The sequence below is a fragment of the Mesocricetus auratus genome, unplaced genomic scaffold (assembly GCF_017639785.1).
Source record: "Mesocricetus auratus isolate SY011 unplaced genomic scaffold, BCM_Maur_2.0 Super-Scaffold_100676, whole genome shotgun sequence".
Lineage (NCBI taxonomy): Eukaryota > Metazoa > Chordata > Mammalia > Rodentia > Cricetidae > Mesocricetus > Mesocricetus auratus.
In genome coordinates, this window is record NW_024429266.1 from 57,358,542 (window position 1) to 57,501,055 (window position 142,514).

Genomic DNA, 142,514 nt, shown 5'->3' on the forward strand with positions numbered 1-142,514 from the left:
AAGTCTCAAACTTGCCTCCTCCAGGAAGCCCTCCTTGGTTTATGTCCTTCAACAATGCTGGCACAAAGGGCCATGGGGCCCCCTCACTGTCGAAGAGGCCACCCAAATATACACACTTAAAACACCACAGAACTTAGAGGAGAAACAGCACTTCTAGGAGGACCCTTGAATCCAGATTATCTTGAAATTCTCTGTCTAGTGTGGTCTGTCCCCAGACCCCAGGGTTTTAGCCCTGTTGTCTCTCTCTTGAACCGGGCTGAGGAGGGCATGTGCTAATTTACTTAGCTGTGATCTTCCTCAGGGGAGCCCTTCCCCTGAGGCCTTTTTGGGGTAATGCTGCTTGAGGGCCAAGTAGCTCCTTTGTAAGTACTGAGGCACTTCATGCGCAGTAGCCAGTTTTGCTTCAGAAACTTCCCAAGGGCAGAGAGGGCAGGTGGGATGATTCCTTTCAGGGACTGTGGAGGCATCTGGAGCGTTAGCTCCCTGTGCATGGTGAATTAAGCAGTCCACGGTACATCCTCCTGCCCAGCCCGTTGTTTTCCTCAGTCATGTACTTAGGACTGTTTTATGTGCCAGCTTGGGTTTTAATCCTGTCCAGTGTTGGGGCTGTGAGTGGGGGTCCCAGGGCTGGCAGGGGAGCCAGGATGAGCGGATTTGACTTCTAATCTGACTCACACATCTGTTGAGGGTGCTGTCAAGCTGGGGAGGTTTAGCCTTGCCTCCAGCCTGCGCCTCCCCTGCTGGCTGCCACAGCTGCCTCTAGCCCTGAGGGGCACCCCTCCCTCCTCTGGGAGCCCAGAGTTGGTCATGGGGTGCGGGGTGTCCCAGGAGGATGGCAGCCTATGGACAGGCGACAGGCGGATGTTTTCTCTCCTCGACATTGTTCTGACCCCAGTCTATTGTGTGCCAAGAGCAGCCGTCACCAAGTCTCCTGGCAGGCTCTCAGCAGAGTTGGGGAACGTTTCCGGAGGGGAGTGGCCCACTATGAATGCTGAGGCTTTCACAAACTCTGCCATTCCTTTGGGTTGGCTGGGCTGCAAGAGTCTAGAAGGACAACAATGGAGACTCCAGAATCCCTGGGGGCCAGCTTCGAGGTTGAAGGTCCCAAGGACCTTGACAGGCTAAGGGTTTGCCCCAGAGGTCTCCCAGGCTGGGCCTGAAGCCCATGGGGGGCTTGGGAATGGGAAGTGGAGAAGGTCTGGCAGGGAGTTGGTGGACAGAGAGACACACAGCTGGGGACATCGAGAGAGCCAGAATTGTATTGTATTTTATTCACAATTCCTGACCCCTAACCTGAGCTGGCTCCCACCTGAGCATGGGAAAGGACCTGGTCACCTTCAAACACTACACTGAATCTATCCCAGAGGAAATGGAAATTCAGTGTTTGCCAGTGGGTGAGTAATGAGCATTGCTCTAACTGGCTCACAGCTGTTCCCCCCCACCCCAGAAAAAAAGTATTTATGCCTGTGCCTCTTTATCAGGCTAAGGCATGCACTTCAGGCAAACAAGGGTGTGTGTGTGTGTATCTGTGTGTGTATGTGTGTGTGTATCTGTGTGTATGTGTGTCTGTTCATCTGTGTGTCTCTCTCTGTGTATCCTGTGCATATCTGTGGGTATGTGTCTGTGTGTGTATCCTTCTGTGTGTATCTGTGTCTGTCCACCTGTGTGTGACTGTGTGTATCTGTGTGTGGCAGGGGTAGGGAGAGGGAGAGAGAGAGAGGAATTAGTCCCTCTGTGAGGATTAACTCCCAGCAAGACCAAAAATTTGGGAAGTACCCATTTCATATAGATGTGGAAACAGAGTCCCACAGAGGTTAAGAATCGACTCAGACCACACAACTACTCTGAGGTAGACCCGGCATTTAAACCGAAGTCTATGACTCTCCAAAGTACATGTCCTAAGCAAAGTTACTCAGTTTCGGTTCGTAGGACATACGGTGATGCTGGCATAGCATGGAATACTTCTAGGCCCTGTCCCCTTGCCCTGGGTAAGGGCAGAATCTCAGCAATGCTCTTAATTCACAGGGATGGTTCTGAAGTGATGGTGTCACAGGTTAAGAAACCACTTTGGGGCTCTGCTATAGGACCTCAGCCACAGAGCACAGCCTGGTCAGAGAACATGAGAACCCCAGATGGCTGCTAGCCCCCGGGAGCTTTGCCAGGAGAGGGTGACCCAAGAGAAGGGTGTGGCCCTCCGTGCCAGTTGTTTTGGTCAGTTTGACACAAACCTAGACATAGGGAACAGGAAGTCTCAAGTAAAGAATGGCCCCTCACATCGGGTTGGCTTCCAGGAGAGCTCACTGGGCTTTTTTTTTTTCTTTGATTGGTGATGGATGTGGAAGGGTCCAGCGGTGCCATGCCCAGGCAGATAGTCCTGAGAAATCAAACTGAGCGAGCCAGTAGGTTTTCTTGTGGTTTCTGCTTTGGTTCCTGCTGACTTCCCTCAGGGCTGGAGTGTGACCTAAGAGTTACCAGATGAAATAACCCTTTCCTCCAGAGTTAATTCCAGTGTTTCATCACACCAGCCCAAACCCTAAGGAAGACATCCTCAGTACAAAGATAGGTCTGATCCAGGTGGTGGCGCACACCTTTAATCCCAGCACCTGGGAGGCAGAGGCAGGTGGATCTCTGTGAGTTCAAGGCCAGCCTCGTCTACAAAGTGAGTTCCAGTACAACCTGGGCTACACAGAGAAACCCTGTCTCGGAAAAAAAAATAGGACTGGTCGTTTCATCCCTCCCCCGAAAGAGGCACACCTACACAACAAAATCAAGAAAGAGACAGTCACTCGTGGGGAGATTTCTGTTGTACTGACTGACTCCCTGCCATGAGGGAGGGCTGAAAACCCCCTGCTTCACAGCGTCTGAGGGTATGCTGTGGATAGACAGACCAAGGTCCCACCTCCCAGGGGGAAGGAGACTCTCCTTTAAGATTTCTCCCCTGGCAATCCCCACACGAGTGGAAGCTTGAGAAGGAGGAGAAGTAGGAATGGAATAGCTTTGGTGTCCCGAGGAGTAAGCATCTCCATAGACTCCAAAGCTACAGCATCCCAGGGAAGCATGCAGCTAGATTTATCGAAAAGCCAGCATATGACATGAGAGTTCTGTGTTTGAGTCCCACTTGGACACTCTGCGGATAGCTGTGCCTCACTGGGCCCCAACCCCTCATACCTCTGACGAGGCAAGCTTGCCAGCCGCCACCATCACTGCGGCACTCTGAAAAGCGGGCATGCAGCAGTCTCCGAATAAGCTAGAGGACCTTCTCATATGTTTTGGGAAAGAGGACTCCCAGTGGGCTCCATGTGGTTCACGCCCACCTTATCCTGGTGGGGAGGTCCTCTAGCTTCTGGATGTGGGGTGAGTAGTTAGTCCCAGAATCAGGACCTAGGACACACAGATAGGTGCCACTGAGCAGAGGGGTCAAGTGTCAGGTTATGTTTGCAGGACTCTGAAGCAGACAACATAAGTCTGGCAGGACAGCTTCATGGGTTAAGGGCACAGAGCTCATATCCTCACTGGACAACTTGGCTAAGTGAGCCACTGTGGGCCACTCAAGTCTGCCTCTCTGTGTCTCAGTATCCTATGTGTAAAATATAATAAGCGCACCCTCTTCTCAATCCAGAAAAGGCACTCATGCTTAGCACACAGTAAGGAGCCAGTAAGTATTAGTCAGGACTGCCTTTTAATGGAAAGATTTTTGAGTGCAGGGGAATCTTTAATAGTCTGGAGTTTCTGCTGTACCCTCCCCACATCTAAGGTTAGCCCCGGTCGCCCTGGCTGCAGGTGATGACGAAAGAAATACTGAGTCATAGTTCTCAGGCTAGGCCTTCTCCTCTGGGTGAATCTCCCTGTGAGTAAGAGTCAGGATGAGGCAGCAATGGCTGGGTAAGAGGGCATCGCTACCAGCGTCTCTTAAGCTGGGCTTCTGCTTCCTTAGGTGCCTGTAACCCTAGTACTTGGGAGGTAGAAGCATGAGGATTAGGAGTTCAAGGCAGCATAAGCTACTAGAAACTCCAGAGAGAGGGAGGAAGAGGGGAAGGGAAGAGGAAAAGGCCACCTTTGTTAAGTCAATATTTATAGGGAGGACTGGGCTAACTCAGCCGTAGAGGACATGCTTTCCATACAAAAGGTCTTAGGTTCATTCCCCTCTAAAGAAAATATCACTAGGTAGAAAGCCCCAGCAATCGGTGAGAACAGACTGCAGAACACCAAGACAGCACCCAAGACACCAGCAGAATCAGTGAGTACAGACTGCGGCCACATCAGGCAGAACACCAAGACCGCACCCAAGACACCAGCAGAAAGGAGACGTGGCAGTGATGTGTGACCACAGCTACCTCCACTCTAAGGCTCCCGCCTGCCAGGAGGAGGAGGAAGCAGTAGGGTCTGGGGCCGCGCCCATCGTGGGAACGCTCACCCTCATTCTAAGCCAGGGCCTGGCCTGCCCCTGGCAGCACAGTGACTCACACTACCAGGTCCACACACCAGAGGAATCCAGGCCAGCAGGAAACAGGTGGCTACCCTGTCGCCAGGGAGACACTAATTCTCTTGGAGGGTGGTAACATTTGAGCCAGACCCTAAGGCTGAGTGCATTTCTGCAGAACCAGGGAGAACCAGGGAGGTCCCTGGCCAGGAACTGCAAGGCCTCTCTCGTGGGAAGCCTAGGAGATGAACGGGAGGACAGGGAGGCAGCAGGGGCTCCCACTGCACATGACAGAGGCCCTGTGGTCCTTTGTAGCAGTGCAAACTGAGGGCCGTTATCATTACCTACTGACTGTTAGAAGCAACATTCGTTCATCATTTAAAAAATGGAGTCAGACACAAGCTTTGGGCTGCAGCCCAACTGGTAGAGTGACTGGCTACTGAGCAAGAAGACCTGGGTTTGACCCCCACGTCACACAAGGGGGGGGGTCATGGCTTGATGGCACAGCCTGTGGTCACATCTTAAGAGGTAGAAGAGCCCTGTGGTGGTGGCACATGCCTTTAATTCAAGTACTTGGGAGGCAGAGGCAGGTGGATCTCTGTGAGTTCGAGGCCAGCCTGGTCTATAGAGCCAGATCCAGGACAACTAGGGCTACACAGAAAACACCCTGTCTTAAACCCTCCTTCCACCCCACCCAAAAAAAAAAGAGGTAGGAGGATGATCAGAAGTTCAAGGACATCCTTCACATAAGAAATACAAGAAAACCTAGGATACATGAGCCCTTGTCTTAAAGAAGTTTAGGTGGGGAAATAAAGAAGAAAACAAAAATCACTATCACTCATATGCCAAATTCCCATAATGGATGCTTTGCTTTCAGACTTTTAGCAACACAACACTAAAAATAATACACAAAAGCTGGTGTGGTGGTGCACACCCTTAATCCCAGCATTCAGGAGGCAGAGGCAGATGGATCTCTATGAGTTCCAGGCCAGCCAGGACTGCAAAGTTAGATCCTGCCTCAAAACAAAACAACAAACACCACCACAATGGAGACTGTGAAGTGCTCACACCTCTCCAAGACTCAGGGATCATTTTTGAAGACAAAGTGAAAAGATTGTAAGAGGCACAAGTTGCAGGTATCTGATTCAAATATCCTTTGCTGGACCTGACAGGAGCATTGCATAAGATCAGCCAGCCACAATCTCTACATGAGCAGGGGCAGAGCTCATAAGATCCCACCCCTAGCTCAGAAGACATCGGCAACTGAGAGAGATATGGCTTCTCAGGGGAGAGAGGGTTAAGTTTTCTTCAGGGGTGTGGTCCTTGAAGGCTACCCATACTCTTGAGATGGTCCTACATCTGAGTATATAAAAACAGTACTAGAGCTTTAATCCCAGCACTCGGGAGGCAGAGGCAGGCGGATCTCTGTGAGTTCGAGGCCAGCCTGGTCTACAAGAGCTAGTTCCAGGACAGCCTCCAAACCCACAGAGAAACCCTGTCTCAAAAAAAAAAAAAAAAAAAAAAAAAAAAAGCCTGTGCCAGGTGGATTTAGTGGGTTAGAGGGGAAGGGGAAGGAGAGAGAGGAGCACAGGAAGCTGGCGGGGAAGGTGGTGAGGGCGTAGGGAAAGAACTGGAGAGGAGGTAACATGGGAGGATTTGGTCAAAACGCATTCTGTGTGTCTAAGAAATTCCCAGTTCAAAAGGCATGCAGGGGTGGGAGAGACGGCTCAGTGGTTAGAGCACCCGCTGCTCTTCCCAAAGGTACCAAATTTAGTTCCCAGCACCCACATCAGATGGCTCACCACCACCTGTAACTCCAGGTCCAAGAAATTTGAAAATATTTGGGTACTGCATGCATATGGTAAGAACACATACTAGGGTATGCATAAACATAAAAAAGTGAATAAAAAGTTTAGGATAAATACAAAGGGGCATGGACAGATTGGTCAGTCCATAAACCTTGAAGACCCGAGTTTGGATCCTTAGCACCGTGTGAAGGGCCAGCCTAGTGGTACATTCCTGGAAAGCCAGTGAGCTCCAGGTTCAATGAGAGACCTGCCTCAGTATGGCGATATTTTGTTTGTGCTCTAACAAATAAAGCTCGCCTGAAGATCAGAGGGTGGGACTAGCCACTAGCTAACCATAGAGGCCAGGTAGTGGTGGCACTCTCACGCCTTTGAGCCCATCACTTGGGATCGAATGCCTTTGGTCCCCATACTTGGGATGACACGCCTTTAGTCCCAGCACTAGGGAGGTGCAGACAGGAAGTGATATGGTTGGTCTGGGAGAGGAATATAAGGTGGGAGGAGACAGGAGCTCAGCCCCTTTCCGTCTGAGGATTTCACAGAGGTAAGAGCTAGCTCTGCTTCTCTGGTAGTTCAGTGTTGACCCCTGACCTCCATATGCATGCTTACACAGTGTATCCCAATGCAGCTGCACACACACATGAAGACATGTATAACACATACACACACAATACATATTGATAGGTATAATAACGCCAACCTGGAATCCCAGTGGCTCCAGAGGCTGAGAAGGCTGAAACAAAAGTTTCTCAGGTTCCATGTCACCCTAAAATCAGTGGTGTATTTCTTAGCATGTCACAGGTTTATTATGTTTTTTTTTGTTTTTTTGTTTTTACAAGACAGGGTTTCTCTGTATTGTTTTGGAGGCTATCAGTCCAGTCTGGCCTCGAACTCACAGAGATCCGCCTGCCTCTGCCTACCTAGTGCTGGGATTAAAGGTGTGCGCCACCACCTCCCGGCTTTATTATGTTTATTTATTAGGTTTATCCCTAATACCACACACAAAATTATAGATTATAATATGTACTATAGGAGGCTAGGGAGATGGCTCCGTGGATAGCAATACTTACTGTGCGAGCATACAGACTTGAGTTCAAATCCCCAGGACCCGTGTAAGAATGCAGACAAGGCTATGGGAGTCTCTAATCCCAGCACTGGGGATAAAGACAAGTAGATCCCAGGAGCTCAACGGCACCAGACTACATGAAAAGGCAAACTTCCAGTCCAGCAAAATACTCATGGACACATTGGAAAAAAAAAAAGAGTCAGCAACTTGGCCTCAGGATTCTCATTTTAAAGGCCAGAACGACGCCTTCAGCATGCTATGAGAACAGCTGGGTTTGTTTGTTTTGGTTTTTTGAGACAGGGTTTCTCTGTAGCTTTGCAGCCTGTCTTGGAATTCACTCTATAGGCCAGGCTGGTCTCAAACTCACAGAGATCCACTTATCTCTGGCTCCTGAGTGCTGGGGCTAAAGGCATGCGCCACCACCACCTGGCCAAGAGCAGCTGTAGTGACACACATACCTATAATCTGCAGTCTAGAAGCTGAGCCACGAGAATGGAGAATTCGAGGCCAGCCAGGGTCATGTGGTGTGATTGTCAAAAAAAATTTGTTTTAAATTACCATTTATGAGGATAGAGCAACACCACTGTGAGACAAAAGGGACTCAGAAAATCTGCAGACTGCTCACCCTGAGGATGGTAGGGCAAACCAACTAGGTGAGAACGAAAAAAGAGGAGAACGGGGACAGAGGGAGGGGAACTGGACCTGAGCATCAAAGAGTGGGTGTGTCTCAGAAAGTGGGGTATCCCAGAGAGTGGGGGTATCCCAGAGAGTGGGGGTGTCTCAGAGAGTGGGGGTGTCTCAGAGGGTGAGGGCGACTCAGAGAGTGGGGGTGTCTCAGAAAGTGGGGTATCCCAGAGAGTGGGGGTGTCTCAGAGAGTGGGGGTGTCTCAGAGAGTGGGGGTGTCTCAGAGGGTGGGGGTGTCTCAGAGAGTGGGGGTGTCTCAGAGGGTGAGGGCGACTCAGAGAGTGGGGGTGTCTCAGAGAGCGGGGGTGTCTCAGAGGGTGGGGGTGTCTCCGAGAGCGGGGGTGTCTCAGAGGGTGGGGGTGTCTCCGAGAGCGGGGGTGTCCCAGAGAGTGGGGGTGTCCCAGAGAGTGGGGGTGTCCCAGAGAGTGGGGGTGTCTCAGCCAAAGCACAGGGCAGAAAAGCACTGAGCAGAAAGCAGAAGGGCGGGGTTCTGCGTGACAGGTCAGGAGGGAGGAGCCATCTCAGAGCTGGGGCTTGAGTAGTCTGTCTCTGGGGGTGGGACCTCTCGGAAGTGGTTAGGGTTTAGTTCTTGAGGGGATTAAGCCAATCATTGAATTAATGGATTAAGGGATTATTTTAGACACAGACACCGTGACCTCCGCAACTCTTATGAAAGAAAACATTTAACTGGAGGCTGTCTTACAGTTTCAGAGATTTTTCCATTATCATCATGGCATAGTGCAGGCAGGTGCAGGAGCCCCTGAGAGCCGCATCCCGATCCACGGCAGAGAGCAAGACTGGCATGGGCGTTTGGAATCTCAAAACCCACCGCAGTAATGCACTTCCTCCAACAAGGCCACGCCTCCTAATCTTTCTAATCCCATCGAACAGTTCCACTCCTTGGTGACTAAACTTGCAAATGCGCGGCCATTCTCATTCGGACCTCCGCAGGGATTAGCGGGTTAATAGGAGATGAAGTGTCCTATAAAAGCTTGGTCACTTGCTCTTGTCTTACTGCATTCCGCATCACCCTGCCAGAGGACTCTGCCAATAGACCACAAACAGGTGCAGCCCTGACTTGGGCCAGAGCTGTGAGCCAAAGCAAACCTTTCTATTTTATAACTCACAAGCCTGGTAGTCTGTCCTAACACTGAGAAAATGGCTGGGGTAAGCACTAGAAAGGAATAGAAAGGGAAGGAATGATGATTTGAAACTAGGAAGCACAGAAGAAACAGATAATAGGCTATTGGGTGTCTCTGCAATAATCAATATTTACATAGATATTCACAAAAATTTAAACCATGTGTTGGATATAATCTCCTAGAATTAATCCATTAGCAAAGCATGGAAGACCTGATTATGGCTAGGATACAAATGTTACTCAAAATAAAAATAAAACAGGTACTGGGCAGGTGAGAGGCCTGTGGGTATAGGAATTTGCCATCCAATTCCGACAGCTTGGACAGAGCCCAGTGGGATCTGGGAACCCAAAAATGAGAACTGACTTCCAAAATATCTCTCCCTCTCTCTCATAAACACACAATACATATGTATATATAATATATGTTCCATATAAATATTTATATTTAAAGTGTAAATCCTTTAGGAGTGACAGTGTACATCTATAATCCCAGAATTTAAGGGTTGGAGGCAGGAGAATGGCAAGTTTAAGGTCATCCTCAGCTACATAGTCAATCTGAGGCTAGCCTGTGCTATGAGACCCTAGATAGAGAGAGAGAGAGAGAGAGAGATTCAAATGTACTACTTGAAGTGACAAAGATAATTAACAGATTAATTTTAATTTTATTTAGAGGAACTAAATAAAGACAGCTATCTGGTCACATTGAGTGTGGGGGCTGCTGTTTGGATGATGCATGTGAGCTCAACCTTCAATTTTCATAGTCACGAATCAATGCAGGATGCTTAAACATGAGCAGCCAGGGAACAGCAGTGTGGGCGTGTTTTGGAGATCTGCAAGCTGACCCTAAATCACTGATTCTCAACCTTCCTAACGCTGTGACCCTTCAATACAATCCCACATGTTGTGATGACCCACCCCCAGCCACAGTTATTTCCATTCCTACTGCATAATGCAATGTTGCTACTGTTATGAATCACAATATAAATATCCGTGTTTTCCAATGGTCTTAGGCGACCCCGTGACAGGGCCCTTTGACCCCCAAAGGGGTCGGGACCCACAGATTGAGAACCACTGTCCTAGAGTAAGCCCTGAGAATGGAGAACAGTTGGGAAACTGAGAGGGTGGGCAGGATGGGCAGGATTTGTTTTGTGAGCTCTTCTGTTCTGATATATTTTTAACCATGTGCATGCATGACGTTGATACTGGAATGAAGGAACGCTATGAGACAGAGGAGAAGGCGGAGGTGAGAGCTTGGGGCTGTAGCTGAGCCTAGGGGCTGGATTTGGACAAATCACACAGCAGCCTCAAGAAAGGCCAGGTCAGGTGGAAAGGCAACTCAGGAGGACACCAGCCAAGCAGACACTCTGATGAGGACACTGGGCAAGAAAGTGCTCTGATTTTTACAAAGAGACAGGAGATATTTCTGGAAACGACAGACCAAGAGGCTCATTGTAGAATCCTGGCAAAATTCTTGCACAGATTATTAAACAGATGGTTTGGAGTGTTGGGGGTTTATTTTTATTTATACTCTGCCTCATTCCAAAAAAAAGGCTTTTGCAATAGCTTATAGAGATATATACAGTACAACAAGACAGAAAAATTAGCGAGCACAGGGTCTTAAAAAAAGCTGAACACGTGTCTGCGATTACAATACTGGGGACATAAGGCAGGAGTGTAGCCATGAGTTCGAATGTGGCCTAGGCTACATAATGAGAACCAGTTTCAGAGAGGAAAGGGAAGGAGGGAGGGAGGGAGGGCCAAGTGTGGAGCTGCATTCCTGTTACCTCAACAGTTGTGAAATGAAGGCAATAGGATCACAAGTTTAAATCATCCTTGGCTACATCTTGGGTTTGAGGCCAACCTAGGCTACCTGAGACCCTATTTCCAAAGCTAGAAAAATGAGGGGTGTAGATTCATGCTGTAACATGGAGGAAACTTGAAAACACAAGGCTAGCAAGATAAACTGGTCATTAAAAGCTACATATTATTTTATTTCATTTATGTGAAATTCTCAGGGACTGGGGAGATGATTCAGTCAGTAAAATTATTGTACCTCAGCATGGGGACTTGAGTTCAGATCCCCAATGCACAGGTAAAAGGCTGTAGTATTTACCTCTAATGCCAGCCCTGGGGAGGAAGAACCAAGACTTAATGGCCAGCCTAGACAAAAAGGAAGTTCTAGGTATAGTGAGAGGCTTGATCTCAAAAGTAACACGGAGAGTTATTGAACTGAAGAATATACCCAACATCAACCTGTGGTCTACACATATGCACGCACACACACACACACACACACACACACACACACACACACACACTCCAAAACCAGGCAAATCCATAGAGACAAAAAATAAGGCTCAGCAGTGGTACTGAATCACATAATCTTGCAAATACAATAAAACTCATTATACTAGACACTTTAAAAAGTGAATTTTGTAGCTGGGCGTTGGTGGCGCACGCCTTTAATCCCAGCACTCGGGAGGCAGAGGCAGGCGGATCTCTGTGAGTTCGAGGCCAGCCTGGTCTACAGAGCGAGTTCCAGGACAGCCTCCAAAACAATACAGAGAAACCCTGTCTCGAAAAACCAAAAAAAATCTAGGCAAGTGATATAGATGGTCCATTGCTTTGACCATGAGCAGTTATTACAAGCTTGGAAAATAGCACGAGTTAAGTGATTCCCAGAATCCTTTAGTTTAACACCAACTGGTTGCTCAGGGGACACAGCTTTCTCTGGTCCTAATGCCCAACAGAAATCCCTCTATGGGCTTCCATAAAGAAAACCCATTGCAGTGACCTCCCTAGAATTCCAAGAGTTACACAGCCCTGCCTTGGGGACAGTCAAGTTAAACATAAATTCCAAGGGTAATTCATTGAAGACATTTAATGAGGAGCCTCAGTGATGTGAGGTCCACAAGCAGGTCTCTCGCCATAACTGTGGATCTGGAACTTCGGCCTCTAACCCCAGCAGCATCGTCTCCTACCAGTGGTTCTCAACCGGTGGGTCACAACTCCTTTGGAGTCAAATGCCTCTTTCATAAGGGCACCTAAGACCATTGGAAATACCAGACATTTCCATTGCTTGTCATAACAGTAGCAAAGTTGCAGTTATGCAGTGGCAATGGGAATAATTTTATGGTTTGGGGTCACCACAGTGTGAGGAACTGTATTAAAGGGTTGAAGCCTTAGGAAGGCTGAGAGCCACTGGACCTAGACAGTGCAAAGAAGCAGTGAAAGGCCCCAGAAGTAACACCCAAGGGGCCCCGCTGACCTTCACAGTGGAACGGAAAAGGGTGGTTTAGGGCCACTTACTGTCTTGAACATGCTCAGGTAGAGTCCTGGTGTCATACGCAGCAAAGGAGCCACACTGGATCTGAGACGCAGCTCTGTAAGCCACGCCAGCTGCTGACAAAGGATCTGTTGAGAACCAGGAGAATAGCTAACAAATCCCCTCAGCTTTCAGCCACACCTGTGACTTCTTAACCTGCAGCCACGAGAGAGAAGTCCTGACTCTGGGCAGTCCCAGCTCCTCCAGAACAGCTTCCAACAGGCAGTCTTAGCGTATTGCCAAGATGGCATTTTGCTGTACATTCAAGCGCATGGGTCTCTGAGCAAAGATCTGGCTTCTTATGGGGGGAGGGGAGGGCTACCTATGGGATAAAAATGCCATTGTAAGCCTTCTGTCGCTGAATGTTTTGAACTATAGACTATCTGGTGTCCTCTCAGGCCTTGTACAGTAAAGTCACTTAAAGCCAGTCACCGTTGTGAAGGTTTCTAGATGTATCAAGTCAAGGCAGATGCCAGGTCCTGGGCTCCAAATCAAGGCTCTAGCAAGAACAATGCCTACACAGTTCAATAGGCAGATGGTCACACACACACACACACACACACACACACACACACACACACATCACACACACATACACACATACACACACAAATACACACACACATACATACACACATACACACACATACACACACATACACACACATACACACACATACACACACATACACACCCACACACACATACACACACACAACACACACATACACACATACACACACATACACACACATACACACACATACACACACATACACACATACACACACACACACATACACACACATACACACACATACACACACGCACATACACATACACACACACACATACACACACATACACACACACATACACACACACACACACCCCTTTGTGCAGTTCAATAGGCAGATGGTCACACACACACACACACACACACACACACACACACACACACACACACCCCTTTGTGCAGTTTCCTGTCAGATTGGATAATTGTCTATACGCTGCTCTATGGCTTATAATACTTTTCTTTATTTCTAGGATTAAAAGTCTGGCCTCTTTTTAAACTGTTGTTTTTTATATAAACACCAGTGAAGCAGTAACACAAGGAGTCCATAGGCTCTTACAAATGCAACCTAAACCCAAGAGGAGAGTAAGCTGCCCCACCCACGTGCACTGGAGCCAGAGAGACAATCAACTCCCTATCCGGGCCAACTTTACCAACTGAAACACTAAAAGCCTGAGGTCCGTGAAGGAAATGAATAAACAGCGCGTTGAGTCACTGTCTGCCCTGAGGCTCCTTAAGTCCGTTGGCCCATGTCTAGTCTAATTTCGTTGACAAGACAGAGAAGGTCTGTCTGTTCCTTTTGACCTCCACCTGTTATGACTGGCTGAAGACCCCATGCAGGCAAAGGTTAATACTAAGGAGAGATATAGAAGCCAAAACTCAATGTATATATAACCAAAATGGAAGCCATGGCAGATGTGTGCCAAACATCACTTAGATTCTCTTTGCTTCCGCCACTTTGGGAGCCATAATCACCATTCTCTAACTTTAGTTTTACACTCTTGTTAGTTTGGTAGGTGTGTTCGGATGTGGTGTATGTGTTTGCATGTGTTAGTGTGCACATGTGCATGGGGGAGGGGATCCGTGGATGTGCAGGCCAGAGGTGTTTTCTTTTTGCTTCTTAAGACAAGGCCTCACGCTGCAGTCCAGGCTGGCTTAGAACTCATTGTGTAGCCTCCCGAGTCTCCAGGATCACAGCTGTGAGTCATGGTGCTCATCCTCTCTGAGTACTTAAAATGCTCGCTAGTTTCCTGTCTTCCTGAGTCCATCAGTTCCAAGTCACACTAACGTTCACCAGGGGTTCTCAACGGACTTCAGACAGAGACCTAAGGCCGCCAATCTTGCTCCCTGTACAACAAGCAAAATAAATAAATAAATTACTGCCTCCAAGGCTAGATATGGGCAATGTCCATATAGTAGCCAGGATTAGCCACAGAAGGCAAGAGACGCTTGCTTCTTTGTTCCCTTTAAGATTAAGGAGAAAGAACTCTGAGGAGTGAAGGAAGTGACAGAAACACTCATGGGGACTGTTCTAGTTTGCATTCTGCTTCTGGGATAAACACCAGGACCAAAATCAATTTGGGGAGGAAAGGGTTTATTATACCTTGAAGTTCTATAGCTCATCACTGAGGGACGCTGAGGCGGAGCTGAAGCTGAGACCATGAAGGAGCCTACTGGCTTGCTCCCTCTGGTTTTCTCAGCCTGTCTGCACAGCCCAGGCTCAGTTAACTTGGTATGGCACCATCCACAGTGTGCTGGGTCCTCCTGCATCCATCGGCAATGAGGAAATTACCCCTCCAGACATGCCTGTGGGCCAGTCTGATGGAGGCAATTCCTAGCTTCTCAGATATGTAAAGTTGACGACCAAGATTAGCCATCATTGGTACCTCTGAGCTCTTAATTCATTTCTGTGAAAGGAAGACATGTCTCCCCCCCACCCACAGTTGACAGTGTATGTGTGAAACACTTCTTTCTTATCCTCCTGCTTGTATTGTGAAGACTAAAGTCTTCCAGAAGCAGGACGATGTCACTAGGTCCTTAAAGCCTCTCACTCACTCAAGAAAGAAGTGTGATAGGGTCACACTCTGTAGCCCAGGCTGGCCTAGAACTCACTATGAAGCCCAGACTGGTCTCAGATTTGCAGTGATCCTCCTGCCTCAGGCTTCTGCTCATTGAGATCCCATGTCGAGCCTCCATTTTCATTTAGGTTATTAGCAGAACAGAAGGTCTCTGTCTCCCTATATCACTGGTGGCTTTCCAAACACCAACACAGGGCCGCACCAGGTGACTGTAGCCAAGTTCTGAGAGTCCCATATCATAGACAAATGTAGCTCACTCATTAAACCCTCCATGATGAATGTGGGACCCACACACTCACTCTGTGTCATAGACACAGCAACTGGTCATCACAGTGAGGGGAGGGAGTGCAGGCAGGCACAAAGCAGGCCTGTGGTGAGGAGGACCTCCTAGCTCTCCTGCACACGAAACGTGGGATCAGGACAAAAGCACTTCCTCACAACTTGGGAGAGTAACAGCTATATCCCCCAAGACCACCCTTACTCCAGAGCAGCCGGAAGGGCACCCACTGATGTGTGGCTAACTGGCAGGGGAGAGGAGCCCTAAGCTAGACAAGGTTGGAGCCTGGCAAGGTCTTACGGACAGTAGCTAGAGAGGCCGAGGGCTTCCAAAGCACACACTCTCTTTTCTCTCCACATCAACAGTCACAGATGAGCAATTAGGCTCCCGATGCCAAAGTGGCAGCCCTGAGTTGGCACAGCAAGTGTGTGGCCACCCACACCCCAGCCCATCTCATTCCGTTACTCCGCATGGGTCAAGTCCTGCACTTTGGCTGTATATAGACAAGGCAAGAAGGTTTGATTCCGTGGTGACTCCTGAGGAGCATGTGTTAGCGGCTGCCACTCAAGATAGGTTTGTAAACTGGGACAGACTTCAAGAGGCCGACAGGCTCCTGGTCAGGATCTAGATTCGGAGGCAGATCTGGGCTCAATATACAGCTGCAGTGCTATCTAGCTATGTGACTGTGGCCAAGGCACCCTGCCTTTCGGAGCCTCACTTTTCTTGTCCATGACAGGGATAACAACTGCTTCCTCACAGAACCACTGTGAGGATTAAAGATGATATTTGTGCAGTGAAGGTATTTGTGATGTGTGTGTTCTGGTTGGTTTTAACTGTTAGTTTCACAACCTAGAATCGCCTGGCAAGATCCTTAATGAGGCATTATCCAGACCAGGTTGGCCTGTGGGCATGTCTTCAGAGAACCAACTGTCTTGATTGTCAATTGATGTGGGAAGACCAGCCCATTGTGGGTGGCACCATTCCCTAGTCAGGGGGTCCTGAACAGTGTAAGAGAGGAAGAAGCTAGCTGAGAGCAAGCAAGCAAGCAGCACGCATGGCTCTGCTTCTCTCTGTTCTTGACTGTCAGGTTGCAGGTTAGGTTCCTGCTTTGACTTTCCCACAATGAAGGACTTAAAAGCCAAATACACCCTTTCTCTCCTGAGTTGCTTTCCCTCAGGATGTATTCTCACAGAAACAGAAATGAAACTGGAACATATAATTGCTCAGAGCAAGAATATATCAAAAACTAAAGTAGATATCAAAAGACACAGGTGTTGTTAAGATGTATTTTATGTAGTCTCCGCTATTAAAGGCAGTGTTGGAAATGTGGCTTTAGGGAAAGGGTGGGGTCACGAGAGCTCTGCCTTTATCAAGAAATTCATCAACTGATGGACTCAAGACTATGGGCAGACAATGGGCAGGTGTCGGAAGTGTGGAAAACAGGTCACTGGGGATGCCCCCTGGACAGACATACATTGCTTCCAGTCATGTCCTGGCCTTATAAGGTGAACAACTTTACTTCTGCACAACACTCAGCCATGATGCTCTGCTCCACATCAGGGTTAAAGCCCCAGAGCCAGCTGATCACAGACAGAGACCTCCAAAACCTTGACAGCTGATCACAGACACCATGGAGCTGACTACAGAGACCTCCAAAACCATGACAGCTGATCACAGACACCATGAACCTGACCACAGAGACCTCCAAAACCATGACAGCTGATCACAGACACCATGAACCTGACCACAGAGACCTCCAAAACCTTGACAGCTGATCACAGACAGACACCATGGAGCTGACCACAGAGACCTCCAAAACCTTGACAGCTGATCACAGACACCATGGAGCTGACTACAGAGACCTCCAAAACCATGGCAGCTGATCACAGACACCATGAATCTGACCACAGACACCATGAAGCTGGCCACAGACACCATGAAACTGACCACAGAGACCTCCAAAACCATGGCAGCTGATCACAGACACCATGGAGCTGACTACAGAGACCTCCAAAACCATGACCGCTGATCACAGACAGACACCATGAACCTGACCACAGAGACCTCCAAAACCATGACAGCTGATCACAGACACCATGGAGCTGACTACAGAGACCTCCAAAACCATGACAGCTGATCACAGACAGACACCATGAACCTGACCACAGAGACCTCCAAAACCATGACAGCTGATCACAGACAGACACCATGAACCTGACCACAGAGACCTCCAAAACCTTGACAGCTGATCACAGACAGACACCATGAACCTGACCACAGAGGCCTCCAAAACCTTGACAGCTGATCACAGACACCATGAACCTGACCACAGAGACCTCCAAAACCATGACAGCTGATCACAGACAGACACCATGAACCTGACCACAGAGACCTCCAAAACCATGACAGCTGATCACAGACACCATGAACCTGACCACAGAGACCTCCAAAACCTTGACAGCTGATCACAGACAGACACCATGAACCTGACCACAGAGACCTCCAAAACCATGGCAGCTGATCACAGACACCATGAATCTGACCACAGACACCATGAAGCTGGCCACAGACACCATGAAACTGACCACAGAGGCCTCCAAAACCATGACAGCTGATCACAGACAGACACCATGGAGCTGACCACAGAGACCTCCAAAACCATGACCGCTGATCACAGACACCATGAACCTGACCACAGAGACCTCCAAAACCATGACAGCTGATCACAGACACCATAAATCTGACCACAGACACCATGAAGCTGGCCACAGACACCATGAAACTGACCACAGAGGCCTCCAAAACCATGACAGCTGATCACAGACACCATGGAGCTGACTACAGAGACCTCCAAAACCATGACAGCTGATCACAGACACCATGGAGCTGACCACAGAGACCTCCAAAACCATGACAGCTGATCACAGACAGACACCATGGAGCTGACCACAGAGACCTCCAAAACCATGGCAGCTGATCACAGACACCATGAATCTGACCACAGACACCATGAAGCTGGCCACAGACACCATGAAACTGACCACAGAGGCCTCCAAAACCATGACAGCTGATCACAGACACCATGGAGCTGACTACAGAGACCTCCAAAACCATGACAGCTGATCACAGACACCATGGAGCTGACCACAGAGACCTCCAAAACCATGGCAGCTGATCACAGACACCATGAATCTGACCACAGACACCATGAAGCTGGCCACAGATACCATGAAACTGACCACAGAGGCCTCCAAAACCATGACAGCTGATCACAGACACCATGGAGCTGACTACAGAGACCTCCAAAACCATGACAGCTGATCACAGACACCATGGAGCTGACCACAGAGACCTCCAAAACCATGACAGCTGATCACAGACACCATGGAGCTGACTACAGAGACCTCCAAAACCATGACCGCTGATCACAGACACCATGGAGCTGACCACAGAGACCTCCAAAACCATGACAGCTGATCACAGACAGACACCATGGAGCTGACCACAGAGACCTCCAAAACCATGGCAGCTGATCACAGACACCATGAATCTGACCACAGACACCATGAAGCTGGCCACAGATACCATGAAACTGACCACAGAGGCCTCCAAAACCATGACAGCTGATCACAGACACCATGGAGCTGACTACAGAGACCTCCAAAACCATGACAGCTGATCACAGACACCATGGAGCTGACCACAGAGACCTCCAAAACCATGACAGCTGATCACAGACACCATGGAGCTGACCACAGAGACCTCCAAAACCATGACAGCTGATCACAGACAGACACCATGAACCTGACCACAGAGACCTCCAAAACCATGGCAGCTGATCACAGACACCATGAATCTGACCACAGACACCATGAAACTGGCCACAGACACCATGAAACTGACCACAGAGACCTCCAAAACCATGACAGCTGATCACAGACACCATGGAGCTGACCACAGAGACCTCCAAAACCATGACAGCTGATCACAGACACCATGGAGCTGACCACAGAGACCTCCAAAACCATGACCGCTGATCACAGACACCATGAACCTGACCACAGAGACCTCCAAAACCATGACAGCTGATCACAGACACCATGAAGCTGACCACAGACACCATGAAGCTGATCATAGACAGAGACCTCCAAAACCATGGGCCAAGAAAAAAATTTCCTCCTTTGGATTGTTTTTCTCGTGTGTTTAAGCACAGCAACAAAACTACAACGAACACAGACAGTCTAATTTAAAAACTATGCAAAAAATGTTTATCCCATGGCAATGAACACTGTAATCTGAGTTCCTGGATGAGACAGGAGGCTCATGAGTTCAAAGCTTCCCTGGGGTACATTGCAAAACCCTGTTCCTTAAATTGTTTGGAAACAAACAAACAAAAAACAAAAAAGTGAAATCAATTTCTATAAAAAATACCAATGACATTCTTTAAAGATATGAAAAACACTCATAAAATTCATATAAAACCACAAGATTCCCTCAAAGCCAAAACAATCCTGAGCATGGTCTAGAAGAGGGGGATCACAAGCCTGGCTTCAAATCATACAACAGAGGGTATGCCTTTAGTACCAACATTTGGGAGCTGAAACTGAAGGATGATTAGCAAAAATCTCTTTCAAACACCAACCAAACAAATTACAAAGCTATAAGAGGCCAAACAACATGGCCTTGACATAAAAACAGGTACATAAGGGAAGTATGGTAAAATACTCCTATAATCCTAGCCCTTGGGAGGCTGAAACAGGAGGATTGCCGAAAGTTCAAGATGCCTTTGGATTACATAGTAGTAAGTTCCAGGCCGGTCAGGACTACACAGATGAGTAAGACCCTATATCTCTAAATAGATAAAAATAAAAATTTTAAGAAGTCATGCACAAGCCGGGCGTTGGTGGCGCACGCCTTTAATCCCAGCACTTGGGAGGCAGAGGCAGGCGGATCTCTGTGAGTTCGAGGCCAGCCTGGTCTACAAGAGCTAGTTCCAGGACAGCCTCCAAAGCCACAGAGAAACCCTGTCTCGAAAAACCAAAAAAAAAAAAAAAAAAAAAAAAAAAAAAAGAAGTCATGAACAAAAAGGCAAAGGCACTCCATGTTTCCGTATGTAAGTGGAAAGCAAAAATGTGCCCTCGAGATTCAGTGGCATCGTGAGCCCCTGGGATGGATCTCCTGTAGTGCAAAAAGGAAAGCTAATGTTATAGAAATTCAGAGTGGTAAGGACATTGATGCCCTGACTTCAGTCCCCCAGACACGTGCTGTGCAGAGAGAAAACAGGACCTGGAAAGCTATCCTCTGACTTCTCCATATGTACCACAACATACATATACCCACCAGCATTCTCTCCAATACACAGAAAAATACATGTAATAAAGAAATGTTTACAGCCTCCAAAGCCACAGAGAAACCCTGTCTCAACCCCCCCACACACACACAAAAAAAGAAATGCTTTTCTTAAAAAAGAACAAAATAGAGAGGAAGGGAAGATAACACAGCAGCTTAACACAAGAGACTGAAACAAAGCCATACAGAGCACTGCTTACTGGTTTGCTCAGCTTGCTCCACTGGCCTGGTTCAGGCTGGCCTCAAACTCACCTCTGTCTCCTAATGCTACAGTTAAAGGCATGAGTTCCTATACACAGCCTTCGGGCTTGCTTTTTCATCCAGCCCAGGACCACCTGCCCAGGGGAGGCACTATCCGTAGACTGGGCCCCTCACTTCAATCATCAGGCAAGAAAATGCCCCACAGACTTGCCTGCAGGCCAACCTGATGGAGGCATTTTCTCAGCTGAGGCTCTCTTTTCCCAGATGGCCTTAGCTTGTGACAAGCAGACAAAACAACTATGCAGCACAGTATGTGTGTGTTGAAGTATCCCAGCGCACCACATAGCCATGGTACTTATACAGAAATTGCAGCTGTTCACATGCACAGAAAAAGCAGGTAGACAACTGAAGGAGCATTTCATAAGAGACATACAAATAGCTAATAAGCACAGAAGGTCCTGAGCCTTACTGAGCACCAGGGAAGTAAACATGAAGTCCTGAGGCTCCGGGGCTCCCCAGCAAAGTAGCTAACATTAACGTGACTCCAAATGACAAATGCTGACAAGGCTGTGTGACAACCAGAACACCAGTAAGCCGTGACAACCTACACATTAGTATAGCGGCTTTGAAAAGCCGTGGCGGCATCTGACCGGGTTGAATATTCTGACTTAGGAAACTCCATTGCTGGGTATATGGTCAAGAGAACGGGAGCTGCTGTCCACTGAAAGACAGTGTGTGGGTGTTCAGAAGAAACCTCGTGCGTCGTAGATTCTACTTGGAAACAATCTGAACGTCTACCGAAAGCAGCAAGGGCGAGGAAATACGGTGGGTTCACCAAACAGGCAATGCAGAGGAACCAGATAGTCTGCCGCAGACATCACTGAATGTAGGTTCTGGCACTTCTTGGGTGGCACTAGAATTGTCCTAGACTTCGTTCTGACCAGAGGTCACAGGGGTGTCTATGCATGTGAAAATTCTCATGTCGTTTCTCTTAAGACTTGTACATTTTAGTATATGTAACTTTAACTTCATTAAAAAAAAACAACAAGCTTAACTCAGTGAGAGAGCTTGTAAAGCATGCACAAGACCCTGGGTTCAATAATTTCAAACAAAACAAGCCCCCTCCCCCCAAAAAACAAGAAGCTACTGTCTGTCATGTGTTTAGAACAGAGTAGACCCTGAGATAATTATGTCATAATTTGCAGAATAAAGGCAGGAGTGGTGATATGCGCCTGTAAGCCCGGTACTCAGGAGGATGGGACAGGAGGACCTTGAGTTTGAGGCTAGCCTGGGCTACACTACAAAGCCTCATCTCAAAAACAAACAAACAAAACTAAAGCCCAGGGCTGGAGATATAGCTCAGTTGGTAAGTGCTGGCCTAGTGTGCATGGCCATCCCCAGAACCTTACAGCCACAGTGTGGTGGCACACACCTATAACCCCAGCATTGGGATCCAGGCCTGGGAGCACCGTTCTTAAAAGTCATGACCATCAGAGCACTGCCTGATGGCTAGATGGTAAACAAGTGGCTGCCGGAGGTGGCAAGGGTGGCCTGGGAAGCAGAGCAGCCAGTGTTTTCAAATAGTGGTTGGCATTGTTGAAGAGTTGATGGGAAGCAGACTTCTTCTTCAAGGCTCTAAAGTCCTGATTCGAAACCCCAGCCACCTCCACGCCCCTGCAAGGCTGCTTAGACACAGCTATGGGGTCTAAGCCTGATTCTAACTTGACAAGACCTAGAATCTGCATTTCTAGCAAGTTCTTTGGACGGGCTTCTGCTGCTAGGCCATGAATGCTCTTTGCTAATCATTAGTGTGCCAGACCAGGAACTGTTTATGATGCTACTGACAATAAGAAGAATTCACAGGGAATGCTGGGGATACAGTCCCAACAGCAGAGTACTAGCCTAGCACACACAAAGTCTGGAGTTCAATCCCCAGCATTGTTTAAACCAGGTGCAGTGGTGCATGCCTGCAATCCTAGCACTCTGGAGGTGGAGCAAGTTCAAGGTCATCCTTGGCTATGTGTCGGAAAAAAAAAAAAAAAGCAAACTAGAAGGTCTGGCTTCTCACAGCAGAGAAAGGATTTCTGTTGCCCGATAACTTACAAAAGAATATTTTCTTCATCCCCTCCCTCCAAAAAAAAAAAAAGAATTGATGGGGACTAGCTCCTATGCTGTGTACTGTTGACGTTTTCTCTCTGTAGGAGTCACAACCCCATTTTGGAGGTGAGCGCACTGAGTTTGTTCTGCACTGAGTTTGTTCTTACAGATGAGACCCCTCTGGCCACAATTCTGGACATGTTCAAGCTGAGACTTAGTGGCTATCTTCAGGGATGCCTGGGGTGGAATTCCACTTCCCAGTGGAGAGCAGATGAGACAATTCCAGAGTCCTCTGGACTCTTCAAGCTGGGCTGCCTACAGCCAGTACCTTTAAACGCTAGCATGTACTGAGCAAATAACAGCCAGCTCCTTCGCAGAGTCTCTCCAGGGTGTTCTCGTCCCTCTGTAAGGTGCTTTCCGATCGTCTCGTCCCATCCTCCTCGGCACCCGCGGTGACTTCACCCTCCCCTTCCCAGGCAGGCTGGGCACTTGGACTTCATGTGGGTATTTGGTAAAGGAGGTTCTCGGCGACACACCTGCCTCAGCTTTATTCGAGTTCCTGCGTGGTAAGGCGGCCTAGCTATCAAGGTAATGTTCTTGGCACCAAGCTCTCTCACCTGCCCCAGGCCAACCCCTCACGAAGCCTACAAAAGCTTGCTCCACACTCCTGCCAGCAGGGCGATGATGTGGCCGTGGCAATGACAGCTTTGAAGGTGTGGAAGGGGTGACGTCATATCCAGGTTGGCCACAGGAATGGCAGAGTGTGCTGAGCGACCTTGAACTGCAGCAGCCCTCTAGGTGCTGCTCCTGGCAGGCGTGAGACTCTGCAGGGCTCTATGTTCACTTGGATGATTCAGCCAAGCATGACGGGTCTAAGTCCAGTGACACCCCCATAGCCCAGGGGCATCAGACCTTTACTCCCTGTACATTATTTTTGCTTTGAAGGTTTTTCCATTCTAATAGAAATGGTAGCAAAATCAAGCTGGGCAGTGCAGATTTAGACACCAAGGAATCTGGCAACAGTGATGAAGATAAAGGCGAGTGGCCAGGGTGTGGTCAGTTTCTCCCCCTCCCACCAGCCCCACTCCCACCCCTGTGTAAAGGACTTCAGGTTGATGCAGCTTTCCAGTTAGGTGCAGGGTGTCAGTGTGAAGAACCAGGTGATCCAGGCACCCGGCAAGGACCAAACTCCAAGTCCTTGTCTTCAAAGAGCAGCAGTGAAGAAGCAGTGAGGACGAGGCTGGGTCCCCAGTCCCCAGTCCCAGTGAGGACGAGGGTGGGTCCCCAGTCCCAGTGAGGACGAGGGTGGGTCCCTAGTCCCAGTGAGGACGAGGGTGGATCCCCAGTCCCAGTGAGGACGAGGGTGGGTCCCCAGTCCCAGTGAGGACGAGGGTGGGTCCCCAGTCCCAGTGAGGACGAGGGTGGGTCACCAGTCCCACGAAGGGACCCAGGAAGGTCAGAGGGGCTTCGGAGTAGGTGGCTTTTGAAAACGAACAAGCTTATCTCTGACTAGAAACCCTGCACGTCTGCACACTCTTCCCTACCAGGTCCCTCACATTTGGTGGGGAGGGGTGTCTTAAGTTCCTCCCTAGAGTTTGTGAGGGATGGGATGGGGGCAGTTCCCTTTCAGTTTGTAAGAAAGAAAACACAGGCAAGGTCTTTCGTTTTTGTGATACTACGAATCAAACACAGGACCTCGCATACAAGCCGGGCAATACTACCAATGAGCTACAGCCCTAACCCCAAGAGCAGACATTTAAATACTCAGCAGGGGCTGGTGAGATGGGTCAGTAGGTACAGGCCCTTGCTGACAAGCCTGAAGACCTGAGTTCTATCCCTGGAACTCAAGCTCCCCCAAATCAACTAAAGAGTAAATACAACATAATGAAAAAGAGCAAGATGCAGTAGCACGTGCTTGCAATTCTCATACTTGGGATGCTGAGGCAGAAGGATTGCTGTGAGTTCAAGGGCAGCCACATCTGTCTCAAAAGTCATCAAGACGGGTCTAGGACAGCCTCTGTTCTTACGGAACTTGTTTTAGTTGAGAGGTAAGTTACAGAAATATAAAACCAAAAGTTGTAAAGAAGTTGTGCAAATATCAGCTCCCAGCTGTTTATCCAGCTCTCGATGTCCTATTGGCAGGCGGGGCACCCTGGGACAGGAAACTAGAACTTAGGTTACTGCCCTGGGGCCCAAGAACTCAAGGGGCAGCTTTGAAGAGCTGATGGCTGCCTGAACGGTGGAGAGGCTGGCAGCAGCTGGAATAGTCCTGATGAGAGGTGTCTCAGAGTGAAGGGAGTCAGACAGAGCTTATGTGGGGAAGGTTCCTAACCGAGTATGGAATCAGAGAGAAAGTTACCATGAGACTAGCTTTGGTGGAGATGGGGCGGGTCCTTTTGTTTGAACTTTGCTTCTATCTAAGTTTCCCATTTTATGCATTTGTTTTAGTGTGCGGGAATGTGGACACATATGTGCCATTTTACAGGAGTCAGTGCTCTCCCTCCACCACAGGGGCCCTAGGAATCGAACCGAGGTCATCAGGCTTGGCCTCAAGTGCCTTTACCCACTGAGCCCTCTCTCCAGCGCCTCAGTTTGCTTCTTTTTTAAAAAGCTTTTCGTTTTTATGGATGTTTTGCCTGCTGAGGCCAGAAGAGGGACTGGAGTCGTAGACAGTTGTGAGCTACTGTGTAGCGCTGGAAAACAAGCCTCCGGTCCTCCGGAAGAGCGGTCAGTGTGCTCCTAACCACCGAGCCGTCTTTCCAGCCCCCAGTTTGGTTTTACTCTAAATGCAGGAGGAGGGCACACCTTGGCATTCCAAGAAATCATCACAGACTAAAACACTATTTTCTTTATAAAAAAATTTTTATTGTACATTAGCTGAACACGATATTGGGCTTCATGATGGCATTTTCATATGTGTGCATAATGCACTTTCATCCTCCCTGTCACCATCTGTTTTCCTTCACCCCCACAGACCTCTTTCCTCTTCCCAACTAGTCCTCCTGGTACTGTGTGTGTGTGTGTGGTGTGTATGTGTGATGTTTGTGTGTGTGTGGTGTGTTTGTGTATATGTGTGTGTGGTGTGTGTATGGTGTGTGTATGTGGTGTGTGTGGTATATATGTGTTTGTGTGTGTGTTGTGTGTATATGTGTGTGATGTGTGCTGTGTATGTGGTGTGTGTGTGTGTTGTGTATTTGTGTGTGTGCGCATGTTTGTGTGTGTTTGTGTGTGTGTGGTGTGTGATGTATATGTATGTGTGGTGTGTGTATGTGTATGCATGTGTGTGGTGTGTGTTTGTGTTTGTGTGTGTGTGTATGTGTGTTGATCCAATATATTTAATTAGGGTTACTTACAGGACCCAAGAAGGGGGTTATTTATAGGAACATGAGTGATTTACCGGAGGCCACATCACTGAAGAAAATGTCTCTTTTATCTCCAGTAACCACTAACAACCTAAAGATCCTCAAGGAAAGATGGGGCCTTGTGAGCCTCCCTTCCACATAAAACTAACCCTTGAGGAGATTTTAAAATAAAATTGGAGCTGTCATCTGGATGTGGTGGCCCCACATCTTTAATCCCAGCACTTGGGAGGCAGAAGCAGGAGAATCTCTGAGTGTGAGGCCAGCCTGGTCTACACAGTAAGTTCCAGGACAGCCAGGGCTACACAGAAAAACCTCATCTCAAAAAAAAAATTAAATAAAAAACCAAATGGAGTTGTGGGGACTTTAAGGAACTACTGATCTATGCAAACATTGGGCTGCTGCATAGGAATACATTGTTCATTTTTTGAGGTAGGGTTTCATGTAGCCTAGTCAACTTTCTATATAGCTAGGGTGACCTGGAACCCCTCCTGCTACCTTGCAAGTGCTAGGACTATAGACATGGAGCCTCCTGGCAAGGGAGACAGAATTCATAAACTGGCCATGAAAATGACATGGGAAGGAGAACTTTGAGCAGGGCAAGGTCTTGGAAGGTATTAATGTCTTTTATTGGATACAGCAGCAGTAACAGGCTCACAAATGACTAACGAACTCTATACCTGTGCAGGCAGCGCAACCAATCAGGTGCAGCCCTGAAACAGCAGCCTGGCAGGTGAGAGGCATGGCGCATCCCCCCGAGTAACTGTGTCACTCCCTCTATCCTTAAAGTCTGTATGATGAATTGTGTTTGGAGCACTGACTCAGCCGTCCGATCTGTGCTTTCCCCAGCTACAGTTCTTAGACCCCAAATAAAGTCGTCTGGCTTTTACAGCATCTGCGCTTCGATTCTTCAGAAGGAAGTGGAGAGTGTGTGAAGCTGGAAAACAGATAGGAAGGGAAGAGGATGGGTCTGGCCTTATTGTTCCGGCTCACCTCCCAGATCCACTCCATCACCTGGTCCACGTAACCTTCCCAGGAGCTCCTCTGGCCTCTCATTATCCTCTTGCAGTCCACCTCCTAGCTGCCCTCCTCGCCTCACCTCTGTCTTCACCTGAAGCCTCATACAGTAGAGCACCCAGCAGCCTTCTGACTGTAAACAGGCTGAGTACAGACTCAAGCCTGCTCACCCTGCTCACCCGGTGCTTATATCTTCTGTTACTATTTTACTATAGTATAAACCACAGATGATAAGATGCCCACTTCTTAACGTGAAGCCCAGTAAGCTTTTACAGATGTTTCTGACCGAGGAACATTAAGTAGGATAAAAAGTTGAACCCCCATATGGGTGAAATCACAAGGGTGTAATTATCTACCCAACCATTGCTTGGAAGCTTAGGTGTCTCTTTCTATAGGGGAGGAGAGAATAGATGGGTTTACACATTTTTTTTTTGAGACAGGGTTGCTTCGTATTGCTTTGGAGCATGTCCTGGGTTTACACCATTTTAAGAACTTTTTTCCCCGATTTTTCAAGACAGGGTTTCTCTGTGTAACAGCCCTAGCTGTCCTGGAACTAGTTCTGTGGCCCAGGCTGGCCTCGAACACACAGAGATCCACCTGCCTCTGCCTCCAGAGAGGAAATTTTAAGAGCTTTTAAGTGATTATCAAAAAGCGCCTGGCACAGAGACAGTTGCTATCCTGTGTGTGTTCTGGTCCCCAGTCTTCCTTTTTGAGACCAACCACAGGCTTCCTTTGTAATCTGGCCTCATTGCTGATAAGGGATTTCCACAGAGCTCTCTCCTGGCGCGTAGGGATAGCATCTTGAGGTGGTGTGCCTGCAAGAGAAGTTGTTGTCTCCATTTCATGTCAAGTTGTCCCAAACACTTTCTGGGAACTTTCAGTTCTGATACCCCTGGATACAAGTGGGCACGATGTCACAGCCTCCACTGCTGTTAGAATACGAGGCAAGGGAGACACTGACCGGCCTTACTGCTCCGCTGCTAGATCTGGTACAGGCACCACATCCTAGCTCCCTCAGGAGTGGGACCACACACAACCATCCAGGGCCACGGGGTCCGCAGTAGGGTCCTGGACTGTAAACAAACCCCTCCCCATTGCAGACCTTTTCAAGTGGAAAGAGAACTCTGAGTGGAGGTTTATCTCAGAATAACTCTAGGAGTCCTAAGGTTTCTGCCTTCCCTCACCGCACTGGGAAGAAACAGTCTTGAGCATGTCACACCTATGATGGGATGGGATAGGTGCGGATGTCGCCTTCCTATCCCCAAGCTTAGAGTGGAGGACACTTAAGTTTCTAGGACTGAGGATAGTGGCCTACCATATTGTAGACCTTGAACCTAAAAGCAGCAAAATGAAGGGCCAAGATTTTTTGTTTGTTTGTTTTTGTTTTGTTTTGTTTGAGAGGGGAGGGTGGCTGAACCCTTTGAGGTTCCAAATGAAAGCCACAAGAAAACAATGTTCACTTGAGACTATTTTTCTCCCGTGGGGGTAGGTGTGGGGATAGAGGGCGGCACCGGGAGACCCTCGAAGTCCACCTGCAGCATCCCCAGGATCAAGGGATGAGGATTCTGGTCGCCAAGAGAAAAGGCTCACGAAGCGTTTTGCGCGAGCCATTGGGTTCCAGCGTAGGCTCCAGGGACCCAAGGCGAGGCGGGGCCCTCCCCGCAGCGGGACACGTGCGTCCACAGCGCCCCCGACCGCCAGGCGTCCCCGCGCTGCCCGAGGGCGGGGCAGCCGCGCGGCGCTCCCCTCCTCTCCTCCTCCCGCCCGGCCTCCGCACTCGGCCCTGGGCTCGCTGTGAGCTGCCGGCCGAGCCATGGGCTGCGACGGCCGGGTGTCGGAACTGCTCCGCCGCAACCTGCAGCCCACGCTCACCTACTGGAGCGTCTTCTTCAGCTTCGGCCTGTGCATCGCCTTCCTGGGGCCCACGCTGCTGGACCTGCGCTGCCAAACGCACAGCTCGCTGCCCCAGATCTCCTGGGTCTTCTTCTCGCAGCAGCTCTGCCTCCTGCTGGGCAGCGCCCTCGGGGGCGTCTTCAAGAGGACGTGAGTGTCGCGCCCGCGTGCCCCTTCACATCCCCGCAGCTGCGACCATCTGCCCGGCTACACCAGGTCTTAGCCCCAGGGGCTGCCTCCCTCCCCCACCACAAGCTCTCCCGGAAAACTCTCCCGGGACTGAAGGTGACTTCTGGGCTATGTGTTTGTCTCCACTCACCCCTGAGAGAGTTTAAAACCTTTCCACCCTCGTTCACCGAGCCCACCAGCCAAAGAGGGATGGAATGTGCAGAGATGCGTAGCACCCGCTCTTGAGATTTTTGTAGCCCCAGCACCGGAGGTGGAATTGGCACTGAGGTGGGCAGACAGTTGGTGTTGTCAGCTCGGGTGGGCAGTCCTCGGTGACAGGGTTGGCCTGTGGTTTGAACAGGAACGCAATTGTTGGCTCTACTAATAGGAGCGCCACATGGATTGATACAGGTGGTCCCTTCACCTAGGTGGTGAGGCCCCTGGAGTGGGAGCCAGGACACCGCTGCAGCGTTGGCATGCAGAGGCTGAGCCCTTGGGCCTCTGAGATTCGCATAGCGAGGGCCGGGTAGAGAGTGTAGAGCCTCCCATCCATTCTCTATCTCTGGTACCCAGGGTCCCCTCTGTACCCCTCCAACCTTGTTACTCCTCCCTGGTCTCTGACAGGACAGAGCTCTGATCTCTCTCTGGCACTCAGAATGACACCCTTTGGGTGCCGCATAGAGTCCTGTTCCCCTGGCTAATTGTATAGGAGCCCCTTTCCTAGAAAAGCAACTGCCTCTACTCTCTCTTCAGCCAGGAGCAGAGACCTACAGCTGAGGCTGAACGTCCTGTACACCAGAGGCTGTTGTGTGGTCTTCCACCTGCACCGCAAAACCACGGTTGGGAGGTCTATCGCAAAATAAATAAATACAAATTTAAAACGTGGGCCAAAGGGCTCTAGGGCTCAGTCCTCTAGGTGTGCAGCTGCAGGAAGGTGCAGTACAGGTGTCAGCATGAAGTGGACCCCAGTCTAAGCAACCCAGAGCTTGCTCTATCTCAGCAATTGCAGAGTGACGAGTTTCATTTCTTGTGACTATCAGTGTTTTTTGTGGGTTTGGAATAGGATCGGATATACAGAAATTCCAAAGATCTGTTCAGGCTAGACAATTAATGAAAAGGAAGAGGGAATGTCTCTGACTGTCCGAGGAGGGGTTCTGTTGTTGTCTAGGGGTGTTGGATATGGAACCCAGGGATGCATGTGCGCCAGGCAGGACCACAGTCCTAACCCTCACGGGTGTTCTGCTGTGCTGATTTGGAGAAGCTCTCCTTCCGGGAACTCCTTAGAAACATATGTAGCACACAGAGAGAGGACTGAGGCTCGTTCTACCTGACAGGCTGGCAGAAACACATGCCCAACTGGGCCATCTCTCTCTGGCGTTGTTTCTCTCTCTAGGTTCCTTATCCACCAGGGCCCTGAATGCAACAGAGCGACTCCTGCAGCAGGAAACCACAGTAATGTCAACAGTAGCTACTAAACTATTGTGCAAAAGGCCTGTGCCAGGGCCATTGTCAATTCTATCAACTCATTTACCTTTCACCACAACCCTGAGAAGTAATCCTGTTGTCTCCATTTTATACCCAAGGAAGTAGAGACACAGAGGGGTTAAGAAATTCACCTAGGTGTACTAATCCCAGCTCTCTGGAGACTGAGTCGGGAGAACCATGAATTGGAGGCCAGCCTGGGCTACATAGCAAGACCCTGTCTCAAGCAGCCAAAATAAAATGAAATAGAATAGAATAAAGAGGCCAGGAAGTGGTGGTGCACACCTTTAATCCCAGCACTTGGGGTGCAGAGGCAGGTGGATGTCTATGAGTTTTAGGGCAGCCTGATCTACAGAGTGAGTTCCAGAACAGCCAGAGCTGTTACAAAGAGAAACCCTGTCTTGAACAAAAATGAGAAAGAAAGAAAGAAAGAGAGAGAGAGAGAGAGAGAGAGAGAGAGAGAGAAAGAAAGAAAGAGAAAAAGGAAGGAAGGAAGGAAGGAAGGAAGGAAGGAAGAAAGGAAGGAAGGAAGGAAGGAAGAAGGGGGACTTTGTCCCACATCACACAGTTCCAGGGTTTGGACACAGGCATTTGTCTGTAATCCCAGGATCCTTAGAAGCAGTTCCTGCCTTGTTCCTGTCCATGGCTGCTCTATAGCTGAGGTTTGGGCAGGAGATGGATATCCTGTCAGTCTTCGTGGGCCATGGACGAGTTTTCTTGAGCCCTGACGGTGCTTGGGAAGGCAACATGTGCCTCTGGGCTTCCTACTGGGATCTTCCCAAGCCAGGTAGGGCTCTTGAGGTTTGGCTTTAAATTCTGAGTTTCAGCCCTTTTGGCTTCAAGACAAAATGTCACCAAAAACCGTTTTCTTTGATACAGAGCAAAGCTGGCCTCTGGTGGGAAAGGGGGGGGGGGGGGGTCCTGAGTATCAGCAATGATGTTCCCCACCTGGCTAACTCTGAGCAGTCTCCCCATTCACACCTCCAAGTGAGCTGAACAGAAGCCCTGTCTGTCCTCAAGTGGAGCACAGCCTCGCCTGTCTGCTGAAATGCTAATATCCCTGCAAGGAAGTGATTACCAGCCAGTGTGCCAGGCTGGCATTGGGAATGGGAGGTTGCCTTAACAAATCCCAAGGGCCAGCTGTAGAGAGGGGGGTGGGGGTAGTGACACCCCAGATGCTTTGCTTTAGGGTTCTGCTTAGGTCCTATCTAGGCCTACTCTGAGGGCTCTGGGCCACAGGGAGCCTTCTAGATGCATCCATAGAGCAGGCATTGGAGTAGGTCCTCAGGGCAACAGCAACCTTCCTCCCTTGCCCATAGCAGAAACACTAGAGTGTAGCCTTGAAATGAAGCTGTCTGCAGAGTTAGCAGAGGACGAGCAGCCCCCAGACCCTGGGCTGGAGCCTCTCTAGGAAAATCTTGTTCAGCACAGAGGGAATCTAGAGAAGAGACACAGAAAGCCACCCGGCTGACAGGGTGACGAGGCATGTGATTTGGCAGGACAGGTAAGGAGTATTTAGACAAAAGGTTAGAGGGTTTTCCTGGTTTGTGGGACCTGTCTAACTACCCTGGGCAGTTGGGAAACCCCCTTATCTCAGGACATCAGTAGATTGATGATTTGAGATCTCCAGCATCTATCTCCCAGTCTCCCCATGACTACTCCCCTGCACTAAGTGGTTGAGGGCTTGATATCAAGATATGCCAATTGACACCTTCCTTGTCTAACTTTTAAAATCTAATTCCCTCTTATCTTCAAGTCCCATGCTGCCTAGATCCAACTAAGAACCCCTCCTTCACACCTTCCTCATAGCCAGCTTGAAGTCCACTTGCATCTCAAGTCACTGGGCCCTTGCAGGGCCTGGAACTCATCCTCATCAGTTCCCCCTCTCTGGGCTGGCCTCTGTTGGCCTCACTTCTAGAATGCCTCTGTCCCATCAAAAGCTTGTCCACCTTGAAAGGTCACGAACCCGTGCCAGAGTCTTCCTGGGAGTTCAGCACCAGAGAGGTCCTTGTTTAAAACCAACTGAAAATCAGGCGTAGGGGTGTAAGCCTGTAGTTCCAGTCCTGGGGAGATAGAGACAGGAGGATCAGGATTCATAGTTGTCCTTCACTACACAAGGTGTTTGAGGCCAGCCTGGGCTACTTGAGAACTTGTCTCAGTCAAAACAAAACAACAGAAATTCAACACAGAATTACCATGAACCCAGTATATGCCCAAGAGAAATGAAAACATTTGTCTACACCAAAATGTGTACTTGGATGTGCACAGCAACATTATTTATTATTCATAATAAGTAGAAATAAACTAGTTTTCAGAAGTAGATGGCCAGGTAAATAAAATGCGGCATAAATAAAGGGACAGGCAAGCCTGTGGAGCCATCCTTACAAGGGTGTCTCATGCAGCCAAAGTACTAGCCATGAGGACCACAAAGGGTCTGGGGCCATTTACATGGGCTGTCCAGCACAGAGGACCTAGAGTGGCAGAAAGCCTCATCATAAGAGGTAGGAAGTTGCCTGAGGCTGGAGATGGGTGTGGAGAAGCATGGGGTGACTGCTGGTGGGTATAGGATTTCTCTCTGAAATGGCAGAAATATTTTACATTTAAACTACACACAGCAATGCACGACCATAATCCCAGCACTTGGAGGTGGGGTGGGTAGATGGGGTGGGGTTGCTGATGAAGGAAGATTGTGAGTTTTGGGGAAACCTTGGCTATATAGTGAGACTCTGTCTCACAAAGACAATAAACAAACCTCAAAATTTAAACTACGGTGGTGGGTTCATCACTCACAATATGAAAAAAACAGACATTGAGTTATACACTTAAATAGTTGAATTTTATAGTTTAGAAACCATGTGAAACAGTGTGGAGGTATGGAGGTTTGGGGTGACTGGGGTATAGGGAACCCTTCTTGCTCCCCCAGCCTGGCTTGAGAGAAAGTTGCTAACTGATCCTAGTTCCTAGAAGGATGGGCTTCCTGCCCCATGATGAGGTTGGTAGGTGCTGCTTCTGCTGTGACCCCCCCCCACTCTATCCTCCATCCCTTCCCGTGGGTCCACCGGGGCAGGGAAAGGTGAGGTCCTGAGCATCCTTGCCATGGAGAGGGAGCTCCCGAGGAGAACAGCAGGATCCCAGACCCTGAGGTGACTCCAGGCAGCATGGAATTAGGCCTCAGCAGAATTCTTCCCCACCTGGGGACAGAGAGCAGGAGTGGGCCCTGCCTATACAGAATCATGCAGTTCCGCCTCTTTTCACAGCACCAGGAAACCAAGAACAGGTGCCCAAGGCGGGGACACATCACATGTGTACCTGGCAACCAGTGCTGAGAGGGGGTTAACAGCCTGCTCAAGGTCACATAGCCAAAGTGGCCCAGCAGGCAAGGCCACCATAGTCGCAGCCAACCTGAGTAAGGACGCTGCCCCCTGCCCCCCCCACTTCCATTTACAGCTCTGTGTGGAGCCATTAATAAGTAACTTGACCGTTTATCAGGCTTCCTGGCATGGGTTTCTTAGGCCTTGGAGGAAAGAGACTCTTTAACTGGTCCAAATGTGCCTCTGAGTTCCAGTGGAGGGCAGGTCAATGACACTCTGTGGGATGTTTGCCTCAGTTGGGAGTCAAGACCCTGGGCTCAGTTCCGCACTACTCTCTTCCCATCTAGACCTCAGTTCCCTGATCTTTAAAGTGAGTGGTCTCTCGGGTCCTGGCTGAGCTGCTCAAGCTGATGCACTGGGTGGGGCCAGTGTGGGGGCTCCTGGGACATTCCTGGATCAGCCTGCAAGGATCACTCACAAGAAAGGTGGGAAGAAGCCTAGAGTTGGCACTGGTCCCTGCCTTCTTCTTGCTGGCGCATGTCCTGGGCCCTGCAGTGACGCTGAGGAAGCCCAAGGCTGCAAGAGGGATGAGCACTGGGGAGGAGCTGCATGAGGCCCTGAGGTGGAGCACTTGCTATCCGATTAGAGTGGAGGAAACCGAGCCTCAGGAGAGGCTGGGTAGTGGTGGCTTGACACAGGTCACACATTGGGCATTATCAGAGGCGAGCCTCAAACCAAGTTTCCACCACATAGTCCACTGCACCTTTGATTTCAAAATCTTTTTGGTTTTTTGAGACAGGGTTTCTCTGTGTAACAGTCCTAGCTATCCTGGAACTAGATATGTAGACCAGGCTGGCCTAGAACTCACAGAGATCTGCCTGCCTCTGCCCCTCGAGTGCTGGGATTATAGGCATGCATCACCACTACCCGGATCGTTATTACTCTTCAGTTTTTGCTTACCCATATTCCTGGAAGAGCTTATTAGTTCAGCCATTTAAAACAGGCAATGCATATACTTCAGTCTGGCCCTGGGAACAATGTATCATTCTAAAGGATTTCTGGAATGTCCACACACAGCCCTATAGCACCTGCAAGAGTGAGCTGCGGACCTACAATTTGGCCCACAAACCCAGAATAAATGTGGGGTTAGCCTTCCATACTTCAATAGCAAATCTAGACTCCAACCACAACCCAAGTCCTGGCAAGAGACACAGGGAAGGAATTTTTCATGTCTGCTTCCTCCCAGCCTGGGTTCACTCTTGGGTCAAATGGGCACAAGCCTGGAGTCCACCTCCCCATGTTCTCATGTGTACTTAAAGTCTGTACCACTGCGAGTGAGTCCAGTGGCCTTCATGCACACAGTAACTCCAGGCACTACCCGTCCCTTCCTTTCCTACCTCCCTGAGGTTTCTTCTGTCACAGCTTATTGGTCTTAGGTCCCATCCCTGCAGGATTTTGTTACAAGCCTAAGTGCTGTATTGAATCACTCCACACCAGCCACACCCCCAGGATACCCACTAGACACACACTAGGCACACAGTCTACCACGGAGCCGTTCTCCCAGCACTCACCCAATCGCTGGGTTTCTTTTGTCTTTTTAACAAATGGTTTTTCTATGTAGCCCAAGCTGTGCTGAACTCTCCACCTTCCTCCTACCCCAGGGTGCTAGGATGGCAAGCATCTACCTGAAATATGTTAGTTCTTGAGAGAGTATTTGCCCTCGACCAGGTGAGTGACGTAATGGTAATGGGTTGAAGTACACATAGAAGTGACTCTTGCTGTCCCTGAAGTTGGTCTGCAAGAGGCTGTCCACCTGTCTTACACAAGGAAAGGAAGTGTTCGGGGGAGAGACAGCGGAAAGGAAAAGTCTGCCTTCTTCATCAAGCCTGTGTGCATAGGCATCCCCTCTGTGCTGGTCCCAGGAGAAGAGGCAGATGAGACATGCTATCACAGAGCAGGAAGCAGAAACACAAGGAAGCACTGAGGTAGGGCAGCTGGCAGGTCAGGGCTAGGGACTCTCAGAGCGGGGACCAAGGGACAGTGGCCTAAATGGACCACCCGCATTGCAGCCACCGTTCCTCATCGTCTTAAGCTTGGCCCGAAGCAAGTGTCCCCCCAGGTTCTGAGTGAGAGCAGACAGGGGTCATGAACAGTAATCTCCTCAACAGATCAGCCTGGAAATGAGAAAATAACAAAATAATGAACTGCTGCTATCAACAGAGCTCTTCTGATAAAGGCTTTAATCGGATACAAGATGAGATGGCCGAGTGCCGAGGGGGATCAGAGACGAGTGCTGGCAAAAGAAAATCTGCTCCCAGCATCCCCTCCGCCCTTCCAGTGCTCTGGAACCACAGAGGTGGTCTCGCCTCAACCATCCCTTCTCGTAATCTGAGGGCATTCTTCCACAACCTCCAAAACCTTCTTGCTGCCCAAGCTCTTCCCCGAAATACAGCACGTTAGCCTGTAGGGTGGTCCTAAACACACAAGCTTTTGGTCCTTTCTAAGGGCAGTTGGTAATCAGGCAGAAGTCACTGCCAAAAGAACCTTGACATTGCTCTCTCATGGGGACAGCCCTCTGAGGGCTGTTCTGATGTCTGTCTGAACCGGGAACTGCTCAGGCTGGTCTCAGTGGGGATAACCCCTGACCTCCGTCCTTGAAGAGGGATCACTAAATTAGCCAAATTCTGTTGTGGCTTTGCTCCTGGCAGCTTGGTTCTTCCTTGAAATACAACTCTTGCCAATTCCTATGAGAAGGGCACATGTAGCTTACCTGGCCCTACTCCTGCCCAGCTGAGGATTTCCAGACTCAGGCTCATCCTGGGTCCCCAACCCTTATCTTTAGATATATGGCACTGGTCCCTTGAAGATGCTCAAAGTAGCCTCCCTGAGAGTTCATAGAACTGCTTAAAGTGAATCATTTAAGGTTTTAACAATGCAAAAATGATAACTGAGCTTTGTAAGTACTCATGGCAGCCAAGAGAGGCTTTTGCTGCACACAGGACTCGAACTTACCCACCTGCCTGCAGCTCACAGCTCGTGAGCAGTTCCCTTCCTGCTGGTAGCAGAGCAATGGCAAGGAGGAGGGGCCTTCCAGGAAGGCTCTGGGCTCCTCTGCTGACTCCAGCTCTCCCCTGCCCAGCCTGGCCCAATCGCTATGGGCCCTCTTCACCTCTACCCTGGCCATCTCCCTGGTATTTGCTGTCATCCCCTTCTGCCATGATGTGGAAGTGTTGGCCTCGGTCATAGCGCTGGCGGGCCTAGCCATGGGCTGCATCGACACCGTGGCCAACATGCAGCTGGTGAGGATATACCAGAAGGACTCGGCCTTCTTCCTTCAGGTGAGCTGCACAGAGGGAGGCTGGGTAGTGGGCAGAGCGCAGGGAGCTCCCCAGACCCTCCCCTGGGATGGTGGTGACTCAGCCTGCCCTGGTCACCCACCAGCTGGGCCACACGCCCATCAGTGACCTAATACCTGGGTTTGGGTTTCTTCGTCTCTCCAGGGTGATCTCTGCCTGCCTTGTTGGCCTCTCCAGGAACCCCAGTGTTAACAAAAGTTCTCTAAAGAGCAAAGGCGGTGTTACTGAGGGCTCGCTGTCTGTTCTCCCATGTCTCTCCTCCTCTCCTCTTTCCTTCCAGTCACCCAGTGCGTGGGGCTGCTACCAAGTCCCCAACAAAGCAGGTTAAGGGAAGAGAGTTACTTTTGGCTCACAGAGCAGGGGGATGCGGTCCGTAATGGTGGGGAAGGAGCGGTGTCTGGAGTGGCTCAGTCCTTGGCACCAACCAGGAAACAGAGGGGAATGCCAGGACTCTGCTGTCTCCTTTTCCTTTTTGGACTCAGTCTCAGACCCCAGCTGACCGGATGGTGTCACCCGTATTCAGGGTGGGGCTTCCCTCGTTAGTTAAGTCGCCCTGGAAACGCCTTCACAGACTTCTCCAGAGGGGTGCTCTCCTAGTGCCCTAGGTGTATCTCAGTCCAATCAAGTTGATGAAATTGACGGCCACAACCGGCACAGCACCAGTGGGAATAAGGCCGGGGAAGTGAGAGGGGGAGGAGGGATTGACTTCTATCACGCTCCAGGCATCAAGCGTGGTGCAGAGGCTACTGTTGACATTTCTCCTTCCCTCTCCTACTTCCTGAGTCTTCCTCCCAACTCTAGGGCCAGGCAGGGGGACCCTGGCTGGGGCACAAGGTAAAGGTGAGGGGAGGTTGCGCCCTCTGCATGAAGGTCCTGAGCCAGGCTGAGCGGTGCCCACCCCCCACCCAGGTCCTCCATTTCTTCGTGGGCTTTGGTGCTCTGCTGAGCCCCCTGATTGCGGACCCCTTCCTGTCAGAGGCCAACTGCTTTCCTGCTAACAGCACAGCCAATGCCACCTCCAGAAGCCACCTGTTCCATGCATCCCGGATCCTGGGCCCACACCATGCAGCGACCCAGCCTTGGTCAAACCAGACGATCCCCAGGCCGTCCCCAAAGGATTCGACAGAGAACCACGTATCCTATGCCTTCTGGATCATGGCTCTCATTAATGTGAGTGTCTCTGGTGCAGGTGGGGTAGGGACCTGGGGGACAGCTTCCCAGCGCAGAATCTTCAGACCCACGAAACATGCCAGGGTCCACAGTGTGCAGCCAGGAGGGAGAAGTGACCTGTAGGAATCATCTCCAAGGTCCCTCACTGTGACTGTGTTCGCATTTCTCAAGAAAGGAAGGCAGTGGGTATGTTTACACAGTGAAAAGCAAGGTCAACTTCTAAGTTTCCTGAGGCCTTGTGGAAACCATATGTGTTCCTCCGTGACCAAGAGGCCATGGCACATAGTGGCTTCTTCTCTGGGGCCCTTCATCACTGATGGGGATCTCTTAGACCTGCTCCTTGGGTTCCTGTTTCCTTAAAGTGATAGATAGAAACAGTAGAGAAACTCCTAATTTGGTTCTGTATCTGTGATAAAATACCAAAAGCAGCCAATGGGAAGAAAGGGTTTATTTTGGCTTACACTTTATAGTCCATCTTGGAGGGCAGCCAGGGCAGGAACCAGCGGCAGGAGCTGAAGCAGAAGCCAGGCAGGGGCACTGCTGGCTGCCTGGCTCCCCATGGCTTCTTCAGCTTGCTTTTTTTAATGATTTATTTTTAAGCCTGGCGTTTGTGGTACACACATTTAATGCCAGCACTCGGGAGGCAGAGGCAGGCAGATCTCTGTGAGTTCCAGACCAGCCTGGCCTGGTCTGCAAGAGCTAGTTCCAGGATACCAGGACAGCCTCCCTGTCTCAAAAAAAACAAAAAAAAAAAGATTTGTTTTCATTTTATGCTCCTTGGTATTTTACCTGCACCTGCATGTACATCTGTATAAAGATATTCGAACGCCTGGAGCTGGGGTTAGACAGCTGTGAGCTGCCATGTGGGTGCTGGGAATTGAACCCAGGTCCTCTAGAAGAGCAGCCAGTGCTCTCAACTGAGCCACCATCTCTCCAGTCCCCTCAGCTTGCTTTCTTAAACAACCTAGGACTACAGGCAATACCACCCATGTCAAGCATAAATCCAGAAAATGCCTCACAGGCATGACCTCAGGCTAATCTGATGCAGGCATTTTTCTCAATTTGGGTTCCCTGTTTCCATGTGAGTCCAGTTTGGACCAAGTTAATAAGAAACTAAACAACACAGAAACCACTGACCGGACCAGCTCAGCTACTCAGGCCCCTCTGTGCACCTGGCCGAGTCAGCACTGACTTCTGCCTAGGCTTCACCTAGAAACCTCCAGCGCTCTACAACTCAAGAGGATCCCCTGTTAACTCAGGGGAGATTTCACACGCACACACACACACACACACACACACACACACACACACACACACACACACACCAGGCTTGGGAGTAACCATCAGGCCCTCTTAATTACCTCCTGATTCTGACCTCTTATGGACTGGAAGTGAGAATATTCCAGGTGGCCCATAGTCAGGCTGTGGGAGAGTTCCTGTGTTCCTGTGTGGGGCTTCTCACTTGGGCCCAGGGCCTCTCTGCAGTAGGTCTGCCTCTCCCTAGTCCTGCAGAGGCAGTTGGCTACTGCACTGCTTCAGAGAAATGTCAGCATGTAGCACTGAAAAGGTCCTAGACCCATACCATACCGGGCAAGCATAGAGGTGTCACACCTCACAAGCCAGAGGTCCTGATAGGGAGCAGCCGAAATGGCCTTCCTTTCCCTGGGCTGGGAAGTCAGTGAGGCCCTCAACAAGACACCACTTTCCCTCCGTTCCCTTTTATGCCCATGGATCAAGGCAGCTTTGAACCTTCATCCTCCAAGGGGTCCCGCTTAGGGAAGGATCCCTGCTAGGACTCTGCGTGTAGGAAGCCCTGCACAGGACCAGGGTCTGTTTTCCCCAAGAAGGTGAAGACTAGAGAGGCTGTTTGCTGCAAGATTTCCGGCAATTTCCCTATTTGTTTATGTCTGAAGCCCACCACAGAAGTGAATGGACGGCTTCCTTATGCTCACACACATACACACCTGCTGGCACTGGTTGGTTTCCAGGGTGGCACCGGTGTCCCTGAGTGGGATTCCTGTAAAACTGAGGTATATTCCCGATGGCATGCCAGTCAATCTGTTGTGAAGCCTTTTTCTTCACCCACCTCCCTAGAAAGGCCTCCTAAGTGCCAGGCCTTGAGTCCAGCGGCTTCCCCTTGGGTTTCTCTAAGGCTTTCTGCTGCCGAAGCCTCCATGTGTGCTTCCTGTTTCCCTAGGTACCGGAGGGAGGGCTGGGGTTCCCCAGCACGGAGACACGGGTCTCTTGCCATGCAGGCCACCACGTGTGGCTTTACAGCCTCCAAGGGCTATTGAATTTGACCTTGTTCTTGACTACTATTGTGAGTGGGGGTCACACTTGTGTTGTCCATGCTGATCTTAAACTCCTGTCTTTTGAGTAGCTGAGACTCCGGGTATGTGGCACCACACCTAACTGTGACCCTGACTGGCCTTTGAGTGTTGAAATAGGCTCTCAAGAGCACCACGGAGAGGTGTCAGCGTGGGGTGGGGTGGTTTTTTTGCCTTCAGGCTGGTGTGAGCATCTTTCTTAGAGGGTACAAGGGGCTCCCTAAGAGCAGTGCAGTGCTAGGTTGGATGTCTGTTTGGCTTCCACTCCTGCCTGGCTCATTGCTGGCCACATCTAAACCCTTCTGGAACTTTATCTCCTTCCTCAGCAAAGGACCCAGGCTACAGCCAAAGCAGGAAGGACAGCAGTTAGACTTGATAAAGATCTTCCTGGTAGTGAAGGTGACTGGACCCGGACAGGGACACCTGGGAGGCAGTGGCTGCTTCTCCAAGCAACCTCAGAAGTAGGAGGAGTTTCCTATTGGGCTAGGGAGCACCCTTGGGACTAAGTGGCTCAGTGTACAGAGCAGCCAGCTGGGCGGGGGAGGGGGTAGACATTTATCCGTGCTGTGTTTTGTAGCTTAGCCATCAAGCTCCTAGCAGAGCTCGGTGCCCTCCAAGGATATCCCATCACTCCAGCAGCTGGAGGTAGGAGGAGCGTGCAGGCCAGAATCAAACGCCAGCTGTGTGGTGGGAAACTACACTCACTGTGTCCAGCTGACCTCCCAGGTCTCTTCCCGTCTAAACAGTATGTGGTTGTACAATAACTTTGAACCTCGATTGCCCCATCTGGAAAATGTGATAAAAATCTTCTCAGCACATTTTCCCCACCCCTTGATATTACCAGGGATAGAACCCAGAGGCCTTGTGCCGGGTAGACGGGCACTGTGCACTGGGCCATATCCTCTGCCTCCAATTGCATTCTCAAAAATTACATGATGTGTATGAGTATTTTGCCTGCGTGCCAGTATACCTCGTGTGTGTCTGGTGACTATGAAAGCCAGAAAAGGGTGTGGGATCCCCGGGAACTAGAGTTACAGAAAGTCGTGAGGTGCCATGTGGGTACTGGGAACTAAGTCTAGATCCTCTGCAAAAGCAGCAAGTGCTCATTCTTAACTCGTGAGCCCTCTTTCCAGACTCCCACGCCCAATCACATTTTATAGAGCTGTGACACACAGACACAAGAGGCACTGTGCTGTAGCAGCATTGGGAGCAAGGGTGTGAGTCAACAGTCACCCAGCAGCTGGCCTAGGCAGCAGAGGACCCTTGTAAGTCCAGGCTGTGAGAAATGGGTGCGGCCAGGGCCAGCAGTGCTCACACCAAGCCTGGGCAGTACTCAGATGCCTGGCTCACGGGCTGGCAAAGACTCTTTGGTGAGGTGGACGCCTTGGACTGTGAGCCTGCCACGTGGGCCAAATGTGGCAGGCCAGGCCCTCCTGACGCTCTGCTGCCCTCAGCTCCCCGTGCCCCTGGCCGTTCTGTTCCTGCTGTCCAAGGAGCAGCTGCTGACCTGCCCCCAGCGGAAGCCACTGCTCCTGTCTGCGGATGAGCTTGCCCTGGAGACCCGGCCTGCTGAGAAGGAAGACACCTCCTCGCTGGCCCCCAGGTTTCAGCCACACCCAGGTGCGGGCTCTTGTAATCTCTTCTGGCTGCTCTAGTAACCCCACACCCAGTTGAACCTAGACCCCCGGGGCTAGTGGTCAGAAGCAATCTTTGGTCCTGGCGGGCTCCTAAGGTAAGTGATGGAGCCACCTGGCCAGAAGAAGGAAAAAGGCAGAATGTCTCCGTGTCCCCCACTCTCTCCTGGGTTACCTTAGGGGAGTTATTTGAACTCTGTGAGCCTGAGTCCCGCCAGGAGTGGGCAAAGACCGGTGGCCTCTCCTCACAGGTGTCTGACAGCTAGAGGAGGTGGGGGCAGCACGCAGCCCCTGCCGCTCTCCTGTCTGGGTGAGCAGAGGGGAGGGAGCAGTTGACCAACCCCACCCTTCTGTGCCTCCTTCAGGGCAGGAGGACCTGTTCAGCTGCTGCCAGAGGAAGAACTTCCGGGGAGCCCCGTGCTCCTTCTTTGCCATCCACGTCACAGCCGCTCTGGTCCTGTTCATGACAGATGGGATGATGGTGAGCCTTTCTCCAGAGGCGTGCTCTGCTGAGAGGCCTCTACCCGGATACCCAAGCCTGGACTGGCAAGAAGAGCCAGGCACATGGAGGTCCGCAGGAACCGGTGTCCTGCCCGTCTCCCACAGTGCCACAGCCCATCCGAATCAGGACTTTGTTCTGCTCTCACCAATTGCCTTCATTTTGTGAATTCCAGGCCCAGAAAGGGGCCTGCCTGTCTGGTGTTTTGGTTGTTTTATTTCCAATTGTGTGTGGCCCCAGATTTTTTTCAGTTTTAGTTGCTTTGCTGTTCTGGCCAAGATCAAATGTAGCCTAGGCTGGCTTTGAACTCTTCCTCCTTCTCCCAAATGCACCATACCCAGCTGTGACCCACATTTTTGAAGGTGCACAACCCTGTTGCCATGTGAGAGGCTACCCTGTATGAACTCCGGTGCAGAACTTCTTGGTATGCTCTACAAATGGGGCTTCCCAAGCTAATGTCATAAACAAGTCACACTCCAGCCCAGCTGTCCATTCGATGTGTGACCTCTTTTACCCGATTTAGTGCCCTTTTTAGAAGTTTTCTACGTTAGGGGAGTCTTGAATGACTGAGCCATTGACTACTGTAGGAGAGAGGCTCCTAAGAGAAGGCCCTATTCACATGCTCCAGCCCACAGCAAACCTGCCCTGACTTGTACCACTCTAGGGCGAATGTGGACCCACCTCCCCTCTGTCCTCCATTTGTAAAGTAAGAGGGTAAGCCCTTTTCCTTCTAGCCATGTCTGTCTGCCCAAGCCCTGTGGCGGTTCCCCATGGGGACTTAGAGACACCTCAGGCGCCACTGTGGTACTCCTTCTGTCCTCAGCTTGGGTGTGAGTGTTCCACGCCATCTTGCATCCCGGAGCATCTTGGGCTCAGCCACTAGGGACAGGACAAGCTTGGCTTCGCCGCCCTCCTCAGCCTGTCCCAGCTGAGGCGTTGGCATGCTGAGTGAGCCTTGCTCTCCACTCTCCCCAGGGTGCTTATTCTGCCTTCGTGTACAGCTACGCTGTGGAGAAGCCGTTGTCTGTTGGACACAAGATGGCGGGTTACCTCCCCAGCCTCTTCTGGGGCTTCATCACCCTGGGCAGGCTCATCTCCATCCCTGTCTCCTCAAGAATGAGGCCAGCCACCATGGTGTTCATCAATGTGGTAAGTGGCCACGTGGCCTCCTTTCTCTTCTCAGAGACACAGGATTTGTTTATTCCTGGCCTTACCACTGCCCAAGGCTGTTCAGGACTGTATTCTGCCCGAACAGTGAGGAGGTTGAAATGGAGGAGGAGAGATTTTTGGCATTGCAGGATGGGATCAAGGAAGAGGAGCCTGCTGAGTAGCCTTGGAAAAGTGCCTTCCGCTGTGGGGCCTCTGACTCTGCAACCTTAAAAGCATCAACAGAAGACACAGTGGGTGATTACTCTGGAGTGGGAGGCAGACCCTAGCTGACATCTGCCTGAGGGATGGCGGTCTCAGCCTTGGTCCTCCTGCACATCCCTCAGTGCCCTGCTCTTTGGAGCCCTCTAGGGAGTGGAGCAAGGCTTTGGAGTCGATGCTTCTGGCCTGACTTGGGATTTGCCTTTGGCAGCTCTCTCCAGGAAAGTCTTAGATGGCCTGACTAGCATGTAGCCAGGCAAAGGAGCAGGGTCTGGGGTGAGCAATAAAGATCCCTGTCTGATGAATGTCCGTGTCGCCATCTAAGTCAGAGGACTCCAGACTGCAGGCTCATAGGGCACATCTATGTCAGTCTTCCACTGAGGTGTAATCACTTCTGTGACATCCCTACCAGTCTCTGTCTAAATACCTCCAGGGATTGGGAACGCACTACTTTTCTAGGAAATCCACTGTAAGAAAGCACTTTCCAAGCTGAAAGATGGCTCAGTGGTTAAGAGTACTGGCTGCTCTTCCAGAGGACCCATGTTCGATTCCAGTACCATACGGTGGCTCACAGCTGTCTGTGAACCCAATTCCAGGGGATCTGACACCTTCTTCTGTCCTCCTCAGGCACTGCACACATTTGGTGCATAGACATATAAGCAGGCAAAACAACCTTATAGATGGCATTAAAAAATAACTTAAAAAGGAAGAAAGACTTCCCAGGTAGGTGTGGTGGTGCACCCCTACAGTCCCAGCACTTGGGAGGTGGAGACAGAAGGATTGAGTTCAAGGTCAACCTGGGCTAAATAAAGAGAACTTGTCTACTGATAAATATGCAGTAAACACACCGCTTCTGGCTGTTGTCAGGGAGATGTTCACTCTTGCAGAATAGCTGAGAGAGGGAGGGGTTTGGATGAGGGCAGAACTAGGCAGAAAGGTTCCCTGATATTTCATGGGGGCACAGTGAACAGGACTTTTCTGAATGGGGAGGAAGGGAACAGGATTCAAGAAGGGGGCTAGTGTGACTGACCACATGTCGGGACGGGGGTCCTTCCATCACTACAGGGGCATGCTTAAGGAAACTATAAAGAGAAAAGGATTAGTTTGGCTCTTGCTTTGGGGTGCTCTAGTCTATGATCTAGTCTATGGGATGCTGGATAGCATAGGCTGGAGTAGGGCTTGGCATATTATTCAGGTCATGAGCCAGGGGAAAAGGGCAGAGGGAAAGGAATAGAAGTACCACCGTCCCCTTCAATAATATGTCTCCAGTGACCTAGGGATTTCCCATAGGATCAGGGTCCTCCCATCTATAGGTTCAGCTACAAAAATACCCTAAAGACTCCGTCTTTACCCATTTGTTCACTTCCTATACGTATAGAGTTGTCTTTGTTGATATCCTGAGCCTAAGACTCTGAGCTAGTCTTCAATCAGTACACAGCAGCAGCTGGCCACCCTGGGGTTTCCCCCAGCCCACCAGTCCTCTCCTTTCTCCTCGTCATCAAGTTGAAGTGCCCAGCCCCGAGGGCTCCACCACCTTGACACTCACAGCTCCTCACAGTTACGTGCAGGCACACAAAAAGGCTCCTGGCACTAGTCAAAGGCGTTCACAGTTTCATGAGTTCCAAGTGTTGAGCCACCAGGGGTCAGGATGGTTTCCAGCACCTCTTGCTAAGCGCCTTCAAAGTCCAGCAGATTCCAGCAGCAATGCCTGCTTTGCTCCTGAGTTACTGGTGATGAGGAGTCTTGGGCAGTTGAAGGGAGGGGGGGTGATAGGATGCGCTATACTGCTGAGCTATACCAGCCCCTGGAGCCAACTAACTCCTAAACACAACTGATGGACAGCAGAGAAAGAATGGGGTGTTCAGTTAGTTGCTGGGCAGAGAAAGACAGGTAGAGGGAAACCAAGTTCAGTCGGAGTCACACTGCCAGTGGTTCAGGGGTTGCCTGTGTCTGTGGAGCAGTTTCATATGTGTGTCTGGACTTCTGGACCAGCATCATGGTTGTAAGGACCGATAGTGCCCCTAGCATGGAGACATTTGAACCTTGTGACTGCAGCAAGTGGGATGTGGACAGAGACCCCACAATAGAATCCTGGCCATGTTCAGGAGCTGAGCAGAGAGAAAGAAAGAATAAGCAGAGCTGTGGGGCCGTCTGTGCTAAAGAAACTGTTATATTTGGGCTTCTGCTCTTTTAACTTTATTTAGCGGTGATGGTGATGGTAGTGGTGGTGGTGGTGGTGGTGGTGGTGTGTGTGTGTGTGTGTGTGATGTCAGGGTTGTACCTGGATCATAGTATGTGTATGGAGGTCATAAGACATCTCTGAAGAGTTGGTTTTCTCTTTCCACCTTGATGAGGGTTCCAGGGGGTTGTGTATGAGTGCTTTGCCTGAATGTATGTCTGTGTGCCCCTTGCATGCCTGATGCCCACAGAGGCCATAAGAGGGCATCAGATCCCCTGGAACTGGAGTTATATATGACTGAGAGCCATCATAGAGGTGCTGGGAATCAATCCCGGGTCCTCGGAAAGAACAGCAGTGCTCTTTAAGTGTTGAGTCATCCCTCTAGCTCCTCCATTTCAGGTTTCATATGGTTTGTTTGAGACAACGTCTTACTGTGTAGCTCAGGCTGCTTCTAACTCATAATCCTCCTACCTTGGACTTCTAAAACCCTGAGTTTACAGGTGTGCACCATCATAGTCCGCTGCCTTTGTATTTTTACCACATGAAAGAAGGCCTCCAAAGCCGGACAGTGGTGGCGCACGCCTTTAATCCCAGCACTCGGGAGGCAGAGGCAGGCGGATCTCTGTGAGTTCGAGGCCAGGCTGGACCGACAACCTCCAAAACGATACAGAGAAACCCTGTCTCGTGAAACCAAAAAAAAAGAAGGCCTCCAAGTTGCCTCTCCATGGGGAAGGGACACACTCGTTTTCAGCCACTGTTTCTTGTTGACTTTCTCTAGGGCAGGAAGGCTGAGTCTGAGGATGATTCTAGAACACCTCACTTCTGAGGGAATTTGAAGCAGAGCTAGTGGGGTTCATGTGCAGGGGTCACTAGCGTCCCTCTTCCAGGGGGAGCAAAATCTCCCAAGGTCTGCTGTGACTCTGGAAGGTCTCTTCCTTTCCACCTGCCCAGTCCTTCATCTTTGAATGGAGGAGTGAGTTCAGGACTAGCTGTGATTTGTTTTGACATGATTTTTAGGTCTGTGTATGTATTTTCCTAGAAACAGATATGCAAACACTTCCTAGGATACAATTTATTTTGTAGTGTTGAGGATCAAACCCAGGGCCTTGGGTACCCTGGCTAAGTGCTCTAATCCAGTAACACAGCCCCAAACCAGGAACATTTTCCCATCAAAGCTAGGACTTGGTAAAGAACACAAAGTTTCTTTCGAGAACTGAGCTGGGGGTTTAGGCCAGTGGCGAAGTACTTGTGAAGTGTGCACCGAGTCCTGGGTTTGTCTCCTAGCGTTTGGGTGGGGAAGCCACTCAGAAATACTCAGAGTAAGAGAACATTTGCTGGAGGCCTTCTATCGTTTCTCCACCAGCCTTCGCATCCCCTTGCTAATACCTGGTGTAAGATGAAGACTGTAGAGATCATGGAGATAGCTACTTCAGGGCTCCACAGCTGGGAGGCACTCAATGTGGACCTCCACCCGGGGCTTCAAACTCCTGGCTTTGTGCTGTTCAGCTTTCTTCCCAGATGGGTTTTGCATAGAAATCACTGGATACTTGCATAAAAACACCTTTAAAGAGCACAGAAACTGGGTTATTTTAGCAAAGCTCTGCCTGTGGAGCAGAGACTTGGCTGAGCCACAGGGATGTCTGTGCATGCAATCTGAGCTATCCATTTGTTAGCTCCAGCCACGAGATTTAAGTGAGAGTGGGGAGGCACCAAGATGGCTGCCATAATTGTCAGTCCTCCTGGGTGCTTGTGTTGGACTCCCAGAGGGTGGGGACCAATCCTGCTGGCTCATGGCTTCCTCACTCTGGACCCTGAAACTCAGGTGCCAGAGTAAAAGACCGACACTTCATAGAAGAGGGTGGCATTAGCCCACCTCCAGCAGCAGGAGGGGAGAAGTTGATGACCTGGATTCAGAGAAGACCCTAGGGACCACCAATGCTTATTCCCCCGTGATCACTGGGTGCTCAGGGTGGGAGGACATGGTTGCACAAATTACAGTCAGGCTCACCTCCCTGTGCAGTATTCCCTGGATCCCCCAACTAGGAATGCTGCAGGTATCAGTGAGACCACAGGGTGGCGCATGGGCCACACCATTCTCCAGGGGCCAGGGAGCCTGCTCCTGCCTGAGCGATCCTGCCCTTTCTCCAAGATGTCCAGCCTGTGCTCTCTCTAATCGCATCTGCCTCTGCTGTGACAGGTGGGAGTGGTGGTGACATACCTGTTGCTGCTTATTTTCTCCTACAACGTCATCTTCCTGTTCGTGGGGACCGCAAGCCTGGGCCTGTTCCTGAGTAGCACCTTCCCCAGTATGCTGGCCTACACTGAGGACATCCTCCAGTACAAAGGTGAGTGTCAGAGGGACGCAGAAGCACGCTCTCTGCCGCTGGTAGCCGCCTCCTCTCCTGCTCGCAGCTTGCTGTGGTACTCTAGGCCTGGACTTTCTTTCACCAGGAAAATGAAAACACCCCCTGGCATGTTCGGTCATGGGAGTCCTGCCCATGGCTTTCTGTGTGTCCTGTATGTATCCTTGAGGCTTCCTTGTCTGTTTCCTTCTTCTTCGTCATAATGGCATAGTACTGTTTATGAATCTACAACTGACATGTTGGCTGTCACAGCGTCCTTCACTTAGAAGGAAAAAAATTCATTTGATTGGGTGAGTCAAAGAATCACGTGCCTTTGAGTTTCTGACTTCTGGATGCTCTGAGTGGGGGTCCAACGCATGGCTGAGACACATCTCAAATCGGGGAGAATTCTTCTGAGCTGCGATTCAGCAGCAGCCCCATTCCTGATAGAACTGAGGGCAGAAACAGCATGAGCCAGTGTCAGCACCACCCTGGGAACATGCTGCCAGTTTGCTACTAAGGACATCACAAAGAACAGGGGACATGCCCAGGAGACACAGTCCCTTCCCCCAGCTCATCCCAGCAGCGGGGGAGGCAACTCCCTGGGGGACCAAAGTACTCAGACTCAAGAGAGTCAATTAAGTGACGAAACAATGTCCTCGTGTCAGTTTTAAGAGGTGTTCCAGCACAGCGATAACAGGTTCTGCTGAGTGCACTCAGCTCCATCTTCCTGTCACTCCCCGAGGTCCAGGCTCAAATTCAGCCTTCTCCTCGCTTACGTGCTCGGCGTATCTAACAGTGCTGCCGTTTGCAGTCACCTCCTCTGCCTTCGTAGGTCTGGCTTTGTCTCGCCGCCTTCAGTCTTGCCTCGGTCACAATCATGGGCTCAGCACCGGGACCCCCTGGAGTTCTATACTACAGCCGGAGCCCAGGCCCCTCAGAGTGGGATGTCTCAGAGCAGAGAGGTGGCCTGTTCTGATGGCATCTAGGTATGGGGATGTCACAAGGCCACCCTCCGCGCTGCTGCAGAGGGTCTTCTGAGTGACAGGCCTGCAGTCTAGCCACACTAGCTACTTGGAGTTCCATGCTTTGGCCATAACCACTCTTGGAGTAGACTGCCTCCCTCGATCCCCCACTCCCACCCTGTGCCCTTCCAGGAAGTATCTCGTACCTCCATGGAAAGGAGTGCCCCGTCCTTTGTGGCCCACTGACTCAGGCCTGTCCTTGCTATGTGACCTATCTCACAGCTCCTATACCTATGCTATGTCCTCTCTAACACAGCCCCAGGAAGGGACAAGAGAGAGTGTAGGTTTTGAGGACACTGCAGACACAAGCATCAGTCCCACCTCTATATTTGTAAGTCTGTGACCTCGAGTGACCTCATTTCTTCTCACTGAGCCTTGATTTTCTTGTCTGCCATATGGTGGTTCACACCTGTAAGCCTAATACTCAGGAAACAGAAGCAGGCAGATCTCCATAAGTTCTATGGCCAGCCAGGGCTACATAGTAAGACACCATCTCAAAAAAAAAAGGGAGGAGGAAGAGGAGAGAGGAAGAGGCAGCAGCTGGGCAGGGTTGTGCCTCCCCAGCACCACAAAAGCAACCCTAAGACAAATGCTGATCCCACAGGAATGCCCTGCATGGGAGAAAATGCAAAGCTCTTGATTGGTTGGCATCACTGACCGCTCACAGGTCTCCCTACCTGCACGTTTGTGACACTGCTGCTGTGTGCAGAAGGGTCTCAGGGTGTTTCAAAAGAAGGCACAGAGTAGCCGGGAGCCCTTGGAATTCAGACACGGGAGCAGGAGCGAGCAGCGTTCAGTTTAGGAATCTGATGGGGCGTGAGCTGCCCCTCACTGCGAAAAGGGCGGGGAAAGGACAGCAGGGGTGTGGAGGGAGGGTGTGCAGACACATGCAGGGCGGGGATTGGCCTGGGGGAGACAGAGCTGGAAGGAGGTAGAGCATCAGGAGATGTGCCAGCCTTGGCCACGGTGCTGCTGATGAGCTCTGGTGTGCCAGGGACCCAGTCACCCTCCCGGGGAAGGAAGAGCATCAGTTAGTGGGGTCACAATGTGCTGGGGACAGGATCAGTCAGGGCTAGAGGAGAAGCTGCCATTCTGGGCATCGGGACTGTGGAGGATTTCCTCAAAGGAAATCTAAACCCAGGCACAGCGCGTGAACTGACAGAGGGAGAGCCAGCGGGCCAGTAAAGGACTGCGTCCTGCATCCGAGACAGGCAGCAACACAGGTCATGGCAGCAGGTTAACCTGGCTGAAGGTGGCTTGGGAGAGATGACCTTGCAAACCACATAACAACGCATTTAGACTTATCCTGAAGGTGGAGGGACCTGGCCTCAAGCATCTGTCCTGGGCCAGCACTCTAGAGAAGCCACACAACTTGTTGAAGGGCACATGGCAAGGGTGTTATAACTGGCCTCAGACTCCAGGTCTGACACTAAGGTAAGCTCTGAAGGTCTCAGATCTCTCTGGAAAGGCAGGCAGTGGTCCGGCTGAGAGGAGTTCTGAATGCCAGGCTTCACAACTGAACAACTGAAGGTCTGAGAACAAGAAAGAGACATGAGCTGGGCGGTGGTGGCCCATGCCTTTGATCCCAGCACTTGGGAGGCAGAGGCAGGCGGATCTCTGTGAGTTCGAGGCCAGCCTGGTCTACAAAATCTAGTTCCAGGACAGGTTGGAAAGCTACACAGGGAAACCCTGTCTAGAAAAACTGAGAGAAAGAGAACCATTCTCGAAGTAGTCACAGATCAAAGTCCTAGGTAGCTTAGGAATGCACAGTGGTCTCGTACACCTTCCAGAGGCATCCCAGAATGCTCTGAATTCTGATGTTCATTGCTGCATCCTCAGCTTGCTCTCACCAAACCTTCCCTTCTCGTTTGGCTAGGCTGTGCAACTACAGTGCTGGTAACTGGGGCAGGAATCGGCGAGATGGTCCTGCAGATGCTGGTTGGTTTGGTAGGTGGAGTCCTCTGGAGGGTGGGGGTAGGGTGGGGGGTGGTTGGGGAACACTCCTCCAAGCAGGTGAGAAGCTTCAGCCAGCCACCTTTAAGTCCAAGCTATCATTTCCTGAATCCCACATAGCCTGCAGGAACCCACCAGGCTGGAGCTAGCTGTTTCCGTTTCCAAGCTAGCCAGACTCGAAAGCCAGGCCTCTGAATGTGGGATGTGGAGACCTTAATGACTAAATGCACGAATCCAAAGCAAACACGGCTGTCTGGGCCTGGGGCCAGGGGGCCCCATGAGAATGCTGCTGGCCCTCAGAGGCCGGATGGTGTGCCCTGTGTCCGGTAGTGCTCTCAATCCATCCTGCCCAAGTCCATGTCTCCCAGTCTGTGGCCATGCCAAGCAGGACCCCAGCACCTGCTGGACAACTCCCTGGCTTTCCTTCAACATGCCCATGTTACATTTGTTTCCCAGGAAATCAAAAATTAACATCAACATTGCTTTCCTTGACGACCATACAGAGATGCCAGGCTTTTTACAGCACAGGAGCCTGAGACATAAATAAACCCAGCAACTTGCCCTAGGTCGGTTGGCTTCTAGTAACAGCCAGCAGTGCTGCCAAGCCTAGGTTGTACACCCTTCAATATCCCCTGGATCCAATGGAGCCCCCTTTCTCTTCCCGCCAGCCTGACAAGCAGGGAGAGCTACATTTTTGAATGCTCTCAGCACTGAAATGCCATATCTGGGTTGATTTGGCATGGTTTCTTTCTTCTCCCCCACCCTTTTTAAATTTTAGACAGAGTTTCTCTGTGTAGTCCTGCAATGAGATATGTAGACCAGGCTGGCCTCGAATTCACAGAGATCTACCTGTCTCTGCCTCCCGAGTGCTGGGATTAAAGGCGTGAGCCACCATAGTGGACATAGTGTGGTTTCTTAAGTTGGTGGTCTAAGAAAGTTCTATTTGCTACTTTGACATGTCCTAAATTTTCATAATAAAAAAACAAGTCAAAAGGACACACACACACACACACACGCATGCATGCATGCATGCATGCACGTGCATGCGCCTTCTGCAAAGTTTCACTTAGGCCTGTGGGTATAGAAACATCTCTTGTGTTTGAATTTCAATAGTCGCATGGAGGTCTTGTGAAAGTTCTAGACCATGGAACTGAAGGAGTACACGGGGGATAGGCAGACAACCCTGGCTTTAGACAGGACTTATGTCTTCACCAGACCTGAAGCTTTGGGAAGACCTCTCCTACATCCCCATGTCTGGCAGGATGGCCCCAACTTGAGTGAGAAGGGCCAAGGCAGCCATTTTTCCGGCGCACCGTCACGTGGGAACTGAACGGCCACTCTCTGTTCCTGTCTGGCAGATCTTCCAGGCCCAGGGCAGTTACAGTTTCCTGGTCTGTGGTGTGATCTTTGGCTGCCTGGCTTTTATCTTCTACATCTTGCTCCTGTTTTTCCACAGGATACACCCTGAACTCTCATCAGGTAAGGAGAAAATGTGTTTCTACACAGAGGCGGGAAACCGCGGGGGAGGGGAAAGAATGTAACTTTAACAATCAGAAGAGCTGCTCTGTTCCAAGTGAAGTGCAGGGAAGTGTTTATTTTCCTACCCGCTTTCCTTTCCCTCTTCCTGCTTTCCTTGATTGTCCACACGGGAGTTTGAAGGCAACAGAGAGGAGAACGGGCTGACTCGTGGCCTCTCCGTTAGCAGAGGGGCACGGACTGTGAACCTGTCTTCCTGCATCTCCCTTTACAGTGGATCCCAGGGCCAAAAGTAGGCAGCACGAGAGGACAGAGCTTGCCTCCTGGCTGGAGTTTGGCCTGGTGGCCTAACTGGCCACTCCTCTGAAGTTTGGGGTTTTGACTCTTGTCCAAATTGCTTCTTCAAAAGAAATCTTTTTGGCCAAACAGCAGGGAATAGTTCCTTTGGAACAGAGACACTCCTATGAATTGTCTCCCTCCTGGAGACCCCAGGCCAGGGTAGTACCAAGGCTATTTTTGTAACTCTGTATGTCCCTTGCCCAGTGACTACAGCCATGCATTGTTCTTAGCAGAAGGTGTCCAAGCAGACACAGTGTTCTCTCTGTGAAAACAGAAAAGCACACACACACACACCACACATGCACATACATAAAAGAACACACACACCTGAATAACTACTAATTAGTCATGTCCACTCTAAATACTAACTACAGAGCTGGGCATGGTGGCCCATACCTTTAATCCTAGCACTCTGGAGACACAGACAGGTGGATCTGTGAGTTCAAGGCATGCCTGGTTTACATAGTAAGTTCCTGGTCAAATAGGACTATATAGGAGACCCTATCTCAACAAAACAAAACAAAAACCCAAAACTTAACTACAGAGACTCAGCAGGAGAGAGGACACCCCACCCCCCAGAACAGCCTCTGAGTTGGTAGGTGGTAGGGACTGTCTAGCCCAGCCTTCTGTATAGAGCTTCACTTAACATATGCAATCCAGATGGCTCAGCAAGGTAAGGGTGCCTGCCAGCAGGACTCATTTAAGTTTACTCCCTGGGACCCACATGGTAGAGAGAACTGACTCCTGTAAGCAGGCCAAGATCTCCCCCAACACACACACACACACACACTAAATATCTGTGTGCCGGAGGAGGAGGAGGAGGAGGAGGAGGAGATGAAGAAGAGATCCTTGCCTTTATGTCAATTATCAAATGACTGACAGTCCCTGGGGTTTTTCCCCAGCCCTAGACACTAGTCTCAGCTAACTGTCTCTATCAGCACTTCGTCAGAACCTTGTCTGACTTCCTATTGTGTGTGTGTGTGTGTGTGTGTGTGCAGACACACACACACACACACACACGTGCAACTGAGAAACAAAAAACTTGTTCACTCTCTGGAGTGAACCGCTGTGGAGCAAGCTGGGCCACCCACATCTGCTACCTGTGCTGTTTATGTTTTCTTTCGTAGTTCTTACCCAAGAGAAACCCCTTGGTGTGGAGAACTCTGAGAGCTACCAGAGGTGAAGACCTCAGCCTCCTGAGCGACAGGGTAACCAACCTGACCGGAGGCCAGTGGTCGCAGAGGAGGTTTCTCCTGCCACCTTGCCTGTACCTTTTGCTTTCACACTTAGCCAAGAGTTGAGTCCTGGTCCCTGAGTGTTCCCTGGACAAACAAGCACCTGCCCGGCACTTTAGTATCTTCTTCTCTGGTTCAGACATGTAGCCTGTGGTGACCAGATGGGAGGACAAACGACAGCGCTCACATCTCTCCACTCATCATCCCATGCATGGGCTAAACTCGGGGTTTGAGAGCACTTTTAGTTGAGGTTTGAAAAAACAAAACAAAAAAAACGCTGAAATCATAAAACTTAATCACTGCTAGATGAAGATATATTTAGTTATGTTTTAAATTAATTAAAACCCTCAGGCATGTTGAAAGGGATTTATGTGTTCTTCCCTTGCCCATGGTCCAAAGTCCCTTACATTCCTCCTGAGGAAATCTGGGAGTCCACTTGTGTCCTAAGATAGCAAAGGAAATGCTGAATTGCGTTTTGAGATCCTAGGTCAGTGGCACACTGGGTTAACTTGGAGCGACTTTAGAAAAGCTATTAACTTTTCACTTGGAGAGCTAGTCCGTGCAGCCATGGTTTCAAATTGAATTAATTTGTAACTAAACAAAGGTCATCCTCAAAGCACCACTTTCTAATTTTATGACTGATGCTCCTGCGGTCACTGTGTGTGGCACAAAGGTGGTGGCATTTCTATGTGACAGAATGCTGCCGGGCTCCTCTCAGCTGCTCAGTGACAGCCCTCTGGTAATCCCAGGTCAGCCATAACACAGAAACGGCAAAAGCTACACATCCCGGCTGTGCTCCCTACCCCAGAACAGATGGTTTTACCAGCATCTCGCTGCTAATAAGCAATGTTAATTGGTTTAGAAAGCACAAGGACAATGGAATGGACATCCCATTTTTCTTTGCTGCATCCACGAGGTGCAGAAGAAGCAACACTGAGAATTTTTTTAAAATAGCTCATTGAAGTTTTGTATCTTTTATAGAGGAAAATTTTATATGATGTCAAGGTCTTTTTTTGTCATAGAAATCTAGGACTGCTGAATAATTCAAGCCATGCAGTATACATCAAGCAGTGTCAGTGTGCAGAAAGCAGGGTCTGGGTGTCAGGAGCCCCCAGTTATACACAGAACACAGAGGGTTAGCAATGCAGAGAATGCAAGCATGCAGGCTCACCTGCCTGGACAAGGCTGAGTGCAAGGTTTCTGGAAAGACCGGTACAGCTGTTACAGTGACTTTTGGAAGGAATGAAATGGCCCATTACAGTCATGGGTTTATCTGTGCATTCTCTGTGTGTACACATATGTTCATGTGAGAGTCGAGTGGATCGTAGTTCCAAGGGCTGTAGTTCACACACCAGATGCCAGCAGAGCAGAAACCTGGATAAGTACCAACCTCACCTGCTAGCTATGAACCTGACCCCCTCCCCTCCCCTCCCTTCCCTATCCCGCCCCAGGTATTTCCAGCCTCGCTTGTCTTTACCAGTATGGTGGCATTTCTAAAAGCACCCTACCTCACAGGAATTCTGAGGGAATTACATGTGTATGGAGTATTTGCTACATGCCCAACATGGGAACTGCCTTCCGGATGCTCAAGTTTTTACTTTTATTACTTTTAAAGCCTCATAAGCAGTTTAGAAGTCATTCACATTTGGTACAAACTCTAGCTCAAACAAAGTCCACTTTGAAACGCTGATGGCCAAGCAAATCCTTTTAACTCTATTTATAAGTACTGTCAAAAGCACCTGATGCTAGCCAAATTGAAATGTGCAATCTAACTGTAGTAACTGACCTGGGCAAAGAGAAAAGCAGTTGTATTTTTCTTGTAGTTTTTCAAGAAAAAAATCCTTTTTATACAGATTTAGAAAGAATCACTGGTTATATCTACATTGGTGATGATTGATATATTAGTATAGAAAATAAAACAAATCTAATACTTTCCTAAAATAAAATATTCTAAAGTTGTAAGTGTGTTATCCATCATGAAGGACAATTGGCCCTTTATACAGCTCAAATGATACAATACTCCCCAGAGGCAGGTCTCTCTTATAGTGCACGCATGCACACGCCCACAGACACCCCTCATATCTGTGATATGTTTGTGACAAGTACACATACGCATTCTAGGCAAGCGCTCACTACTGAGCCACACTTGTAGCTCTCAAAACTTCTGTCATTTCAGAGTATTGTGAAGCCTCCTGTCCCCAGATTCCTTCTGTAGGCATGGGACTCTAACCCATCAGCACACCTTGCTCCCAAAGGAAGGCACAGTAACGCAAGGAGTGTTTTTCTTTCATGTATGTGTGTGTGTCTGTTTTCTTTCATGTATGTATGTATGTATGTATGTATGTATGTATGTATGTATAGTCAAACTGTGGTTACTGGGATGGTTCCAACTCATGTTGCATCGGGTGTTTTCAGTGCTGCGCCCTCATAACGAGCATCCTTCTGTCAGCCTTGCTTTCCCGCCCGTAGGCTGACAGAGGGCAATGGAGCAGCCAACACACAGACTACCATGTGCATGGTGATTTCATAGCATCCTGGGCACTTCACATCCGTAGACAGGGACCTGGGGCTCTGCACCAGGCACCCTTTCTTGTGTTTCTGTTCTGGAGAGGGATGAAGGAGACGCTTTCCGAGAGGCATGTTCTCGTAGCGAGGTCGTCTCCACTAGGAAGGGCATTTCCTTTTAAAGCAGATCTTACATAGCCCAAGAGAGACTAGGTCTTTATGTAGTTCAAATTATCTTGAACTTCTGCTTTTCCAATTTCTACATCCCAAGTGTTAGGATTACAGGCATGTCTCCCCATAGCCAGTTTATGTGAGTCTGGGGATCAAACTCAGAGTGCACGTGGGAGACAGGCAGTCTTCTAACTGAGCAATAACCTCCTTTCACAGAGGTTTCTCAGAGATTGCATTTACTCATACAAAAAAAAAAAAAAAAGACTAAGCACCCACCATGTTCAAAGCAGAGGCTGAGGTGCAGTTTCAGCAGTGGATGAGAAGTCCTTGCCTCACAAGGACCGCAAGGTCAAAGCCACAGAAACAGCAAATAAATATATAACATGTGGTGGACAGTGTAGTACTGTAAAGGAAAGGCGGGAGAGGTAGGCATGGGAATGCCTAGAGATGCTGGGGCTGTCTTACCAAGAGGACAGCATCTGTGCTACCCGGGAGCAAGCCAGCTGGGTACCTGGGAATGATCCTGCCAGGCAGGGGCCACAGCAAGGGAAAGGGTTTGCGCTGGAATATGTTTCATAGAATCTGAGAAGCAACTGGCAGGCTGGTGTGGAGCAACTGCAGAGCAGACACACGGGTGGTGGCAAGGCACAGGGTGGCGGCAAGGCACAGGGTGGCATGCTAGCGGGGCCCAGATCACACACACCGGGATAAGAACGTAGGTTCTTCTAGGGGGCACGGGTGATCGGCAGAATGTGACGTAGCATGGTTCCCACGTTTAAAAACGGCGACTCTGGTTGTTTGAAGACTGTGCTGCTGAGCTGACAAGATTAGCTTAGGTACAACTGTAGGGCTAGAGAAGCGACGGTGACCTGGGCCATGCAGGTACAGTGGGAGTGGACTAGTCTGAAGGTCAAACTGGTGGGATTTGCTGATGGACTGAGTGTGTATGAGAGGTATGAATGCAGGTATGAGGCATTGGCAAGAGTCCACTTAGCTTGAACTATACACTTAACGGGTGAGACCCTGCCACCATGGACCTGCACACCCCTCCCTAAATAAAGTAACTGGCCACACCGAGCTGGAGCTTCCTAGAAACCCTTAGTAATTCCCGTCTGTGGCCAAGCACATTCTGAAACACACCTGGGAGTGTGAGGCAGTGGTGGGTTCATCCAGCCTGGACTGGTTTGGAGTGCATCCACAATAGAGCAAACTATGCCCAAAATGAAATATTAGGGAAAATCCCTATTTACTATCATGCCTGTGCGTAAGATTAAAATCAGCTGCATCATGGGAAAGGACATGTGCAATGAACACATCCATACCATGCCTGTGCAGGCCAGAAGACAATCTTCAGGTGCTGGCCCCGCCTTTCCATGTTGTCTGAGAAGGACTCTGCTGATACATAAGCCACGCTAACTGGCCCAAAGAAAGCTTCTAGTGCAATCTCTGGCCTTAGCCTCTCTTCTCTGGGTTCCACATTTCCGATGACCTTAGGAACCACTGTCTCTCCAGACAGGTCCACCCTCATGCAGACACGCCCACATGTGAGTACCTGGAAATGTATTCAAGGGTCGAAGCAACGGGAAGGTTGAGAACCACTGGGGTAGAGGAAGCTGGGTTTATATATTTTGGTTTTTCCTTGTATTCCGGGAGATCTGAACTCAAGTTCTCAGGCTTGTGCAGGAAGCACCTTTACCCACTGAGGATCTCCTGGCGTGGTGTATCTAGTCTGTGCTCCCAATTTGCTCCTTAACACTCACTGCTTTACCATTGCTTCCCCAAGTCTCTGACGGATACCATGAACCTAGAAACCCTCAGTCCAGAAAGAGACTGCTGGTAACAGTTTCAACCCTGGAAGCCCAGGAATACTCAAGAGCGGCTTTAGGGCCAGAGAGATGACACAGCAATTAGGATCGCTCGCTCTTCCAGAGGACTCAGGTTCAGGTCCCAGTACCTCATGGCAACTCACAGCCAGCTCTAACTTCAGTTCCAGGGGATCTGATAATCTCTACCATTCTCTGCAGGCACCAGGCACCTATGTGCTATACTTGCACATGTGCAGGCAAAGCACTGGTACACATAAAAATATGAAAATATACATCTTTTGAAGAATAGCTGCCAAAAATAGGGTTAGCTGATGTGTTGTGGCACACCTTTAATGCCAACACTCAGGAGGCAGAGGTAGGCAGATCTTCTGATTTGAAGCCAGCCTGGTTTACATATCGAGTCAGACCAGCCAGAGCTACAGAGTGAGACCATGTCTTTTTTAAAAACAGTTTGCACAGGGTTGGAGAGATAGCTCAGTGGTTAAGGATACTGGCTGCTCTTCGTGAGGACCCAGGTTCAATCCCCAGCACCCACATGGCAGCTCACAACTGTCTAACTCCAGTTCCAGGGGATCTGAACACCCTCATACAGACATACATGCAGTTCAACACTAATGAACATGAAAGAAAAATTAAAAAAAATTAAAGTTTGCACAAAATCTGTTTATGATGCTTTATATAAGTATAAACTTTATATAAGTAACTTACAGTGTTCAAAGTCAAGGGACCACATGAAATCACCTAGCTAGTGGTTGTAGGGACTGGGAGAGTTTGAACCCCAGGAGTTCTTCCAAAACTAGAGGTTTAGGAAAGGAACAGATGTGGTAGAGTAAAAAATGAGAAGTCAGAGGTAGGAACACACTCAGGGTCAAAGTGGTTTCCTGGAAGGTATGAGAAGAGCATCTCAAGGAGAGGTCATTAACAGGACCAAACCACCACTGGGCCAGACAAGAGAGGCGCTTTGGTTAATGACAGCAGTGTGTTCAAAACACATGAGATCAACACACGTGAAATACATTAGCATCACTAGCTTGGGGCGTGGCCAGTATCTTGGGTACGTGAGGGCTCCCCTACAATCTGCCAGGAAGACTATGCTGCTGTTGAAATTTTCACTCCTGTGATGGTCTTTCTCTGTGACATACCTTCGTACTTCTGAGACACTCCCAATGAAGTCAATTCATGATCCCTTCCGTGGCAGCGTATCCCTTGGGAGTAATGATCAATGATCTATGGTGGTTTGAAAGAAAATGGTCCCCAAAGGGGGTGTCACATTAGGCCTTGTTGGAGTAGATGTGGTCTTGTTGGAGGAAGTGTGTCACTGTGGAGGTGGGCTTTGAGTTCTCACACATGCCCAAGCCATGCCCAGTGAGACATACCATTTCTTGTTGCCTGCAAGTCAAGATGTAGGACCCTCCGTTCCTTATCCAGCACCATGTCTGCCTGCATGTCAACAGGTTGCATCATGATAATGAACTAAACCTCTGAAAATGTAAGCCACCCTGATTAAATGTTTTCCTTTGTAAGAGTTGGCATGGTCATGGTATCTCTTCATAGCAATAGAAACCCTATGAGTTTCCAACCTGATAGAGCCAGTCCCAAAGAGCCCCAGAGTGAAGATGTTTGTTACCAGATACCCCCATAAAAAACCGATGGTACTTAGAGTTAACATGAGTCTCCAAATTAGTGTCAACAGTTGGAAAGGCCAGATCAGAAATGGTGGCTTACTCGGACTTTTCCACTGAGGACTTGGAGCTTTAGGTGTTCTAAAATACATCCTGGATCTCCAAGGAGCAAGACTGTGTTTCTCAGATCTTCTGAGCTCAGGGGACCACAGGCCACTCTAGGTAGCACAGGAGAGGAGAGCCCTTTAGAGTGTCACCTGTATGGTCAAGTCCTGCCTGAAGAGACATGCCCCGAGGGCCTGTGGCCTGCCTGCCAGCCATCTGCTAGGCTCTTGTTACTTTCACCTGGACATGAGCCTACTCTCTCTCTCTGATGTGACCTTGCCACCTATAGACCCACTTTCCCCATGATGTTTCATGCCAATTCTGAAAAGGATAAATTTCACTACTAACTGAACTGGTCTCCAATTTCCTTCTTACAAGCCATACAAAGAAAGGGGACTAGAGGGGACAAGCATTGTAGCAGACATCTGGGACCCCAGCACTCTGGCACTGAGGCAGGAAGACCGAAGTTCAAGGCTAACAAGGTCTACATGGGACACGGTCTCAAAAAAAAAAAAAAAACGGGTGCTAGAGCGGAAATAAGCAGACTGCTCATTCCGAAGGCCAAAATGAATGCATCTCATTAGAACCCTACATTTCTAAAATGTTAAAATTTTAAAACACACACACACACACACACACACACACACACACACACACACACACTCAGAGAATAAGGTGGTATCACCAAGCTTTTGACCTGAATCTGATCCCCAGGACATACATGACAGAAGACAAAAACTAATCCCCGGGCTGGAGAGATGGCTCAGAGATTAAGAGCACTGACTGCTCTTCCAGAGGTCCTGAGTTCAATTCCCAGCAACCACATGGTGGCTCACAACCATCTACAATTAAATCTGGTGCACTCTTCTGGCAGAACACTGTATGTGTAATAAATAAATAAATAAATCTTAAAAAAACTAATCCCCAAAGCTGTCCTCTGACTGCACACTTGTACCCAGACACAAAATAAATAAATGCAATAAAATTATTAAAGGTTTCCCGTGACAAGCCAGGCATGGTGGTGCACACTTTTAATCCCAGCAGTGGGGAGGCAGAGGCAAGCGGATCTCCGAGTTCAAGGCCAGCCTGGTCTACAAAGTGAGTTCCACAAGAGTTTGGGCTGTTACACAGAAAAAAATCCTGTCTTGAAAAACAAAAACATACAAAAAACTCTGTTCTCTCTCACTTTCTCCCATGCCAACAACCCTCTTCATTCCCTCTTCTGATTAAATGTTTGCAGAGACATGTTAAGCAGTGAAGACCAGGTTTCCACAGCACCCACTGAATTCATTCCTTACCCAATTAGTGTGGATGAGAATATCAGATGTGAGGGAGGAGGAGGGAATAATCAATTCAAGTCATTTTGTTAAAAATATTTATTAAAAAAAATACAATTGTTGTCCATATCTAGTTGCACATGTATCTATAAACAGATCTCTAAAGCTCTGGACATGTAGTAAACATGCCAGAGTGCTTTCTCAAAGCCAGCTTCCCACATACAAGCAAATCCCTCTGTCAGTTCTTACATAAAAGCTTTTAAAAATGTATCATTTTCTTAAAATACACATGATCTTTACAGAAGTTAACAAAGCTTTTGCATAAAGCTTAGAAGCAACAGAAGGAAGGGCCCCTGACTGGTTACTCAGGGCAGTCCCTTGCAATGCCTGGAGACAGCACCCAGTGGACCGCCATCTTGTTTTTTGAACAGCAGTGCATTAGAAAGCCCTCAAAGTGCGCATGCGTCCTTTTCCCCCTCTCCCCAAACTCCATGAAATTTCTGTCACTCAAAGGCAGAATTCAAGACTCCACACTGGCTTCACCAGCCTTAAAACAACACCCCTTTGTCTCTACAGTTAAGTGCTACTGTGTAGCTAGATTAGATGAGGCATTCTGCCCAGCTGTAAGAACAACCAATGTTAATTTTAAGGACTGTTAGCAGTTACCATTTCAATTGCTTTTTCAGAAAGGAACAAAAGTGATTGTAGCACTTTGCAGGTCCCCTTAATAGAAACTAAACTAAAATAAGACATGTCATTAGTGTCGCCTCGACAGTTCTTTTGGGCATGTGTTGCTTGCACCCATCTAAAGATCTACTCATACAAAGTGGTAACACCGAGTAATGTGAGACACAGATTGCAATAAAATAAGCAAGGAGCGGTGAACACACAGGCAACAGTTCCTCTAAGGAGTCGAGTACCCTGTGAAGTCCTTTCTACCACCCATCCCAAACTCACATACACAGGAACCTGCCACCCCCCATCCTGTGCAAATACCAGAGTATATGCATCACAATCACTCCATAGCAGAACACATGCTTTTTACTAAATTAGAGATTCACTGAATGAAAAGTAAGAGTCTGTTATTAATGTCATTACCTTTTAAATCATGTTCACACTGCACAGTGCACCAACTGGCAGGTTCACTGTGACTCAATCACCTAGCACACATAATTTAAAATAACCCATGGTTATTTCTCATTAATCACAAGGATCTTGTGCCTCAGGTTGGCCCTGAACCTGCCAGAGATGACCTTGAACTTCTTGATCATCCTGCTTTCTACATTCCTAGTGCTAGGATTAAAGGCTTGAACCTCACTCCCAGTGTATGATGCAATGGGGGTCAAACTTGGGGCTAGTACAAGAGCTCCAGCTTAGGGGGCTCTTTTAAAAAAGAAGTTCTGTAGGATTCATGGTTAGTAACTGGGTTGTTCTTAAGTGCAGACTTAAGCCAGATGTGGTAACACTTGCCTGTCGTCCCAGCTACTCAGGAGGCTGATGCCTGAAGAGACTGTTTAATGCAAAACCTACTTTTAAAAAAGCCAATTTAATTATTTGGTGAATAAAAGACATAATTCTAAGAGACCTACTTTAACCCAAACTTTTATGTTTGGAACCAAACTAATCAGTATCAAAATGAACTAAGGCTTCTAAAAAAAATGTGTGTGTGTGTGTGTGTGTGTGTGTGTGTGTGTGTGTGTATGTGTGTGTGAGAGAGAGTGTGAGTGAGAGAGAGACAGGAGAGAGAGAGAGAGTGCGCATATACGCAGCATGTTAAGTATATGTGCAGATGCCCACGGAAGCCACAGGGGGGCATCAGATCCTCTAACACTGGAGCTGCAGGCAGCTGTGAGCCACCTGGCATGGGTGCTGAGAACCACACTCTGTCCCTCTGGATGAGCACCAAGTGCTCTGAGCCACTGAACCTCCACCTCTTCTTTTTAAATGTATTTTCAGGCAGGCTCTCACGAGGCTCAGGCTGGCCTCTAACTCACTATGTAGCCAAGGATGACCCTGGACTCATCTATGATCCTCCTTCCTGCACCTCCCAAACATTGGGATTACGAGCATGCACTAACAGTCCAGGCAGAGCTTTATACATAGTCTTTCCCACTCACAAAGATAAACAAAGCGAAGATCCTCAGGGCCACACTGTCAACAGGCATCCAGAAACTCAAAGATCCTGTGTAAATCTTCCCCTAAGTGTGCACATGCTTTCTACCACATATGCCAGCAATGGCAGCAGCAAATGTCAAACAGAGGCCACTGGTAATACTGTCCTCAAGCAAACAATGAAATGTCTCAGAAGGGACTGTGCCCCTACGTAAAAGAAATAAATGAGGAAATCAACAACTAAAATTGTCTTTTGTATATCAAATTTACAGTGCAATCTACCAATGCAAATCATCTTTTAAAATCATAAATTTCTACAAAGCACAATATAAAAGCTTGTGAGTCGTTTACATGCTAACTGAAAGAGGCTGTCTTACTGAGCCTGGAAGGAAGACTCAATCAGGTAATCCATTTCTCCCTTCTATAAATGCTCTAAGGTCCCCAAACTAGAAATGAGAAACAGCCATATTTCCTTGACCCTCCTGAAGCTGAAATCGAGCAAAAGAACCATTAACTGCTTCCAGTTATTAAAAACAAAAACAGCTGGGCATGGTGGCACATGCCTTTAATCCCAACACTTAGGGGCAGATGCAGGAGGATCTGTGTGAGTTTAAGACCAGCCTGGTCCACATAGTGAGTTTCTCAGGGCTACACAGTGAGACATTGTTTCAAAAACCAACCAACAAAAAAACAACAAACAAGCAAACAGTGCTAATATAGATCCCAAGAAAGTGCCAAGTGATTTAACAGCGGTTCACAGAATTCCCACTCCTGAGAGCGGGCAGAGTGAATGACTCTGTTGGCAGGACCTATGGGCCAGCTGCCAGGCACCATCTCCCTTTCACCTTATCAAGAAGATTCTAGGCTGTATGAGCACAGCTCATAATCCCTGGAGAGAGGAGAATCACTTTAAGATGGGAACAAGGCAAAGCTGAGACCATTCAACCTGACCTGCCCCCCCTTCTGCTAATGCTACTAATACAGGGTTTAAAGGGTACAGCAAGCCAGGAGTCCTCCCTCCCCTTACACTCCATAGACACCTCCTGAGAAACTTCCCAGCCAACCCAGGAGCAATTTTACACGAAAGCAAACAAACACACAGAGCTTTAGGAAAACGCCCTTACATTTGATACATGAAGAGTGCAGGGTAACGCCACTGTGGGGAGTAGTCTAAGCATCAGGGTCTGTAAGGCCTATGAGTCCATGCATTAAAAACTGAACTGGACATGGCAGGTCTTTAAAGGTGGCGCCTGTAGGTGCAGCAATGAGGGTTTCCTTTATTAGGTTTAGAACAAATAGACGAGCAACCACCTTAGGGGATAAATATACCTCTCTCAGGAAAAAGAGTCGCATACCCTGGGTCAACATGGCCGTGTATGCATAGGGATGTACTCTGCCACTCCCTCGGGAGGACTGAGAAATGTGCTTGATTCCCAAGTAAGTATTTCAAAGACAAGTTAACTTCATGAAACTTCCCGGTGTGCATTACACTTACCCTTCGAGACTGTCTGTAAGCCCCAGGAATTTCCTGGTAGAAGCTGTCATTTAGTTGTGGGGGAGGTGTTGCTAGGGGTGTGGCCCAGTAGTGGTCACTCATTTAGCATGTGTGAGGGCCCTGGTTCTGTCCCCAGCACCACAGAATCAAGTCAAATCATGCTGGCAGACAGTTACTCTCCCACAAGCCACTGCGCATGTCTACCTTTCACAAGGGCTGAACTACAAACGGTGGCACTGAAGAAATGGCTTCTTTTTGGCAAGCTAGCCACGGGTTTCATTTTGTCTCAGTAACACGAAGCACCCTGAAGGACTCAGCTTCAGATGGACCACTTGCTGGCAGCAGTGAAGTCACCACGATGACAGCTGACCTCTCCTATCTGATGTTTACAGGTGAAGGCATGACTCTCATAGTAACAAGTCCCACGGAGGGCAAGACGCGCCATCACCTGTAGAATCCCGCTCAAAGACAGAGACCTCACCTTCAGTAAGTAGTTCTGATAACATCGAACAATAATGGGGCAGCGCCAGCACTGAGAACAGCAGACCTAGAAGAAAACCAGCGAAGTGCTTTCCACAGAAGTCAGTGTCTAGGAGGCTGCTGGAGACAGACTGTGTGTCTGTCCCTTCCCTGCACTGTGTGTCAAGTGCTCAGCTGCTCAAATCCACTTGAGATCCCACCCTGCTCCCGACAACAGACCACAGACTACATCAACACTCTGGATCTTGCTGGTCTGGAAATTCATTCCGAGCCTTGGGTTTCTGCTCAGGCCTGTACTTGTCTCCACATCTTTCCAAGCCGGAGGACGGCACCGTGGCATGACTCCTGGTTTTTGGCACAGGCAAATGGCACATATGTAGTAAATAAGTGATAAACAGAACAAGTCATTGAGTAAACTATCCTTTCAGATGTTTAAATGTCCCAAATGAAAAAACACAATAAAAACAGCACTTCATAATCCAGCAAGAAAGATGGCAAATACTTTAGCATAAAGTAACCTGACATAATTGTGAATCTATTGGCAAAACATAAGGCCAAAGAAGTTTGTAAAAAGACTATAAATTAAAACTATCAGCTGTTTGTAATACAGAGCTGAAAAGAAAACAGCTCAGAATGCACAGGGAATCCAGAGAGCGTTTGGGAATGAATTCCCAATGAGAAAGAAGTAATAGAAAATCTGAAAGGCTATGACAAAGCTCCAGAAAATCTCAAGCTAGAATTTAATAATAATAAAAAAAAAACCTGTACTTGAGAATCAAACATCAACTTCATGTTGAATCAATGATTTAGGACAGTGATTCTAGGTACAGAGCCATCTTCTAGGGCACAGGAAGGACTCAGCAGGACTGGCTGCTAGACAGCATTTATTTCTTATGCTAAACCCCCATTTTGTATGCTACAGTAGAGTGTCGATGTTACTTTAATGGAGGGATATATACGTATGAATTTTTGAGTAACTCACATTCATAACCTCAGTACTTGGGATGCCAAAGCAGGAGGATTGCCAAGAGTTTGAGGCCAGCATAGACTAAAGACTAAGACCCAGTCTCAAAAATCAAAAAAGAAAATAAACCAAAAGAGAAAACCTTTTCCTAATCAAGGAGTATGTTCCAGAACACTGCCAACTGCTCTTCTATAGTTCCATTAAGGGCCTCAATGGTGCTTAAGACATTATCACATAAAGCTGCCTTTCAGAATGTTAAAATCAAAGACCACAGTAAACAGTACTAGACCTCATACAGCACAAGGCCAAGGTGAACAAAACGACGGTGACAATATCAATCGCTGGCATTTAGCCATAAACGTCAAGACTCTGTCTGGTATACCTGCCAGCCATTCCTGCCTTTTGTGATCTCTAGTATAGTATACAAATCTGAGAGGAATTTTCCAGTTTACGAGGAAAATCCAGTACTCTACATAAGTTGATGGCTTTACTTTCTCCACCAAAATTTGAAAAAAAAAAAAAGTCAAGACATGTGGTGTACACTTGTAAAATGTCAGCATTTGGGTTCACAGCCAGCCTGGGTGACACAGGAAGATCTTATCTCAAAAGCAAAAACAAGAAAACCACAGTGAAAAAAATTTATACTTATATTTTAACTGTTAAAATATGAGGGAAAATAAACATATTTTAACTTGATGAAGCTTAATGTTGGCCTTTTGAGGGCTTCTACATTCAATTATATATTACATCCTTTTTTTAATTACTGGAAATTTCTACCCTCATTCAAACACACAGATTATGCCACAAGGACTATACTATCATAATAATACATGAGAAAAGATGACGTAAGTTAGACCTGACATTTTAATTGTGTATTTTTTAAAGAATCGGCATGAGTAAGAGAAAAGTACAGCTCAAGTGAAAACATACCCAAGGACATATACACAGGGGTGGGTGGCACCGCACGGAGCCACAGAGAACCATGGAAGCCAGCAGACCCTCCAAACCCAGGCCCTCCCAGAACCCCAAGGCCCTAAGACCCTCAGTCACCCAGCTGAGCATAGGTGACCCAGAGCAGAAAGAAAGCCAAGAGGTCTCAGGTGTCTCAAACCCCGACAGCCTGCTCATCTCCCCTGGCAAGCTGACTGGGGGTGGATGCCAGATGTGAGCTGAAGGTACAGAATCTCTCCCGAATACTGTTGATGCTAAGAATATTATGGCTATTCAAATCATACAAAGCTCAGACTTTGTCAGGAAGGAGGTAGTCTACAGCAAGAAATGGCTGCCTCACACACACAGCAAGGTTATAAGCTGACCTTAAAAAGGAGACACACACGCATGCACGCGCGCACACACACACGCACACACACACACACACACACACACACACACACACCACAGTTCCTCCAATTCATTCATTTCAAGAAGAAAGCAGTCCACCAACCCAACCCCCCAAGGCCTCATGGTTTCTTACAACGTTGCTCTGAGGTTTTTGTTTTTGTTTTTTTTTGAGACGGGGTCTCATGTAGTCCAAGCTAGTCTCAAACTCACTATGTAGCTGAGGCTATCCCTGATTCTTGATCCTCCAGCTCTCAACCCCCAAGTGCTGGGATCACGGACCTGTGCTACCACACCCAGCCTGAGTTTAAATGGTGCCCTTGGACCCACGGCACCTCTGTGCTAAAACAGTAAGTTATCAAACATATCATCTGTGAAAACAACCAATGGCTTTTCTCCTTTAACTCAAGAAGATAAAACGTTTATGTTTTCAGAATTTCAAACATCTAGTTAGATCAATTCTCAATATTTACTTAGTACACACAATGTTAACCCACTAAATTACTACAAAGTGCTACTGAGGGTAATTCCAAATATGCAAGCAATCTAAATAATCCACCCTGGGAAGGAAGCCCACTACAGCGCCTGTTCCCATCACTCTGAACACTACCTTTCAACCCCATTATTGCACATCATGGGAACAGAACATTTAGAACCACAAATGAACCAGTAACAGGTCTCCAACTGCCCCTGGGAAAAGGCAGCTCACTGTTGCCCTTCACTGCCCAGCCAGCACACATTTCCTTACCTAAGCATCTCTGCACTGGACAGCCAATGCTGTCCTGAAAGACGCCACACTGTGTCAGTGTCACCCTGAGCCTGCAGGCCCCCACTCTGTTCCACTATGTCAGGTCTAGGGTTTAATGGGTGAGGGGTGGGGCATGTAAAACAATTTAGTTCTGGACTTTAGAGTCAAAATTTTCAAGATTCTCTCAATTCTCTCAATTCAGTCTGAGAGACCAACGTACCTGTGTGCATCTGGCTCTGACTTACTACACGGTACTTTATAAACGTGACAATATGCAGATGAGGGGCCGTAGCAATAAGAAGTAGTTCTCATTACTAATTTAACAATCACAGTCCTATGTATGCGAACGGCCAAATGTAATCTGATCCCATAATTGAAAGCAATCTTGAAAAGAAACAAGCACACCTTTATCTCATGACTGACTGGAAAGTTTCATTTTGACATCCACCGTCCTGATTACACCTGAATGCTGCTTCATCCTCTGACCTTCGATTTAAAAGGAAGCATCATGGGAAGTGCAGAGCAGAAGTGGATAAAATTAGCAAGAAGAAAGCAGAGGCTATCACTCTGGGTGTCCTCTGGCTATAAAATGCCCCCACCTGTGTCTCCAGGTTCAACTGAACCTTTTTGCTTACTTCCAATATTCAATTTTTCAAGTCCCAACTCTATTTTCCTGAAAATTATCTTTTTTCCAAGATGTGCTGCCCGAATACAGAACCACACCACTCAAGAGAGCAGACAAGAGATATGTGCTCACAGTGGGGTCCTGTATTCTCAATGAATGCCCCAAACCCACATTAAAACTGAGCTTTCAAAGCCTTGTGTTACCAAAGCTCAGGGCCACGGCCCACTGACAGGTTCAGATGACATCACAGGTATATAGCACAGAGATCCACCCAGGATGAGGGCAAACAAGATGCCTTTCTGTGGAACTGACTACCACGTCAGAGCCTCCCGCCTGGTGATACCCTAACTCTCCTAAGAACAGGGACGACTCTTCCTCCCACTGTTAGCAAGTGGCTCCCTGTTAGTCTTTCAACAGAGCTACTTACTACTAAACACACTGCATTTTCTTTAAGTAGTATTTTTATCCCTTTGAGACAATCTCACTATATACATAGCCCAGGCTTGCCCTCAACCCTTGGTGTTCTCCTCCTGCCTCAGCTTCCCAACTGCTGGGATCACAGAAGTGGGTCATCATTCATAGCTGACAAGTATTTCTTTAAATAACAGATACTAAGCATACTTTTTCCTCTGGCCAAAGAGTCCTAACATCCAGGACCAGTAACTTTGTTCTGTGACTCTCTTGCAAAACACAGCTGCTGAACCCCAACAGACCAATGTTTTTTGCACAAAGCTTAAAAAACAAACAAACAAAAACAGCAACAACACACACATCGACACACACACAAAAAAAACCACCTTTTTAAAAAAGAAGTGAGGTGGAGTTTGGACTCCAATTAAGGCATTTTTATACAGTCCAACTTTTGAGAATCCTGAAAAGGTTTTCAACAGGCAATGGGGAAATAACAACAGTCTAAAAGAGTACTGCAGAACTATCCCTCATTTCAAACCAATCCTGTTGGACGTCTCTGTTTCTTAGTTCCTTGGTCTTAGTCCACAACTGCAAGGGTTATGTCTTCTGTAGGTCTGGAGAAAATGGGCCAGGAGTGGAAGGTCCATCCAGGCTAGACAGAGTGAATGGTCCATGACTGTTCAGCACAGAAGGAAACTGGGGAGACAAAAGCAGATCAGCATCTATTACAGTCTCGACTTCTACTTTCCATCCTTCCTACTCCCCAGGGCAGAACACAGGCACCCTCAAGATAAAGGCAGTGACTATACCACAGAAGACTACGGTGCATTTCTGTGTTTTGTTTAAATTTAATCACATGTGGGGTGGGGAGGGGTGGTACACACGGGGTCATAACTACCGTGTGAGGTCAGAGAACTTTTTGAAGGCCATTCTTTCTCCACCTCCATGTGGGTTCCAGGGATCAAACAGGCTGTCAGGCTTGCACAACAAGTGCTTTACCCACTATGACATCTCTAGGCCCAAAGTATTATAGCAAAAACATACAAACAAAAATGTCTTTGTCCTCCAAGAAGCTATTTGCAACGGATAGCCCTGCTGGCAAAGAAAAAAATCAGTTTTCCCCATGAACCATCCCTGGGAATATCAAGTCAGGCCCCATGTCAAGGAGCAGTTGGCCAATACAAAACAGACTCCCTGTTTTTTGTTAATGTGTTTTTTTATTCTTATTGGCTTACTTTTAGTTTGTCTATTTTATTTTTTCTCTTTCTCTCTTCCTCTCTTTCTTTCTTCCGTCCTGTTGGGTTAGCTTGCTTTTTGAGACAGTGTTTCTGTTTTTTGTTGTTGTTGTTGTTTTTAAATTTTTTATTTTACTTTATGTGCACATGTCTGTGTGAGGGTGCCAGATCCCCTTAGAACTGTGAGCTGCCATATGGATGCTGGGAATTGAACCAGTGCTCTTAACTGCTGAGCCATCTCTCCAGCTTCCTCAAGACAGGGTTGCTCTGTGTAACAGCTCTGGCTGTCCTGGAACTCACTCTGTAGACCAGGCTAGCCTTGAACTCAAGAAATTCATCTGCCTCTGCCTCCCAAGTGCTGGGATTAAAGGTGTAAGCCACTGTTGCCCAGCTTTCTGTTGGTTTTTAAAAAACATGTATTTATGAGAGAGAGAGACAGAGACAGAGACAGAGAGAGACAGTGCACATGAAGTTGGATGAGTGAGGAAGTGAGAAAGACCTGGGAGGAGCTGAGAGAAGAGAAAGAATATGATCAAACTATATTGCATAAAAATGCTTTTAATATTTTTTAAATTGTCCTAATAATGTATACACTAACTCTAACCTACCTCAAAGGAATGACTTTTACCCTAATGACATCTTGGTATACACCCTTATCTAACCTCAAAGGGTTAAGAAATTTGTTAAATGACAATACCCACTATGGGCTTAGTTATAAGGTCAACCACGAACCCTCAACAGGAGTCCCGAGAGGCACAGTGGTTACCAGATGCTCACCCTAGAGAACAGCCGCCCTACATTCTGCGAGCACCTGCAAAGGGGTCAACTCCAGCTGAGGTTCCAGGAACAGCATCAGGAATGGCTTACGGTTTCAGATCACCCTACACACCATTTCTTCTGGGGAGCACCATTCCCACATATGGAAAAGTAAAAATGCAACAGGAAAACTTCTTGATGCTCTTGCCATGCAATAACATTTGATGATTTTGGAATTTGAGGGAAAGGCCGAAGACAGCAGTGGTGTATATTCCACAAGCATGCAAGGCCCCCAAATGCAATCCCCAGTATCACTAACCCCAAAAGTAAACAAAAAAAAATCCCGCGTAGCCTGGTGTTCAACATCCACTTTCTTAGTCCTCTCAGGTGTAGGGTTTGTGCCGTCACACCCAGCTCTCCTTACCTTATGTTATCTATCTATCTATCTATCTATCTATCTATCTATCTATCTATCTATCTATCGTAGTGCTAGGGACTGAATCCAAGACCCACAGGCAAGGACTTTATCACCAAGTTACATATCCACATCCTTCCTTTATAAATTTGAGATCAAGTCTCACAAAGCTGCCTTTGGAGTAACTGGAATACAGGAAGGTGGCGTATTACTAGGGAGCCAGAGGCAGGCAGATCTCTGTGAGTTCAAGGTCAGTCTGGTCTACAGAGCGAGTTCCAGGACAGGCTCCAAAGCTACACAGAGAAACACTCTTTTGGGGGGGAGAGTGATCTGAAGCCTCAATACAAGACTTTTCCAAATATCTTGATGAGGAGATAATACAAACTTCATTTCCTAAACCTTGTATTTAAAATGCTGATATACTGATCAGAGCTAGTTAGAAGATCACTGGCTCCATACTGTCAACTAGGGAACCGAACCAGCATAGGACTGGACAAGGACCCCTGAATATAGGTGATGATGGTGTGGCTTAGGCAGTATGTGAAGCCACTGGCAGAGGGACCAGGATCTAACTATAATGCACAAGCTGACTTTGTGGGGCCCATTCTCTATGGAGAGATACCTTGCTCACCTAGACATTGGGGAGGGTGGGGAGGGGGGGCCGCGGCTTGGTCCTGCCTCAATGAGGTGATGGGACAGACTTAGTTGACATCCAAGGGGAGGCCTTACCCTCTCTGAGGAGCAGATGGGAGATGGGATGGGGCAAAGGAGAAGATCAGGAGGAGAAAAGGAGAGAGAACTAGGATTGGAATGTAAAAAATAAAAACTAAATAAAAAAATGCTGATATAGGCTGGCAAGATGGCTCAGCAGGAAAACTCTGATATGTATCAATTTTGAGAAGTAACTGATACAACAATCTACAGACTTTCCTCTTAAAAAACAAAACAAAACAAAACAAAAAGCCCAGTGTTGGTGGCCCATGCCTTTAATCCCAGCATTCGGGAGGCAGAAGCAGGAGGATCTCTGTGAGCTCAAGGCCAGCCTGGTCTACAGAGCAAGTTCTAGGACAGGCTCCAAAACAATGCAGAGAAACCCTGTCTCAAAAAACAAAACAAAAAAGGCTGGAGAGATGGGTCAATAGTTGAAAACACTGGCTGCTCTTCCAGAGGACCCAGGTTCAATTTCCAGCACCCACACAGCAGCTCACAACTGTTTGCAACTCCAGTTCCAGGGGGTCCAACACCCTCACACAGACATACATGCAAGCAAAACACCAGTACACATAAAATAAAAATAAATAAATCATTAAAAAATTGAAAAAACTTTTTAAAAATGTAATTAAAAGCAGGAATCTACAAACATAATTAAATTTCAAAGAGAGAAAACCTATGAGCAAAGCCTGCCCCCAGGCCTGTGTATACCCAGAGTCATGCAGAGCACACTTCTGTCGAGGGTCCTGTAAGGTTATGAAGCTGAAATTTTCTACCAACTGGTAACATTATAGCTATCCTAGAGTCTCAGTGCAGCACATCCCCAGAAGTTTGTGTCAACAATCTACTGCAGTGCTACTATGGGAAAGTACACGTGCAGTGTGGAGTTGAGAGCAGTCACTGATTTACGATTTACCATTCACCATGATTATTCTAGTGCCCTCTTACCACCAGCAGCCTTAAACATGCAGCTCATGTTTCCACTTTGTTTCTGGACAGGGTCACACTGTAACTTAGGCTGGCCTGCAACTATGTAGCTCAAACTCACTGTGATCCTCCTCCCTAGTCTCCCAAGTGCTGGGATTACACATGTGAGGTGCCACCTCCAGAATTACTTCTCAACTTGCACCTCACATACACACAGCATAGCAGGCTATACCATCATGTTTACATAAGTACACCACGATGGCACAAAACAAAATCACTCGATGGTTCCTTTCTCAAAATAGGTCTCCATCAACAGTAGGACATGTGCTATTGAGGGAGGGGGTACTGAGAATGGAAACGTTTAAGCAGGAATGGGAGTAGGAAGGAAGGAGAAGGAGAAAGAAGGAAGTAGGAAATTAACCAAAACAACGTGTACTTTGAAGTTCTTAATGGAAATCTACTACTTTTTAAGATAATTAAAGAGTATGATTTTAAAAAAATAAGTAGTTTGAATGCAGATACCCTACATGGATGAATAATGCTGTTTCCAGAAGTCATGGGCAATTAAACAAATCCCAGTACCAAGCAGGGGATAGCCTGCTTATGAGTTGTTGATCAGGGAGTTTTCAGAGTCCCTCAAACAAACGTAGGCTATTGCTACTGCTCATGGCTGCCCATCAATTGCTAAGACCTATTGCTAAAGACACCACACAGGTCCAAAAAACCAATCTGAACTAACTAGACACTTCCTCCATACTGGCTAGCTTTCACAATGTTGGAATGTGGTATGTAGGCTACTGGAAGAAAAAGCCATCAGCAGTATTGCTCAGCAATGGATCTTACATGCTGAAATACTGACCAGGCAGGCAACATGTGTCCCCTGGTGCTACTGTACCATGAATATTAAGGGAGTAAGCAATCACTTTTTAAATTAAACTTAAAGCCCATTCCACAGGAGGGAGTCCATACCTAGTGCTGTAAATCAGGTCAAAACTCACAGCTGGGTGCTCACAGACCTTAAGGGGACCTACTATTATTGCTTTGCTAAATGGACATGTTGTCAAATAGCCTTCTAAAGATTTACCTTTATACCAGGTGATAAATGCAGCTCTCAACCCTCATTAAGAGAAGTATTTTTAAAAAATAATTATGTGTCTGTGTGTGTTGTTTGTAAATGTGGATGGTGCTGGGAACTGAACTCTGGTCCTCTGCAAGAGCAGTGCACACTCTTAACCACTGAGCCGCTTCTCCAGTTACAGGGAGGCTTCCTTTTGTAGTGAATGATGGTCAACATTGAGACTCACACTGGTCAAAGTGCAGCGAACAAGTGTCTATGGTGTGCTCAGTCATTGATGGGACATCCATAGTACATGCATGCACGCATGCACTTGCCAACCCCAAGACTCAGGGAACATTGGGAAAAGGGGCAGGAAGAATTTAAGAGCCAGGGGATGGAGAACAGTGCTGTGAAATATTGTCTTCTCAATATGACATGGTGCTACACTCATAAACTCATAGCAGCTATGATTACTCACGCTACCAAGCAAAATCAAGCAAGTCAACTTTACAGCGTGGATAGGGGAGGAGCATATGAGGCCTATCCAAGCTGAGGAGCTGTGATAGTTAGGAGCTGTTGACTGAGGAGGATTCATTTTTCTTCAGGGGTGTAGCCCCAGATCCAGTAAATAAGCCCATACCCACTTATGCACAAGCAAGTAACCCTAACCAAAAAAAAAAAAAAAAAAGACATAAATTTAGGAGGAGGAAGTGTTGTTAAGAGGGAGGAAGAAAGGTTCCAAAGAGAACAGAATGGGGATAAGCAAAAGGACTAGGTTGTGTATATAGGTATGTAATTCTGATCAAAATGCATTAAATATAACCTCACCATGGCATTAGTATATGTACACAGACTGTCCAACTTATAGTGGTTTAACTTAGGACAAAAAATGCCACATGCATTCAAAAGAAACTATGTCTTGAATATCAGTATTTTCCTGGACTAGCAAGATGCAGTATAAAGTTTCTCACTCTGCTGGGTAGCAACTGAGATCCACAGCCCCCAAGCACACAAAGCATCACAAGGAAAAGCAACCAGTACTCTGCAGTGTGCGTGACAATGACACTGAGCATTAACTCTGCCCATTTCTGCTGCTAACATTCCCCAATTACACGAGGCATACTGTAATTTACCTGGAAAAGCGTATTAGCACCTTGCAGTCTGGCTGGGCTCAGGGGAGCAAATGGGCTGAGAGTACTCCAAAAGTGGATACTGGAGAGCAAGGGGCTTGGAGTCAGCAAGATGGGTGTCTGCAATACACAAGAAGACTGCTCAAGGACTTGCCAGGATTGTGCTCTATCATCCCAAAGATGCAAACAGAATCCACATAGTATGTTCTCCTCCTCCCCAAACATCTCTAAGTCTGAAATTTTATCATGATGAAAAGCTCAGAAATCACTTTATGATCTAGAAAAGATAAAGGTCACAGTAAGCACTTTAGAACCTAACTTTTATGGCGTCTTTCCAAACTAGAAAGCAAAACTAAATTCAGGTACAAAAGAGCAACAACTGAGTACCTATAATATCAGACTATCTGGGGTGATTTCACTCAAGAGCTCACCGAGGTGAGCAAGTTAATACCTAATGTAACCCAGTAAGCTGACTACTAAGCCCACACCATTCCCTCTCTCAAGGCTTTCACTCGCTTCTGTTTTCTCCTAGGCAAGCATTCCACCATCTGAGCTGCATCCTCAGCCCAAGAACAATGAATTTTAAAAGATGCAATGTTAAATCTCTTTTGTTTTGCAGATTCTAGTTAAGGTAAGGAGATGAGTTTCCCAGGTTTACATATAACCTTTCTAAGAAAGCCCTAATTAACAGAAATTGAATTTTTAAGTATAAACTCTAGATACAGCTGAAAAGTTGAATAATAGGTAAATAAATGTAGTCACACTTAAGAGGAAGAGCAAGCTACCTGTGAAAAAAGTGCTGGTGTAAGAGATGCTGTTGGGAGAGATGGACTTAAGATCCCCAGGGGGCTGGGGTCACTGCCTGTGACCACAAGGGCGGGTGTCAGTTCTAACCCTTTGGGCTTCTTGGATCTTGAAGAGTTATTTGTTTTGTCCTTTTCTGGCACAGCTGAATCCTCATTTTTAGGCTCCAGAGACAAGTTCTCTGGAAGTTCCATTGGCTGAGAAGCCACTGAGTCAATGTCTGTGTCAATGTCTGGGTTAGAACTCAATGGTGGAGAAGGCGTCCTAGGAGGCTCCTTTGGAGGAAGAGGTACGGAGGGAATCGGAGGAGTTGGGTTAAAGGTGGTAGCCAGAATGGATGCAGAGGCTGGGGCTTCCAGAGAAGGTAGTGTGGGAGAAACCAGTGTCTCCAAAGCTTGGATAGTTTCTTCAGAAGATGGAGAAATACTTGGGCTTGTTGAAAAGGTAACAGCAACAGGTTCGATGGGTGGCTTTTTGGCAGGTGTTGTTACAAATTTGATGACAGATGGTGTTGGCTCCTGAGTTTTTTTCTCTGCCAGTTTTTCAGCTGGATTCTCTATCTTGATTGACTTGAAAAGCTTCTTATTGGATGTGTTCAAGGAGTTGAGAGTAAATGAAGAGTACAAACCAGAGTGTATGTAGTCATTGCGACTAGATGTCCTGGCTGCAGGCTGAGGTGCCCGTTCCTTGGCCCCGTTCTCAGCATCTTTGGAACTGCTGGCTTCGAGGGAATTTAAAGTTTCACAGTCTCCCTCGATCCTGCCTACTGTCAGTGGATCCATTTTCAGAATCTCTGGATAAGAGACAAACTTGTACACAAACTTCTGACCATTCACTTTTTTAATGATGTTCTGTAGGCAGAGAAGATAAGCAGTCTTAAACTCTCTTATAAATTTACATTTCACAGTTCATGCAAAAGGGAACCTAGTGAAGTACTCTGTTTGAGAACAAGGCGCAGCTTTAAAAAAGCTTCAAAAGCATCTGCATCCACCTACCCCGGTCAAACACAGCACCTGCTCAGAGAAATTAAAGCAGCTCAACACCCTCAGCAACTGGACTAAGCCAGCACATGGGCGCTGAGGCTGTGACTGTTTGACTCTCTCCATCAAACACCTGAACTCACTGAACTGCAATCTCCAGTCCAATGGTGCAAGCCATAAGCAATGGTGCAAGCTAAGGGGTCTCAGAACATGGCACTGTGAGCTTCCTACTCAGCTGACTCTTACCTCAGGAAGGCTGGGAAGATCAACCACTGAGAGGTAGAGGAAGCAACAGCTCAGACACTTAGTCTAAGTCTATTCTTTGGTAACGTGTATTTTTCTCCAGTGCCCAAGAAAATATATAAAAATCACAAGATATTAAAAGATAATTTGGGGCCGGAGAGATGGCTCACTGGCTGCTCTTCGGGTCCTGAGTTCAATTCCCGGTACTTACATGGTGGCTCACAACCATGTCTAGTGAGATCTGATGCCCTCTTTTGGCATGCAGGTATACATGCAGAGCACTCACACATAAAGTATAAATAAATACATAATTTTTAAAAAAGATATAATTTTGGGTTAGGGAGATGGTTTGGCAGGTAAGGGTATTATCTATGCAAGCCTGAAGATCCAAGTTTGACCCCCAGAATGTAAAAAACTGGATGTGGTAGTATGGACATGTAATTCCAGGACTCCTACAGAGACAGGGAGTAAAGACAAGAGAACTGCCAGGAAACCTGCAGACCAGCTAGCCTGGGATACGCAGCTCAGCAGCAGAAACAAGAGATCCTGCTCCAGCAAATATGACAAAGTGAGAACAGACCCTCAAAAGTTATCTTCTGGGAAAACTGGAGACAGCTCAGCAGTTAAGATCACCGGCTGCTAAAGCTGGGTGCAGCACTTAGGATTAATCTTGGGAGGCAGAGGCAAGTGGATCTGTAAGTTTGAGGCTAGCCTGGTCTACACAGAGCTAGAGAAGTTAGAGAGACCCTGCCGATAGATAGGTAGATAGACAGACAGACAGACAGACAGACAGACAGACAGACAGAGATACATAGACAGACAGAGATGCATAGACAGATACATAGATAAAAGACAAACAGACGGATGGATGGATGAATGGATGGACGGACGGACAGATGGATGACAGAGTGAGCAAGCAAGCGCTGGCTGATCTTTCAGAGGATGTAAGTTTGATTCCCAGCACCCCCACATGGTAGCTTACAACACTGGTAACTCCAGTTCCAGGAGATCTGACACCTCCTTCTGTCCTCCTCGTATACCAGGCACACGGGTGGTAAATAGGCATGCATACAGGCAGCAAGCTCATACACATAACATAAATAAATCATAAAAAAACTTGTTCCTGACCTCCACAGACATGTCCCTGTGTCCCTCACACCCACACAAAATAAATTCTAAAATTTTAAGTATAATTTACTCTTGCTGATCTAGAGCCCATGGCAATCCCCTTGCCTCAGCCTCCTGAGTGCTGAGGAGTTACAGGTGAGTCACCATACCTAGGCAATGGCTATTCTTTGTTTTTTTTCTCAAGACATGGTTTTCCTACATAACAGCCCTGGCTGTCCTGGAACTCACTCTGTAGATCAAGCTGGCCTCTCCCTCCTGAGTGCTGGGATTAAAGGTGTGCACCACCATGCCAGGCTGGTAATAGCTATTTTTTAAGGTACTAATTTGTGTTCCCAAGACTAAATTAAAACTAAAAATTTGCCGGGCGTTGGTGGCGCACGCCTTTAATCCCAGCACTTGGGAGGCAGAGGCAGGCGGATCTCTGTGAGTTCGAGGCTGGGCTGGACCGACAGCCTCCAAAACAATACAGAGAAACCCTGTCTCGTAAAAACCAAAAAAAAAAAAAAAAAAAATTCAATCTACAGGTATATATGATGACATTTTTTGTGTGTGTGCATGAATGCACATGGGTGTTCCCATGTGTGGAGGCATGTGTGCACCTGTGTGTGCATGTACGTCCATATGCATGGGGGTCAAAAGTCAACGACAGGTGTTGTCCTTAATTGCTCTGGCTTTCTGTGTTGGTGGTGCTCTTGAGACAAGGTCTCTCACTGAACCTGGAGCTTGCCATTCCCCATCGCTGCTACCCAGCACTGGGATACAGGCATCCATATCTAGCTTTCCACGTGGATGCTGGCAGCAGGCTCTGGTCATCACACTTGCACTACAAGCACTTCACTAACTGAGCCATCTCCCCAGCTCCCATTTTCTTCTTTTAATGGAGCAGGGCCTCCTGGGTCTCAGGCTGGCTTCACATTTGGTAAGTCATCAATTTCAGATCCTCCTGCCTTTACCCTCTCAGTGTTAGGATTACAGGCTTTTGCCACAACAGCGTTTCTGTGGTGCTAAAGATTCAACCCAGGGCTTCACACAAGTCAAACAAGTAGTCTACCAACTAAATTACATCCTTAGCCTTCTAAGATACTCTTTCAAGTAAATTATGACATATATAGGAGTATTTATTCTCAAGCACCTCCAATTTCCTTTTTGTGTATTCCAATCTTGCACTTTTTCTTTTAAAGATCACTTCAGGGGCTAGAGAGATGGCTCAGTGGTTAAGAGCATGAACCAGAGCTCAGTTCTCAGCACCCATGGCAGGTGGCTAACAACTGTATGTAACTCCAGTTCTAAGGGCAGTGATGCCCTCTTCTGGCACCTGAGGGCACTGCATGCGCACAATACATACCCACACGGAGGAAACACCCATACACATAAAATGAAAATACATACATTCAGCGAGGTGACTCAGCAGGTGAGCGTACTTGCAACCAAGTCTGATTACCTGAGTTTGATGCCTGAACCCATCTGGTGGGAGGACAGAACTAACTCTTACAAGTTGTCCTCTGACCTCCACATGTGCACAGTGTACCAGTAAATACAACATTTAAAAACTTTAAAGGAGCCAGGCGTTGGTGGCACACGCCTTTAATCCCAGCACTCAGGAGGCAGAGCCAGGTGGATCTCTGTGAGTTCGAGGCCAGCATGGTCTATAGATCGAGTTCCAGGGACAGCCTCCAAAGCCACAGAGAAAACCCTGTCTCGAAAAACAAAAACAAAAACAAAAAAAAAAAGAAAAATGAAAGAAAGAAAAGAAACACAACCAGAACCACTGAAACTGTTAAATAAATTGGACTAAATAAAACCACATTAGTACTCAACATCTCAACAGAAACAAAGGGCTAATTCTTGTCTTGAGGTTCTCTGTATAGCAGCAGGGTCAGGGCAGTGTTTACCTTTACGTAGTAGTATCTTAGGGCTCTGCTGAGCTTATCGTAGTTCATATTAGGCTTGTTCTTGCGGATCCCCCAGAGACGGGCCACCTCCTCGGCCTGCAGAAGCTTGAACTCCCCATTGTTAGATGTCCAGCAGATCATGTGCTCGTTCTGAGGCTCCTGCAGGAGCTGAAGAAGGAACTGCCACAGAGTGATGGCACTGTCCATAGCAATGGGCTGAAAGGGCACATGGATAGGTGAGACAGTCACTTAATGACAGGCACTGTTGTCAAGTGTTCTAAGTGTGTGCACAACTCTCCTACAAGATACATGCTACTCCACCATCACTTCACACGTCAAAAAAGGAGATTAACACAAGGCTACGTATCTTGTCCAAGGACACTGCAAATACTAACACAAGACTTAAGTCTAAGCAATCTGAATCCAGAGTCCACATTCTTACCTAACTTTTGTTACTTAGGTTTTGTTTTGCCAGTGTCTCCTGTGTGGCCTCAGCTGGCCTTGAACTCAGTTCTCTTGCCTCAGCCAGTCAAGCACTGGGATTAAACTATGTACCACTATGGTCAGCTCCCTTAAGAAAATCTTTTTTTTTAATATTTTATTTTGAAGTCTGTGTGTGTGTGTCTCTGTGTGTGTGTGTCTGTGTGTATATTTGTGGACATGACAATGTGCCACAGACGCCAAAAGAGTGTTAAATCCCCTGGAGTCGAGTGCTTTACATGAGTGTTGGAAACCAAACTCAGAGTCCCAAAAGCAGTATACACTCTTAGCAGCTGAGCCATCTCTCCAGTCCCCAGCTTTAGAAGTCAACAGCAAAGCACCTGTGCGTGCGGGAGGCCTTGGGTTCCAGCACCAGTATGACAGGAAAAAAAAAATGTTAACTTAAAAATAAGCAGCTTCCAAGGCAAATAAATCTAGTTCCACTAATGACAGCCACAAGCTAAAGACTGGAAGTCAACAAAGGTCAGTTCTTCTCGACTTTGACCTTTAAAGTCCTATTGTCACATTCTCTCAGAAGACCACCATTTCAGTATCTAGCTAAATGAGCCCATTGTGCTTATCTGACAAGATGTGTGTCTCAGGATGGCTAGGAGGCTGAGGTGGAGGGAACAATTTGTCCTAGTCCAACTGGTCTTTCTCCTTCAAATAATAAGCATCATGGCAGGGTAGTTTACATACAAACTGGCAATATTGAGAATTCAACAAAATGTTCCCCAATTCAATCTGCAAGTTCTGTTACTGTTCACAGCCTGCAGAGTTTCTCATATTTAATTAGTGATCAGGATAAGAACAGAAGAAAAAGCCTTCAATATTGGGGTCTTCCAGTTTGGGTCAGTTGTCAGTTCCAGCAAGCCTTCCACTGGAGCTGGCCAATCCTAATCCTGTGCTGCAGGACTGTCCAGCACACTGCAGCTGCGTCAACAGCACCCTGACTTCTGCCAATAGACATCAATACCCTTGCCACTGAGACTGTCTGCGGTCAAGTCATCCCGCTGACAACCACTCTCCCAGACAGCAAGCAGCAAGCTCGTGCTCTCACAGGGGCATTTTCCTCACAGAACTTCATGGGAAGAATTCCTTACACGGCAGCTCTTAGACCGGATCAACATGCAAGTGTATTCATATGTGACAGAGTGACTGAACATCTCCCACAAAAACTAAAAGCAGAAAAACTCTCCCTTCTCTAGGAATGAAATCTCAGTGGGTCAGAAGAGGGTCTGAAGACAAATTGATTCTACTGAAACACTACAAAGACAGGCAAACTGGACTACATCAAAATTGTAAACTGTGCTGTGAATACCAGCAAGCCAGAAAACAATCCTTCCTGTATGTTCTAACCCCTAAACCCACTCACAAATCATGTGTCATAAGGGTACTTGCACCCCCAGTAGGTAAACAACACTTATGGCATAAAAAGAAAAGCCAGGCCCAGAAGTCTCTCCAGAGAAAAACTGGAGATGGCCAACGAGCACAGAGAAAGATCTCTCTATCATTAATAATAGAGACTGGAACTCAAAAACAAGCCAAAACCACAAACGTGCCTATTATAACCAGAATGAGCAACAATAAGCTGACAAAGACAGAAACTGAAACTCACACATTGCTGGTAGAAATGTTAAATGTAATGCCTCTAAGCCAAGTTTACCACGTGACCAGGTACACATCTGGATAATGGAACATATATCCATAAAACTGTATGGTAGTACATGCCTTTAATTCCAGCACTAGGAGGCAGAGGCAGGGGCAGGCAGATTTCTATGAGCTCACTGACAGCCTGGTCAACATATCAAGATCCATGCCAGTCACAAATTCACTGCAAACTCTGTCTCAAAACAAAAAGAAAACCAGAAGTGTTCATAGCAGAATTACTCAAAAATCCTAAGAGTGGAGTCAATTCAAATGTCCACCCAACTTATGAATGGAATAATAAAATACAGTACATTCATGTGTTGGAATATTATTCAGTCATTAAAAGGAATCAAGAGGGGTGGAAAGATGGCTCAGTTATTAAAACACTTGCTGTACAAGCATGAAGGCCTAGTTGGAATCCCCAGAATCTACATAAAGCAGTAGTCAACATCTGTAACCCCAGTGCTCCAAGGAAATGCGAGTGGTCAAGAGAATCCTACAAGCTCAGGGAGTCAGTTGGCTGGAGTACAGAGTAGCAGAATGATGAGACCCTATCTCAAACAAGGTGGAAGGGGAGAGCTACACCTGAGGCTGTTCTGGTACCTTAATACACATACACACAAAAACATGAACTCACACAAAGATCAAAAATAACATTAAGTTTAAAGGCAGAAGGGGTAGAGAAATGACTTGGTAAAAGCACTTGCTGTGCATATGGGATGTCTTAGTTAGGGTTTCTATTGTTATGAAGAGACACCATGACCATGACCATGACAGCTCTTATAAAGAAAATATTTCATTGGGGCTGGCTGGCTTACAGTTTCAAAATTTTAGCTCATTACCATCAGGACAGGGAGCATGATGGGCAAACATGCTAGTAGCTGAGAGTCTTGCATCTTGTAGGCAGCAGGAAGTTTACTGACTTACTAGGCAGTATCCTGAGCATAGAAAACCTCAAAGCCCGCCCCCACAGTGACATACTTCCTCCAACAAGGCCATACCCATTCCAACAAAGCCACACCTCCTAACAGTGCCACTCCCTATGAGATTATGGGGGCCAATTACATTCAAACTACAGCATCTGAAAACCTTAGTTAGTTGTCAAGAACCCACAATGGAAGAAAAGAAACGGATTCCTCACAGTTGTATACACACACACACACACGTGCGCGCACACACACACTTTTTTCAGAAGGAAGGAAGGAAGGGAAGAGAGAGAGAGAGAGAGAGAGAGAGAGAGAGAGAGAGAGAGAGAGAGAGAGAGAGAGAGAGCGTACTGATACAGCATGGACAACCCTTGAAAGCATGACAAAAGTGAGCAGCACCATCTACAAGGGACAGTGGGTGGCTCCAGGAATGTGAAATGTTCAAACCAGAGCATTCCACAGACACAAGTGAGATCAATGTGAAGTGTTCAAACCAGAGCATTCCACAGACACAAGTGAGATCAATGTGAAGTGTTCAAACCAGAGCATTCCACAGACACAAGTGAGATCAATGTGAAATGTTCAAACCAGAGCATTCCACAGACACAAGTGAGATCAATGTGAAATGTTCAAACCAGAGCATTCCACAGACACAAGTGAGATCAATGTGGCTGAGCTGGCTGAGGTGAATGGAGAGCATTGGGTGGAAGGAGCAGGAAGAGAAAATTGGAGAATGAACACTGATGACCACAGGCTTCTTTTAGGGTGGCTGAAAACGCTCTCAACTAAGATTGTAGTGATGCCATTCTTGTGCATTAAAGAGCACTCAACCGTATGCTTTTGGCAGGCGATGTTACTCTCAATGAAGACGTTTAAAACAAACAAACAGACCTATCGTAACCAGCATTACAAAATTCAGGCATGAGAAGACTAAGTCTAACAACACATGACTCAGAGGACAGATTAGTGAGCGCCAGCCAGGAACATGTCTGGGTTTCTAGAATTGCTCTCCAGCACGAAAATGCCCTCCCTTGTCTTTAGTTACCAGTTTTGACACTGCCTGTACAGATACTGTGATCCAAAAGCAGAGACAGTAAAATGAGAAGGGATGCCTCCCTCCCACAGTCCGAGTTGATGGTAAAAGTGAGACAGGAACCCCAGGCTCCTCCATCAGCCATGGACTCCTCTACTGAGAGAAGCCTCTTCTCCATCCAGCAAGAGCAATGCCAGCACTAAACTCCAGAGATTGAGACACCAATCCCCAAAGACCCTTTCGTGCTAAGTAACCAGCCGACCAGACCTCTTCCCCACTTAAGCAGAGTTAAAATAGTGACTTCATTTCCATTAAGTGTGGCAGGGGAGGGGTGACCCCTGTCATTGTTTTCAGTTTTCCAAACAGACCTTTTTTCTGATGATATTTATTCTAATGGCACTTCTTATGTCTATTCTTATTCTTTTTATTAGTAGTTTTCCAATTACATCCTAGTCCAGCCTGTTAAAAGTAATCCAATAAGCAGGAGCCTAAGGGAAGAACACATTTCAGATGTCACCATCACATCTAGAATGTCTGCAGGGTCTTGCCTGGTAGCATACACCTCTAATTCCAGCACTGAGGAGGCAGAGGCAGGTAGATATCCATGAGTTCAAGGCCAGCCTGTCTGTTAAAAAAAAAAAACTTGGACGCCTCAGCACTTGGGAAGCAGAAAATCAACACATCAAGGTCACCCTGACCTGTATGAGACTATGCCTGCCTCCAAACAGCAAAAACACACCACCAAAAACATGTAGTGCTGGGGACCAAACCCAAGGTTTCATACAGTAAACATGGGCTCCACTACTGAGCTACAACCCTCAACCCTCAACCCATGACTCAATTTCAGCGTCAGGTTATTCTTTGAATGAACTCCTAGATACACAGTAGAAATTCTTCACAAGTGCAGTATTAATTATGAACTTCAACAATTTCAATTATAATAGAGAACTGGGCTTGGCCTGTGGCACACACCGTTAACCCCAGCACTCTGAGGCAAAGGCAGTTGGGCCTGTGTGAGTTCCAGGTCAGCTAGGACTACATGAGATGCTGTCTCAAAACAAAACACCAGAAAACAAGTAGTGGGGAAACAGGGGAGGTGCATGCCTACAATCCTGGCTCACCCGAGTATGAAGCCAGCCTGGGCTACATGTCGAGACAAGACAGGAACAGAAACATACCCAATACATGCACAAAGGCAGAGACATTCAATAGTTACAGCTTCAAAGGTTTTGTTTGTTTGGTTTGGTTTTTCAAGACAGGGCTTCTCTGTGTAGCAGCCCTGGCTGTCCTGAAACTCTTATTTGTAGACCAGGCTGGCCTGGAACTCAGACATCTGCCAACAGAGGCATGCACCACCACCACTACCACCAGGACAAGGGTTTTTTAGAAATATAACAAAGGCAGACTTAAATGGATCCAAACGAAGCAACCTCATCGTTGACAAGTTAAATGCTGGAAAAGGTTTACCACTTACAGACCAGTCTCTAAGCTACTCTGAAAGAAAGGGCTGTAGGGGCTGGAGAGCAGCTCATCGGTAGAGTGCTTGTCTAGCATGTTTGAGAAATGAGTTAGACGGCTAGCACTCACCTAGGCGATGAAAACTGGGGCTACCTTCGCCAAGGAGTACAAGGGAAAAATAGCAGGGGGGTCTGGGGTGCGGATCAGCTGTGAACACCTGCTGCAGACCCTGGGTTTGATACCCAGCACATGAAGGGAGGGGAGCGCGAAATGACAGCCACAGAATGCTGCACGAAGAGGTATTACACGTATACTTCTTTCCCTTCTGTTGTGCTGGTGACACAGGATCACCACTCAGTACATCTCCAGCCTCATATAATGGTATCCCAAAACTTAAATAAGTATTTCCCAAAAAAAATACAATGAACCCCACGTAAGCAGTTCCCATTCTTAAAACCAAGGATCAAGGATCAAAGAACAAAGAGTTCCTACGGGGGGGGGGGGGGTGGAGTGAATCACACTGTTTTAACAAAACACCACTGCCAGCCGGAAATAGAGCTTCAAGTTCTGTGCAAGGGAAGAAGGCAGAAGAAGAGAGCTGCCCCTAGAACGACACACAGGCAGCCGTTCTGCTGAAAGAATCTTACTTAAATGACCTAACCTTCAAATTGAGAAAAAGCCTACTGTGTCTTCTGACTTCACCCAACAAATTCCCCTTATTTCCTGCGGATGCCTGTTAAGATTCCTCGCCCAAAAGATGTTTCCAATGCTTTTCGGAGTAAGAGCTTGCCACAGCTGTACAGTAAGCGAGGGGAGAGGCTGTTGAAAAGGAAAGATAAACCCGTGGCCGGATAGGCAGCGAGCTTGGGGAAAGGAAGAATGCGGCGTGAGGCCGCACATCCCGAGATCAAAGTGCGGGGAGACGCAAACCTCCGGCCTGTGGGCGAGCCATAAAAGCACTTTCACTTTCCAACTTCCTGCCGATGCAACAAGTTAAAACTGTTCCCCTCCGCCTCACCCAGGCAACAAAAACCGCTGCCGCCTTCCGCCTAAGGGACTTCTCACGACCCCCCGTTGTGCGGGAAGGAGAAGGGGGCACTCCAGCGAGCACCTGGGCGCCGCTGCGCAGCGCCCTTGGAGAGCGCGCACCGGACCCCGCCCACCCGCCACAGGCCCCGCCCACAAGCCGCCAGGCCCCGCCCTCTCCACCGCCAGGCCCCGCCCCCGCCGCCGGGCGCACTTCCTGCCGCGCCCGCAGCCCCCGCCCGGCCCGCGCTAAACCAGACTGAGGGGCGGTGGTGCGAGACCCCGACGGGGCGTGGGTGTGCCGCTCACCAGGCCGGACGCGGGAATCCTTCTCGGCCTTGAACGCGGTGCTCGACTCCGACCGCTCCTCACGCTAGGAACTCAAGGGCGGCGCGACAGCCGCGGCGACCCCCGCGCCGGGGCCCGAGAAGGCGGCGGCGGCCGAGCCGAGCCAGCCGCGTGCCTGCAGCCGCCCGCATCTCCTGCCGCCGCAGGTCTCGAGCCCCGCCCTCCGCCTCCGCACACGCGGCTGGGGCGGCGATGTGGCTAGTTGGGCTGCCACTCGCCAGACGCGCGCCCTACGTTCTCCACCACTGTCCCGCTCTCCCGTCACTCCGCGGCCGCCGCCACTCTCAAACCCCCCCGGCACTGCCGGGGCCCTTCCTCGACGCCGTAGCCTCGCGTCACTTCCGGGGGCGGGGCCGAGCCCCAAAGCCTGTGTTTTGTTTCTGGCCCCGAGCTCGCGTTTGTACCCTATTAGGCGGTCCGGTGCTCTGGCTCCCGGGCCTCCAGCTCCGCGGGACATTCGTCCTTTCCCGCAGGCCCCAAAGCGGGCCTGGGACTCCGGGGTAGCACCTTGGGGCGAGCGGGGTGGCAGCGGAGCTGACGTGTGAGGGCGACACCCTCCGGGGAGTCTCCACCGCCACTTGATCGTTGTCATTGACTAACAGCTCTGGTGGTGTGGGAAAAGCTTTCCGGTTTACTACCTTTGCTAGTTCAGTACTTTAAGTGACTTTATTTTTTATTTTATTTTATTTTATTTGAGACAGCGTTTCAACACGTAGCTCTTGCTGACCTGAACTCAGAAGAGATCCTCTGGCCTCTACCTCCCGAGTGCTAGGATTACAAATGTGCACCACGCAAAGGCCTGGCGGCGGCGGTGATAGTGATGGTGTTGGCGCATGCCTTTAATCCTACCACTCAGTAGGCAGGAACAGGTGGATCTCTGAGTTCGAAGCCAGCCTGGTCTGCAGAGCGAGTTCCAGGACAGACAGAGCCATAAAAGAAAAAAGAAAAATGAAGAATCTAAAACACAAGTTAATTGTAAAGTGACTGAGAGAACCAAATCTTAAAGTTGTAACTGCTAGAGAAGGGGTGCAAAAATCACTACCAAATTCACAGGTTTGCAATATGGTTCTCAGTATGTTCGAGTTCTAAAGGCTGAGGCTGTTGAGAGTTCCAGGCTAGCCCGGGCTGCACGCTGAGACCATGTCTCCCCGACCCACCAAACAAATGAGTGTGTTACTTATTTAGGGTTTTTGAGACAGCTTCTGCAGTTCAGACTGCCGTGGAATATACTGCAGCTCAGGTTAGCCTTGAACTCTCAGCAATCCTGTGAGCATCTCCAGTGCTAGGATGGTAAACGTAATCTATCAAGCCGGTTCATACAAATTTGCTTTGTTTTTGGAAACAAGGTTTCATGAAGTCCAAGCTGAGGGTGACTTTGAACTTCTGATCCTGTTTTTTCCACCTCCAAAATAATGAGATTATAGGCTTTCAACACCATGCCCAGTTTCCTATGTATAATTTTTAACTGTGTTAATGTGGTTTTATTTTAATGACATTTTTATTCTCTGAGAATTTCAATCGTATTCACCCTCCCTCACCCTCCAACTCCTCCCAGGTGCCCCATGTGCCCCTCTCAACTTGATGTCCTCTTTTTCTTGTTGCTTACTAAATAATCCACTGAGTCCAGTTGGTTTGCCCATATATGCATGGGTATGAGGCCATTCAGTGGAGCGTGGTCATCTACCAGGAACCCATCCCTAAAGAAAACTGACTCGGGCCTGAGAGATGGTTTAGAGGCTAAGAGCATTGACTGCTCTTCCAGAGGTCCTGAGTTCAATTCCCAGCAACCACATGGTGACTCACAACCATCTGTAATGAGATCTGTTGCCCTCTTATGGTGTGCAGGCAAACATGCAGACAGAACATTGTATAAACAATAAACAAATCAGGAAGGAAGGAAGGAAGGAAGGAAGGAAGGAAGGAAGGGAGGAAACTGACGCCTTCTCCTAGCAGCCATAGAACCAAAGGCTGTTCAGCTGTGAGTGGGGTTTCTATGCTACTCATATTGGAATGTTGACTGCTTGCCCTTCTACACATCTTTAACAGGCAGCCATGGCTGCTGGGAACTCATGAGTCTAGTGGTCATGTCCGGAGAGTAGAGTCATCATCTGACTCTTAAAACCATTCCACCTCCTCTTCCTCAGTGTTCCCTGAGCCTTGGGTGGAGGTGACCTGGTATACATGTCCCAATTATGGCTGAGCACTCCACAGACATTAGTTCTTTGCACTTGGACGAGTTGTGACTCTGCATAATATGGTATGCATGGCAAAAAGAAGCTTCTCTGGTGTGAGCTGAGCATTGCACTGATCTATTGGTTTAATAAGTGTTTACAACGCAGTTTGTACTCTGTCCATTTAACAAAATCCTCTTAGAAGCAGACTGACTTCTAAGCCTATGAGCTCCCCAGCTGCTGGATCTTGACCAAATATACAATACCAGGCTGCCCAGTTACCTCCTGTAGAGTGGAACTTAAACCCAACCAGAGAGTAGTTGGTTGCTTCCATTATATTCATGGCACTACTGCACCGTTGGTATGTTACTGTAGCTCACAGGGTTCACCACTGGGTAAGACTGTTGATCACTTTTCTTCCTCAGAAAACTGCATAGCACCTTCCCGTATTATGAAAGCTAATCATCAAGGAGGAAACATCCTGGTCAGTACCTGCCCAAGGAAGCCAGAAGAGGGTGTCACAACCCAGATCCCCTGCAGCTGAACTTACAGGCAGTTGTGAACCACACACACAGGTGCCAACACTCAGGTCCACTGGAAGAGCAGCATGCTCTTAATCACTAAGCCATCTCTCCAGCACCCCATAGCTATAATTCTTAAGGGACCAAGTCACACTTGGTGCAGGAAACCACTTGAAATAGCAGCCAAAGGGATGTAGGGCCATTAATAAATGGTGACAGCTGGGGAAAAAAAAACTCTGAAGAAATAGATTGTGATCTTATATTTAGCATGTTGCCAGACCGGTCAGTGTCTGAGTTACTGGCTTTCCTGGCTGTTTGTTAGTTGTGTTGTCTTCAATAAGCTGCTTAACTTCTCTGATCTTTTTTGCATATTACCAAAAGATGATAATGTCCAGCATTACCGAGAGGGTTAAAGAACATGATCTCTGGCTGGTACAAAATAGACACTCCGTAAATGGTGATGTCATTTCTTTTTACCTATCCTTGTCTCCCATGGTTGAACGCATGGTAAAATTAACTGAGCACACTGCATGAGCATTACTCCCTGTGTCTCCAACCATAGCACCTGGTGACTAAAATACACAGAGGTAACTAAGCCTGTAGGACCAACTTGACCAAAAGCTGTTAGTTTTTCAGAACTTACTCTGGAGCTGAGTGTGGTGGCACATGAATGCAATCCCAGCTCTCAGGAGGCAGAGGCAGGAGAGCCACAAATTGCAGGCCAGCCTGTTCTGCACAATGAGTTCCAGACCAGCCAGGGCCACATAGGGAATCCCTGTCTCTAAACAAACCCAAAGCCTAATCTGAGCAGGCCTCACAGTGCATGCCTGTAACCCCAGAGGCACGGGAGAAGGAGGCAACTCTGGACTTCAGAGAGAGTGCTGGGCCACTCTGGGCTACAGAAAGACTTGTCTAAACAGACCTAAAACTGAAAAAAAAACTATTTCCCCAAAGGATGTAAAGATACTTCAATTCAGAAATACACTTTTAAGTCTATTGTTGTGGTACACAGTTGTAAGGCCAACTACTTGGGAACCTGAGGCAGGAGAATGACAAGTTAGAGTCTTGCCCCAGAGATTTAGTTGAGACACTGTCTCAAATTTCCCCCAAAGGGAATATAACTCATTGTAGAGCATATGTTTGATGTGAGGGAGGGCCTGAGTTCTTTCCCCCGGTGTTGAGTGTGTGTGTAACATGCGATACCTGAAAACCAGTAGCCATCTTGACCTCTATTCTAAAGTTTTTCCTGTAACAATTTCTTGGAAACTAAAAGGAAAAATACAAATTATGAGGGTAGATTGTTTGAATACACCCATTGGAAACATCCACTTGTAGAGAAGTTTAAGATATTTAAAGCACCATAGCAAGAGCAGTGGAGGAGTATGGAGACCTGCAGATGTTCCTGCTGCTCCTGAACCAACAGGAAACATCTGGTTCAGCCTGGGGCCAGAAGTTGTGTCACAGCCCTTTTATAATGAGCTTATAGTGCTATCAATTACAATGTATTTTTGGAAAAAGCCTGCTTTGGGAGTTCTGACATTAGTCATAGCAAGCCTGTCTACTTTTAAATTGACTTTATTTTTAATGCTGTACTTGTTGACAGAAACTGGGGGAAAGTGAATTTCCAATTAGAGACCTAGACGTTGGGGGATTCCGTAATGTGCCTGGCTTCCCCCTCAGGAGTCTACAAATAGAGACTCTCCACAGTTCCTTCCACAGCATGAGGTTCTGCTTTTGTAAGCCTCATGGTGATTGGTCAACCAAAAGTACTGCTCCCTTGTTATCTGTTTGGTCATTTTCCACTATAGATATATGTCCAGTCTTAAGTCTTAGCTTCTCAGGGCCACCTCAGTTCAAATGAATAGGTATTATTAGAACATTGTTTGCCATTGCACTCACCTCAGCCCAGGGACCACCACTTGACTTACCGTTTCCTATCCCAGAAACACCTGATCAGAATCATTCTTCTCAAGACAGTGTCCCTTCCTTCGTTTCTATTTCTCTGCCCTGTCGTTACCCCCAGTTAGTCTCCTTTCCTAAAGTAATGTCTCCTTGCTTCTGGCTGACAAAAGTGAACAGGGAGGCTGGGTGTGGTGGCGCACTCCTTTAATCCCAGCACTCAGGAGGCAGAAGCAGGTGGCTCTCTTCCAGTTCAGGGGCAGCCTGGGTCTACAAAGAGCTCTGAGCCAGCCAGGGCTACACAGTGAGACCCTGTCTCAAACAAACAAGCAAACAACAAAGTAGCCATCTGGTCACCTGCAATGTCTTTAAGTCAGAGGAGGTACCAACACCAGCAGGGGAAGAAGTTCAAAGCAAATTAATTTCGGCACGAGTCTCATATAAGAATAAAGACCAAAAATCGCAGGTCCCTGTCTCCGGGGCTCCCTAAACTCAGAGCTTGATCCTCTTGGATATCACTTTCTAGTTCTTTTCAAATAAGAGACTCAGAGCCGGGCAGTGGTGGCACACGCCTTTCATCCCAGCACTCGGGAGGCAGAGGCAGGTGGATCTCTGTGACTTCAAAGCCAGCCTGCCTGTTCTACAGAGCGAGTTCCAGGACAGGCCCCAAAACAATACAGAGAAACCCTGTCTTGAAAACCAATAAATAAATAAATAAATAAATAATAGAGACTCAGAACTGGGTGTGGTGGTTCACAACTGTAATGTCAGCACTAGGGAGGGAGAGCCGGGCGGATCAGAAGCTCAAGGCCAGCCTCAGCCTCAGTACGTTTGTGGCCGGTCTGGGCATCATGACATCCTAAAAAGGGAGAGGGAGAGGCTTACATCTTTGGTTTCTTGGTTGTGACGAACTAAAAGGAAAAATTAGTTAAACTTCTTTGAGCCCTTGTTAAATAACTTATGGGTACAGTATGTGTATGAATTAAAATCTTTGAAGAAAAGTTACTATTGAAAATAAATGTGGAGTGGTTGTAAATTGAACCTGGTGGGTGGCAGCCATAAACTCCATCGCCAGGCCCAAAGCTTTGCCAAGTAAAACCAATAAAATGATGTTTAGAGATATCTTTCACCAACAATATTACTCTGGGCAAAGAAGTTTCCTCCCTGTTGAGATAATTCAGAAAGTATTCAGGGCTCAGAGAAATCCCCTATAGACAGGTCGTTTAACAAGGTACCGTGGCCTCTAGACTATGAGGTAAGCTCAGACACCATCTTCCAGCCCACAGTATGCATCACTTGCGGAGGACTTGACAAGACATGAATTACCACAGTTACATGCCTGGGGCATAGCCATGACCTAAGACTAATTGCTTCACAAACATCACATGATTTGAATTTTGGTCTCTACACCCAGTCTGCTTGCTTCTTCATCCACTAATACCTTTTATGAAAAATATTTTTATTAGTCTGATAAATGCACTTTTCTGGGCTTATAAAAACTGAAGTGGCAAAGGGGACTTACTACTCTGTCCCTAGTTGTATCTTGGAAAAATGCTTCTTAATTGATAAAACCTCTTGAATTCTAATATTGGGTCACAGTTAAAGATCCTGACTAGAATGTGCAACTCCTTGCAGGGTCCATAGTCCTCTGAATGTTAAGCCAAAAGGGTTTCTCCTCCATGAATCTTTTTAAAAGAGTTATTTCTGAGTGTTTTGCCTGCATGTATGTCTATGTACCGTTGCAATGACTGGTACCCAAGGAAGCCAAAAGTGGGCATTGGGTGCCCTGGGAAGAGCCACCATGGGGTACTTGGAATTGAATCAAGGTGCTCTGTAAGAACAGCCAATGTAGCTATGCAGTGGTTTCACACCCCCTTAAATCCCATCACTTGGGAGGCAAAGGCAGGTGGATCTCTGTGAGTTCGAGGCCAGCCTGATCTACCAGAGCTAGTTCCAGGACATCTAGGGCTACACAAAGAAACCCTGTCTCAAAAAACAAACAATCAAACAAAAAGAACAGCCAATGCTCTTAACCACTGGGCCAGCTCTCCAGTTTCCATCTTGTGTGTCTTAAGAGCATTGAGTGTAAAGTTTTTCTTCTTGGATTAGAACTGATTTAAGAGCAGCAGAGAGACTACTCAGCAGTTAAGAGCAACTATTTCTCTTCCAGAGGATTACAGGCTCCTGAACTCCCAGATTCAGCTAACTCTATATAATTTGTTTTATCAGAGTCTCACTGTGTAGGCCTGGCTGTCCTACAACTTACTATGTAGACCAGGCTGGCCTCAAACTCACAGACACCACCTGCCTCTGTTTCTGGTGTACCATCACACCTGGTTTCTGCCCAATTTAAAAGCAAACAAACAGAAACAACAACAAAAAAGGCACAAGTGATAAAATAGTAACTTCTCCTATGCAGCCTCCAAGTCCTTCAAACTGTCCCCAACTCCCAGAGTGTTATTTTTAAAAGGAGGCAGGTGCTAATGCAAGAAGACTATTTTCAGAAATTTTCTGAATTAAGCTGGGAACCAGCTGTAGCCATTCACTCCCTGAGATGCGTTCAGTTTAATTTCCCAGGGACTGCAAGAATACGATCCAGAGCCCCACAGAGACCGGGGTGAGGTTTGCTCTGCTCCTCCTTAGCCACTCTGTCTCAGGAGCCTCTTTCTTTCCTTTTTGAGGAAGCACCATGCTATGTGGAGTCTGCTTATGCACCTTCTGAAACCCACTGCACGGATGGCTGAGAAGACAGAGTCTACCATGTGGTGTCTCCCCACCCCCCACCCCCGTGCCCACCCCCACCCCACCCCACCCCCCCACCCCCCACCCCCCGCCTTGTGCTTTCCCTTACCAATGTGGCTCTTCATGGCTGGAGGTGAGGCTCAATGGGAGAGAATTTGTCTGACATGTGTGAGGTTTGGAGTTCAGTGCTCAGAACTGAAAAAAAATTGAGGGGGAAATATTCCAGTTGTTTATGTTTCCATAAGAAAAGATGCCCAGGAGGCAGAGGCAGGCAGATCTTTGAGAGTGCGAGGCCAGTTTGCTCTACAAAGCTACACAGAGAAACCCTGTCTCAAAAAAAATGCCAGCATATTATTTCCCTAGGAATCCTGGCATTAAAGTCTTTTTTTTAATTATGTGTGTATGTGTGCATCTGAGTGCAGGTGCAGAAGAGGGTTCAGATCCCTTAGAACTGGAGTTACAGGTGGTTTTCAGCCACCTCATATGGGTTCTGGAAACTGAACTCGTGTCCTCTGCAAGAATAGCAAGCACTCTTAACTCCTGAGCCATCCTTCAGCCCCTGCACTTACAGTCTTGTTTCTCAGTGTGGCTTCCAAGTGAGGTCACTGAGTGAGATTCATTTCTAGCTTCAGCATCCGAGAGTTCATAGCTTACTGCTAGTAAATACAGGAGGGGTTCCCAGTGTAGTACCCCAGCCCTGTGCTTCCTACACAGCCATGCCATATAATCAGGGCTCTCCGGAGAAACAGAATGAGTAGAGAGGGTGTGTGTGTGTGTGTGTGTGTGTGTGTGTGTGTGTGTGAGAGAGAGAGAGAGAGAGAGAGAGAGAGAGAGAGAGAGAGAGAGAAACAGAATAAGGAGAGAGAGAGTGTGTGTGTGTGTGTGAAACAGAATGAGTAGAGAGGGTGTGTGTGTGTGTGAGAAACAGAATAAGGAGAGAGAGAGTGTGTGTGTATGTGTGTGTGAAACAGAATGAGTAGAGAGGGTGTGTGTGTGTGTGTTATAGATGCTGATTGTGGTGGCACATGCCCCTTATTCTACAGCACTTAAGAAGCAGGGAAGGGATCACAGCAGTTTCCAGACCCAATGGCTACATAGTGAAACAATGTTTCAAAACACCAAAAAAAAAAAAAAAAAAAAAAGGAAGAGAGGGAGGAAATTTACAATAAAGAATCCAGGAGGTGGAAAGATGGCGCAGGGGCCTTTGCTGCTCTTTCAGGAGACCCAGATTTAGTTGCCATTATCCAAAAAGCAGCCACACCCAACCATAACTTCAGTTCCAATGGATCTGGTGCCCTCTTCTGGCCTTCATTTGGCACTGCATGAATGTAGTATACATTCATGCAGGCACAACACGCAAACACATAAAATACAAATAAATATTTTTTTAATTGAAGAAATTGGATCATTAGGAATTTGGGAAGGTGGTTTAGTTGTTGAAATGCCTTCTGTGCAATCATTAAGACCTGAATTCAGACACTTCACAGCAGATAAAATTAGGGTGTAGCAGTGGACATCTCTAATTCCAGCACTGGGTAGACAGGCAGATCCCTGGAGTTCAATGGCCACCCAGTCTGGCCAAACCAAAGAATTCCAGGTTCAATGAGTGACACTGTCTCAAAAACCAAAAATAAGCCAGGCGTTGGTGGCACACACCTTTAATCCCAGCACTCGGGAGGCAGAGGCAGTCGGATCTCTATGAGTTCGAGGCCAGCCTGGTCTACAGAGTGAGTTCCAGGACAGCCTCCAAAACATTACAGAGAAACCCTGTCTCGAAAAAAACAAAACAAAAAACAAAAATAAAATGGAGAGTAATAGATGATGGGGAAGATATTTGTATTGACCTCTGTCCATTTCACACACATGGGTACATACAAACAAACACATGGATGGACAGAGAGAGAGACAGAGACCAGATTAAAAAATTATAGAGGCTTCCAAATCCTCAAATCTGCATTTTTCCAAAGCTGGAGTCTCAGGAGAGCAGTGGTGTAGTTCCAGTGACATCCCACAGCTCAAGATGCAAGACATCAGCTAAAGACAGCCAGGCAGGATGAATTCATTTGTGTTCAGGGAAAGCTAAGACTCACATAAACGAGGGCAATCTGCTTAGCACTGGATATATGGATGTTAGTCTCACCCAAAATACGCACACCAAATATCTGGGTACTCCATCTGACACATAAACTAAATCATAGTGAGTGTGTGTGTGTGTGTGTGTGTGTGTGTGTGTGTGTTGGATGAGGGTGTGTATATGGTGCAGACATGTGAGCCTGTGGATATGGGCACCCCTGTGTGCTCAGTCAGAGGCCAAAGGAGGGCATCCGTTGTCCTCCTGTAGTGCTCTCCACCATGTTGCTTTGAGGCAGGGTCTCTCACTAAACCTGAAGCTCAGCTAGGCTGGCTGGCCAGCAAGTGCTTGTAATTTGCCTACCTGTGCCTCCCAGGGCTGGAGTCACAGGCATGTGCAGCCACGTCTGGATTTTACATAGGTGCCTGGAATTCACACTCAGGTAATCACATTTATAGAGCACATGCTCTTATCCACTGAGTCACCCCACCCCCCACAACTCACCAGCATATTTTTAGAGGCAGGTGATGTTCACTTACAAGGCCTGATCCTGGCTGCAAACAGGAAACTTCCAGATGGATCGGTTTCTGAGACTCGGGATACAAAATCAAGACTAGCTCTGTTATCTGGCTGACTTCTCCCAGCCCCTGCCTATATCCCATGGTTTCTTTCTATTACTCTTCACAGCTTTTAATTTTTTCTTTTTTACTCCTTTTCTTTCCCCAAGACAAGGTTTCTCACTGTGTAGCCCTGACTGTCCTGGAACTCACTCTGTAAACCAGGCTGACCTCAAACTCAGAAAGATCCATCTGCCTCTGCCTCCCAAGTGCTCCGCCAAGCAAAAGATGGTGTTACTCTCTGGGGAGGGCTTTTATATTAAGAAAAACACAAGGTAGTTTCAGGAAAACATTAGTTATATAACTCACAGGTACTTCTAAAATAAGCAGTTCTAACTATAGTACAGAAAAACAAAAGCCACAAATTCTTTCTCAAAAATGTGTAACCACTTATCACTCCCACAGTACAATGGTTCCCCTTCTCCCCAGTTTCACTTTCTGTGGCTTGTTACCCACAGTCACCCACAATTCAAAAACATGAATGGAAAATTCTAGAAGCCTGCTTTTCTGGTGAGTGTGAAGAATTCTGCATTACCCGACCCATCTCACCTGAGACATAGGCCACTGTCCAGAGTTTCCACAAAGTATATGTTACCTGCCTATGGGGGCTGAGACCACATCCACACTACTTTTATTATAGGATATAGTAACAATCATCCTATCTTATTAGTTACTTTTGTTAATGTCACTATGCCTAACTTAGGAATTAAACTTTTCATATACTATCTATATGGGGGAAAGTGCCTATTGCACTGCTGGCGAGCACTGTCTGCAGTTTTGCATCTCTTGTGAATATTACTGAACTCAGTCCAAAGATCAGAAAACCCACAATAAACTATGTGTCATGCAAAGGCCAGGGCAGCCTCAGCATTAATTTGGGTGGCTAAGAGGAGTGTCAGGCTGAGGCTGCCTTCTGGCTCAGCATTTCGCCCGTCCATTCATTGTGTTTGCTCAGTCACGCGTTTAACCAGGCGTGTGCATGTTAGGAGCCTCCTGCATGTAAATGCTGAGCTGAGTGTGGAGCAACACAGCAATGACTAAGATGCAGGCTTCCACTGCAAGAGCTTAGTAGGGGGCAGATGGCAAACTCCGGATTGGGCTCCCTCTCTCCTTTCAGGGTTACTTTCCCCAGGAGTCCACCCTGGTCCCCACAGCCCCATCCCAGGCCGGTCTAAGGGTCCTCTACACACTCAACTAGTCCCGGGCCACTGGCACACCATCACCATTCACTCTGCAACGGCGTCTGTGAGCACCCTTGGCTGCAGACACCCAAGAAAGCGGGGACTACATCCCTGTCTTAACCTGTCACATGGTGGTGGCTTAACAAATGTTTGTATTAAAGATAGATGATGGGATGGAAAGGTGGCTAAGAGCACTGGCTGCTCTTCCAGAGGTCCTGAGTTCAATTCCCAGCACCCACATGGGTGATTCACAACCATCTGTAATGGGATCTGATACCCTCTTCTGGCCTGCAGGCAGACATGCAGACAGAACACTGTATACATAATAAATAAATTCATAAATAAATATTTTAAAGAATATATACAGATGGTTATGTCGGGTAAGTTGCTGCCTGATGTTCATGAATACCATGGTAGTACATGGTATAGGCACACAAGGGGAGCGTGAACCACCTCAGGGAGCAGCACGAGGAGAAGGTCCAGTTGAGAGTTGGAGAACAACCTCTCGGGGCAGAGACAAGGCAGAGGGCTTTCCACAGAAGGAATGCAGCAAGTGCAAAAGCATAGAGGCTCCGTGAGCAAAATTTGCTTGAGTGACAGAAACAGCAGCTCACTGAGGTTAGGGCAGGGTTCGAGTTAGGGAAGTAGGATTCGTGTGTGAAAGCGGCGGGTGGGGCCATATGAGAAGCATCTGGCTTGTGTGCTGTGTGCAGACACGTGAGTCTCTAGCCAAGCATGAGGGTGTATGCCTGTGATCCCAGTACCCAGTACCCAGCACCCAGCACCCAGCACCCAGCACCCAGCACCTGGTACTAGATAGGGGCAGGAGGATTACAGCTGCAAAGTCATCTTTGGTTGCATATTGAACTTGGGGCTAGCCTGGGATAGATGAGAGATGCTGTCTCAAAAGGATGAAGTGGAAGAGAAGAAGGAAGGGAGGGAGAGACAGGGAAGGGAGGAGAGGGAGAGAAGGGGAAGAGGGAAGAGAGAGAGAGGAAGAGAAGTGGTCTGACTCACCATGGTCAACCAGCCAGAAGACAATCCATGTGAGGGATAGTGGGACGTAGAATTGAGATCTTTCTATGTAACCCAGGCTGACGTGATAGTTTTTAATTTTATATTATATGTATGAACATTCTGTTTGCATACATGTCTTTGCATGATGTGCATGACTGGGGCACATGGAAGCCAGGAAAGGGGATCAGATGCCCTGGAACATTTGTGAGCCACTATGTGGTTGCTGGGAATCGAACCTGTGTCACTGGAAGAGCAGCCAGTGCTTTTTACCTCTGGGCCCTCTCTCCAGCCCTGTTAGGCTGGTAGTTTTCCTAATGCATGAAGGCTAAGTGAATACGCATACTTCAACTGAAGCACTCACGCCTTCCACAGTTCATTAAGTGTGGTGGGGGGAGGAGCTCTAAACTAGTTTCCTAAGGGAAAATACTTTTTTGTTTTGTTTTGTTTTTCCTGAGACAGGGTTTCTCTGTGTAGCCCTGCCTATCCTGGAACTTTCTCTGTAGACCAGGCTGGCCTCAAACTCACAGAGATCTGCCTGCCTCTGCATCTCGAGTGCTGGGATTAAAGGTGTGCACCACCACTGGCCGACTGGGAAATGACTTTTATCTGGGTGTTTTGCCCTGTATCCTAGCTGGCCTCTGGAGTTCAGTCCTCCTGCCTCAGCCCACTGAGTACTAGGATGTACAAGCATGCATACGGATTTTTATTCCTTTTTTAAAAACATCTTCCTGTATCAGTGGTGTCGCCCACCACTCCCATCAAATTCACGGTAGCATTGGTCACCTGTGAGAAACAAGTTTCCTGGACATGTCTTGCTTTTCCCTTGGGGAGACTGAGATCATGATAGGAACATAGGAAAAGAGCACATGTGGAGGCTGCAGTGAGGGTTCCCAGTTAGCAGCAGTTAAGACACAGGTTCAATTCCCAACTCAACCAGGGCAGGTCACAGTGGACTGTAACTCCAGTTCCAGGACATCTGATGCCCTCTTCTGGCCTCCACAGGCACCAGCCATGTACATGATACACACACTTACATACAGGCAGAACATCCATACACATAATATTTAAAAATAGCACACATGTACTTCAATTCTGCAGAAAGGAATCTACAGGCATACACTGCTAATTGTTTGTTCTGGGTTGACCTTCAATCTAGATGTCATCCAAACACAGGCTCAGGAGAAGACTCAAAGGCCTTATCAATGGCAGCCCTCCCCGATACAGAGAGAGGTGGTTCATGAACCCCATAGACTCATGTGTTTGACTTCTTGGTACTATTAGGAAGTTTATGGCCTTGTTGGAGAAAGTATGCCACTGTGCGGGCAGACTTTGAAGTCTCATATGTTCAAGCTATGTCCGGTGTTGTACATAGCCTCCTTCTGCTGCCTATGGATCAAGATGTAGAACTCCCAGCTCCTTCTCTAGCATCAAGTCTACCTGCATACTGCCATGCTCCCTGCCATGACGACAATGGACTAAACCTCTGAACCCATAAAGCAGCCCCAATTTAATGTTTTCCTTTATAAGAATTGCTGTCAGCCGGGCATTCGTGGCGCACGCCTTTAATCCCAGCACTTGGGAGGCAGAGGCAGGCGGATCTCTGTGAGTTCGAGGCCAGGCTGGTCTACAGAGCGAGTTCCAGGACAGCCTCCAAAACAATACAGAGAAACCCTGTTTCGTAAAAACCAAAAAAAAAAAAAAAAAAAGAGTTGCTGTCATGGTGGCTCTTCACACAGCTATAAATCTAGGAGACAAGACTGACCCCCTGACTAGAGGGCAAGACTAAATTCTGGAATGGCTGCCTGCCAAATCACCCTCCCTGTGCAATCTGCTAACTAAGGATGAGGAGGAAGACAGCCCTCTCAGATGCCAATCTACGGTCTTCTTAGATTGCAGTCCTCCGGATAAGGCACGGTTTAAAGATTCAGTTCCTGATTTCTGCCCACGTCGGAGGGCACAGACGCGACAGTCACAGAGCAAGAACAGCACCCTTTGCTGCCCCACAGTACCTTGCATCTTAGAGCCCACCAGGTCCTCAGAGAGCAGCAACGGCTGGCCGACCCACTGCACTGTAGCCATGCAAGAGGGCTTTCAAGGGTCCCGTGCACTTTTTTTTAAAACCTCCTAAAATTTGAATGTTAGAGCTCTGGAAAAGGTAAAGATACCGCCGCAGCTCTCTGTACACACATTACCTCTGCTTGAAGCTCTGGCTGACCTGGAACTCCCTATTCTTCTGTGTCTACCTTCCGAGTACGAGGATTTTAGATGTGTGCCTTGCGCCTGGCTTGTGGAGCCTCTGACCCCATCCAGGATTCTGCCCTCATGACTCCTCATGGCTGAGTCACCTCCTCAAGACCCCACCTCCAGTGCACTGGACCCAAGTTTCACCATACCTTCCTGACCCATCTACTCTAGTCATACATCTCTTCAATAAAAACCAACAAAGTCTGTAGCCTGTGGCTTATGAGAAACCCTTTCCAGGATCCTCCACGAACAGGTAGCTGCCCCTGTCCAGCCCAGGTATCACAGAGAGTCCAGCACATAAGAAATGATAACTATGATTTAAAGACAGCAATATGGGAAGGTTGCAAATTTTGCTAAAGGAGACCCAGATGAAGTCCAGTCAATCAATGCCCCACATACACACACATGGCCATCTGCCCAAGGCCAAGTTCCAGGAAGATCCCACTGAGGTCAAGCAATATTGGTCTGGGTCCTATCAAACTGCCTCTAAATATGCAGGGCAAGACGCTAACAGTGTTGTCTACCTGAAAGTCACAGCTCCGAACAGCCCTTCAGCCAACAGTAACAAGACTGCCAGGCTGCTGTAATCAACCCTTACCCTGGAAACCAAAGGTATTTTTCCCACAGCGGTGCAGGTGTAACCTGAGGCTCCTCAGAGAGGGCCAGAGGACCAGAAAGGCCTAGAGTATACGGAAGATGAGACATCACACACCCTACCCAATACCTTCTCCACTTCCCCAGGTCACTCTGTCCCCTATCTAAGTAAAGAGGCAGTTTGATAGGACCCAGACCAATATTGCTTGACCTCAGTGGGATCTTCCTGGAACTTGGCCTTGGGCAGATGGCCATGTGTGTGTATGTGGGGCATTGATTGACTGGACTTCATCTGGGTCTCCTTTAGCAAAATTTGCAACCTTCCCATATTGCTGTCTTTAAATCATAGCAGGCAGGGGAAGTGTCTTAGTTAGGGTTCCTATTGCTGCGAGGAGACACCATGACCACAGCAACTCTTATAAAGGAAACCATTCGATTGGGTGGCTTACAGTTCAGAGGTTCAGTCCATTACCATCATGGTGGGACATGGTGACATGCAGGAGGACATGGTGCTGGAGAAGGAGCTGAGAGTCCTACATCTATGATCCACAGGCAACAGGAAGTGAACTGAGACACTGGGTGTGACTTGAGCACATATGAGACCCCAAAGCTCACTTCCATAGTGACATACCTCCTCCAACAAGGCCATACCTACTCCAACCTCCTATGAGCATATGGTGGGCAATTACATTCACACTACCACAGGAAACTGTATCAGTCTTCTGTTCACAAGAAACCACATTCTTCCTTCCTCTAAATTCAGTCTGCACTTGCTACTCACCAAATGTCTGACACACCTCTGCATTAGAGGTTCCTGGCTTTTTCCTCTCTGCCCCCATGACATGCACCCCGGGGCCCAGGCTGCACTGACCTACAAACCATAGCAAGAGAACCAGTTAGCTTATGTGTGAGATCACATCCTACCTGCTTTTCCAAAGCCCCTCTTCTCCCTGCTTCCCTACCCTTCGAATTCTCAGTAGGTTTGGAGTTATTGTATGTTACATGAGGAAGACCACAGCCACCTGTGGAGATGGAAACATGTCCCAGTTTTTCAGAACTTGAGCTGAAGTGCTACTCTGTGCCTAAGCTTCCTGTTCCTTAAGGATTCATCCTTTGTAAACCCTGTGGAGAAGGGAGGTCTCCAGAGGGAAAACAATCATTGGCTCTAGGGGTCAGGTTCTGAGCTGATGGCTAGCCATGGTGATAACTGACAGTGGTTCTCTTCTTTCACACACACGTGCACACACACACACACACCCCTCACACATATATCCAACACACATCTCTCTTCTCATACACACACCACACACACACAATCTCACACACACATATATCACACACACATCTCTCTCACACACATACAATCTTACACACACATATATCACACACACGTCTCTCATACACACACCACACACACACAATCTCACACCCACATATATCACACACATACACCTCTCTCTCTCTCACACACACACACCACACACATGTATCCCACACCTCTCTCCCTCACTCACACACACACACACACACACACACACACACACACACACACACACACATTAGCCAATCGTGGTGGCTCCCACTTGTAATCCCAGAACTTCGGACATGAAGGCAAAAGGATCAAGAATTCAAGGGCAGCCTTGAATACATAGTTAGACCCCGTCTCAAGCAAACAAAAACATTTTATGTTTGTCCACTGAAAAGGGTCCTAAACCGAAGACCAACTGAGCCATAGCAAACATCCCCAGCACCTGTGGTGGTATTTATGGTCCCAGTGACAACTACAGTTACCATTCCATGAAAAGAAGAATTAGATCATCCCAGGTCTGCAAGATGAGCTTGGATGCCAGTGTGTGCTCAAATGCAAATAAATGTCCAAAGCCTGCCTGGCACTATGTCTTAAGGGCTATGAGACCAACTTGAAGAGGCTCCTACTAGCCTAGATGAGACAACTTGTACTTGAAAATAAGAATTGAAATACAAGAAACTAGTCTAAACCCAGGCAAAGAAAATTACTTGCCATCATTAGGGGATGTTAGGGAATATGGTTCTTCGTTTTTATTTATTTATTAAATAAAACAGTAGACACAAAGAAGGAGTCAGGGACTTGCTGAAGAAGGGACAGGTGATCACTCTTCTACTGTCACAGCAAACATGGACTGTGTATGACTAAACTAATTTCAGTTCCCCAGATACAAACCTCTGAGTGCCAACATGCTACCACACCACGCTCACAATGAAAATATGACATAAAATGACCTCAAGGAGTAAAGGAAACACAAAGATATTTTGTGTTTAGGTCTGAGTCTCATCTCTTAGATACTTCATTTTGTATATCCAAATATTCTAACATCTAAAAGAAAAAGGAAAAGAAATCAGAAACACGTGTTCCTAAGCATACCAGTAAGGGGAACCCAAACTACAGTAATTCTAAGTAAAGATGTCAGTGATTTCTAACACTCCACAAAAAAGACAGCTGAGGCCGTGGCTCAAATAGTACATGGAGGTGCAGAAGTCAATTGGGTGTTCTTACAAAAACAAACCAAATCTTATCCAGTCTGACTATAAACACCAGCTTGCAGATATCACAAGGACAATAAGAATACATAAGGGCTGAGAACGTGGCTGAGTTGCTAGCCGTGTTTGCCAAGCACACACCAGGAACAGCTGTGGTGGCAACCGTCTGTAATCCCAGCACTCAAGAGGTGGGGGGGGGGAATCAAGAGGGTCAGGAGCTCATTGTTGTTGGGCTGGCAGATTGGCTTAGCAGTGAGGGTGCCTGCTGCAAAGTCTGATGACCCGAGTTCAATGCCCCGGACCCGTAGGATAGGAGGAGCCAATGGTCACCGACTATCCCAGAGTATACCTCCCCCATGTACACAGAATTAATAAATGTTAAAAGGTTCCAGGTCAGCCAGGTGGTGGTGGTGCACACCTTTATTTTTGTTTTTTGTTTGTTTTTCGAGACAGAGTTTTTCTGTATTGTTTTGGAGGCTGTCCTGGAACTCTGCTCTGTAGACCAGGCTGGCCTCGAACTCACAGAGATTTGCCTGCCTCTGCCTCCCGAGTGCTGGGATTAAAGCACTCGCCCAGTTTGGTGCACATCTTTAATCCCAGCACTTGGGAGGCAGAGGCAGGCAGATCTCTGTGAGTTTGAGACCAGCCTGGTCTACAAGAGTTAGTTCTAGGACAGGCTCCAAAGCTACACAGGGAAACCCTGTCTTGAAAAACCAAAAAAAAAAAGGAAAAAAAAAAAGAAAAAGAAAATAATAAAAGGTTCAAGGTCATCCTTATCTACATACTGAGTTTAAGGCCAGCTTGGGCTATGTGAGATTCTGTCTCAAAAGCAAGTGAAAATATGAGTCACTGTGGGAATGCAGATGTCTCCAGCATAAGTCTCCCAGTTTATTTAACAAATTTCAAAAAAAACCCAAAACAAAACAGAAGCAGTAACTATGGATTATGAGACTTAAGAGACAGAATCCATTGCAAAATATGAGATTTACTTAGGCCCCAACATGAAAGAAAAAAAAAAACCTCTAACTCTGTGTGTGTGTGTGTGTGTGTGTGTGTGTGTGTGTGTGTGTGTGTGTGTCCTCTAAATCCAGAATTGGAAAATAGAGACAGGCAGATTACGGGAAGTTCAGTGTCCAGGCAGACTAGGCAAAATGGTGAGACTCAGGTTCAATGAAAGACTATAGAGCCAGGCAGTGGTGGTGCATGCTTTTAATCCCAGCACTCGGGAGGGAGAGGCAGGCGGATCTCTGTGAGTTTGAGGCCAGCCTGGTCTACAGAGTGAATTCTAGGCAACAGAGGCTACATAGAGACCTTGTCTCAAATAACAAAGAAGCTACACTAAAAGTTGAAAATCATGAGCAGGCTGTGGCAGTAAACCTTGCTGTGCTGGGAAGCTGGAGAATTGAGAATAAGGTTAGCCAAGGCTTCAGGGTGAGTTCCAGGTCAGCCTGAGTTACGAAGTGATGATATCCTGTCTCAAAAAGCCACACACACACACACATGAATTAAAAAAAAAAAAACCGGGGGGGGGGGGAGGGGGAAGGGCTGGAGAAATGGCGCAGAGGTTAAGAGCACTGACTGCTCTTTCAGAGGTCCTGAGTTCAATTCCCAGCAACCACATGGTAGCTTACAGCCATAAAACACTGTATAAATAACATAATATATAAATATTAAAAACCATAATAAATAAATCTTTAAAAAAAAGAAAAAGGAGCCGGGCGGTGGTGGTGCACGCCTTTAATCCCAGCACTCGGGAGGTAGAGGCAGGCGGATCTCTGTGAGTTCGAGGCTGGGCTGGACCGACAGCCTCCAAAACAATACAGAGAAACCCTGTCTCGTAAAACCAAAAAAAAAAAAAGAAAGAAAGAAAGAAAGAAAGAAAGAAAGAAAGAAAGAAAGAAAGAGGAAAGGACAGGACATGACTGCTCCTAGGTGTGGTGAAGGAGAAAGCTTGTAGACATGTGGGAGAGTATAGGCAGAGACGTCTGAGAGAGTCCAGAGTGGACTGGACCAGACTGAGCTGGGCCATGTGGAGAGGGGGAGGGGAAGGGAGACAGGTGGAGAGGGGTGGTAGGTGCAGCAACCAGGGGGACAAAGGCCCAAAAGGGAAAGGGCAGCCCACCCTATGGGCTGTGGAGTTCAGGGTAGATGGTGGGGTGTGCCAACCACACTCTGTAACAGGTAGGGACTGAGGGATGCTGGGAGAACCTGGCAGCCAGCGTCTGCTTTGATATAATTAGGCACCTCAGCTGTTTGTCCCGGGTTTGAAACTTAATGTCACTCACACACAGACACAGACACACAGAAGGGGAGCAAAGGACAGAAGGACAGAGACAGACAGACAGGCTGAAGCGTATAATTTTACACCTAATGAAATGAGATCTAGGCAATGATCACTAATGGCTTAGATGGAAGGCTGATGGGAAAGTCTATCGCATAGATCGGCTGACACCACCCAGCCACTAATCAAGATTAACACCAAAACAACTGGGGCAGAAAGGTATTGTATACCTATGGAGGACGCAGCCCCAACTCTAACACAGTCTTACCTAAGTGAACCCTGAATCTAGTCAAGCCTCTCTGTTAGCAGCTTGAGGGGATGGGGGAGAAAGGAACATCTCCAGGCTGGGGATGTGGCATCGTGACAGAGCACTCACCCGAATGCCCAAGGCCCCAGGTTCAGTTCCCAGCACCACAAAAAAAAAAGAGGGCTATCTTAAGTGCCACCAAGGAAACAGCCAGCCCAAGGGAATGTGGACAAAACTGCAGGAAAAGCCCACTGCTCTTAAATAAAGGTAGCTTAAAAAGAATAAAACAAGGGGACACTCAGGAGCGCAGTAAACAAGATGATAAAACAGCTAAAACAATGTATATAAAATGAGGCCTTATTCAAACTAACTGCCGTGGTCAGGGTTCCCTTGCTATGAAGAGACACCGTGACCAAGGCAACTCTTATTTTATGCTTTCTTTCTTTTTTTTTTTTTTTTAGAGACAGGGTTTCTCTGTAGCTTCCGAGCCTGTCTTGGAACTCACTCTGTAGATCAGGGTGGCCTTGAACTCAGAGAGATCCGCCTGTCTCTGTCTCCTGGAATTAAAGGCATGCGCCATCACCCAGCTTGACCAAGGCAGCTCTTAGAAAGGAAAGCATTTAACTGGGGCTCACTCACAGGTTTAGAGGATTAGTCCATTACCATGGAGGGAGCATGGCGGCATGCAGGCAGACATGGTGCTGAGAGTCCTACATCCAGATTCCCAGGCAGCAGGAAGAGAGCAATACTGGGCCTGGCTTGAGCTTCTGAAACCTCAAAGTCTCTACCCCATCCCCCAACTCCTCCCCCCCCCACCCCCCCCACCCCCACCCCCCCGTGACACACTTTCTCCAATAAGACAACACCTACTCCAACAAGGTCACATCTAATTCCTCTCAAGTAGTGACACTCAATGATGACTAAGTATTCAAATATATGAGCTATGGGGACCATTCTATTCAAAACCACACCCAAGAAGGACAGGAAAAGACCCTCCTTTGGCAGCTGGGGAAAGCTGTACATGATCTGAATACTTAGTGATTAGTCAATGCTTCATTGAATAACATGGCATTATGGTCAAGTAGTTAACAAGCCCATTTTTTAAAAAGATTTATTTATTATGTATACAGTGTTCTGTCTGCATGTACGCCTGCAGGCCATAAGAGGGCACCAGATCTCATTACAGGTTGGTTGTGAGCCACCATATGGTTGCTGGGAATTGAACTCTGGGAACCCCGGAAGAGCAGTCAGTGCTCTTAACCTCTGAGCCATCTCTCCAGCCCCAAACAAGCCTATTGTTAAATTGCGTGCGCGCGGCATATGTGCATGTGGGTGCCTGCAGAGGTGGGGAAAGGGTGTTCAATCCCCTGGAGCTGGAATCACAGGCGTTTGTGGGTGCTGGGGAACGGAAGTTTGATTCTCTGGAGGAACAGTTAGTGCTCTTAGCCATCCCTCCAGCCAAAGCCCTATTTCTTAGAGCTGCATACCAAAGTTTTACAGGTGAAATGAAACGGTCTGGCGTATAATTCTTAAAAATAACCCCTGGAAAGGAGCTGGAAAATCGCAGGGTTTGAGTTGGGAAGCTGGTCTCTGGTTATGTCAGACAAACTACTCGGGGCTGTTTGACAATTCTCACAATTACGTTAATGCAGAGGACATTTATTTGGACATTATATTATTGTTTATGTGCACATAAGCATGTGCACATACGCATGTCTGGGTTTGAGAGGAAATCTGAGGGGTGTCAGATCTCCTGCAACTGGACTCACAGGCAGCTGTGAGCTGCCCGATACAGGTGCTGGGAATTGAACCTGGGTCCTCTGCAAGAACAGTGTGTTCTCTTTAGCGACCAAGCCCACCTCTTGTCCAGCCCCATGGAAAACATTTCCAGAAGTCAAATGAACCCTTTCATGGGTATCAACATATTGACCACTGAGAGAACCAGGAACAGGAAGGCCAGTCAGGATTGGAGAGCTCGAGGCAGGAAGGACTGAACTTGACCAGAGGCCCCAGTGAACAGTACGATGTGAAAGGACCATGTCACTGCACCTTAGGGCTGGAATCCTGCTTCCGTGTGCCAGCTACACTCCAGTGTCCTTGCCGTGAATGCTCCACCTTCTGTGACCCTTTTGAGAAAGAAAACTGCACCGTGATGCTCTTAAGACTCTTCTCAGCCCCCAGTGGCTGTACCTGGGTGATGGTCCATGGTGCCATCTGCTGGCCAAAAGTGGAACTGATGCTGCCAAAGCTAAGAGTCCCCAGGGACAGAGTGATGCTGATCTTAGCACCGACCCCTTCCCACGCAGAAAAGACAAACACACAACAAGTAAACATAGAAGAAGCTTTTAATTTCATCACCATAAACGTTATACTCTGATTTCTCACATACAGTATAAAATATTTACTCTGCTAAATAAATAAGACACAACATTATTGCAATCTGCACTGAAATCCACCCCCTGGACAAGAGCTCCTTGGCTCTGGCAGGGAGTACTCCTGAGTTTGTGTGAGATTCCCCAGGCTGTGACAGATATGCCCCAGAGGCTTCCATGAGCAGAGGCCTAAGGAACCACACTTGTGCTTAGGGTTCAGAGAGCCCCACAGAGAGGTCATGGAGCCAGCGGACAGAGTTGGAAGGGCGGTCGCTTCATGGGTCCACTCTCAGAGGGAAAAGCAGTGGGGAGTCAGAGGCCAAGCTCGGGCAAGAGGAAAGTAGGACTTGGTATGCTGTGGAGACCTTGAGCCCAATTCCACTTCCCTCAATGCCCAGTCTCGAGTGGGGACATGTCGTGGCTCTCAATTAGGGTGACAGATTGCCCAAGGTTCTGGGCCAGGCAGTTTTGGGGACCATAGCTATCACCCTAGGAGTCTGGCAGTATCAGGTATTTTAGGGGAACCAGTTTTTTGGGACCCCCCCACCCTACTCAACTCCTAGGCACAACATAAAAAGGCTGGGAACAAAATTTACTTCTAGTGTGTTAAATAAATAAATTAAATATTTAAAGGCCTGTGTCTCCATGATGGCGACACAAGGGCCAACAAGCTGAACCATTTCCCGAAACAGGTTGGGGTGGGGGACTCAGCAGAAAGGCAGTGCTGTGGACCACGGGGTTTCATCTTGCCTGTTAGGGCTCCTCTTTCCAACTTCCATCCTGTCAAACCCTGTGGAGGAGAGTTTCCTACGAGAAACTCCCATACAAGAGCAACAGTGGCAGAATCTGGACAAGGGACTTAGAGGGAAGTTCATTCAGGTCCCCAAATCTTTCCAAAGTGACTCGACCAGGAGGTGAGCTGTTAACTCTGAGCCTGGGGAAACCACCTGTACAAGCCTGCATTTTCATCCCAAGGGAGAAGCTGCCGGCAGGCCAGCCAGACTCAAAGCCAGAGCAGGAAGCCCAGCTTCTATCTGTGCAACTATACGCCTCGCTGCCTTGGGGTGGCAGCAGAGAGCTACCCCACTTAGGCAACAACAGACCCGAAAGGCCAGCTTCCCAGCCCTCTAGGCTGACTCTGTGAGGCAGGCAGGCCGGCCCTTTCTTCAATGCCTTACAGCGTTCTACACAGAGTATTTGGCCAAGTCATTCTTATCAAACACAACCTGTGTAGCAAAGTAAATGGCGACCAGCCCCAGGCCTGCAGCTGATACCATATAGGCAGTGACAGAATGGCTCAACTGCACAATGGAGCCCATGAACAGGGACGGAGCCACCTGGGACAGCAGGAAGGCACTGTCCAGGATGGCGAGGTCCAGGCAAATGCCCCGTCCAGTAACAACCTTGGCATCAGGAAGCTCACCCACCATCACCCGCATGGAGACATCGCAGGCGGAGGCCCCGCACAGCGCAGGAGGCGGCGCCAGGATGCTGCTGCCCCCGGGGCCCACATGTCCATTGGGGAAGGGTGCTCCTGGCTTAGGGCCTGGCAAGAAGCTAGTTGTCTGGCTGTCCTCGCCGCTACCACATCCAGTGTCCCCTCGGTATTTGGGCAGGAACACCTGAGGGGGGGCGGCAAAAAGGAAACAAAGATAGGTGTGTATCCAGATGCAGGGAGGGATTCCCGGATATGAGAACAGTTCCTTGCTGCCTCTGATCCAGGGGCTCTAAGAAACCAGTCAACTAACTGGCTTCCAGGAGAAAAAAAAATCCAAAAACTGGGAAACCCTACTTGCTGTGGATCTAAGCAGAACCTCCAAGTTTGAAGCCTGAAGTCTACTCTAGCTTTTCTTACAATAGAGAAGAAGTCAGCAAACTCAGATCTACAGGTTGAGAAAAGTGCAGAAGCCTCCAGAAAAAATGGGACAGACAGAACAACACAGACCATAGGAACAAAACCCAAAGGAGGCACTCCTAAAGTCCCAAGTCCCCCACAGGCTACCTCAACTCCTTGAATACCCTTTCTTCTCCTGGGTCATAGGGGGTCTTCTCTGTCCTGTCTCTGCTCTAGGGTTCAGGCCCTGGCTGGAGATACTGCCCAAGGTGAGGTCATCACTATCCTGACCTTTGACCAGAGAGGGCACAAAAATTGGGCCTGCAGAAGGGAGAGGTGACCTCCACAGTCCAGCTGCCTAGCTTTGAAGCTGTTCAGTTCATCCCTGTAAACCCGCCTGAGACCAGAGAGCACACATCTGCCTGACCCCATCAACCCTAGGCCCCAGTGGCCTGGGGCCCCCTGACTGAAGGACAAGACGAGGTCTCATCCCATGCTGGTCCTTGTGCCAGGCAGTGTCGAGCACAGAAGTCTGATGGGGCTGGCTGCACCAGAGAACTATGAGCTCCCAGGCCAGGCCAGAGATGCCCACAACTCATCAAGCCGTCTCATAGCTCAATAAATGGCAAGGGACGATCAGACAGGATGCAGGACAAGCCATCTTCTACTGCTGCTGGAGACTGACTTCTATAGACCCTTTTCTCCTGCCTGCCACCCAGGGAAAGACCAGGAAGGCTGGATACTAGAGAGGTCCCTAGGGACAGACGATTCTCAGAGAGGAGAGATAGGTATGGCATGCCTGATCTTTGGACAGAAGCTTTTCAAGTACCAGACCAGAGCTCCAAGACAGCCAACAGAAGCTCAAGGGACCGGGTGCCCATTCCCAGCCCACCTCTCCCACCCTGCAAATTACTGCTGAGCAAACTGGCCTACCAGCTGTGGCCAGGCCTAACCCGAAAACTCTAGATGGGAAGGCCTGTAGTCTCTCCCCTAAGCTACACCAACTTGTGCTCCTTAGGGTATCGTTCTGAATGCAGGTCCCTAAACTCAGCGAGGCCACTGCAGGGGACAAGGAGAGCACGCTGATTAGGTCTAGAGGCCTCCCACAGAAGAGGGAGAGGATGGAGGCAAAGGAGGAAAGCGGGGAGTGGGGTGCCGGACAGAGATACAGAGAGGGTTAAAGGGGATGATAGACTAGAAAGAGATGGGCAGGAAGAAGCCTTCTCCATCTTTCAGCAAGCAGGGTATGGACTGACCAAACTCTCTGAAAGAATAGCTAAGGCCAGGCTGTTCCCCCTGCCATCTGCTGCAGCCACACGCCAGGGACCCCACCTCTGGATACAGCGATACAGCTCAGAAGAGCGGGCTTCTGCTGTATGCTTACTCCAGGGAGGGACTCTGCGCTTCCCGCAATCATCCACTCAGGGGCTTTCTAGCTCTAATGCCAGGAAGTTGCTCCTAGGATCTAATCTACACTCCTTCAGCAGCTGGAGCCGCAGGCCAGAGAAAGCCAAGCCTCTTCTAACGTCTCTTGTCAGACGCCACAATTCCGACCAGCTCAGCCCACCCCCACCCTGTGCCCGGCCAACCGGAGTACCTGCTTCTCACGATGGTAGAGGGAGGCCAGCGTGTAAGGCAAGATCTGCAAGGCTGAGAAGGTGAATCCGGTGAGGGCAGCCGAGGCTGTTACTACGACCACGCTGTGTGACAGGCATGTGGCACCAGCAGCCAGAGGAAAGGTCATCACACTGGCCAGATAGACGGACCGTGTGCCAAACCGCTGCACCAGCCTGTCCATGACCAGGGAGAAGACCAGGGAGATGGTGCACTGCAGGAAGAGCCCCAGGCTGCCCATTCGAATGCCTGGGGGTAGGGGAGAAGCGGGATAAGAACCCTACACAGTCTGGGGCAGCCAGACACTAGACTAGTGGCCATGGGCGCCTGCCCCCCAGGGCCCTCCCCAGCTGCCCACCACAATGGAACCTAGATGGTGACCAGTGAATGTGGCCAGAGCTGTTAGCCAAGGGCAGAGGAAGACAGTCTATGTCAGTCTAAGGAAGAAGGATAAGATGCATGGGGGGGGGCGTGAGGAGCACAAGATGGCCCCACATTGGCTCTGAGACAGCTCCGTGGAATGCCTGACCTAGAACGCGTGTGAGTTCTTAGGAGAGTAATCGGGGAACAAGGCCCGGTGGAATTGGAGCCACGTGGACTTAGAAGCCCTGCTAAGACCACAGGGATAGCAGCCACATCCATGAGCTGCTGCACACAGATGAATCCTTTATCCTTTACTGACAGGGAGCTGGGGCCCAGGGATAGAGTCACCAGCCAGGGCCAGGGCTGTGAGCATCTCCCAACCCTAACCTGTCCTCTGCAGGGCAGCTCCCACCGGCGCTAAGACTCACCTTCATCATAGTGTCTCCGGGCCTCGGTGCCTGGCTCAGCTCTGGGTACACCCTGGTACAGCCCCTCTCCCACAAAGTCTGTGTAGAATAGTGTGAATGTCATGAGTGCCATCCAGCTGCACAGCTCGGCCACAAAGAGCCGGCGCAGGGTGCGAGGCATGCGGCAGCACAGCTGGTGCAGCCGGGGAAACAGCGTTCCCAGGTTCCGGAAAGCCAGGCCCACACGGCATGGGCAGCCGCGGGATGACACGGAGGGGACCAGCAGCCCTTCCGCTGGCTCAGGTGGGCCCAGGACGGCCTCCTCGGCCACAAACAGAGTGGCTGCCACGCAGGTGAGAAAGATGAGCGTGAGGAGGCCGAAGAGGCATTCTTCCTGAGAGCCCAGGTAGGGGGCCAGGGCGCTGGCGTCCCAGTCAATGGCAGGTAAGAGGTAGCCCAGGCAGCCCCCAAGGCTGATCATGAAGGCATAGACGGAGAAGGCTTGGCGGCAGTGGTCTGGGTCCCGGAAGAGGTCGGAGAGTAAGGCCTCCAGTGGAGTAAAGCACACCTGCCCACAGAAGTCCAGCAGCCCCACTCCCAAGATCAGCAGGGCCAGCTCCAGGGGCCTGGTATCTGGGCACAGCAGCCCTGCCAGCCAGCCAGCCCTTGGGATGAGGAAGAGGCTGAGCAGGACACCCAGGGACAGAGCCCAGATGAAGGGTCTCCGGCGGCCATAGCGCCCACGCCACTGGTCACTGGCTGAGCCTAGGAGTGGAACAGAGACCAGGCCCAGCACTGGGCCAATGCCTGCAAGGACAAATGGCACAAGTCAGTGGTCAGGACGAAACGAGGAAGGACCAGCTCTTTGAGAAGGATGGCACAACAACACTCGGCCTTCACAGGGACTCTGCCCCTCTCAGGATGGGGTGTTAGAAACACCTTGTTATCAGATGAGGAAACAGTGGCAGGCGCGCAGCACTTATACAAAGGCACAGGTCTGCTGCGGGTTAGAAGCAGGGTTTCAACAGCCAGCCAGAACCCAGAGCCTGCATCTTCATAGGGCATCCTCTCTTGAAGGAGGGAAGCCACTTGCCTTTGGTGGCTTTGCTGAGTTTGTGCACAGCATCAGAAACCCACACCACCTGTCCTGTGCCCAGGAAAGAGACCCCTGGCTGGGAAACCACAGTGAAGTCCCAATTCTACTGAGCAGTGGACACCACTGGGCTAAAGAGACAGACTAGCCTCCTCTAAGCATCCCTTTCCTTGTGTGCAGACTGTCCCTTTGAAGTGCAAATGAGGACAGGTAATGCCTCCCACCAGGCACCCAGCTGCCCTGAGCCACTCCGCAGGCAGAGAACTGCTGCCCACACCCAGATGCCTGGTACCAGAACAAAAGGAAGGAAGGTGGAGCGACTCACCCAACACCATGGTCATGAACTTCTCCTCGACCCCCACTTCCAGCAGAAGGGGTGGCACATAGGTAATACCAGCAGCCAGACACACCTCCAGACCAAAGGTCAGCAGGTTGACCAGCAGGAGCTGGGCTTTCCGATGCCGTAGCAGACGGCTGGCCCACAGCCTCTGGATCATGGTGGACAGGGCAGGGGGAGCTCAGGGGCCCTTCACATACTCCACAGCTGCCTCGGCTCAGCCCTGCCGCGGCATCTCCTTCTTGCTGCCACCAACTTCCTAGGGTTCAGCCAGACGACTCCCATTTCTGCCAGCCCTTTGGTACCAGCGTAGCATCTCAGCCCACGCTAACACGTCATCGTCTAGTGCCTTGATAGGGACACAGCTCATCAGTCAGATCCTAGAAGCGCAAGACGGTCAGTCACATGAAATGTTCCAGGTCTCTGAACCCTGTTCATTTGCAGGCCAGTGAGGCGGCCCTACTCTCGGCTGCCCCGACCTAGCCACTCTGTCAGGAGGATCATGTTAATATTAGTCTAGCATTGATATAATTAAGAGGCAATGACATTTGAACTTCAGCACACCCCAAGGCCAGGCAGATGTCACTTGCTGTCTTTTGAAGTGTCTCCACAATTGCCCTTTTTGGAGAGAAACTCAGCTCAGAGGGTGGTGCTGGATACCCTCCACCAGGCCCAACCTGTCTGCTTTTCTATCTAACTTCCCAAGATGGGCCATTCAATTCCTGTTAAAAGTGACCATTCTGGAGCTGAGAGGCAGCTCAGTGGGCAAAGCGCTTGCTATGCAAACATGAGGTGCTCAGTTTGGATTCCCAGCAGATTCTTAGCTGGGCCTGGTAATGCCAATCTGTGACCCTAGGGCTGGGAGGTGGAAACTAGGTGACCCCAAAGCCATCCAGCTGAGTCCTTGAGCCCCCACCTTCAGGGGCTCAAGGGAACAGGAGGAGAGGACACTTGATTATCGGATACACATGAACATGAACACACACCACACACACAAATACTCCCAGGCAGTGGAGGGGGTGGCAAGCTCAGTTGGCAAAGTGCCTGAAACAAAAACAGATCTGAATTCCGAAACCGGGCAGTGGTGGCGAGCGCCTTTAGTTCCAGCACTCCCGAGACAGAGGCAGGCAGATGTCTGTGAGTTCTATAGAGGGAGTTCCAGGACAGCTAGGACTGTTACACAGAGTAACTTGTGGAAAGAAAGGAAGGAAGGAAGGAAGGAAGGAAGGAAGGAAGGAAGGAAGGAAGGAAGGAAGGAAGGAAGGAAGGAAGGAAGAGGGGGATTTGAATTCTGATCCCTAGCATCATAGAAAAGCCAGTGTGGCTGCACTTGTCTATAATCCCAGTGCTGGGATGAAGTCTGCCAGAGCACTGAAACTCACTGACCAGCCAGCCTAGCCAATTGGTGCTATTCAATGATAGACTCCGTCTCAAAACGAAGAGTGTCAAGGAAGATGTCCACTAGTCAACCTCTGGCCTCCACACACACAAACAAACGAGAACATACAGCACACACATAATTGTGTACATGTAACCTGTTAAAAAATAAAACAATAAAATGCCACTTCCTCTTCTAGACTTCCAGGCACTGAAACGTGTCACACAGTAACCCCCATACACACCCCGGGACAGAGACAAGAGGGAAGAAGGAGGGGTACAGTTCCTTAAGTGGGGTTTCAACCCGTCACTGAGACACAAAGTTCCTCTTGGTGAACCTAAGCCCAAGAATTTCTTGAGTTCATAGGAGGTGGGGGGGAGTGCAGGCCAAATATTACTGCCCAACTGTCACAAGCAGCTGGGACCATTCCTAAACCCCAGCCTCACAGCACAGGATCCTAGATCTCATCCTATGTATTAATGGGTAGCATCTGAGATGACATCAACAAGCCCTGAGTTAGTGAGACGCATCACTCCTTAGCTGACCTTGGGCCCCCGCTCACACAAATGCATATAGCACAGACCCTCATAGTTACTGGGTCCACGGAGCGAGTCACCACCAGGTCTTGCTTCCAGCAATGGCACCACTGCTGCCTGCTGTGCAAACGATGAAACTAGGGCATGGTGGGTAGTCCTACAGTCCCAGCACTTGCAATACTGAAGCAAGAGGATCATCAATTTGAGGCCGGCCTAAACTACATAGTGAGCCCCTATAATAAGGGAAGGGCTTTGTGCAACTTAGTGATAGAGTACCTGCCTAACATTTGCAAAGCCTTGGGTTTAATCCTGAAGCAGTCACACACACACACAGCTCCCTCCACACATCCCCTGTCAGCATTACCAGCTCCTAATAAAAGGCACTCCCTCGTCTTCCCTCATCTTTTATCTTCTCCACTAACACCAGGCCCTGTGGGGGTCACAAAGCACGCAGTAGGTGCTAAGCCGTCCCTCAGAGAGACCAGACAGCATCCACCCTAGGAAGGTCTATCTACTCCCTATAGGCTCTCTGGGGTTCAGCTGCTACAAGACCCGAAAATACAGGACTTGAGGTAAATCTGGGCACTGGCAGCTCCCTCCCCAAAGTCCCTACACTTTGGTAAGGGGTAGGGCTTATAAGAGGGTGGCATAAGAAAGGAAGATAAAATACTGACCCACGCAGTCCCGACGCGGAGGCACTGGACAGTCATCAGTGTTAGCTGGGCTACTGTGGGTTCAACTTGACCCTTGCCCTTTCCCTCGTGATTCAGAGGCAAAGTTTCCCAGCCTAGAGGGGCAGGTTCTGGGGTAAAAGACTTCTAACCATTCCACTCCCCACCCTCGGCCTGGGAGGGACTGGGCACTCTCCTGCACTGGGTTTAAGAGACCTGGTCCTCCTTGAGCAAACAGAGACTTTGCCAGACCCAACCTCACCCATAAACCTGCCTTCATTCTCCAAGTCCTGCTCTCTCCATTAGTCAGGTCACTCCACCTGCCTCCCTCCCTAAGGCAGTCTCCCTCAGTCCTCTGGTCACTTTTGTGAGTGGGAATGGGGAGCTCTTAGGCTACCGGAAAACAGGAACACGGGCATCTCCCCCATCTCCCTACAACCCAGGCAGCCTCGGAGCCACGGTGCCTCTCTGCACGCCACAGAGGTTCTCTGCCTGGAGTCTGGGGTTCAGACCAGGGGCACACACAATCCATGGAAATGAGTGGGGTGAAAGGTAGACAGTCTCCCAGGCTCCTGTCCTTTGGTTGCTGAGCCTGCCCTCCCCTCTTTTCATACCTCTCTGCCCTGGAAGTAGACACACTCTGGACAGCCCAACTTTCCCGAACCCAAAACTATCCAAGGCATTCTAAGCCCCAAAGAACCTCCTCCCCAAAGCCCTACTTTCTTATTCCCAATGCCCCACCCTCCTCAGCAGCCTTCCTGCTCTAGGTCTGCCAACCCTACTACAGACCCCCCATGCACTGACTCCAACTGACAGAATTACCCACAACACCCTCTGCCCTGGGTACCGAGACGGAAACCCAGCACCATTCTGGTGGCTGCACCAACCGGCTTGTGTGCTCTCATCAAAGCTGGAAAGAGACAGAGCACGATTGCCCCGTGCAGTTCAGGCTTCTTCATCCTCCAGGAGTTAAGGAACACGGACGGGCAGGGTGGCAGGACCTCACTCCCCCAACCCATCCCCTTCCCATCTCAGAGGTTTTCGGATTCAGATTCTTTCCCCACTACTTCTAGAAACAGTAGTCTGCCAAACAGAAGATCTGGCGGCAGAGCCAGCTGCTCACCTGGAGAGGGGGTGGCAGGAAGAGGAAGGCTGACCAGGTCAAGGGAGGAAGGACAAGCTTGAGCAGCCTTGCGGGTGCGGATGTTCCTCTCAAGCTTCAAGCTCCCCCCCCCCCCGTTCCTCTCAAGCTTCAAGCCCCCCCCCTGCAGTGGGTCCTCGTGACCTGACAGCTAGAAAGCCAGAAGACACCATTGGGACCCTTCGGAGGACCCTTCTAGAGCTCTCCCCTAAACCATGCTTTCTCATCCTTATGGGGTTTAAAATTAAAGTCTGGGAAGGCAGGGTGGGGACCTGGACTCCTAACACTTCTATGAACCTCGAGGTGTAGCACCATGCCCCAGGGCAGGCAACTCTTTGACACACACCCCAGCAAGACTAGGGACCTGGCAAATGTGCATGCAAAGGAATGAACGGATGCCGCAGAGAGCTTCCTCCCAAGCTCACCTAAGAGATTGCCTGCCGGAACCCCGGGGAGGGCCCAGAGTGCCTCCACTTCACCCCCGGCAGGCAGTCTAGGGAAGTGAAACTGAGTCACAGAACGAACTTGGCCTGAGCTTTGTCCAAACCTCAAAAGACAGAGTGGAGGCCAAGCGCAGGAAAGTGACCCAAGTGAGCCCTGTCCTTCATGGCTCAGTGAGGGAGGGAAGGATCAGAGGCCACATAAAGGGGCCTTTGAGGGCTTTCAAAGGGGCTCCTGCCACCCCACGAGGCTGAGGTGGAGCAGGGGGAGCAGAGACCCTCTGCTCACAGAGAGACCACAGCCAGCAGAGTCTGGGGACAGGCCCCGCCCCGCCACTGTCAGACGGCAATTCTATGGCGTCTTTATGCATGCCGGCGTCCCCACACCCCGCCCAGGCACATCAAACGGCCTCAGCCCCCACACTGACCCCGCAGGCTCTGCGACCCTGTGTCCTCCCTTCTCACTCACAAAGAGGGCTGCTTTCTCACAGACTGAGTTCCTCTGGAAGCTCAGAACACACTTCCCAATCCTTCACCACAACCCACTGACCTTCCCAGAGAAAGAAACCTGGCAGGGAGTGTCCCGCACCAAGGCACAGCCAAAGAAAGGGGGGTGATCACCCCAGTCAACCTCCCTGGCTCACCCCAGGCAAGGCCAGCGAGAAGGGTAGTGGGGAATCCCTGCTCCTCCAAAGTGGGCTGAATTCAATGCTTTGCTCCACACTGAGCACACCATGGAGACTGGCAGCAAGATGACCCTCTGGGGGTCCCAGCGTAACACCCTACTACCCATACCCTTATACCCTTGCCTCAGTCCCAGGAGACCAATGCCCTGAGCCTTGCCTAAGAAAACTTGGTGCAGCTGCATGGTAGCTTCATAAAGAAACTTGGAGACACCTCAAAAAATGGGGGGGGGGCGCTTGAGGCGCCAAGTTTGCTCTTTGTGCCCTTCTTACAGACCTCACACAGGTGTGTGGAAATTTCTACCTGGGCCGCTGAGGTGGGGGCGGCGGCGGGGGTAGGGGCAGCATGCAACATTGAACTTTGATACCTCCCAACCTAGCACTCAAGTCTTTGGTTTTCTGGGACTAATTATTTCCAAACGGGGAGGGTCTGTTTATCCCTTGTCCCACTCGAGAAAAACTCCACAGCGACTGCACAAACAGCACGAGCTCACAAGCATCCGAGGACCCCCCTTACAATGCAACCTCCCCACTTGGAACCCTAACAAAGAACAGCGGCTGGGCGGAGGGAAGGGGGACCCAGCCCCACCCGGGGCAGGTTCCCTAGCTCCTGCCTCCCCCGTGGCTGGGAGGCCAGGGATTTAGAGTTCACCCTGCTGAGCTGCCTTTTCTTCCCTCAGACTGGAAGCCTTCTGCTCAGCAGCTTGTCAGGGAGAGTGAGGGGCTGCAGGCTGGGACACAAAGGGGGATTAGGGAGAAACCTCTGGGCCCGAGGAGTAATCCATCAAACTCGCCCCCGCTGCCAGCCCCGGCCCCTTCCCACTCAGTTCCCCTTCCAGCTGCTGCTGGCCCCCCACCTCCTCCTGCTCCAGAGTCCTGTCACAACCGGGCAGCAAAGAGAATCCCAGGCCCTGGGGGGGGCCGCGGGGGCACACCAGAGACACTGGGAAAAGGGCAACGGCTCCCTCCCCCCACTCGCCCCAACAGGTGGCAGTGGCTTGGAGGAAGGTTGCTTTTGTTGCGGTGTCTAAGAGCCCAGTGCGGCTTCGGAAGAAAACAAATGCTAGAGATTGGGGGAAGGGGATCGAGAAAGGGACAGCAAGCGGTCCCTGGAGACAGCACTGGTCTCCCCTCCCCTCCTCTCTCCAATCTAGTGACGGGGACTCGGGCTGGCCTGAACCTCACCTTGGCCAGCCGACAGTCCTAGACAGCCTAACCTGAGGCTGCAGTACCCCTTAGGTCTCCCGGTCAGCCTGGTGACAGTCAACACACACGTGCGTTTGTTTCCAGGCACCTGGGCCTCCCAACCAGACTTCACTGCTGACAACAGCTGCCCCCCACGGTCACACAGTGTGCTCTCCATGCCAAGACAGGCAGCAGCCTTCCACCCATGGGGCTGGGAATTTGAACATGGCTATCTTGAACCCTGGCAGGTTCCACAGTGATCTAGCTTTTGGGAGGTCGGCTGGACCTGGGTTTGAGGCCGGTTTCAGCCTGTTTGTAGGTCGGCCTACTGACCTCTAGTTTCCACATCTATAGTTCATAATTGCAGTTAGCCTTCGTGACTGCCGCATGCACGCCAACCCCCCTTTCAATCAGTGGGTGATAGGGGTACAATTAGCATACCTGTTTCACAGAAGGAACTTAATACCACTGACTTTAGGCTCCAGGTATGGCTCAGTGGTGGAGTGCTTACCTAGCATGCAGAATGTTCCAGAATTCCATCCTAAGGACCACAAAAACCTACAACCAACAACTTGGAAGCCCTGTGGGATAAAGGGTATGAAGGGCCTTTGGTGGAGGGAACCTGGGAGAAGTTTTCTCCTGTCCTAACACAGTGGCTGGAGAGATCAACCCTGCCTTTCTCCTCAGCTTCTCCTCTCCCTATCTACACAGCCTCTTACCAGATCCCAGCAGCCCCCAGTGGCAAGAAGAATGCCAAGAATGTAAACGCCTTCCCAGGTGCTGGCCCCAACAGGTGAGGGAGGTCAGTGCCACAGATCTGCTGCATAGGGAAGGCTGTCCCATGGTTACTGGACAGTTGTTTCCATCCACAGGGACAGTGATGACAATAGCTGACCCTACCAACTGCCCAGGGGACATTTAGCACATTCCAGGAGCTTTGTAGCCTTCTTAATAAAGGTCTGCCATACAGAGTTGGTATTCATATTCTTATTTCACAAGAAGAATACTTCGGTTTCAGAGAACTTAACACTTCCAAGGTTGAAATACTAAAACCAGGAAATTTGCAACCATTCAAAAATTCTGGAAAATACTTTTGAACTGCCAGCCAGAAAGATGTAGTTCTATTTTGGCAACACAGATAGCTATGCAAGGCAGGAAAGCCATTTCACCACCCCAGGACTCTGTTTCCATACCTGTAAAATGAGAGCTAATCTAACATCTAAGGTGTACAGTTAGGTGACCTAGCATCTGTCCTGAGCCTCAGGTAGGGTGATCTCATAGGCAGGTGTCCCCTGACAAGGCCACAGGGCATTAGGGAGGGGCTTGCCCACAGCCAGTCCTTACAAATGAGTCAGGGAGAGTGGGAAGAGTTCCCCAGCTGCACTTACCCCATCAGACCTGTGCACACAGTGCTCAGACACCAGCACTGTGCCAAGGTCAGAAGTCACCTGAAATGCAACGGAGTAAACAGGGCATGGGGGACAGAGCTGCCCTTTTCCCTCCTCTCTCCTGAAGCTGGACTCTGTCCCTGGCAGAAATTAGTAACTAAATTCTTTCTCTTCCTGGTCCACAATAAAATCAGAGTGCCAAAAAATCTCGAAGTCCTCTGCCGAGGCAGAAGAGAACAGAGCCATGGGAAGTAATGGGGGTCTCGGCACAGTCTCTAGGCCACTCTAGGCCACGCAGAAGGCTCCTCCCACCCTCCCAGAGCCTCTGCAAAGTGAAACTTCACCAGCCTTTCTCTCAGAGAACTTGACACCTGCCAGTCAGCCAGGCCAGCCTGGGCAGCTCTTCCCATGGTCCACACAGCCAATCCCAGCCCTCTTCCCTTAGCCTGGCCTCTTTCTGGAGGTGAGGAACACAGGACAGAGGCCAGGGGCTGAGCATTTGGGTCAAATCCATAGCTGAGCAGAGCCCAGGGCAGAGTGCTCCAACAAGGTGCTATCCCAGCTCTGGATGCCCTACCTCCAGGGTTGCAAATCTGAAGGTCTCTCTATCTGCCCTGACATACTCAAGTCTGTGACCAGCCTATCTGTAATGAGAGGTGTCTGGTCCAGCCAGTTCTATGGAAGTGTAGTCTCCAAGATGAGGAACACACCTGCAATCTTAGCATTAGGGAGGCTTGAAACAAGAGGACTTACGAGTTTGTGATCAGTCTGGGTTACATGGCAAGACCCTGTTTCAAAAGGGATAACAAAAAATAGCCAGGTATGGTTATACACATTTTTAGTCCCAGCAGAAGCAGATGGATCTCTGTGAGTCTGAGGCCAGCCTGATCTTCATGGTGAGTTCTAGGCCAGCCAGGCTATCCAGTGAGATCCTGTCTCAAAAACAAAGCAGGCTGATGATCTAGTTCAGTGGGGAGAGCTCAGGTAGCTTCTATTTGATCCCAAGCCCAGAATAAACACAAAACAACAGTCACTCAGGTGAACAAGGTTAAGAGCAGACCCCAAAATAGAGCAATAAGAAGATGGTTTATTTACTCTTGGAAGAAGTATACCTCAGCATGCAACCTAAGTACCCCTAAAGAAATGTCAGAGAGAGTGGTGGTGGCTCGTGTCTTTAATTCCAGCCCTCAGGAGGCAGAAACAGAGAGATCTCTGTGAGTTCGAGGCCAGGCTGGTCTATACAGTGAGTTCCAGGACAGCCAGAGCTACACACAGAGAAACCCTGTCTCAGAAAAGAGAGGAAGAGAGGGAAGGAGGGAGGGAGGAAGGGAGGGAGAGAAGGCCTCAGAGCCCTAAAAGGTGCCCATCAACACTCAGAGAGCCGGTTACCATCCCCCCACACCAATAAAAGTAATGGAGGTACAGAAATAACTGACTATAGCTCTGTTTAGTAGGAGAAATACAATGAAGTGCAGTCCATGAGCAGTTACGGTGGTATAACTGCTAAGACACAGGCCAGCAAGTAGGGGGCGTGGTGGTGTCAAAGTCAAGGCTTCCTGGAAGAAGTGGACCTGTGGCTGAGTCACGAAAGGTAAGCAGGTGCTGCCTACAAAGGGCACACGGCCCCTAGAGCCTGGGATTTCCAAACACATCCACCCCTCCTATTGGCCCCTCTCCAGTGAGGTATACAGGAAAGAACATGAGAACCAAAGCCACACAACTGGGTTCTGATCTCAGATCCGGCTCTCAGAACGGTGTGTGTGCCCTGGATGGTCACACCTCCTTGGGCTCAACACAGGGGAATTCACTGGTACTTGGCTGGTTTTTGCCTCCAGCTATTTCCCCTTTCTTAACAGCCTCTGCCCTTCGCTTGAACCCTCCAGGGCTCCCAGCTCTCTCTCTCTCTCTCTCTCTCTCTCTCTCTCTCTCTCTCTCTCTCTCTCTCTCTCTCTCTCTCTCTCTCTCTCAACTCCCTGCTACAACTAAAGCACAAGGCTAGATTCTGCATTTGGTCTTCAGTCTCTGTTTTGGCCCTGTCCCATGGTACCCTTCCTCTGATTCCAGACAGCTAGAAGTAGAGTACAACCCAGGCCCTGAGGATCCAGAAGGCAGATCAAGGCAGGAACCATTTGATTGGACCAGGGATCCCAGGAGTCAGCCAGGGCCACTTGCAGGTATCTGGGTGCATGGATCTCCAGCATCAGGAGCTGGGAATCTACATGGTTACATCCCTAGAGTGACAAAGTGCTCCTAGTTTGGACACTATTTGCTCGCTCAAAGTACACTTGTGATTAGATACTTGGGGGGTGCTGACGGCTCTCTGGGGAGAGGAACTGCTGTCGGGGACTGGCTGGTCCTGAGGGTAATCCATCTGGCTGGACATCTAGCCTGGCCTGGGTTTGATAACCAGTGGAAGCTGAGATAAGAGGTGCTTCCTACCTTCTTCATTCGGGCTTGTCCCAGCGCCCCAGAGAAAGTGATGTCCAGAGCTACGGGGAGGAGAGCAAGCAGCTTTTGAGTGTCTGGTATATGCAGATTTTTCTAGCATATGCATCACATCTAATTCCCACCACAGTCTCGCAGGGTGACTAGAACCTCCACTTACAGAGAAATCAAGCCAAGAGTGTAGGCAGGAGGACATCTCCAACCTTAGAATTAAAGAGGCTCCCCACCCCAGTCCCTCGGGGGAGTAGGAAGAAACACAGACCATGTAGCAGAAAATGGAATTAAACAGGTAATTCTGGCCAAAGATCAGGGCACTGATATGGCTCTGTCCCTGACTGCCCCCACCCCCTAGACAACACTCCATACACTAGACAAAGCTCAGCACTCCAGCTCTGTTGCTGGGAGTCAAGTGGCATCAGCATTTGAGACGCTGGGCCTGGTACCAACTGGTCCGGCATCCACACACGCTGTCTAGCAAACAGGGCCACTGGCTTTTAAAAGGAAGTTAGGCTGGGAGGACTGCAGATCTAACTCAGTGACAGAATGCAAGCCTAGAAAGCTAGGCTGGGCTTTCCTCATGGATACACCAAGGAGTATCGAAAGACCTCAGTGGCTGGAGAGAGAAGATAAAGAAGAGTCCTCATTTCAGGGCACCCTCCCCACAGTCTTCCTAAAATAACATGTAACCTGTCTACATAAAGATTCTTAAGCTCCCAGGGCATATATTCACCTCCTTTCCCCCCCCCCTCCGGCAGTACCCTCCTCCAGCCTTGAGTATACTCTTGGGAGGAGGCAGGCAGCGGTTTCTGCACTAATCATAGAACACATCAGGAAGTACAGACAGAGGAAGAGACCAGGATGTCCACCCAGTCTTGGTTTGTTCTTTGCACTGGATGCAAAATTCAATTGCAAATGTGTTATTCACGGCTTCCATATGGTTGTATGTGGTGACGGTCTCTGGCTAAGAAGCCCGTTTCTAAGTTAATCCACAATGATGGCCTCCACTGTAACCAAACAGCAGCAGCAGCTGACATTTATCAGGCTCTCCATAAGCAACCCCTCTGCTCAGAGGTTTACCTGCAGCCTCTCCTTAATCCTGAAATCCTGGAGGGCTTGGGTGTACAGAGGAGAAATCACAATTAGGAGGCTAATACCTCACTTCGGCAGAAATGGGATTCGATCCACTTGCTAGAGTCAAGTCTCTTAAAGACTTGAGCAAACTTCCCAAAGCCCAAGAGGCCTTGTCCCCAAAGAAGTCTAAAACAGATTCTTCAATAAATAAATAAATAGATAAATAAGTAAATATAGCAGGGGCCATGCTAGACATGATGGCATACACCTATAATCCCAGCACTAGAGAGCTCAAGACAGTTGTGAGTTCAAGAGCACCCTAAGCTACATAGACATTCACAAAAACCAGCAGGGACTAAAGGAGTCTCAAACCAGCTGCTGCAGACCATCCATCCAGATACAGATAAATTTAACAGTTAAGACTAATATTTACTAAGCATTTACTACTCTTCAGACATATAACATGGGTTTTGTTTGTTGTTGTTTTAGACAGAATCTCACATAACCCAGGCTGGTCTGGAACTCATTATGTAGACGAGACTGGCCTTGAACTCCTAATCCTCTAGCTTCTACCTCTCAAGGGTGCTGAGATTACAGGTGTAGGCCATCAGGCTGGGCTAAAGACACACAGTTAAATTCTATATGCGTTATTTGATGGAGTTATATGTTTAGACTGTATCTCTTTGTTGGTGCTGTTTGCATCTTGTAATTAACAACTTAAACAAACCAAGCTGTACAGAGGGTACGGTCGTTATCGCCATTTTGCAGCAAGGATGAAAAGTTAGCACAACTTGCAGGCTAGAGGTGAGGACGGGGCGACAGAAGAGCCGGCTTCCTGGCAGTGGGTGTTCTCACCTCTGAAGGGCTATAAGGGTCCAACGGTCCAGAGGGTCCCACCCGAAATCAGTCTTCCAGTATTACATTCCTCCCCACCAATCTGTCCCCAGCGCTCCGCCTAGGCTCAGGTCCAGCTTGTGACCCATACACATCTTCTCACAACCCAGCAACCTGCAGGGCACGGAGGACCACCCAGAGACCTTGTCCAGTTCCTCCTCCTGCTCCTTCAGGGTTCCTCAGGGAAATAGGAGGAACAGTGGGTCCACCCTCCACACCAAAAGTGCAGAGGAAAGCTCTCCTTGGCAAAGACCCTACCTGGGACCTGTCTGTCCACAGCCTTATCGTTATCTTTAGACTCATCCAGTGAGTCAAGCTTCACTTTCTGGGCACTTCTAGTGCAGTCTTGCTTCCAGGACAGCCCTGGAGCTGGGGCTGGCGGGAGATAAGGGAGGAATGACAGGATGAAAAGGATCCAACAGAATGGCTGGAGGCTTCAAATCATGTCCCACTTACTCCCTAGGACGCGGTGTTCTGTGAGGTTCCGAGGCTTCCGGCCCAGCATATAGTTCTCCTCTTCCCAGCTCCATATGACACCCTGTTCCCTACGCCTTAGGAACGTGGGCCCACACTGAAGCTGCCGCTCTGGGAAAGGGACTGTGCATCATGTTTAGGAAACAGAGGTCAGAAACTCCAACAGCCTCACCCTCACTCCTGAGAAAAGTTTCCAGGAGCCCAGCAAGAGTCATTCTGAGCTCCGTGTCTGTACCATGCCCAGCTGCAAGACCCTAACTAAGCTGCAAGGCTTAGCTGGAATAGGGTCTGTCATTGCTGAACATTAAGTTCTCTCCAAGTACCCACCGGACCAAACTCCTCCTACCTCCAACTCAGTCTCCTGAGGAAAGAGGAAGCACCGGGTATCCCGTGGCCTTGGACGAGTCAAGTGCGTGTCATGAAGGAGGGGGCTGAGTCGGAGGTCAAGGGGGAGAGCAGTCACAGGGTTCCCTGGAGGGGAGCGGAGACCAGAAAACAGTTGAGCCGGCAGGCTCCTGGGGTTTCTCCACCAGGCACGCTACCGCCCGCCTAGCGCTTTCTAGAACCGCAGAGTACTCTCCATCCTCACCTGAGCCTCGGGACACAAGAGCCACAACAGTGCTGCTTTCCCCTCCTCAGGAGGGCAAAGGAGGCAGAGAAGGGAGGGGTCAGGGGTACAGGATCCCGCGTGTACACATACACTCACTAATCCAACTTCAACTCCACCAAAGCCTTGCCCCAATACTGCAGCCAAGAAAGTTATGTCCCCCTTCTGTCCCCGACCACGGCGCCTAGTTGGAGGCCCCTTCTCGGACTCCCCTAAGCGCGGGCTGTGCGCGCCGCGGTGACTCATCTGCCCCTTTCGGGCGAAGCTCAGACAAGGGAAGAAATAAACGCAACTTTCCAAAGAAAACTCTGCAGCGGGAGGCTGCAGCAAGGGCGGCCGGCCCTCCGCCGGCCTGGCCCGGGACTCAACCGCCCCGATCCCGCCCTCCATGCGCGGCCCTGGACAGCGGGCGCCGCAGCTCAGCACTCCTGGAGGAAGCGCACTCGGCGCGGACGCGAGCGGGTGTCCGCCCTGGGCACCGGGCCGCCAGGGGCCGCGCCCTCCCCACGAGCCTCTTCTCGCGCAGGGCCGGGACGCTACGGCGCGGCCCCATCCCGCGGGGCGCAGAACGCCACCGCCGAGCGTGGCCACCCTTGCGCTCCTTTCCCACCGGGACCGGCCCCTCCCCTACCTGGCGGGGCGCGCGGCTGTCACCTGGGGCTGGCGCGTGCAAGCTCGGACCCCTGCTTCCCCTACGCGCGCCAGCGGGCGGCTTTTAAATCTCCAGGTTACTCGGTGGGGGGAGAGAGCATGCGCGCTGGGGCTGCCAGGAGGGGGGGCGGGGCGAGGCGGGTTGGAGGTGGGGGGGTGCTGGGAGGGGATGGAGGGGTGGGGCCGGTCCCCAAGGGAAGAAAGCGGGAGGTGGAAAAGCAGTCTCCTTTCTGGTCGCGGCCGGACGAACAGCCTCCGCGTGGCTCCTAGACTGCCCTGTCATTACCTAGGGCCGTGCACCGCCCCCCTCTGCCGCGCGCCACCAAAACATTTAGGTAAAAACTACCCGGCTCCACGGGGTACCTCCCCTCTGCTCCCAAGCCAGTCTGCGACCGTTACCCGCGCGTGCCGTTCTGGATATCCTGCTGTCCAGGCACAGCTGCAACCCTCCGGCCTTGGACCATGCCTTGAAAGGATCTGTCATATTCTGCGAGTTATCCTCCCTGCTCTCAGAGAGCTAACTCAGTGCCTCTTTCTGCAACTCAAAAACAAACTCCTTTTTTTTTTTTTTCTATTGTAGGTGTGTATACGGAAGGAGAGGTGATAAATTGCTACCAAAATGTTCCCAGTCAAGGTTTCCAAAATGCCTTGACTAGCAAGAAACCAGTGCAGGTGGGATGCAGATCGCTGCAGTCCTGGGCTGACCACAGGGTGGAGGTTGGGGACTTTGTTGCCCCTCTTTCATCCATGGAATTTTATAAGGAGAAAAGAAATTTATTTAGGCGACTTGTTGACTTCAATGCCACAGGCTAGGGATTTCTGCGGATTTTGTGGTGCATGAGACTCAACTAATCATAATATTAGACGAAGATGTTACGTTGATGATATGTGTTGTGTGTTAGGCTGAGGGTTATTTTAATTGTCTCAGTATGAATATAAACACTCCTTTTTTCTTGTCATTATTGTCTGAGTGAGATAGATATAACAAGTTCTTGCCTGTGTGAGAATTTACATTGTATTAAGTGTGTGTAATCTCTCAATGAGATGAAGTCCAAAGGAAGATGTGTGTAGGTTTATGTTCAAATACGATGCCATGCTACACCAAGAGGCCTTGGGATGGATCGGGTTTCCATAGGGTCCTGGAACCATCTGCACAACAAAGTCCCAGGAGATGCTTTTGATGGGAAGGACCTGGTTGGCCTTAGGTAGGAGCTGGCTACTGTGAAACGCTAGCCCAGTGTTAACCCGCTGTGCACCATGGGGCAAGTCCTCCCCGTGTTCTAGGTTCTGTTAGAACAGGCAGCTAGTCAGCTGAGCCCTAGAGGCAACCCCAGGTGGGAGCATGGGGACAGAATAGAAAGGGAGATACCAAAGGGAGAAGTGGGGTACTAGGGAAGAGTGTGTGTATGTACAGGTACAAGCAGAGGACAAAAATGTCAAGAGTCCACATTCTGAGTCATTTAAGTTCAGCTTGAAAACCATCTGGGAGCACATGAACCTCCATATCTAGCTGGGACCCTGGCTTTCCAACATTTTTGGCATACTTATTTGTGACCAGCAGAGAGCCCAGGGTGGAGTCCTGGGTCCCTGAGCCAGTGTCCCCTTTGTCCCAGGAAAAAGGGCAGGAGTTAAGGGGAATGCCAAGTCAGGTGGAAAATTACAGAGCCCGGAAAGAGTGGACAGTGGTATTTTCCAGGCTTGGGAAAGAACAGTGGGAGCAAGAGTGTTGTCCCACCTCAGAGGACTGGGAGTCCCTTCTCTTGTCTGTGCTTCATTCCTTGCTAGAGGGAAGAAGGGGAGGGCTCCAGAAAGCGAGGGAACAACTTGGTATGAGATCCAGGACTATTCCCTAGCAGCCTGCTTATCACCTGAACAACTGCCTGAGACCCTATTCCCAACAAAAGCACTTCCTTCACAAGCCACAGGGATAAGTTTAATGCCTTAGGCCATCCTGCTTTAAAACCCATTCCTCCTTCTGCAGCCTCCTGCCATAATAATACTAGTTAACCAGCGTGCCAGGAACTGTTTCTAAATGCTTAGGACAACCCGAGCCATGAATATTACTTAAAGACACTAAGGCGGTTTCTCAGTTTAATTCCTTTCCCCAACTCCCCAGTCACAGTCTCCAGCTGCAAACACGAAGCAGAAGTCTCTCATCTAGCCCTGACTGTAACTTCAGAGCTCAGAGGAACTCTTCACACCTGTGTTCCTCCCCACCATGCCTTCTGCACCAATAACGTCTCTGGGTCTCAGTTCTCCACTAAGTAGGAAAACCATCGTGACCCTTTCCTTCCTCTCCTCTCCCTCCCCCATTGCTCGCATGTGCACACACATACTAAAACTCTGCTCCCTAGCCACTTCCCATTTATAGGAAATGGGGGATGATGTGAGGAATAAGGCCATCCTTGGGGAACTGCTAATAGTCTGGCTGGATATTGGAGAAACCAAAGATGCTGGCAAAATGCATTAGCAGATTCTGCCCCACCCCCTCCCTATCTTCTCCCCATTATCCTTGGGCTCAGAGCAAGCAGTCTACTTTCTAGGGAGATAAGATACCCAGCTGAGAATACTGGGCTTTACAGAAGGTTGAGAAGCCAGGAAGGACCCACAGTTCTTTTGATGTCTTCTCCCCATCTGCACAATCCAAAAACTATGGCCATTTCCCCATCCTCTTTGCTTCTCCTGCCTGCCTGGGCAGTGAGAGGCAGCGGTCTCTTGAAATCAGAAGGACCAGCAACAGGGTCAAATCCATGCTGGCAAATTGGAAAAAAGAATAGGTCCCCTGGATGCAACAATTCTATTCCTGGGAGTTTTCTTACAACAAAATAGTCAGAGATACGAGTTTCAGAAGCGTGTCTCATTATTCTTCATAGTAGGGAAAAGCTAGAAAGAGTGTAGAATAACAAGTCCCTGGTTCAGCAAATTATGGCAAATCTACACAATGAAAAGCTCTGCTACTAGTAAAATTGATGACAGGCATGTAGTGGGTGCTTGTAATCACATCATTCCAGAGGCAAAAGCAAGAGGATCGTGGATTTAAGGTAGCCTGCCTGGGCTACAACAGTGAGATCCTAGCTCAAAAACATGAAGGAGAGTTGTAGCTCAGTGATGGAAGCCCTGTGTTCCATCCCAGCCAGTGAAAAAAAATCGAATTATAATTACAATTGGAGAAGTGTTAGTGATGTGTCATCAAGTGAGCGGAGCTGGTTACAAAATGGCATGCCCAGCAAGGTATAGACTTGTGTAAAAAACTCATAGGATTGGAGCTTGAAGTGAAAAAGATGTCAATGGAAAGAGTAGAACTGGAATAAAATTTCATTCTAAGAATCAGCACTCCACTCGTATTAATTCCTCAGTTTTGATTATTGTGCTGTGGAAAAGTGGTCGTTAAGGAAAACTGGCCCAACAGTGGACAGGAATTCAGTGTTATTTTTGTGATCTTAGTCTAAGGTTTAAAGCATAGTTTTAAAGGATCCTCCTGTCTCTCTGCCTACTTGCTATGGGATTACAGTCATTCACTGCCAAGACAAGGACTTACTGTGTAAAGCCGAGGTTGGCTTTGAACATGAGACCGTTCTGTCTCCACCTCCATAGTGTGCACAGTGTGTTCCACCAAGCCCAGCTTCATAACCATGTACTTGTTTGTTTGCTTATGGTGTGTGTGTGTGTGTGTGTGTGTGTGTGTGTGTGTATAGATCAGAGGACAACTTGCAGAATTTGGTTCTCTCCTTCCAACATTGGGGCTCTGGAGATCAAACTCAGAGTGTTAAGTGTGACAGCAAATACCTTTATCCTATAGCCATCTTGGTGACCCAATTGATATTATTTTTATTTTTTATTTTATTTATTTATTTATTTATTTATTTATTTTTGGTTTTTAGAGATAGGGTTTCTCTGTATTGTTTTGGAGACTGTCCTGGAACTCACTCTGTAGACCAGGCTGGTCTCAAACTCACAGAGATCCACCTGCCTCTGCCTCCCAAGTGCTGGCATTAAAGGTGTGAGCCACCAACGCCCGGCTAGATATTATTTTTAAATATCAAAAATAAAATGAAATAAAGGGAAGGGGGAAAAAGAAAATTGAGGGTCAGTTCTGTGGCTTCTCTGCCACCTGTGCCCAGTGGACTAGAGGTGGGCAGGCCAGAATCAGGACAGTCGCAGTTGAGCAATACTCCTGACACGGGCTCCATGATGTGAGGGAAGAATCCAGGAGGGATAGTATGGAAAGGGTGAATGAGGAGCAACCTGGAAGGTTGCACAGCCGCAGCTGGGCCAGGCCTCCCAGCGCGGAGCATGCCAAGCTTCAGGATGTTATGAGAGTTCAAGAGTAGGAAATGGAAAGCACTAACAGAACCAGATGGCTCATCTCCCTCTCCAACCAGCTCAGGGATGCTCGTGGCCTCTGGGTCTTGGGGTCACTATGCTCCACCCTGACTGCTGTCGCAGGCCAGAGAGCCTTACAGTTGTTGACAAATGAGGTCCTCACCACATAGCTTGGGACACAACAATAGTCCTGCTCTTCAAGGCACTTTCTGGGAAAAGCTCCCCTCAGAAAATGTTTTGGAACCCTTGCACGAGGGACCTGTCTCCTGCATTCAGACTTCCTTGTGGAGGCTGTTGCACCCTGCCCCCTTCCCTTACCAGGCCCAGGGAATCATTGAGAACCAGGTGCCTCATACGTAGCTGCAGCTTCAGCAAGCAGGGGTAAAGTGTAGGAGTCGGAGTAAACAAACCATAAATGGAACTGGAATACTGAGCCCATTCCTGCTGCAGGAAGCCCCTGGCTTTTGCACGGGCAAAGTCATGTCTAGAAATGGCTTCAGAGGACAGACTAAGATCAGAGTCATGGGGAGCCAACCAGAGCAAGCTTTCAAGAAAATCCAGAGGGATAGAGAGGAAATTCACTGAGAGGCCAGGCCCAAATGACTTCAAGTGAACATTAAGCAGGGGAGGGACACTGGGGCCTTGAGTATCAGAGTACAGTGAGGGTGACGATCTTCTCTCTCTCTGTCTCTCTGTGTGTCTTTCTGCCTCTGTTTCTCTCTCTGTGTCTCTGTGTCTCTGTGTCTCTGTCTGTCTTTCTGTCTCTCTGTTTCTTTCTGTGTCTCTCTCGCTCTCTGTGTCTCTCTGTCTCTGTCTCTGTCTCTGTCTCTCTCTCTCTCTCTGTCTCTCTCTCTCTCTCTCATGTCTATCTGTCTTCCCCCTCTTCACATGTGCTGCAAGCACAGCCCAAGGTGCCTCTTGTAGAAGCCTAAGTAGGAGGCACATTGGGATTTGGTAGACAACTAGTCAAGACATCTTAGGTCAAGCCTATGAATCAAGGCATAAAGAGTAAAGTTGTCTCCTTCCTCATGGAGAAAATTGGACCCCATACCTCCCTGTAAGTCCCCAGTGTCTGTTGTTCACCCAGCTGGGTGACAGGAGTAGCAGGCCCTGATGCCACAGAGTTTCTGTGTCCTCATGAATACTTGAACACTGAGATTCCATGAGAGCTCAAACTGCCTACAGGGTTAACTACCTGGGTCAAGAGAATGGGGAAGAGCCAGAGACCACAGATCTCGGGCAATTCCATTCCCCCGTGGAAACAGAAATCCTTCTCCTTCACCAACGAGTCTGTCACCAGGAGACTGCTACAGTACAGCAAGTGTGGTATCACACTGACCAGGGCTACTCAATAGACATCAGAGGCATCATTTGTCACTCCCACTAACATTCGTTAGATAACAAGTGAAAGTCATGCTGTACCTAGGATTAGGTCACTCTGCCTGAGAGGGCCAGGTGAAGGACACTCTCAAACAAGTTAAACACACTTGGGGTCAAAGCAGTCATACCCATTCTGTCTTTGGCATGGAATCCTAAATTGGGTGCCAGGCTGAGATGGAGAGTTTCTTCCCCATAGAGATAACAGTTGGTTCCAGAAGCTGAATGAAAGTGGTATTCAGAGGTGACTTAGCCATCTGTCCACAATCACAAACTGCAGGCTCCGCACCAAGACTGGAGGTAAAGATAATCCTGGCTCAGCAGGCCAGTCAGGGAAGTGGGCAGAATGGAGAGGCCCTGGGCTTCTAGGATGCTGGTGAGGGGCCTGATGACCTCCTGGTGCTGTGCTGAGCCTCGCACATGGTTCATGGGTGCTTCTCAAGATATCCTGGGTTTGGTTCCCACAGCTATGTCTACAGTAGGCAGGTGACACTTTCCCAGTTGGGGAAACTGAGGGCAAACAGCTGCCTAAGATGGTAGAGTCAAGGAGAGTGAGCTCCCAGGGCTCCTCACTTGAGTGTCTAGAAAGCCTTAAGTGCCTTGCCCTGCAGTATGGGGGCTGGCTCAGATGGCCTCAGTATCAGCTTTGTACCCAGCCGTGTGACAGCAGCAGCAGGCCCAGACATAGCCCATGCCTGCCGAGGATCACAGGGATTTGGTTCGGTTGTTAGCTATGACTCTAGTCTACAGAGTAGGAAAAGCGGAGGGGCCGGAGGGCGCAAGGAGAAGCCCTGGGCTCACACTGCACAGCATGAACAGAAGGATAAGTCCTCTACACTAATCAGTGTTTCCATGGCGTTTGCTCAACCTGTATACTAAGTGGAAGCTGCAAACGAGAAAAACATTGGAACCACAGTAAGACGGATGAGAGTTGAGCTGGAGGAAGGACTTCCTATGGTATCTGAGCATGGTATAAAATCTCACCTTGTTCTTGTAAGTGTCCACTCAACCTAAATCCGGTGCAAATTAACCCGAGTAACAGGCAGGTGAGATGAGCTGGTTCCTTAGGCGTCTGAGGATGCCGAGACCTGGGATGGGTAGCACGGACCCAGGGCTATGTGAGCTGGGTCGAGAATGGCTTTGGCAGTGTTCACTGCTGCAGCCAGTCCTGCGTAGCTGAGGGAGCCAGCGGGCCTGATACCAAGTTAAGTGGCTATAAAGTGATTCTCACGGTGCTGATGCAATGTTCAAGATAACAAGTGAGCAAGTCATTAATAACCAGGTTCTGAAGTAGTAGGGTACACACTGGCCTCTGGGAAGGAGTGGCAGACTCAGTCCAGATATCTGGGCAGGAACATGGGCTCCAGAAACAGTGGCATAGAAATCTAAGGGTTCCAGGGCAAGAGATGGGAGCAGGGGCAGCTGCCTTAGTTCAGTGAGACATGGGAAGAGAGATGCTAGGCCAGCACATGGACCACATTAGCGGTCATGAACAAATGGGCTCACCAGGGGCACCGAGAGGGCGCTAAGACCAAAGGACACGCAGCAGACCCTGGGTCAGATGTGGAGCAACTGTACCCCCGCCTCTCTCCTCACTTATTCCAATTGCCTCCCCTTCTTCTACCCCAGCTTAACCTCATACCCATAATCAAGACCTGGTGGGGCATGAAGGTCAGGGCAAAAAGTCAGCTGACTTGAGCTGGCCTGTCTGTAGTCCATACTATGTGCTAGGGACCTGACTCTGCCGAAATAGATGGATTCTTCTGTAAGGTTCAGACGGGGGTATCTGTCCCACAGGCTGGAGGGTCAGATGCCAGTGGAGGGCAGGACAGAGCACTCAGCAGGAATCCCCCTTTCCCGCCTACCCCCCACCTGCAGCTCCGTCCCATGGTCTGCCTGTGTCATTGCCCGTGATGCCTGTGTGTGCGGCACCAAGCCCAGATCACCTCTGCCGGCACTTGCCATTGGTCCCTCGAAGCTCTGTTGGTGAACAGAGGGTGTCCATTCTGCTTTACAGGATGAGACTTGCTAAGGACTGTGCAGACAGAGAACGGCAGTACTGGCTGGAACTCCCCCATTGCACTGCGCTCCTGAGTCACATGGGCATTCTTAGAACCCTTCATAACCCTCCCAAGCATCAAAGATGAGAGAGGTGCTACCTGCAACCCATGTAGTCACAACCTCTCCCCCTAACCAGTGTTGGGAAGCAAGGCACTAGGCTTGCAGAAGCCAAAACCCACCCTATCTCATTCCTAACGGCCTTTGGGCTTAAACAGGAAGCTGGGGCCCTATCAGAGATGCAATCATATCACCCCGGGGGGGAGGGCTGATGGGGAGGTGAGGAGGCCCATGTGTGAGCCTACACAGCCATGGCATGTGCCAGCACAACCCTAAGTAGGCTGTCCCCAACCTCAGTCTCTTAGGGACAGAAGTCTGTCCTGTTGGGGAAATACTCTGATTTTTCACTATAAGCTGATGGGACCGAGTCATACTAGTGTAACAAGCATGGTCTCCTTTGTCTACCCAGACTGTGTGAGCAGAAAGATTGTAGCTCATTTAGTGAACACTCCTGCCTGGGCTTCCTGGTTTTCAAAGTGGCTTTTGTGTGCAACCTGTCATTTGGTTCTGACAGTGACCTTGAGAGACAGGTGTTATTATGGGGCGGAAATGTAAACTCAAGAGGAGCATTGAATGACTTCCCTGGGCCACAGGACCTACCTCAAGTGCAGGAGTCTGGCCTTGTCCTCTTCTCTTCAAGCTCGGTCCTCCTAAGGAAGGCACCCCAAAGTGAGGCAGGAGACATATCCTGTGTCTCTGTTTCCCCAAGAGGGAGCAATGCTGTGGGGATTCCAACCTGGTGCTCCAGACTCCCCGGGCATGGCGGAAGATCAGAGAGGACAAAGGAGGCATCCAGAGGGTATGTCACCCTGTGTCCTCACCTGCTGGGCAGCTAGCCCCCTCCTGCTCTCACACTCTGTCCTCTGGCATGTTAGCTGAGGCCAGGCCAGAGCTGTTGAGTGCATTTGCATTTTGATTCCTGTCCCTTCCCCGTGGCTGTGAGTATGTGGCACCCTCTTCCCCAACAAGGCCACATAGCAGCTTCCCTCAATGCCTTGGTCTCCTTCAGGCCTGGCGTCTGTGTCACACGGAGGATTATTATACACTCCCCAGAGAGAGAGAGAGAGAGGCCTGTTATTAGGAGCCGACTTCCCACCTCCCTGAAGCCACCATTCTCCTCACAGCCTCTTGCAGGCTGTCTCCCACACAGGCTGCAGAGCGGATGTGGGTGGAATAGTCTCTAGGACAAAGGGCACACAGGGTGACTCCCTGGGGTTGGTCACCTTTATCCCAAAGAGTTGATGTCTCAAAAAAGTGAAGCCACTTAAACCACCCTGCTCTCTGTCTATCAGGGAGAAGAAGGCAAACAGTAGCAGACAGGACTACCCCAGGGTCACTGTGGCACTCCTCTCCAAAGGCCCGGGAAGGGAGCGGTTCCCTTGGCTGCCTGTGGGATGCAGGGGGTGGGCACTGCCTCTGGGGACACAGGTAAACCAAGACAAACTTTCCACTACTTCTTTCTCTCCTCCTTCTTCTTTTGATTCTTCGAGACACCGGTTCTCTTTGTAGCCCTGGCTGTCCTGGAACTCTCTGTAGATTAGGCTGGCCTTGAACTCAGAGATCTGCCTGCCTTTGCCTCTTGAGTGCTGGGATTAAAGGCATGTGCCACCACTAACCGACTTAACCAAGGCCTTTCAAAGTTTGCAGCTGAGCCCTGGAAAGGGACCAGTCCCCTGGGGCCATCTTTATCCCTCATTACCACCATGCAGACTCCTAGACAGGCCCTTGACTTCTTGCCAAGGTCTACGTAAATTTTCTGAAAAGGACCAGACAGAAGAAATTTTGAGCCCTCATGGTCTCTGTAGCTTTTTGCCTCTGCTTTTGGCATAAAAGCAGCCATAGATACCAGTAAAGGTGATGTTGAGTCTAATGAGAAGCTGTTACCTGTGGACACTGAAGTTTGAGTTTCATGCGTCCCAAAATTAATTTCTCCCCCTAGTGCTGCAGATGAACCAAGGGCCTTGTCCTAGCCAGAAACTCTTGGAGCAGTGAGCTACACACCTGACCCTATCCTCCTTTGATTTTCCTTTTAACCACTTAGATGTGTAAAAAACCAGAGCTGGATAGATGGCTTAACAGTTAAGAGCGCTGGCTGCTCCTGCAGAGGACCAAGTTCAGTTCCCAGCACCAGATGGTGGCTCACAGCTGTATCTTTAGTTCTAGGGGATTCCGTGTCTTCTGGTCTCCATGGGCACCAGGCATGCTTATGGTAAACATACATTCACACAAAACACTCATACACACAAAATAATAAAACGGGGAAATTATAAAAACTATTCTTTCCCTGTGGACCATAGGACCTCAGCAGCAGCCTGACTGCAGGGGGGGTAGTTTCTGTGTCCCCACCCTGCCACCACCCTCTCAGGGTGCCAGAAGCCAGCTTCCTTTCGTAAGTGGAAAGTATGACAGCGTTGATTACAGGTATGAAGAGAAACCTCACAGCCCTGAAACTCTTTCACTCTTTTTTTTTTTTTTTTTTTTTTTGGTTTTTCGAGACAGGGTTTCTCTGTATTGTTTTGGAGGCTATCGGTCCAGCCCAGCCTCGAACTCACAGCTGTTTCACTCTTTAGATAAACACGTGGACTTAGGTTGAAGACGTGTGTACTCCATACCTATTTGCTCTTTCCTGGAATCCTCTCGTCTTTACCACACTCCCTGAAAACCACATGATAGCAAAGTCTACTGTACAGACAAGCAAAGCTAAATCAGAGGAGCCCAGCCCCTGCCTGGGCTTAGGGCATGGGGCCATATAGGCTTCTGGTCTTTCAGTCTCTGAGACCCACATTCTTCCCACATTCATTGGGCCTTTCTCAGTCCCAATGAAATCTCAGGGTGCTCCCTTTGTCACCCAACATAACATTTCTTAGGCCCTTTTATAATCTGGGGGCCCACAGGTGAACGGGATGGATAAAGTCCCTACTGACTTGGAGAATATATCCTCCCCCCAAAAAATCCACAGACTCACACTCCTGGCTTCAGATGGTGGTGAAGAAAGTCAAATGAGATGATGGGGGGCAGGGAGAGAAAGCCCTTGGGGGTGGTGTTGGAGCTGATCCTTACAGGCTCCCTCCCCTGGGAGACCTAGGAGGAAAGCACTAGGAAAATGGGATGGCAGGTGCAGAGGCCCTGAGGCAGGACTGTTTACTAGGTGGGTGAACAAAGCCAGTGAGAGCAAGAGGAAACAGAAATGGGGTCAGGTAAACCGGCCAAAACCAGATTGTGTAGATCTCATTCTTCTGTATCAGGAAGTCCTTCAAAAGGACACAGAGGAGGGACAGGGTTTAATTTGTAGGTTTAAGATCACGTCGGGAGTTAGGTATTTGACAGGGAAAAGTATCAATACATTCAGTGAAAAAAAGCGCTGATGGTGATGATGATGATGGTTGTGCAAGTGATGAAGGTGGAGATGGAGATGATGGTGGTGGTGGTGGTGATGAAGGTGGAGATGGAGATGATGGTGGTGATGAAGGTGGAGATGGAGATGATGGTGGTGATGAAGGTGGAGATGATGATGATGATGGTGGTGATGAAGGTGATGATGATGAAGGTGGTGATGATGGTGGTGGTGGTGATGAAGGTGATGATGATGATGGTGGTGGTGATGGGAGTGATGAAGGTGGAGATGATGGTGTGGTGATTTGAATAGGAGTGGTCCCCATAGGCTCACTGATGAATGCTTGGTCACCAGGGAGTGGTGTGGCCTTGTTGGAGAAAGTGTGTCACTGGCAGCAGGCTTTGAGGTTTTCAGAAGTCCAAGCCAGGCCCAGTGCCCCTCTCTCTTCCTGCTGCCTGAGGATCCGGATGTAGAGCTCTGAGCTCCTTCTCCAGCACCATGTCTGCCTGAGAGCCACCATGCTCCCCTCCATGACGATAATGAGCTAAACTGCTGAAACTGTGAGCCAGCCACAGTTAAATGCTTTCTTTTACAAGAGTTGCCATGGCCATGGTGTCTCGTCACAGCAATAGAACTCTGAGACAGAT

The 142,514-nt window shown here is 48.9% G+C and overlaps 3 protein-coding genes and 1 long non-coding RNA gene across 12 annotated transcripts; 1 reads left to right on the plus strand and 3 right to left on the minus strand.

The window, feature by feature from the left end:
• Positions 1-26,987: 26,987 nt before the first annotated feature.
• Positions 26,988-29,009, minus strand: LOC121136876. The gene is made up of 2 exons (XR_005874049.1): positions 28,115-29,009; positions 26,988-27,314 (listed from the first exon to the last, which is right to left on the minus strand). It is a non-coding gene; the product is annotated as an uncharacterized LOC121136876 (long non-coding RNA).
• Positions 29,010-29,138: 129 nt separating this feature from the next.
• On the plus strand, positions 29,139-68,404 carry Mfsd4a (major facilitator superfamily domain containing 4A). Of its 2 annotated transcripts, none has more exons than XM_040738906.1 (10): positions 29,139-29,437; positions 37,388-37,586; positions 38,514-38,774; positions 42,556-42,721; positions 43,101-43,216; positions 44,210-44,383; positions 48,979-49,126; positions 52,025-52,095; positions 53,460-53,580; positions 66,657-68,404. In XM_040738906.1, exons 1-10 carry the CDS (start codon positions 29,208-29,210, stop codon positions 66,716-66,718), a joined length of 1,548 nt encoding a protein of 515 aa, XP_040594840.1. In that variant the 5' UTR covers positions 29,139-29,207; the 3' UTR covers positions 66,719-68,404. The 2 variants fall into 2 exon arrangements, with proteins under 2 accessions (XP_040594840.1, XP_040594841.1); XM_040738907.1 differs by lacking the exon at positions 66,657-68,404 and adding an exon at positions 55,044-57,110 and having other exon boundaries at positions 29,140-29,437.
• Elk4 (ETS transcription factor ELK4) lies at positions 62,742-89,186 on the minus strand. Of its 4 annotated transcripts, none has more exons than XM_040738908.1 (5): positions 88,991-89,186; positions 82,109-82,324; positions 77,847-78,716; positions 77,065-77,181; positions 62,742-71,526 (listed from the first exon to the last, which is right to left on the minus strand). In XM_040738908.1, the coding sequence occupies exons 2-5, from the start codon at positions 82,313-82,315 to the stop codon at positions 71,428-71,430; spliced, it is 1,293 nt and encodes a 430-aa protein (XP_040594842.1). In that variant the 5' UTR covers positions 82,316-82,324; positions 88,991-89,186; the 3' UTR covers positions 62,742-71,427. The 4 variants fall into 4 exon arrangements, with proteins under 4 accessions (XP_040594842.1, XP_040594845.1, XP_040594844.1 ...); XM_040738911.1 differs by lacking the exon at positions 88,991-89,186 and adding an exon at positions 88,674-88,802; XM_040738910.1 differs by lacking the exon at positions 88,991-89,186 and adding an exon at positions 88,586-88,606.
• A 22,272-nt stretch (positions 89,187-111,458) lies between these two features.
• Slc45a3 (solute carrier family 45 member 3) lies at positions 111,459-130,802 on the minus strand. Of its 5 annotated transcripts, XM_013126190.3 has the most exons (6): positions 130,696-130,796; positions 129,804-129,928; positions 117,140-117,531; positions 115,743-116,528; positions 114,935-115,200; positions 111,459-113,125 (listed from the first exon to the last, which is right to left on the minus strand). In XM_013126190.3, the coding sequence occupies exons 3-6, from the start codon at positions 117,309-117,311 to the stop codon at positions 112,688-112,690; spliced, it is 1,662 nt and encodes a 553-aa protein (XP_012981644.1). In that variant the 5' UTR covers positions 117,312-117,531; positions 129,804-129,928; positions 130,696-130,796; the 3' UTR covers positions 111,459-112,687. The 5 variants fall into 5 exon arrangements, with proteins under 5 accessions (XP_012981644.1, XP_005087402.1, XP_012981648.1 ...); XM_005087345.4 differs by lacking the exon at positions 129,804-129,928 and having other exon boundaries at positions 130,696-130,802; XM_013126194.3 differs by lacking the exon at positions 129,804-129,928 and having other exon boundaries at positions 130,719-130,800.
• Positions 130,803-142,514: the final 11,712 nt, after the last annotated feature.

Bases quoted from the DNA above. Each gene is read 5' to 3' on its own strand.
- Mfsd4a (XM_040738906.1), top strand. From the start codon at position 29,208: ATGGGCTGCGACGGCCGGGTGTCGGAACTGCTCCGCCGCAACCTGCAG. The intron at 29,438-37,387 runs GTGAGTGTCGCG...TCCCCTGCCCAG, and splicing joins GGGGGCGTCTTCAAGAGGAC to CCTGGCCCAATCGCTATGGG. The intron at 52,096-53,459 runs GTAGGTGGAGTC...CCTGTCTGGCAG, and splicing joins TGCAGATGCTGGTTGGTTTG to ATCTTCCAGGCCCAGGGCAG.
- Elk4 (XM_040738908.1), bottom strand. From the start codon at position 82,315: ATGGACAGTGCCATCACTCTGTGGCAGTTCCTTCTTCAGCTCCTGCAG. The intron at 78,717-82,108 runs GTAAACACTGCC...CTCTGCCTACAG, and splicing joins TAAGATACTACTACGTAAAG to AACATCATTAAAAAAGTGAA. The intron at 77,182-77,846 runs GTAGCTTGCTCT...TGTGTATTGCAG, and splicing joins CACCAGCACTTTTTTCACAG to ACACCCATCTTGCTGACTCC.
- Slc45a3 (XM_005087345.4), bottom strand. From the start codon at position 117,311: ATGATCCAGAGGCTGTGGGCCAGCCGTCTGCTACGGCATCGGAAAGCC. The intron at 115,201-115,742 runs GTGAGTCTTAGC...CCCTACCCCCAG, and splicing joins CCGGAGACACTATGATGAAG to GCATTCGAATGGGCAGCCTG. The intron at 113,126-114,934 runs GTACTCCGGTTG...GCCCCCCCTCAG, and splicing joins TCTACCATCGTGAGAAGCAG to GTGTTCCTGCCCAAATACCG.